The sequence below is a fragment of the Aotus nancymaae genome, unplaced genomic scaffold, assembly GCF_030222135.1.
Source record: "Aotus nancymaae isolate 86718 unplaced genomic scaffold, 86718_ANA_hifiasm-v0.15.2.pri h1tg000064l_1, whole genome shotgun sequence".
In the NCBI taxonomy this organism is placed as follows: domain Eukaryota; kingdom Metazoa; phylum Chordata; class Mammalia; order Primates; family Aotidae; genus Aotus; species Aotus nancymaae.
In genome coordinates, this window is record NW_026988479.1 from 4221897 (window position 1) to 4366075 (window position 144179).

Here is a 144179-nt window from a genome sequence, read left to right on the forward strand (position 1 = left end):
GTTTATGAGATGGATTACATTTATTGATTTGTGTATGCTGAATCAGCCTTGCATCCCAGGGATGAAACCAACTCTATCATGATGGATAAGGTTTTTTATGTGCTATTGGGTTCAGTTTGCCAGTTTTTTATTGAGGATTTTCACATCAATGTTCATCATGGATATTGGCCTGAAATTTTCTTTTTTAGTTTTGTCTTTGCCATGTTTTGATATGAGGATGATGTTGGCCTCATAAAATGAGTTAGGGAGTATTCCCTCTTTTGCTATTGTTTGGAATAGTTTCAGAAGGAATGGTACCAGCTCCTCTTTGTACTCTGGTATAAGTCGACTGTGAACCCATCTGGTCCTGGAATTTTTTTGGTTGGTAGGCTATTAATTGCTCCCTCGATTTCAGATCTTGTTATTGGTCTATTCAGGGATTCAACTTCTTCCTGGCTTAGTTTTGGGAGGGTGTAAGTGTCCAGGAATTTATCCATTTCTTCTAGACTTACTGGTTTGATTGCATAGTGGTGTTTATACTATTTTCTGATGGTAGTTTGTATTTTTGTGGGATCCGTGGTAATATCGCCTTTATTATTTTTTATTGCATTTATTTGATACTTCTCTCTTTTCTTCTTTATTAGTCTGGCTAGCATCCATCTATTTTGTTGATCTTTTCAAAAAAAACAGCTCCTGGATTCATTGATTTTTTGAAGGGATTTTTGTGTCTCTATCTTCACTTCTGCTCTGATCTTAGTTACTTCTTGTCTTTGGCTAGCTTTTAAATTTATTTGTTCTTGCTCTTCTACTTCTTTTAATTTTGATGTTAGGGTGTTGATTTTAGATCTTTCCTGCTTTCTCTTGTGGGCATTTAGTGGTATAAATTTCCCTCTACACACTGCTTTAAGTATGTCCCCGAGATTCTGGTACATTGTATCTTCATTGTTATTGGTTTCAAAGAACATCTTTATTTCTGACTTCATTTCATTATTTATCCAGTAGTCCTTCAGGAGCAGGTTGTTCAGTTTCCATGTAGTTGTGTGGTTTTTAGTGAATTTCTTAATCCTGAGTTCTAATTTGATTGCACTGTGGTCTGTTTGTTATAATTTCTGTTCTTTTGCATTTGCTGAGGAGTGTTTTACTTTCAATTATGTGGTCTGTTTTAAAATAAGTGTGATGTGATACTAAGAAAAATATATATTCTGTTGATTCAGGGTAAAGAGTTTGGTAGATGTCTGTTAAGTCAGTTTGGTCCAGATCTGTGTTCAAGTGTGGGATATCCTTGTTAATTTTCTGTCTTGTTAGTCTGTCTAATATTGACAGTGGAGTGTTAAAGTCTCCTGCTATTATTGTGTGGGAGTCTAAGTCTCTTTGTAGGTCTCTAAGTACTTGCTTTATGAATCTGGCTGCTCTTGTATTGGGTGCATATATATTTAGAATAGTTAGCTCTTCTTGTTGCATTGATCCTTTTACCATTATGTAATGCCCTTCTTTGTCTCCTTTGATCTTTGTTGGTTTAAAGTCTGTTTTATCAGCAACTAGGATTGCAGTTGCTGCTTCTTTTTTGCTTTCCATTTGCTTGGTAAATATTCCTCGATCACTTTGTTTTGAGCCTATGTGTGTCTTTGCATATGAGATGGGTCTCCCGCATACAGCACACTGATGGGTCTTGACTCTTTATCCAATTTGCCAGTCTGTGTCTTTTAATTGGGGCATTTAGCCCATTTACATTTAAGGTTAATATTGTTATGTGTGAATTTGATCCTGCCATTATGATGCAGGCTGGTTATTTTGCCCATTAGTTGGTGCAGTTTCTTCATAGAGTTGACGGCCTTTACAATTTGGTCTGTTTTTGCAGTGGCTGGTACTGGTTGTTCCTTTCCATGTTTAGTGCTTCCTTCAGGAGCTCTTGTAAGGCAGGCCTGGCAGTGACAAAATCTCTCAGCATTTGCTTGTTCATAAAGGATTTTATTTATCCTTTGCTTATGAGGCTTAGTTTGGCTGGATATGAAATTTGGGGTTGAAAATTATTTTCCTTAAGAATGTTGAATATTGGCCCCCACTCTCTTCTGGCTTGTAGGGTTTCTTCTGAGAGATCTGCTGTTAGTCTGATGGGCTTCCCTTTGTGGGTAACCTGACCTTTCTCTCTGGCTGCCCTTAGTATAGTCTCTTTCATTTCAACCCTGGTGAATCTGGACAATTATGTATCTTGGGGTTGCTCTTCTCAAGGAACATCTTTGTGGTGTTCTCTGTATTTCCTGAATTTGAATGTTGGCCTGCCTTGCTATGTTGGGGAAGTTCTTCTTGATAATATCCTGAAGAGTGTTTTCCAACTTGGTTTCCTTCTCCACATCACTTTCAGGTACACTGATCAAATGTAGATTTGGACTTTTCACGTAATCCCATATTTCTTGGAGGCTTTGCTTATTTCTTTTCACTTTTTTTTGTCTAATTTTGTCTTTTTGCTTTATTTCATTGAGTTGATCTTCAATCTCTGATAGCCTTTCTTCTGCTTGATTGATTTGGCTATTGAAACTTGTGTATGCTTCACAAAGTTCTTATGCTGTGTTTTTCAGTTCCATCAGATCATTTATTTCTTCTCTAAACTGGTTATTCTAGTTAGCAATTTGTCTAACCTATTTTGAGATTCTTAGCTTCCTTGCATTGGGTTAGAACATGCTCCTTTAGCTTGGAGAAGTTTGTTATTATCCACCTTCCGAAACATGCTTCTGTCAATTCATCAAATTCATTCTCTGTCCAGTTTTGTTCCATTGCTGATGAAGTGTTGTGATCCCTTGGAGGAGAAGAGATGTTCTGGATTTTGGAATTTTCAGCCTTTTTGCTGAAAGGCTGAAAATTCAGCCTTCAGCTGAATTTTATCTACCTTTGGTCTTTGCAGTTGGTGACCTTTGGATGGGTTCATTGGGTGGACATCCTTTCTGTTGATATTGAGCCTATTTCTTTCTGTTTGTTCGTGTTCCTTCTAATAGGCCCCTCTGTTGCAGGTCTCTGGAGTTTGCTGGAGGTCCACTCTAGACCCTGCTTGTCTAGGAATCACCAGCGGGGGCTGCAGATCAGCACAGATTGCTGCCTGTTCTTTCCTCTGGTAGCTTCGTCCCACTAGTGCACCCACCAGATGCCAGCCAGAGCTCTCCTGTATGAGGTGTCTGTTGGCCCCTACTGGGAGGTGTCTCTCAGGATGCACGTGGGTCAGGGAGCCACTTGAGCAGGCAGTCTGTCCCTTATCAGAGCTCAAACACTGTGCTGAGTGATCCACTGCTCTTCTCACAACTACCAGGCAAGGACATTTAAGTCTGCTGAAGTTGTACCCACAATAGCCCATTTTCCTAGGTACTCTGCCCCAAGGAGGTGGGATTTGATTTAGAAGTCCCTGATGGGCTGCTGCCTTTTTTCAGAGATGCCCTGCCCAGTGAGGAGGGAGTCTAGTGACATAGTCTGCCTGCAGAGGCCTTGCTGAGCTGCTGTGGACTCTGCCAAGTTAGAACTTCCCAGCAACTTTGTTTACACTGTGATATTATAACCACCTACTAAAGCCTCAGCAATGGCTGATGACCCTCCCTATGCTGAGCTCAAATATCCCAGATTGAGCTCAGACTGCTGTGCTGGCTGCGAAAATTTCAAGCCGGTGGATCTTAGCTTGCTCACCGCCCCCGCCCCCGACCAAGCCAGATTACTTGGATCCCTGGTTTCAGCCCCTTTTCCAGGGGAGTGAATGCTTCTGTCTTGCTGGTGCCACTGGGGTATGAAAAAAAAAACTGCTGCAGCTGGCTCGGTGTCTTCCCAAACAGCCACCCAGTTTTGTGCTCGAAACCCAGGGCTCTGGTGGTTGTGTAGGTACCAAAGGGAATCTCCTGGTCTGCAGGTTGTGAAGACTGTGTGAAAAGTGCAGTATCTGGGCTGGAGTGCAGGAGACAGTCCCTAATGGCTTCCCTTGGCTAGGAGAGGGAGTTCTCCAGCCCCTTGCACTTCCCAGGTAAGCTAACACCCCACTCTGCTTTGGCTTAGCTTCCTTGAGCTGCACCCACTGTCCAACCAGTCCCAATGATATGAACCGGCTACCTCAGCTGGAAAGGTGGAGATCACTCACCTTCTGCGTTGATTTTACTGGGAGCTACGCACTGGAGCTCTTCCTATTCAGCCATCTTGCAAGCCACCCTAGGAATTGTGTTCTTATGAAAACATGAAATGAAGCTTCTACCTCCAGACTTATTTTACACAATAATAAAATAAATTTCTAACTTACATAAGCCGCTATTATTCAGAGATATTCTGTTCCATCCCACTAAAACAGATTCTAATCTACAGCCCTGGAGGGTTTCACTAAAGGGAGGCAGAGCCAATTAAATGGCACACTGTTAGGAAATTTTATAGTTTTACCTTTATTCTCATTTTGGCCTTTCCTATAAAGCCTCTGGCAATATTAAGATTCCAGCTTGGCCTCTCAGGAGCTGCGTGACTTTGAGCAATGATGTAATCTTTCTCATTTCCTCAATTGCAAAATTGATACAGAAGTAAGATCTAACTCAGAGGGGTTTTGTGAGGATTAAGTTAGTAAAGCATGTACAATAAGGCCATAGAACAGTAACAGGCTCACAGTAAGTGCTCAGTAAATGTTAGAGAGAAATGTGGCTATCAATTCAAAAATGGCTTGTTGAAGGTCAGTTATGTGTCGAGCTTTATATTCAGCTTGGGCACAAGGAAGTAAATAAATCATATTCCTGACTGTCAAGAAGTTCACAGTGTAGTTCTCTGTGAGAAAAATGTGTATCTATATTTTGGGGGATGATTTTCTTCTAGCTCCATGTCCTGTTAACCACACAAAGCCAGTCTGAATTCTAAAACAATGTTTTCATTTTGTTTTGTTTTTGAGACAGAGTTTTGCTCTGTTACCTAGGCTGGAGTGCAGTGGTGCAATCTTGGCTCACTGCAGCCTCAGCCTTCTGGGTTCAAACAACTCTCATGCCTTAGCCACCTAAGAAGCTAGGATTATAGGCACCCTCCACCACACTCGGCTAATGTTTGTATTTTTAGGAAAGATGGGGTTTTACTAAGTTGCCCAGGCTGGTCTTGAACTCCTGAGCTCAAGCAGTCCACCTGCCTTGGCCTCCCAAAGTGCTGAGATTACAAGCATGAGCCATCGCACTTGGCCAACAATGTTTAATCATTGGATAAATTATACAATTCAGTGCACCCTTCCCTGGAAAGAAGAAATGCCCTGGCATGGTACACAGGAAGATCAACATGATATTTGCATTAGATCTGCCCCCCACAAAAAATATTTGAGAGACTTCCTCTCAATAACTTCAAATTATTTATAACTCAGTTTAGGGAGACCTGAAAATGAATAATAACAAAGTACGGCAACATCAAAAATATCTAATATTACTATAATTTGCGCAAATGCCAAATTAAATGTTATAAGCTCTCTAAAAAGTATTTTGCCCAATGAGACAGATGACAAAGCAGTTTCCACATGGTTTCTACTGCTTGCTTATACGTTTAAACTTAAAGATATGTCCTCTATTGTCCACATGGCTTTCACCAACCTCTACTTTCACTTAGGACTAGTAGAGGAAGTTGCAGAATTATTATGAGTCAGTTATTTAGAAATTGGACATTATTATACAGGTAGCCTACCTAACTCACAGTGTGCCTAAATATAGCAGTGAGAACACGGACTCCAGCAATGTACTCTAAGCTCTCTCAGGGGAAAATTCATAGCAGATTCTTATTTGAGATGACAAATTATATCTCATGATTGTAATCTCTTCCAACATACTCTCTTTTGTCACTGGGAATAATTATTGGGATATGAACAGAGTTCCATTCATCTGGGGTTTGGGTAAAGGATAACAGGAAGGAAAAAAGGAGTCCCCAGGGGCTCCTGGTTCTGTATCAGCTTCTAACTGCCTTTCTTATAGGGCCAGGAGAGTGGTCCACATATTTCCAGTTCTACTATCCTGGCCTGTTCTTCTTGCTATGGCCACTGCTCTTCTGTTCTTCTCCCAGGCCATCACCCTATGAAACTAAAGTGATTCTCTAGTCCCCAGTTCCTGAACCAAGTATACAGTTTTTCAGAGCAGTGGTTATCAACTCTTTTTTTCTTTTTACGTGATCTGCAACAATAAAAGCATTTGAGACCATAATTAAATAAGTATGTACCTTTACATAGACATAAGCTAAAGAAAAGTTTTATGGAACAAAACTCATCCTACTATGTGATATGCATATTCTATTCTATTAAAAGATGTCAGTCATCATGGTTCACTAAGCCAATTTTATGACTGTTTTATAGATTATTCCTCACAGTTTGAAGAACTTTGCTTTGAACGTTAAAAAACATTTTAGATTTGAAAAGTCTAAAAACTAAAACATTTCAAATCATCTCAAAAATGTCACATTATACTGGATATTCAGTTTATTTTGAGTGTTTAGGGCTTTGAAAGTCCTCACTATGGAAGCTTCTTTACCTCATGAAACTTGGAGAGATAGGGCCTGTTTCCTACTTTAAAGTTGCCACCGTCCAGACACACTATTTCTCTGACCCCTGGAAGTAAGGGATGAGCACGTGACCCTTCCAGTTCCTTGGTCTGGAACAAGAATTCATTCTGGCAGCATAAATTAACATTGGCTGCACTGGTAGTGGTACAACAGAGTACACTGTTCATTGTGGAAAGGGCCTGGGTGCCACGTGTTGCACCCAGTAACCAGCAAGAAGAATAACAGTATCTGCATCCACGTGGTGTTTGGTGGTATGATTTTAGCTGTAGTCATTATGTCCAGCCTCCTTTCATCCTTACGTTGCCCATGTCTGATTCCCCTGCCTTTCTAGTAGTTCCCTTTCTTTTTAAATCTGCCACTGTGTAAGTTGGTTTCTCTGGTTTGCAATCACTTGCAATCTATTTCCCTAAAGTTTAACTCAACATTAGGGATTTTTCCTCTGCTTTATGCAAAAGAAGACTATCTAGGAGATTCTTTGAAAAATCTACATTAGAGGCCTGTGAAGGAAAGGATGGGGACATTGAAAGGTGAAGGTTTGATGAGAGAATTGATAATACAGCTTTCTGGTGAGACACAAGTAGAGGAAGAATCCATCTTGGGATATTTTTTACTTTCCTTTCTTCAACAGAATCCTTATTATATCCCTCTGTCAAAAACCCTGTTTGGAGTTGGGGTCGGGCAAAAAAAGACTCAGAGTCAATGGTGGAGAAAAGGGAAGGCAGTAGTAAGCGATTAAAGAGAAGGGAGCCCTAGTTGTATCACTGGGGAACTAAAGCAAGTCCTTATGGCCACTCCGTTTCACATGCTAGAGGCCCTTCTTGGGTATGTATGAGTAAAGAAATGTATGTGAAGCAAAAATGTGTCTAATGTCATCAGCAGTCATCTAAAGACCATGTAAAGGAGCACGTATTTTCCTCATAAGTATCATTATTATTATCAGTATTTTTTAATATTTGTTAATAGACTGTGAGATCTAGTTTCATTCTTTCCAGTAATGAGCTAGATGGCCGGTGTAAATTCTCCTACTTGACTCATGCAGATGGTGCCTAAATTTCTGCACAGTTTCTCATCAATAGGCCATAGCAAAAGGTTCTCAAATGCAAAGAGGTAGGTTTGTTGGGGCAAGTACTCATTAAGTTCTGTTTTTTTTTTCCTCTTTAGAATATTATATTTTGACATTTCAACTGTCCTCATTGCACAAGAGATTTCAGACAAAATGTTTTGTATATAAATCCAAAGCAGATCTGTTGAAAACTTTCATTTATACTTAAAATGTCACCAGTTTCCCAAATCTGCACTGGATTAACACTCACATGTAAATGTGATGACTCCTTAGAACTGCATCAAAGTTAAGTGAGCACAACTATGTTCTTGTAGCAAATAAGCACTTGTGAAATATCAAATGAAACAAGCCTGAAATACTAGTCAGTTAACAAAAATGCAAAAAAAAGTTTTTACTATTTACTAGTAAAAATCAGTCTAAACAATTTCATTTAGACTGATTACCTTACCCAGTGGGCATATAGATACAATTAGTAAAAATATAATATGATTATCAATAGCAGTTTTGATATTTAGAAAAATTTGAAAATTTGGTATTTGCCAGCATTAAGCTCATGAATTTTCATTTAAAAATGCAATTTTAGAAATTTTTCTTCTCTTTGCCTGTGCTGTGATATTGAGAAATAGATGTAAGGCTCAGATATTATTTATATAAATTCTTGAGCAGTAGAGATTTTAAACAATATAAATACATGATTAACAGGTATTGTCTGTGATTTTAGATTTGAACATACTTAAAGCTGGGCTGCCTACATCTGCTGAATTCTGAGATGTGAAGGGACATGATTTTTTGGGCATCATTTAGTTTATCCAATGAAGTATTAATGTGTTGGAAAAAAATATTTCTTGTTCATGGGCCAAATACAGTCGTGTGTCATTTAGCAATGGGGGTTCATTCTGAGAAATGTGTTTTTGGGTGATTTCATCCTTGTGTGAACATCGTAAAAATATGGCTACTAAAGTTAGTTTCCAGAAAGGACAGATAAAATTATACTCACAAATATTTACATTATCAAGAAGAAAGGGGAAAATACTTACACTTTTTAAAGTAAGAAGAGAAAAGTTTTAATCTTTTATCTAATCCATTTTAAAACTATTGAATTAGCTGGGCATGGTGGCACACGCCCCTAGGTCCTAGCTACTTGGGAGGCTAAACTGGGAGGATCACTTGAGCCCAGGAGTCTGACGTTACAGTAAGCTGTGATCACACCACTGCACTCCAGCCTGGGTAACGGTGAGACACCCTGTCCCTAATAATAATAATAATAACAATAATAATTTGAAGGATTATCATAGTTAAAACAATGTGAAGATTTTTAATATCTTAGTCATTTTATTATACATTTGTAAGTTCTACCTTATTTAGGCATGGTAACCTTGAAATATTAGCATGTTTAGAGTAAAAAAAAAAGTTAAGTGAATTATATTTTTAGAAGAGTCAGAAGTTAACCTTGGGAATAATTTCAGATGATTAATTACCTGCGTGGCTATGGCTGATCAGCCTCACTGGCTCTGCTTTTCTTCATCTGTGAGTCCTGAGCCAGATGATGTCACCCTAATACCTAGAATGAGTGAATATCTTGTACTAAATAGCACAGAAAGCAAGAATATATCATACATACTAGAAGCTTATGATGTGCATGCAGTGTTCTTTATCAATATTATTTCACTTAATGTCTGCCATAATCTTTGGTGGTAGATGGTTGAAGTAAAATGCGAACAGACGAAGTTACTTTGCCGTACCACACCAAGCCTGGGTAGAACTCAGGAGAAACTCCTAAGCCTGTGCCTGGCTCACCTTTACTCTTTGATTTAAAAAGTTCATATCAAATGTCACTTCCTTTAGAAAAATTTCTCTGACTTTTCCAAGAAACTCAAGAATTCTTTTCTTTAGCTGCTCAATATACTTTGTTCATTCCTTCATTATATAAACTATCATACTGGTTGCCCCATGTCCACCACCCTTTCTTATAGAGGTAACTGTGACATTCATGCTGTATCCTTAGAAGTCGTTAGTATCTGGTATACAATAAGTACTGAATATATTCATTAAATAAATGAATGAAATATTTAACACATTTCTATAAAAGCCAGTAAGCATACGGTCAGTATCTATTAAATAAGCCTTACCATCATCCAATACCAACATGTTGGCACTGCTTTAGTGAGGACAGTGTAAGCAGAAATTGGATTGGGCATGGGTTTTAGGAATCTAACATGGTTAAACTTGGCCACTGAAAACCATACATGTAGGAAATCTGGTATGTTGCTTAATGGCAGGTAAGTTGTGTTCCTCTCCTTAAGAGCTGCATAATACAGCAAGACATGGTCAATCTGATTGTACCTGTGTCCACATCCGGATAGATGTGGACTTCTTCTTCATAGAGGATAAAGACAGGAGCTGGGCACAATGGCTCATGCCTGTAATCCCAACACTTTGGGAGGCCAAGGTGGGAGGATTGCTTGAGCTTAGAAGTTTGACCAGCTTTGACAACATAGTGAGACCCCATCTTGAAAAAAAATAAAAGAAAAAAAGACTTCTTTGGAAATATCTCCACTTGCTCAGCAAAATGGTCTACCAATATCAAATTTCTTTTACTAATTCTCTTAGAAGTTATCCTTTTCCTTTCTGTCCTCTCTTTCCTCTTCAAGAACAGTCACTGGGCGAGGTGGCTCATGCCTGTTATCCCAGCACCTTGGGAGGCTGAGGTGTATGGATCACCTGAGGTCAAGAGTTTGAGACTAGCCTGGGAAACATGGTGAAACCCCATCTCTACTAAAAATACAAAAATTAGCTGGGTGCGGTAGGTGGGTGCCTAGTAGTCCCAGTTACTTGGGAGGCTGAGGCAAGAGAATCACTTGCACCTGAGAGGTGGAGATTGCAGTGAGCTAGAATCAGCTTGCAGAACAGAGTGAGATTCTATCTAAAAAAAAAAGAGAGAGAGAGAGAAGCGTAGATATTTTCCCAATATAGGATGAAATGCATCTGAGTGAAACATACAATATTGCTACTCCAGCCAAGATTGCTCTTAGTCACAGAATTACCATTAGAGTTGATAAAATATGTTTAATAAATTACTTTATCATGATAACACATTTGGCAATAAGAACATTCATATTTAGATGGGAAGTTAAACAATATATAGAAAACAAAAAAATTATTTAATGACATAGTATTTCATGTTACTTAATATAACTGTCCAGGAAGGAGAAAGAAAAAAAGGGTAACATATTGACAAACCTAAGGTTTTCATATATAATAAACAGACTCATATATAATAAATAACTTTAAACTCTATGAAAAAGCTAATGGACTTTTATCTTCATTAACAACATTTCTGATTCTCTACAAACACTTTACATTTTACAAAGTCTACTCTTATACATTAACTCCTTAAATCTTCACAACTTCCTCCTGTGGGAGTTTTATATTTTATTTACCAGAAAAGAGCATAGAGGTTCAGTGATATTAGGTTTCTACTTCATATATATATAACTGTCTTTCCATTAAATAATGGAGGCAGCATAGATGATACAGCATCATTAAGATATAAATAAATGCATACATACATAGAATAATTTTCATGAAATGATATTTCAAAAAAGTGACACTAAGAAAAATAAATTTTACTATATATGCTAAGTAATTATATTGCAAAAAGGAGAAGAAATATAGGTAGTTATGAAAATAATCTTGCTATATTACACTCAATAATAAGCTTTTCACTGCATAATTTCCTGGTGTAGCTTTTTGTTAGATTTTCCTATTCAATCAAATCTGAATTTCTGATTGCAATATTTTCTTTATTCTGGAAGAAAAGAGTACTGAAAATCTTTTGTAATTTTACTATAATGTATAATGCAAGGGCTAAATCTCCCTGTAGAATCAATTAGCTAATCATTTTTGCATTTCAGGACTTTGCTGGAGAACACAGAATGTTGGCTACTTCCTGAAAGCAATAAAAACAATTTTGACAGAAAGCTAAGAATATGTCTAATTTATAGTGATAAGGAAGTCCTGGGCATGAAGTCTACTGCTTCTGGTAAAGTTAGACTAATAGAGTTCAATTAAATCTCATCCCTGAAGCAACTTAAAAACTGCAAAAAATTATAAGAAAGAAATGGTTTTTAGGGCATTGGAGATCTAGCAAAAAAGAACAGTGATCCCAGAAAGATAGGGAAAAAAATGAGGTGAACCCTACAGCAGCCCCAGTTTACTGACTGCAGAGAGTATCAGGACACAGTACAGGGAGAGAGAACTGGGTAGGATCTGGCAGTTTGTGTGAGATGAGGAGATAGAATCCAGAGAGATCAACAAAGCTAGAGGTTGGAATGCATAGTATCATAGGAGAGAGCCACCCAGAGAAATCTCTGAATCTGTAGAGAGTACTGTTTGAATCTTCAGCTGAGTTCAGATCAGTGCATGCATGTGAGTACAAGTAGCCAAGGCTGGGGGAAGAGCCAACCAAAAGGATAAGATGGAATATGCAGGGTGCGAAATGTTTCCTATTCTAACCGTACAGAGTGGAAGACCCTATCATTCACGTGATATTGGGTAGAAGAGTCAGCAAAATTTTATCTCGGTATTAGAGCTAAATTAGTCCTACACTAATCATCACTCTTTTTCTTCCCAATGAAGCTTAAACATAAATCTCAGAAGGATCAACCTGTATTCATGTTTCTTAATTGCATCACAAAAAAAGTCAATATTTATTGAAAGGAATACAAATATAGCTAACACAAAGTTAAATTGCCAATATCTAACATACAATCAAAAATTACCAGATATGTAAAGAAAAAGGAAAATAGGACCCATTTTGAGGAGCTAAATCAATCCATTTAAATGGACATGGGACAGGGCATGGTGGCTAACACCTGTAATCCCAACACTTTGGGACACCAAGGTTGGAGAATTGCTTGAGTTCAGGAATTCAAGACCAGCCTGGGAAACATAGTGAGATCTTGTCTCTACTAAAAATAAAAATAAAAAAATTATTGTGGTGTGGTGACATGTGCCTGTAGTCCCAGCCACTTTGGGGCTGAGGCAGGAGGATTGCTTGAGCCTGAGAGATAGAGGCTGCAATGCTCTATGATGATGCCACTGCACTCCAGTGTGGGTGACAGGGTGAGATTCTGCCTCAAAAAAAAAAAAAAAGAAAGAAAGAAATTGACACAAATTATATTTGTGATAGAATTAATAAAGAATGGCTAAACAGTGAATATAATTGATTCCATAGGTTCAAGAAACTGCAAGACAGATTGAGCATGTTAAGTAAAAACATGGAAGATGAATATTATTAATATGTCTGTTAATATCAGACATAATGGATTTAAGAAGAAAGAATATTATCAGGTCATTTAATAATGATAAAAGTTAAAGTATTCAAGAAAACATATTTCTCAATGTTTATGTATCTAACAACGGAGATTTAGAATACATAAAGCAAAAAAATTGATAGAATTTTTAGGAGAAATAAATAAGTACACGAATGTAGTAAAATATAAATTTTAATAACCCTCTTTCAATAAATTATATAGAACATATCATATAATAATACATTTTGTAGAGCAATTAGTCAGAAAATCAGTAATGCTATAGAAAATTTGTTTGACACTGTCAACCAAATTGACCTAATTGACATTTACAGAACATTCTACCTATCAACAGAAGAAAACACATTATTTTTAAGCACCTTTGCTTTGGAACATTTACAGACCATATTCTGGGTATTAAAACAACTCTCAATACATTTCAAATGATTCAAATCAAAAGCAGTATGTTCTCTGACTACAACAGATTTAAATTGTAAATAAGCAAAATATATCTGGAAAATCTGCAAATATTTGGAAACTAAATAACACCTTTATAAGTAACTCATGAATCAAAGAAGACACAAAAAGGAAGTATTTTGAACAGAATAAAATTAAAAACAATATATTTCAAAATTTGTGAGATGTACCTAAACCAGTACTTAGCAGAAAATCAAAGCATTGAAGTTCTACTTTGGGAAAATAGAAAAAAGACAAAAGACTCAATTAAGTTCAAAGTAAGTAAAATAAAGGAAATAAACATCAGAGGGAAATTTAGTAAAACAGAAAAATAGAGTTGATGAAACTAAAAGGTTTTTTTTTTTTTCTTTTTTTGAGACAGGAGTTTACTCTGTTGCCCAGACTGTTGTAATGGCACTATCATGGCTCTCTGTAACTTCCAGCTCTTGGGCTCAAACAATTTTCCTGCCTCAGCCTCCTGAATGGTTGGGACTACAGGTGCACATCACCATGGTCGGCTAGTTTTTTAAAAATTTTTTGCAGAGACAAGGTCTTGCTATGTTGCCCAGGCTCCAGGCCTCAAAATTATTCTCCCACCGTGACTTCTCAAAGTGCTGAGATTATAGGTATGAGCCACCACAGCCGGCCTAAGTTTTTTTTTTTTTTTTTTAAGGAGATCAATATGATGGATAATTTTCTAGACCAACTCATCAGGAAAAAGAGATAGAAGAAATAAATTACTAATATCAAGGAGAAATGTTATGAATACAGATTCTGCAGATACTAAAAAGGCTAATAGATATATTGTTTTCCTATTGCCATTGTAACAAATTACTTCATTATCATACATTTGGTGGTTAAACACAACACAAATGTATTATCTTATAGTTCTGGGGGCCAGAGGTCAGAAATAGGTTTCCCTTGGCTAAACTAAAGGTGTTGGCAGGCCTGCATTCTTCCTAGAGGCTCTAGGGGAAAATTTGTTCCCTTGCTTTATCCAGGTTCTGGAGGTTGTTGAATCTTGGTCATGGACTCTCTCTCTATTGTCAAAATGAACAGTGTAGCATCTTTAAATCTCTCACTGACTCTGGCTTTCTTGTGTCCCTCTTTCATGTATAAGGAATAATGAGATAGATTACATTAGGTCCACCTGGATAATCCAGAATAATCTCCCTATCCCCAGATCCTTAACCACATCCACAAAGTGCTTTTCTTTTTTCCATTTGAAGTAACACAGTCATAGGTTCTGAGTTTCTGAATGCCCAAAAAGTGGGTGTCTTTGTTGGGCCATTATTCTGCCTGTCACAGTAGATAATACTATCAACAACTTTATGCCAAAAATTTAGACAATTTAAATAATATGGATAAATTCATTTAAAAAACAAAGCACACTGAAGAAGAAATAGGTCATCTAAATAACCTTATATCTATTAAAGACATTGGACATGTAGTTATAAAACTTCTGACAAATAAAACTCCAGGCCAAGATCATTTCCCTGATTAATTCTACCATTTAAGGAAGAAAAGAATACCTAGTCGACAAAACTCTTCCAGAAAATTATAGAGGAAATTACGCTTTCTAACTCATTCTATGAGGGAAGTTATTAGCCTGATACCAAAACCAGATGAAAACACTTCAAGGAAAGAAAGAAAAGTAGAGGCCAATATTGTTCATGGACAAAGGTAAAATAAAATAAAAAAAAATCCCTAATAGAACGTTACCAAATAAAATCCAACAATATATAAAAAGGATAATATATTCTAACAAAGTGATGTTTATCCTATAAGTGTAAGGTTGGTTCTTACACTTGAAAATTAATAAATATAATTCACTTTTTTTTTTTTGAGACAGGATCTTACTGTGTCACCCAGGCTGGAGTGCACTGGCACAATCTCGGCTCACTGCAACCTCTGCCTCCCTAGCTCAAGTGATTTTCTCACCTCAGCTTTTACTGCAATCACAGGTGTGCGCCACCACCTGACTGTTTTTTTGTTTGTTTTTTGGTAATTTTTGTGGCGATGATATTCTCACTATGTTGTGAGGGCTGATCTTGAACTTCTGGGCTCAAGCGATCTGCCTGCCTCAGCCTCGCAAAGTGCTGGTATTACAAGCGTGATCCACCACAGCCAATTCACAATATTTTTAGACTGAAAAAGAAATATCATATGATCATCTTAATAGATGCAGAAGAAAATCTCTTGATAAAATCCAACATCCATTCCCAATAAAAACTCTCATCAAACTAGATATTGATGAGAACTTCCTCAACTTGACTCAAAGTATCTATTAAAAAATCTACATTTAACATTACACTTAATGGTGAAAGAGTGAATGCTATCTCCCCAATATCAGGAATAAGGCCAGGATGTCCACTCTCACCACTTCTATTCAACATTGTACTGGAAGTTTTGCTAACACATTAAGAAAAAAATAGAAATAATAAAGACATTCAAATTTGAAATGAAGAAGTAAATCTTACTCATTAGTGGCATGATCATGTACATAAAACATCCTGTGGAGTGTGCAAAAAAGTTAATGTAGTTAATGAGTCAGGTTAGCAACAGTTCCAGGGTACAAGAACAACTTAGATAAATCAATTATTTTTTTATACTAGCAAAGAAAAATCAGAATTTTTAAAAATGCTACTTATATTAGTATCAAGAATATGAAATATTTATATATCACTTCGGCAAAACCTGGACAAAATACAAGTATACCAAAAACTACAAAAATTAGTGATAGAAATTAAAGAGAACTGAATAAAGGAAAGATATATCGTGTTCCTGGATTGACAGATTAACATTGGTAAGGTGTAAATTCTTCCCTGGTTGATTTATAGATAGAATGCATTCTGAGTAAGAATTTTCCTAGGTTTTTTTTTTTTTTTTTTTTTTGGTAGGAATTGACAAAATGATACTAAAATGAAAATGAAAATGCAAAGGACACAAAAAAGCCAAAAAAACTTTAAAAAACAAAATTAACATTGGAGGACTAATGATACCTAATTTCAAGACTTATTAGATTGCTTGAGAAATGAGGACACTGAAAAATTCATGTACAGGCAGACAGATCAATGGAACAAAATAGCACAAAGATAGAACCAAACATGTATGAACAACTGATTTTTTACAAAGTTGCAAAAGAAATTCTTTGTAGAGTGTATAGCTTTGCAACAAATGGTGCTGAAAAAAGATATCCATATGCAAAAAAAGTTACATCCATACCTGTACCATATAAAAATTAACTCAAAATGGAGCCTAGATAAAAATGTAACACGTAAAACTGTTAGTCTTCTAGACAAAAGCTTAAGAGAAAATCTGTGACTTTAGGTTAAAGTCCTCTTAAATAGGATATAAAAAGCATGAGCCATAAAAGAAAAAAAATAACAAAAATTAAAATGGAGAATTTCTGCTCTTTGACAGACAATCTTAAGAGAATATATATTTTTTGAAAGCCACAGACTTGGAGAAAATATTAGCAAATCATATGTTGGTAAAAGATTTTCTAGGGGCCAAGAAGGGGCCTCTGAAGATTCACTGAAAAATCTACTTGCGAAATGCAGATTAACTATTTCTTGAGAAAAAGATGCATACAAGCCAGGTGTGGTCATTCACATCTGCAATCTCAGCTACTGGGGAAGATGAGGTGAGAGGATGGCTTGAGCCCAGGAAATTGAGGCTGCAGTGAGTTATAATAGTGCCACTCTACTTCAACCTGGGCAACAGAGTGAGACTCCATCTCTTAAGGAAAACAAACAAAAGGCATACATATTTATTTAGTGTGTATACACAGGAGCCTTCAGAATGAAGGCCCAAAGATACAGGGGAAATGTTCGTTTTTATGCTTAGGTTCAACAAAGTATGAACAACCATGTAGAAATATGATTAGACAAAACAGGTATGATGTAATGCTAATGGACCGAGTGGGGAAACCCAGCCAATCCCTAGATTTTTTTGTTGGCCCCTCTAGGGGTCTAGATTTTTTTCTTGGCCCCTCTGTGCAGCATTCCTTCCTTCTGGGTATGGGGCAGGACCTTCTCTGGAATGGGATCTTAGGCTCTACAGTCAAACAAGATCATTTCTTTATGGCCACTTCTTACACAGAAATGAAAAGGAAAAGTTAGAGTAATAATTTTAGCTGTTATGGCTGGCTATAAGGAAAGGAGTTCTGGTTTCTGCAAACTGCTTTAGGGAAAAGGGATTCTCGTTTCTATGTCTAACCTCAGGAGAAAATGGAGCTGAGAGACGGGAGGGAAGAGCAAGGTGAAAGAAAAACTTTTCCTTCTGAGGCTGCTTCTGAGGGCTTCATTTTGGGGTATTGTTTTCTGAGCCTCAATTTTATCCAATACATTTTCAAAAACTCTCAAAACTCAATAAGAAAACAATAAAAACCCAATACAAAAATAAATCAATGATTTAAGCAGACATTCACCATGGAAGCTATATGATGGTATGTACTTGCAAACTAGCTCAAGATTATTACTCATTAAGAAAAAAAATTGAAAGCTCAATTAGGTATTACAACACAGACATTAGAATGTCTCAAGTGAAAAAGAATTAACATTCCAAGTGTTGGTGAAGTGAAGCAATTAGAACTGCTGGTGGGACTGAAAAATTGAACACTTTGGAAAACATTTTGGCAGTTTCTTCAAAAGTTAAATATATCCTTACCCTATGACCCACCCATTCTACTCTTAGGTATTTATCCAAGAGAATCAAAGGCACATGCCTAGGCAAAAACGTGTACTATAATATTCGTAGCAACTTTATCTGTTTTTTATCATTGTTGTTGATTTTTGAGATGGAGTCTCACTCTGTCGCCCAGGCTGGAGTGCAGTGGTTCAATCTCAGCTCACTGCAACCTCCGCCTCTCGGGTTCAAGCGATCCTTGTGCCTCAGCCTCCCGAGTTGCTGAGATTACAGATATCTGCCACCATCCCTGGCTAATTTTTGTATTTTTAGTTGAGACAGGGTTTCACCATGGTGGTAAGGCTGGTCTCAAACTCCTGACCTCAAGCGATCCTCCCACCTCAGCCTCCCAAAGTGCTGGAATTTCAAGTGTGAGCCACGGTGCCTGGCCATAGCAAATTTATTTGTAATATGCAAACTGGGAAACGACTCAAATGTCCATTGAATGTGAGTGGATGGACAAATTATGGTGTAACCATTCAATGGAATATGACTTATCAACATAAAGAAATAAACCCTTTCTACAGTTACAACATAGATGAATCTAAAAATAAATACGCTGAGCCAAAGAAGCCAGACCACATAAAAAGAGGAGTGCATATTATATGACTCATTTCTGTGGAAATCTAGAACATGCAGACTAATCTATAGCGACGGAAAGCACTGTCAGGATTTGCTTAAGAACGGGTTGGAACAGAAATGGTGGAGAGGAAAAGTTCAGGAGGTGATAGATACATCCATTATCTTGATTGTGGTGATTGGTTCATATGCATGTACATATATCAAAACTAAACTCTACACCTTCAATATGTGTAGCTTTTATATTATAAAACATCTCAATAAAGTTGTTTAAAAACAGAACATTTATAAGAAATTTAGTAATCTAAAGAACACAAATTTCATTAGTAATAATATTTCTTATTAGATACTAAAATATACATACTAATTCTAAAATATACATTCTATGTATGCTAATTCTGATTTATTTACCTTGTCGTAAGTTTAAAACAAACACACCAAAATAATCTATATACTGCTGTGAATGCCTCTGTGGTAGATATGTTGTATGTGTATGTTGATGAATCTCTATTTTCAATCTGGTAAGAAAGTGTACATTTTTCTCCAAAATCTTCTGCAATCTGTGTCTGTACAGAAGCCAAACAATCTGTATCTGTAAAGAGCTGGGCACAGTGGCTTATGCCTGAAATCCTGGCACTTTGGGAGGCCGAGGTGGGTGAATCTCTTGAGCCCAGAATTTTGAGACCAGCCTGGGAAACATGGTATAATTCTGTCTCTTCACATGTACCCCCAAACCTAAAATGCAGTAAAAATAAATAAATAAAAAATTTAAAAAAAATACAAAAACTAGCTAGGTGTGGTGGCCCATGCCTGTAGTTCCAGCTATGCCGGAGGCTAAAGTAGGAGGATCACCTGAGTCCAGGGAAGTAGAGGCTGTAGTGAGCTGAGATTGTGCTACTGCACTCCAGCCTGGGGTTAGAACACATCAGAAAACCATCTGCCAGCTTTGCTAAAAGCAGAAAATAAACTGCTGAAGCAAGTGGAATAGGAAGTGGGTGGATTACCCTCAAGCTTGTTGCTTTAAATAAATCAGAAATCATAGTAAAGAAGTAATTTGTCTGTTTCAACCCCCTTATTCTATCTTCTAAAATCTATTGAGCTCATTTCATAGTCCTCAAAGGCATTATTAAATAATTAAGAAGTTTTGAGGGAAAAAATCCTTGCGAAGATTTGTCAATCCCTTTCTTATCCTACTTCCACAATGAGTCTACATAATCTGTAAGCTTATCCCACCCTTCTCCTAATTTAGCGTGAGAAAATACATGAAGCATCATTCCTAGGATGAAAAATGGGCTATTAGGAAAGTTTCCATTTTGCTGAATGAGTTCCCTCCCTTCTACATCTTCTGCTCCACCATCTACCCTTGTCTCTGTGCTGTCCCTCCTGCTTTATATTCAAATGGTAGACTGGCCCTTAAACTTTCTGTCCCGCATTTGAGTCTACCCCTTCCCTGCCTCTGGTGGCAGCACTGCCCAGTTAATTGTCTTACACCTGTTTTAGCGTTTGACTACCTCTGGGAGATACAAGTGCAGCCCTGAGTTATGAGTAGCAACAGAGAGAGATGCTGAAGTAAAACTAAAGCATTAACAATGTTCTCAATAGTTCAGCAAATTATCTTTTCATGAATTAAATTCTGATGCATTTGTCATTTATCAAATAGATCTTGGGCACCATGGTAATTTAAAGATCAATCCGGCCTGAGAGTCAGTGAGGGATGACCAGCTGCAAAAGTTAAAAGACAGGGATATTCCAATTTACAGATGTTGGCACCTGCAGCACTTCTAGTAGAATGGGTCCCAGCAGTGATAATTTTCCCACACAAGGGCTAAGAGTACTTAAAGTATCAGGTAACATTGCTTATCAATCTTTCAATAGATGCTTTTTTGCTAAAGAAAGGCTCTGTTGACTCAGTAAAGTTAAAGAACTATAGTATGCCTGAGGCATACCCGCATCCCTTCCACCCCCCACCCCCCATAATGCAACTTGATAATACAACTGGCCATTGTGGTTATGTTACAACTTACCTCGCCATATCTCCTAGTTCTTTACTCTTCATGCTGAGGCTGATGAAGTGGGAGATCTAAGTAGGGGAGATTCTGTGGGCCAGAAATAGGAGGGGATGAAAATGCCAGGGTTCAAATTTGGGAAGAACGGTAAAGAAGTTTCAGGTAGATGTTTTCTTGCTATATTAGCTTGGACCCTGAGCATCAGCCACAGAACCTCTTTTTTGTTTAGTGGAAGGTTCAAGTAGAATAATATTGGAGAGATAAGAGCTGTAGCTTAGGCTTGCCAGGGCTGTCTGATATATAGGGACCTGAAGAAGTTGTGCCTACAGCCCTAGTTTTATATATTTGATTTACCTACTTTGGGCCTTTTTATTTGTCATACAGCTTCTCTAAATCCTAGCCTGCTGTTGAATAGCTACAATGATAGTGAGAGGAATAAAGGCTGTTGTAATGAAGAAAGTATTCTGACTAAATGCCTGGGGATAATTGCAATGTGGGAAATGTGTTCCAAAGAAGTGAATGATAGACCAGGTAATACAGTACTGGAGGCACCCCTCAGCTTCCAGTGTTCTCTGCATTTGCTGTTGGCTTGGAAGTGGTTACTGCATAGAACTATATAAGTATCTGGAATTTTCGAAAGCGGTTCACTAAGAGAAGAATATGAATTAGGATTCTTTAGTCTTGTGTAATCTTGGAAGGCAGAGGATGGGAAAATGTGAGTGTACATAGCTGGCGATGATTCACAGCCAGAGGATGAATTGGGCAATCCTGTTTAATCTGAGTATGAAGATCAATATGCAGGTCCACTGACATCAGATCCTAGAGTTGTGTGCCAAGAACAGATACAGAAAATTCTTTGGTTCACCTGATCTAGACAGGTATGTTCTGTACAGTGTGGGTCATTATGTCAGGTGGACATCATCAGGTGACCCCGAAGCTCAGGTTTTTGTATGCTTAATATCACCAGTAGTTCACTAGTATCATGCCAAGGCACAGGTACAGTGCCAGAAATAAGCATTCCTGGCAAGATGTGCCTGAATTAATTAGAATTTCCTCTAGAACCTTTTCAGAAATGGTCCTGAGTTTTATGAGGCACTCAGGTACCTGACCTTTGACCAATGATGCGGCCAGAAGACAGCAGCCAGTTCTAACTGTGCTTCTCCCTCGCCAGGTAAGTCCTCTCGCCTGAGGTTCTTCTGGCGTGTTATTGATAAAACTGATTTTTAGAGACAGTTGCAAGTCACTAGATCTATTTCAGTTTTCAGGTTGTTAGAACCAGGCCGCGAGATCTGGCATTGACGGTTTCTCAGAGACCTATAGCTGTAATGGAGTAGTGGTTTCTCCATTTGTTTCTGTTTTTTATTAGCAAAAAAACAAAAACAAAACAAAGCCCAAAATAATAAAAAAAAAATTATCAAACTTGTACTTCTATTCAGGACTTTTTCAGATTGAAAATAGTCCATATTAGGCCTTTTGGAATCTTTCTGTGAGTTCAGAAGTTAATTGTAAAGGGTTGACAAGTTTATCTTGTTGAAAAACATCAGACATTCCTTGTGTGTAACCATTAGGTTTTCATTCGCTATTAAAGCAAGTCGGGACATACATTCTCATAATAGCTCGGAGAGCAACATGTCTTTGAAGTGTGCGGCCTGGATTTTGAGGCCACATTGCTACCATATCTCTCATCTGTGAGAAGATCTATTTGTTTAGTTTAGCTTTTGTTTTAAATGTGTTTTCCTAATTTGCTATATAATAGAAATAGAAAGTTTACTATGGTGGAAAGCATAAAACTGATGAGGATTTTCAATTATATAATTTCATGTCAAATAAAGCAAAATTTACATGTTATAGGCATGAAACACTTAAACAATGGCATTGGGATATAGAACAAAAACCTTTACAATAGATAACTTCAGTTAACTTACACATATTCATTAGAACATCATATATATTTCCTGGTATTTCCTGCTTTTCCTTATTGAAAAGTAGTCTTATTAGAAACTTCCACTTTCCCAAGATTATCATACACTAATGCCGTGCATGCCAATAGTACAACCAATACAAAGGGAAAGTCATCAAGATTCAGAAAATTCGCAGATATGTTTACCCTTTGACTCAGCAATCCCATTTCTAAGAAGTTACCCTAAAGCTGCAGCTAGAGAGTATGTAACATGTGCAGAATCATTAATTGTAACACTATTTGTAATGGCAAAGAATGGAAGCAAGCCTAAATGTCCATCAGTAGGGAGGGAGTTGAATGAGTTATTGTATTATACCACAATGAAGTATATGCAACCATATATAAAATGAAGAGGTTGTCTGCATAATGATAGGTTGTGATCACCAGGATACATTAAGTGAAGAAGGCAAAGTATAGATCACTATATACAGCAAGCTATGTTTTGTAAAATAAGAAAGAGAAAAATATAAATATGTATGTATTTCTTGTATTTGCAGAAAGAAATAATGGAAAAGTGAATAGAAAGCAAAAATTACTACTTATAAATGCGCTGGCAATAGGGGTGAAAGGGTTAAGATGAAAGTCAAATTTTCTAAGTATATGTATTTTTTAAGCTTAATGTTTTACATATTTAGAATATAATATATTGTTTATAACAACATTAAAAAGCACTTGTCAATTATAGAGAAATGTTGCATGAAGTCCTCACTTTCAAAGAAGTTGATTGCTGGGAAAAGAATTGACCTTTCATCTCACTTTATTGTATAAACTCTATTTCAGGATAATCATACAGCTTTTGTTAATAAAATAAAGCTCTTCTTGTAGAAAAAATGTCAACTAGTAGGATCATTTTTCAACTCAATGAAATAATTGATTTAGGTAATCAATGGGCAATCACTAATGGGTGCTAAAATAATCGAAAGAAAGATTGATAGAAAACTGAACATTCCAACAGGGTCTAAGTACCCCTTCCTGGTACTTGTGCAGTTGCACATCAAAAGAGGAAAAACATAACCAAATGTGACCACCTCAAACCTGTAGTCAGGTATCATCATCAATAGCAATGTGTTGTCTAATTCACACCAAGCAGATATTAGGTTTATCCTCATGTAATATGACATAAAGTACATAGCATCACCTATGAAATATTCTTGCCAAAATGTTTAACCTGAATTTCATGAAGGCTTTAAGTCTAATTAGTAGTCTACATGAAATTAAACATGATAATTAGACTTGATATGTTTTAGGGGCAATTAGGGGACAGAGGAACACATTAAATGAGAGCAGGGAGAAGCAGTCAGACGATTGCAGTAAGTGGGACACTCCACAAGATCTGTGGCCTGTTCTCTCTAACAAGTAAATCTCTGGCAAAGATGAAGAAGTTGTGATAGGAAATTGATTCCAGTTTAGACAAATAAACTCTATAATACATTTTGAAAAAACTTAAATGTGGACTAAATATTAGATGGTATTAAAGAATTGTTAATTTCATCAGGATTGATCATGGTATTGTGATTAGGTAGGAAAATGTCTATTTGTAGGAGATGCAGCCTGAGATATTTGGAAGAGAAATGCCATGTCTGCAATTTATTTAAAATATCTAAAAACAAATAGATAAGACAATTTGAATATAATACTAACAATAATTAAACCTGTGTGATGAGCATATTGAGGGGGTGGGTCAATATTTTATTGTTTCTCCCATTATTTATGAGGATAAAAAATGTTTCAAATTTTTTATTTAATGAAAAGCTAAAACTTAAAATTGAAACAAAAAAACAGCAATTGGCTATGACTTTCCTGGGCTCATTTTCCTATCCTGATGGCCAGGAGAGAGCAGGAGCTGAAGCAGCTGCCTTGAACTGGTAAGCAGAGACCTCCAGTTGGCAGAATCTTGCCATCCCTGGACCACCAGTGCTAAACCACCTGCCTACCCAAAGAAAGATAGTTATTATGATCAAGTCATTGAAAAAAACATTTAAGAAAAAATTAAGTGTTGTAAATTTTTAGAATATATTGAGATGGTATCTCTACTGTAAATCTCCAAAGTCCCACTCTCCCCTCATACACCTTCGAGACTAAATCTTAGACCTTCTGGGACATGCAAGAGTGGGAGCACTTGGAATGACTCAATGCAACACTGGAGCGTTGTTAATTCCTAACAAAAGTTACTGGACAGTGTCTTTGATTTACCTCACTAATGATTAGATGAACTGCCTCCATGTAGGTGGTTTATAAAATAGAAGCGAAGCTGGCTTGAGGACTCAGTGTCAGTGATAAATTTTACATAAATATCGTTTCCAAACCGTAAATTCTGTCAACACTGAAAAAGGGGAATTGTCGTAACTAGACGTATCTGGATATAAGACAGCTGTTTTTTTTTTTTTTTAAACATGAATAAAATACATGTGTAAAATACCTTCTTGGCAGGGTCCTGACTAGCATAAATTTTTAGGCATAGTTTGTAATGAGTGGTGGAAATGATAGTTAAATATTTCATTTGTTTGGAAATTTTTCTCAAGTCTATCATTATAGGATCACTTATTTGGTGCTATAAAATTTTTATATTTTAAGAAGTGTTTGATGTGTCTGACATGTAGTAATGTTAACAGCCGCCAATTCTCAAACAGCATGCCTCATTTTTAATGTTCAGTTTGCTTCATGAGTCCTTGTGTCAAATAATTTTCTGGGCAATGATTATTCATTAATACAAATAAACATTAGATTATAGGAAGAGTAAGCTTCCCATGAAAACCCAAGTTATTATCAGATCCTAAAAGCAGTAATTAAAAACTGAGCAGGACCCTATTCCTAGGTAGAATTGTAAAGTGGATGACTCCTGCATTAAGCGTTCTCCCATTCATTTTTAGAGCCATTCAACTTTCTCACTCACTTCATTGCCATCCCCTTTTTCCAAGCCCCAGCTGCAGTCTAGATATTCAGAGCTTCTTGGCCCATTGCAACCACTCATCATGACATTTTGCCACCAACTCAGCATTATTTGGAATCTTTCTGAATCTCTCTCTTGTTTTTTACTCAAACTTTCCGTAATCCAAATGATGATTGCTATAGAATTGCATCAGAAGACTTCTGAAGACAAGTGATTTGACAGCACGGAGTCAGAATTCTTAGGTTACAGTGGCAAAATCCCGTGGGCATAAAATGAGTTCATGTCTGTCATATGCTGCTATTTGTTCAGTCTTACTTTGATCTACTCACTAAATAATTCATCCTCTATAGAACTGAGGGGGCAAAGATGATTGGTAGTGGGTTAAAGAGGAAAGTGAAATCAGAAAGGAAGAAGGGGTTGAGGAGAGCATATGTAGATTGAAAATAAACTTGTTCTTAGTGTTGATTTTCATTTAGTCACAATATTTTTATTTTCAAATAACATTAAACAAAAACAAAATATTTATATTTTCTAAAGGAGAACCAGAGAAATATTGCACTGTTCCTAGTCAAAAGTAATATTAACAGGAATGTCTAGATGATTTCAATGTGTTTATTTTAGTTAAATGATAGAGTTACTCACTTGAACTAACTCTTGCATATTTCTCCCATTTCAAAATAATTAACTATTGTAGCTAAAAATTGTATCTATTTTACTTGGCTGCCTTTGGTAGCATTTGAAAGTGAATGCAAAATTTCTGGATAAAATAGAAACAGACACATGGGCTAATATAGGAATATACACAATATTGTTAACTGTCCCAAGTTTTTTCATTGATTACCTCTTCCATGGTGAAATTTCAGGCATAAAATTGGTTTTGGTTAGCACAAATTCTGTCCCAACATATACTTACCCGTAGTTTTTCCTAATAAATCAAACAAACTCATATTTATGGTGACAAATATATTCTAGATTCATTATATCCATAGTTGCTAAAAATTTAGTTCCATGCCTTGGTATGATATTAGAATGTCCATGATAAGAAAAATAAGTGTAGCAAAATGAGGTTTTTTTTCTGTGAATCTAATTTTATTCATTTTAAAATGTGGTCCTCTACTATAATGGTATTCCCTTCCTTCTTTTAAATGTTGAAATAAACTCTCCCTTTATGAAACAGTGGTAACAGCAGATGGTCAGTGTTGTAATGTGTGCTTAATGTTTTAAATGTAGCAAAATAAAAGAAATCCCATGCCTATGTTAGTGTACTATTTTTTTTCCATTGAAGAAGGACAGATTTTACTTATTTAAAAATATAAAAGTCTGAGACCAACTGTTCCATATTCTTTAAATGTTGTTATTTCTAGGTGACTTAATTAGACTAGGAGAGAAAACAATCGCATGTCAAAGATGCTTTTTAAGTTCTAAACTTTTCAAATTATAAGCTACTTGATACTGTTTTCCTAATTAAAGAGATATTTCTGAATTGAAAAGATCAGAGCTCCTGAGTAAATTTAGAACGCGTTTTTTTGTCATTTACAGAAAGGGGCTTTAAGAGCCTATGTTCCTTTGGCTTTAAGAGCTCTTTACTGTGACTTCAGAGTAATCATTTTCAGATTAATAATCTGGAGTTCGTCTTTAGAATTATCAGTTTTTCTTTTATTATGGAATCTGAGGTTAGCCAGAATCTGTCTGCAGAACATGAGGCAGAAGGGAGAAATGCCTGACAATGTGAGGCAATCCTTAATTATTTTAATACATGCAATTAACCATTTATACACACTTAAAAGCAGACAGCTGGGATGATGGTGTCTGCTACAAAAAAAAAAGTGTAATGAAATGTGCTTTAGTTTTTCTACCTTTAGTAAAATTCCATCTTTGTATGAAATTTTACTGTCCTTTTCATTTACTTGTTAACTCTCCACCTTCCCACTCCCTTTAGAATACTTAGTTTGAAGACATGACAATTCTTTATTTGGTCTGTCTCAGGAAGGGGGGAATCTTGTTATTTTTAAGGACCAAAAATAGCATTATAAGATTCGTTTTTATTTTTAAATGTGGATATTGACTGAAGCTCTCAAATTAATCAATATTGTTGCCAAATTTTGTAAAATGCACTATCTTGGCCCTCTAACGATATCGTGCTAATATAAATGTGAAAACCAACCTATCAACATGTTTTCAAAAATACATTTTGTAAAAGACAGTACAATTTTGTGGTGTGTTCAAATATTCCTTTCTTTCTTATAGAATATTATTGAATCTGTCCAGTTCATAAATATTCCCTCACTCCCCTCCTCTCTCTCTCTGCAATTTTTTGATGTTTGTTCTTTTCTTTCCGTTCTCTAGTTTAGTTCTTATTAATTGATTCAATGGATGACCTTTTGTGCAACACTGTTCTACCTTAACAGCCTAGCCAGGGCCTCCGCACCACCCAGTTCCAGCAACCTGGTTCTCCTGCAACCCCAAGCCTTTGAGATCCCTGGGACTGTCACATCGCTCCCCGCCGGAGACGCCAGTCGCGTGCCTCCTCCCTGGTGTATGAGCAGGTCGGCTCTCCACCCCGATCTAGGTGGTCGGACGCGCGCCCAGGGAGGAGCAGGCGGAGGGGCCCAGGTTGTCCCAGCTGCCGCGCGCCAGGGGATGTGGTTGGCCCAGAGCCTGGAGGCCAAAGGTAGGCGGGCAACACTCCTAGTGCGGTTCGGAGGAGAGGTACATCGGGCCAGCGTAACGACACTTAGAGTGCCAGCTGCGGCTGGGGTAGAGGCAGCCTTTTCCAGCGGGCGCGTGGGTCACCTGGGAGCAGTTCTCCGGACCTGGTGCGTGAGGGGAGCTCCTGGGCGCTGGGCGGGGCTGGGCGGGGCTGGGCGGGGGCGGCGCTCAGGAGCCTGGAACCGGCTCGCAGCAGAGGCGTGGTCTTGAGCCCCTGCGCGGTCCTGAGCCCCTGCTTCTGGTGCGTAGAGACTGTAAATCACTGCACTTCTCAATCATCATCACCCCTGCTTTTCCTGGCTCGAATTCAGCCTCCAAGTCACGATTGCAGGAAAGTACGCCAAGGGGAAAAAGCATCTGCCCCTGGACCACCTTCTGAGCGTGGTGGGGTTTGCTTGGGGTTTGCTTAGGGTCGAAGAAGCAGAGAGGACTGACCCAGCCCTCACAGAGAAGAGGGCTTGGAAGTCCTGGAGAACCTGGCCGGGGAGGGGCTGCTGTCGCGGTTGGGAGGCAAGGGTGCAGCGCTGGGGTAGCAGATTCCAAGACCCCTGAGGGTGCCTGTCTTGGTTTCTCGCAGTGGTCAGAGGCTCCCTGCTCTCCAGCCTCCCAGTGACTCAAACCTAATCTTCAGCACCCCTTGGGGCGACCTTTTCGGTGCAAACCTCTGATTCTGTTTCGCAGGATCCTCCCCCACCCGCACCGGAAAATCTGACAAGAACTTGAGGTGTCAGCCCTGAGTAGGGAGACCTGCGGTCTGCGCGGACAGCTGTGCCTGGAAGAGAAGGACGCTGGTGGGGCTGAGAGCAGAGCTGCCTTCTGGCCCCATGGCCCCCATGCTTCTGTCATGGCTAACAGTTCTAGGGGCTGGAATGGTCGTCCTGCACTTCCTGCAGAAACTCCTGTTCCCTTACTTTTGGGATGACTTCTGGTTCCTGTTGAAGGTGGTGCTCGTTGGAATTCGGCTGGAGAAGTATAAAAAGAGAGGGGAGCTGGTGACTGTGCTGGATAAATTCTTGATTCATGCCAAAAGGCAACCTCGGAAACCTTTCATCATCTATGAGGGAGACATCTACACCTATCAGGATGTAGACAAAAGGAGTAGCAGAGTGGCCCATGTCTTCCTGAACCATTCCTCGCTGAAAAAGGGGGACACGGTGGCTCTGCTGATGAGCAATGAGCCGGACTTCATTCACGTGTGGTTCGGGCTGGCGAAGCTGGGCTGCGTGGTAGCCTTCCTCAACTCCAACATTCGCGCCAATTCCCTCCTGAATTGCATCCGCACCTGTGGGCCCACGGCCCTAGTGGTGGGCGAAGGTAGAGTATGGGGTGTGGTCTGCTAATACAGAATAGTAACCCATCTGCTTTCCTACCCTTTTTTTTTTTCTTTAGGATAATTCATAACTAATACTTTGGGTGAGTAAAGTGTGCATGTTAAGAGTACAAAATAGTTTTATGATTCTGTGACTGGTGGCTTAACACCTATCTCCTCCTTTCAAGCACATACAGTTTCAGAAAACTTTTATGAAATCTCTGCTTCCTACCATTTTGAGACAGGGACAGTTTTACTGCCATTGGTACCTTTAGTGAGTGCAAGAACACATAGAGAACTTGGTCAGTTCTAAATTTTATCAGCTTTGGCAAAACGATGAATAGGAAAGTTATCTTCATTGTGGCACACCTACCTACCTCTAATTATACTTTATCAAGGATGACTACATTTGCAGAACAGATTATGTTTAATGGAAAGTGCATGAATTCCTTTCTTCGTGTCTGCTCTTATTTTATAAAGTCTGCAAGCTAGGACTTACCTGGCAAGATTGCCCTCCCACCTGTGAGCCAGAAGGTGGGCTCTTGGCTGAATCTAGGTCCCTTTCTATTTCTTCTCCTGATCTATGCATGCATCCTTTTCTTTTTTTCACTAAGTTCTACTCTTCCTCCTCCCCCTATGTTGGAGTTAAGACATCTTAGGCTACACATATTTACACTGAACTGTAAATAAAGTCTGTGGTTTAGTGGCTAATTAGTAAAGAACCTAGGAAGATGGGTTGTTTAAAAAAATAGAATTGAAATATGAAAATTGATTCTTATTTGGTATAATCTAAATGGTTTATGAAGATTCTTCTTGCATGGGGAAGAATGGTGCAGAAAGAGGAAGTGCAAGGATCCTAATAAAAATATTTAAGTATATTAGATTAATAGGTACATAGCGATACCTCATATAAAGTTTTTAGACTCACAGAACAGTATAGAAAAATATATTTATACACTGATGAACTCCAAGGCACAGAACTTTCCACATAACCTTTATCATACAATATTTGTATATCAAACAAAAATGAATTAGGCTGTATACAGAAAACAGGCTATCATTTAAAGCTATCACTCTTCCTAGTTCTTTTCAGTTCAACTTATGATCTGATAAAGTGGCAAATGTTTATTCTTGAGCACAGATTTTAAGCTTCTTTACACTACAGGAGGAAAGGGTCTAGGAGCAAATGTAAACTCCAAGTTGTGCTAATAATTGATAAAGCTATAAGTTATGTTTAGAAGGGCCAACAAAGAGGGCCCCAGTATCCCTGAAAGATTTCTATGGCCATGGTGTTGAGGCCAAGGAAGCATTCCAAAGCTGCTTTCCTGAGAGATTCATCTTAAAGTACATAGGACTGGTTACCTCTCAGAATAGAGCATTCAAACTTTTCTGTTGATCGAATTGTTGTTTGACTAAGACCAATTAATTCTGCAGTTTTGCTGTGGCAGCTTTTACTTTGCTTACTAATAACTAATTGCATTGTTTTCTTATTTTGTTTTTAACACCAACAGTCAGTTTTTGCATTTAAAAAAGCCACTTTGAGATGCTGAAGTTTTAAACCAAGACTATTTAGTTGATTGGCTCAGTAAGTAGGTTGCTGGAGAAGTCAACCATTCTTTCTGGCATACTTTCAAACATAAATAAGATATATGTTTTCCAAAGACTGAAAAATTCTATTTTAATTAACAGATTTTATAATAAGATGTACCTTAGATCAGAATCACTTTTATACTTAAAACACTGTGTTGTTGGCATCTGGAGTCTCCTTGGTTGTTTTGTTTTTAGCACATTAAAAAAAGATGAATCATGTGGCTCAGAGATAAGCCAGACAGACCCGACTTTCATGTATGGTCTGCCACTTCCTAGCTGCGTGGTTAAAGATAATGTTGTCAGTTACCCTGGCTCTCACTTTACTTAGTTTTAAAATGGTGATGATACCAGCTTTTTCACAGTATAATTCTGAGGATTAAATGATACACCTCTCATAAAGTGGCTAGCTGAGTGCCTGGAATGTACTAACTAGATCTTTAGTGAATTTAAATGATTTCTATTATGATTATAGAGTAATCCTGGGGCTTTAATAAGGGATTTCATTTGGATTTTGCTGTTACAACCTTATTTGATGTTAGCTGTTAGAAAGAGTAGTATGTACAGTCATGAATCACTTAACGACAGGATACTTTCTTAGAAATGTGTTAGGTGGGCCAGGCAAGATGGCTCACACCTGTAATTCCAGCACTTTGGGTGGCTGAGATGGAACAATCACCTGAGGTCAGGAGTTTGAGACCAGCCTAGCCAACATGGTGAAACCCCATCTCTACTAAAAATATAAAAATTAGCCAGGCGTGGCAGCAGGCACTTGTAATCCCAGCTACTTGGGAGGCTGAGGCAGGAAAATCACTTGAATCTGGGAGGCCGAGGTTGCAGTGAGCCAAGATTGTGCAACTGCACTCCAGCCTGGTGGGTAGAGCGAGACCCACCCCCTAAAAAAAAAAGAAATGTGTTAGGCAATTTTGTTGTTGTGGGAACATCATAGAGTGTACCTACACAAACCTAAATGGCATAGTTTACTATATATCTAGACTCTGTGATGTGGCCTATTGCTCCTAGGCTACAAACTTGTACAGGCTATTACTGTACTGAATATTGTAGGCAATTGGAACACAATGGTGGTAAGTATTTTTAAGTGAAAACAGAAAAGGAACAGTAAAAATATGGTGCTAGAATCTTATGGGACTACTATTGTATACGTGGTCTGTCACTGACCAAAATGTTATTATCACACTATGTGTTAGTAGTAAGTTAATGGCAGAGTTAGGGTTCAAGCCCATGTTTCTCTGATACCATAACGTGTATTTCTCACATTCAGCCTTGCCACCTCTCTAAGGAGTCATAACCTTTCTTTACATTATTTTTGCTCCTGACAGTATTCAAGCATCATTCTCTTTCAGTAAATACATGTTCAACAGATACTATAAATAAAAACCCTAGAGTCAGTGTCTCCACGGACAGTAAAGAGGAAACCATGTATGTATCAGTGCTTAGAACACTGTCTTTTCTAGCTACTGAACCATGAAGCCATTTAAACTTCCTATTAAAATCAACTGTTTTCTTTTGTAACAGAAGTAACTGTTGACCTAGCTGAGTCTAGGAATGAAAAAGAAAAAAAATAAATGCCAAACAGCCTATTCTACTACATGCAAGTAGAAATTTAGAAATGTCCTGAAACGTAAAATAGATATCATGTATGGACATCATAGTGTGTAGGTAAGATAATAAAAGTTCACATGAGCTATGTATTTTATCTATCAGCATACATAACACTTTCTATAAAACATAAAAGAGGCCGGGCATGGTGGCTCATGCCTGTAAACCCAGCACTTTTGGAGGCCAAGGCAGGCAAATCACCTAGGGTCAAAAGTTGAGACCAGCCTAACCAACAGGGTAAAAACCTGTCTCTACTCAAATACAAAATTAGCCGGGCATGGTGGTGCATGCCTCTAATTTCAGCTACTCAGGAGGCTGTGGCAGGGGACTCTCTTGAACCTGGGAGGCGGAGGTGGCAGTGAGCCGAGATTGCACTGCTGCACTCCAGCCTGGGCAACAAGAACAAAACTCAGTCTCAAAAACAAAAATAAAAACCTGTTTAAAAGGATCTTTATTTTTCCTCTGACTCTTCTTAGTCTTTAAAAAGCAATTGCCTTTATGGTTGAAAGTCATTTGGAGGATTACAATGGCTTGGTTGTTAACAAGAACGTTTGTCCTGTACGGTTTCAATGTAACAGTTCATGAAAACTAACAGTGCAAGGCTGCATGCATTATTGTGTGTTTATAGAGAAGACACAGGATTTTTACCTCTTATGAAGAGAAATCTGAAATTCTTCAAAATATGTTGAACCATAAAATACTATCAAATCTAAATTGAAAGAGTTCAGGGTAATTGAATAGTTTTTTAAAGTTATCTATTTATAATTATAATGATTTAATATGTGGTATATTAAGAAAGAATGAAGAAAAAAATATATACTATACACAAGTAAATCTGAAACCTTGTGGGTGCTTAGTATGTCTAAAGCGCTTTGTACCTTTTGGGAGTGATGATTAATGACACTGACATCAACACGATAAATCCCAACCATATTGCCACCCTCAAAACCAGTTACAAAATGAGCAGTAGAGAGTGGACAACTTTTTGCAAAAATATACAAGTAAATTAAAAGTTACCAAGTGTTCACATGGATCTCATAGTTTTTATTATGTCATTCATTCACTCATTCATCCAGGTAATAAATATTTGTTGAATATCTCCTTTGTGTTAAGTCCTGAAAATTTAGCAGTGAACAAAACAAACTTCCTCAGTTCAAGAGTTTACAATCCAGTTCTTGAACTATTCCTCAAGGGTGCATCAATATCTGTCTGTGAATTGGCTGAGAGAACTTTATGATTGCAGGGAGTCACTGTAACTACACATAGAGCACCTGAGGCAGGTGAGCTCAGTGGAAAAGGTACTGAAAGCAGATGGATAGAGAGAAGGTAAGAGAGAAAAGGAAAGGGGTGGGGGAAAAAGGGAGAAAAGGAGAGGGGAAGGGAGAAGATGGAGATGAGGGAATGAACAGGAACAGAAAGGAAGAAAAAGACAAAGGTAAACCCAGCAGCCTTTTATGATTTTGCATGATTTTGAAAATCTGGACTCCAGTTCCCATGCCACCTTGCCTAGATGTATGAGCTTGAGTAGATTATGTACCCACTATAACCAGGCTTCCCTCATCCTTGAAATAAGGTTAATATTTACCTCTCATGGCTGTAAGTGTGTATCACCAAAAATAACACGTAAAAACATGTTGTAATCTATAAGGTACTTTAAAATGGCAAGGCTTGTTATTTATCATCATCAGCATTGTTATAATGACTAAACATGCCAAAGGATATAATCACATACAAATTTTAAATGATATAAAAGCACCCCAACATAGTTCTGTTTGTTCTAAGTAAAGATAAAAGCATAGATTAGTAGATGATAATCCTGGCAGCAGATGATATTAGCAGTATCAGAGATGAAAAATTGGGGTAAAGCTCTAGGTTTAATCTCAAACACTTTAATTTTCAATAAGTTTCCCAGGAAAATTTGGGATGTGATTTGATATTTGTTTTAATCCAAAATACACAGATATAAGACATCTGTAAGTATTTTTGAGTCTTCAGACTATGTTGGAAGGAAATAATAGTAATGTAAAAATTTTGACTTTTAAAAATTATCTGTGTATAAAAAAACTTGGTGTCTTAATATTAGCAGATTTTATTTTTGTATTTTGTGTAGCCTGAATGTGTATTTTTTCAGTTATATCAAAGTGTAATTGACAGTCTCAGAAACAATTGGACTATATAGTCTAGCAGTCTTAAATCAGAGACCACGTTTTGAGGCTTTACTCTGCAACCTACTAAGCTGTGTTACCTTAAACAACTTACTTAATTTTTTACCATTTCAGTTTCTAAAATATAGCACTTTGCCTGTCTCCCCTTGAGTGCATGGCAACTATTATTTTTGTTAGTAACAATAACAATATTTGCCTCATGGTTTAGCTGAAACCTTTTCCTTTGACTTATTCCTAAAGACAGTTATCAGATACCAGCGCTGATGAAAACTTCACCTATCACAGTGCACATTATCTGGCATGACCTATGAAACCTGTTTGGAATTGGTTCTATATGACTTATGAAAAATAGAATTTTTCTAAAATGCACCAAAACAATATGTTTAAGGTCCTATTTCAAACAAACTACATTATGATTTGAAGCTAGATGGAAATGCCTGAATACATAGTTCCAGGATGTATAACTTAAAAATAGAAGGCAAAATCGTTATAAAGATATTTCAGCCAACGATGGAATGCATATGTGGTGATTGTCCCATAGGACTGTAATACTCTATGTTTATTGTACCTTTTCTATGTTTAGCTATAGTTAAATACACAAACACGTATTACTATGTTAGAATTGCCTGCAATTTTCAGTACAGTAACATGGTGTACTGGTTTGTAGCCTAGGAGTAATAGGCTATATCATACAGCCTAAGAGTGTACTAGGCTATGTCACTTAGATTTGATCACTTAGATTTGACCCAATGATTATCATTGGGTCTTGTGTGAATTAAATGTAAAGGAGCCAACAGAATACCAGGACCATAAAATATATTCAATAAATGGATACAATCATCATTTTTAATTGCATAATGGCAGAGACAGACACCCATATAAAAAGTCACTTTTGTCCAGGCCTCTTCATTTGAGATTTGTTGAATGGAGGGAAACCCACGTAAGTGTGTTACACAACCCTAGTGAGTTGGGCTTGAACAGCTTTCTTGTCCTCTCCAGTAGCAGTACATCCATAAGTACTTCCCAACCCTCAGCAGCCAAGGTTGCAATGCTCTCAGACACAAGTTTGGAGTAAGGTGGTTAGCTCTTCTGTGGCCAAAAAAAGGAGGGTTCTTCTACTGTTAATAACTAAGAGGGCATGAGGAAAGTAGCCCTCATGGGATCTGAGTCTTGCAGAAATACTACCTTAGTATTCACTGCCTTAAATATGTAAATATAATTTACTTACTAATGAGTCTGTCTGTAGGTTGCTTTGATCTGCATTAACTCTTCTAATTTCACCACTTTCTTACTTAATAATAGCAAGCCAGATGCAACATGACTTTTTGTGCCATTTCAGTAATAACTATTCATTGGCAACAGAAAATGTATTAGAAATAACATCAAATGAGGTGTTTGACTTTTTCTTTTTTGGGTAACTTTGCTTATAATAATAATATACCCAGCACTTTGGGAGATTGAGGCGGGTGGATCACGAGGTCAAGAGATCGAGACCATCCTGGTCAACATGGTGAAACCCCGTCTCTACTAAAAAAAAATAAAATACAAAAAATTAGCTGAGCATGGTGGCACATGCCTGTAATCCCAGCTACTCAGGAGGCTGAGGCAGGAGAATTGCCTGAACGCAGGAGACGGAGGTTGCGGTGAGCCGAGATCGCGCCATTGCACTCCAGCCTGGGTAAAAAGAGCGAAACTCCGTCTCAAAAAAAAAAATAAATAAATAAAAATAAAATAAAAAAATATATATATATATATATATAACGTATTATTATAATATTCTATCTGCTCCCTTCAAAAATGTGGGAACAACTGAGAGTGAAAACACATAAACCCACTTAGAAACTTGTGTACATATAATCAGGGCAGTTAAATCATGCAGGGAAAAATGTGTTATTGAAATAGAAAGACTTGTGATTCTGTTATTCATCAATTTTGTATTTCACTCCTCGAGAACTTTGCTATGCTAAGCGAGGAATGAAGCTCCAACTCACCCTGCCTGGTTATATACTTTTGGGCAGGAAGAGGAAGAGCGTGGTTTGATGGAAACAAAACAGGACAGAATCAGTAGAAGCACTTCTCCCATGTAAGGACCTGGATTCCCAATCTGTTCATCTCCCTTCCAGCATCTATGATCTCCTCTTTTCATCCTTCAGCTCTCTATTTAATGAAGTTGAGCTCATTATATGTCATCATCATCATCTTCATCATCATCACAACCGACAGTAGTAGTAATAACCACCACCACTGCAGTCACCATTTAAGAAGGACTGATTCTGGGTCAGACACCATAAGGAATGCTTTACATAGACCATTTAATTATCCCAATAACTGTATAAGTTGTATGGAGTCACTTTTCAAAAGGGAGGCTCAGAGAAATAAAGCGACTTGTCCAAGGTCACACAACTAGCAAGTGTCAGAAGTGGTGTTTGAATCCAGATTTTCTAGCTGAAAATCCTATACTCTAGGGAATCAACCCAGAATTTCTATTGCCTTCTACTTTCATACAGTTTTTATTTATAAACTTCTTAGTCCCACTTGACATATTTCTCTTTCTGCTGTTTTGTGATCAATCTGGGTTATAGATTTCATGAAAGTAAGAGTTTTTCCCCTAATGTATTGCATTATATAACTAATCCAATGACTGACAGTTGGCTTTTTGAGGGAACCAGATACTGATTTATGTTTCCAGGAAAATGTTTAATGCAGAACTCTGAATTCAGATTCAAAGCAGAATATATCGTGATTATTTTTAAAGTTTTCTTTAAAAAATTAGAAAGAAATATAATTGCTTTAGGTGTAAAGGTCCATATTTATTTTTATGGACAGTACCTAAGCATTCTGATCTGAAATTTTTTTTTTTTTTTGAGACAGAGTTTTGCTCTTGTTGCCCAGGCTGGAGTGCAATGGTGCGATCTCGGCTCACTGCAACCTCTGCCTCCCTGGTTCAAGTGATTCTCCCACCTCATCCTTCTGAGTAAATGGGATTAAAGGCACCCACCACCAAGACTGGCTAATTTTTTTGTATTCTTAGTAGAGATGAGGTTTCACTATGTTGGTCAGGCTGGTCTCGAACTCCTGAACACAGGTGATGCACCTGCTGTGGCCTCCTAAAGTGCTGGGATTACAGGCGTGAGCCACCAGGCCTGGCCAATCTGGATTTATTTTACATTTGATGCCATTATTTCTTCCTTTTTGCCATTCATTTCTTGTATGAGGTAATTTTATAGTTTTAGAGTTAATTAGTATATAGTTTAGATGACTAATTCTACCATCCACCAACTTGTGAGCTTGATGTATGAGTTTTCTAAGGCTGCTATACTGAAGTACCACAAACTTGATGGCTTAAAACAAAAGAAATTTATTCTCTCACAGTTCTCAGGGCTAGACATCCAAAATAAAGGTGTCAGCAGGGCTCTGCTCCCTCAGAAGGATCCAAGAATCTTTTCTTGTCTCTTAGCTTCTGGTAGTTTCCAGTAATATTTGGTTTTCCTTTTACTAACTCCAAAAGGCTAGTGGGGTACTATTGTTTAATATCCCCAAGGATTTTAATATAGATTTTAAGATAAGCTATATAGCATTTAGAAATCCCTTGGACCTTCTAAATGTATAGCATATTATATACATAAGGAAATGAAATCAGAATTGCCACGTAGAATATAAAAGTTGAACTTTATGACAGAGATCCATGCTAAAGTAAGGGAATGGTGAATTCAAGAAGAATCTAAATAATATAAATAATTGTATGCCTCTCTACTCTGGAGAAAAAAATGATACTTCACTTTCTTACACAAAAGACTGTATATGAATTACAACGTCTTGTTTCTTTTGTAACACGTAGAGTGTTAGGTACCTCAATGCTTAATTATTTTCTCATCAAGGACCCTTTCCCACCTTCTGTCTCTTTTGGTTTCCACCACTTCTCCCCTCTGGAACAGATGACATTTTTTTTCCTGGGTTAATGGGCAAATCAAGAAGGTCTGGTTCAGTTTCACAGATTAATTCAACGTAGTCTTAACTCGACAATTGTTCCTTTGTTATCCTTGTATCAGATCCTTCCTAAAAAACGTGTCCCTTTTTCTTTCTGAACCTTGAATTGTGACCTAGGCCCTTGATCTTGCCAGCATTCGTAAGTCCTTCAGTCCTGAAGACACCGATTCTTCAGGCTTTTCTACTCTTCCTTATCTGCTGGACTTTGCTTTTGCCCAGGCCTTGCATCCTACTGCTGCTGATGGAGGGTCCACTCTTACCTGCCAGTCACACCCTCCCTTGCACCATGGGTGTCACTGAATTTTCTGGAAGGCATTATTTTGCCCCTTTTGCTTTCAAAGGCTTTTGTCTTTAATTAATGTGATCCAGAGAAATTCTCTGAGTCCCCTCACTTAAAATTTACTTGGCCTATACCTAGTACGTATTAATTGCTTTTAATTTTAGTTTCATTTTTTATTTTTATGGATTCAGGGAGTACATGTGCAGGATTGTTACATGGATATATTTCTTAATGGTGAGGTTTGAGCTTCTAATGTGCCCATCACCTGAACTGTGAATTGTAAACATTGTACCCAATAGGTAATTTCTCAGTCTTCACCTCTCTCTCCCACCCTCCTCCATTTTTGGAATCCACACTCACTTAAATTTTGGCTTTAGAATGATTTCTAAACCACAATGATCTTGTGATTTTAGAGCAGTCAGGGGATACTCCCAAATGTTTTACAATACAGTGGAACTAAAGAGTAGCCTACAGGCGGTGTTTTAGAATAACTAGCTACTGAATTGTACTTCAAGGAAATTGTTTAGTGAAGTATCCTAAATTTAGATTCAGACAGAGTTTTAAATAGTTGTATTTAAAAATTGATGGGTTGAAACCCATAAGTTGCATAATAGAGTCTCTCAAATTCAGTCTGAATTGGACTGCTTGCATTGGTCTGTCAGGTGATGACTGAATTTTCCTTTCAGTTGGTCCTGTGGAAACAGAACCATAAAATGACTGTGATATTACTTATCCAACATGAGAAGTAAATCAGCTTTTTATTTACATTTGATCCCTGTTCCAATACACAAAAACAAATCCAAAGTGAATGGTTTGAGATTTAAAGTTTGCTTACCTCTTCCCAACCCTTTGGCTTTTAGATTTGCTTGGAAGTGTAGAAGAAATCCTTCCAAGCCTCCCAGAAGATATCAGTGTTTGGGGGATGAAAGATTCTGTTCCACAAGGTGTAATTTCACTCAAAGAAAAACTGGGCACCTCATCTGATGAGCCCGTGCCACGCAGCCGCCATGTTGTCTCATGCCTCAAGTCTACTTGTCTTTACATTTTTACCTCTGGAACAACAGGTATGATCCAATTCTTTTTAAGGATAAAATGGATGCAACAAATTTGCAAAGCAACAGTGTTGGGCAAATTTCTACCATGTGTAGTGACCAACCATCTGAGAAAGCATGCTTGCAAGAAGATGTAAGGATCTCAGAATGCTAGAAATTTCATGGAAAGTTAATTATTTTAACTTTTACTTGACAAGTCATCGTGCTCATTTGGCCTTTGTCCCATTTGACAATATTTTCTTAAAGTTTGGTAGTACAAAGGGCATGGGAGTATCGGAACACCTTGATCCAGCCTCGTTGCTCAGTGTATAATACTTGGCTTTTTGGGCAAGATCTTTGTTAGCTTCTCTGATCCTCAAATTTCTGATATCTAAAATGAAGAAATTAGTTAGTTTAAATAGTTTCTACTTACTTTTTGGATTTAAAAAATGTGTTGATCTGCTTGAAAACAGTTCTTTATATTCCTGTGAAAGTTATTAAATCCTAAGCATAATCCAGCTATACTGCATTTTAGGCACCTGTAACTGGCTCTCCTGATTTTGGTTAGGGTTATTGAATCATGTGACAAACACGAAATCTTGAAGGCATTGCAGGTTTGGACTAAGTTGCAAAATAGAATCAAGTAGCTAAACTTTGTTTTTTAAGTAAACAACATCAATAACAAAGAAAAATAAAACTGCCTGATAATTCAAAAGAAGGGCCTGGCACAGTGGCTCACACCTATAATCACAGCACTTCGGAGGCCAAGGTGGGAGAATTGCTTGGGGTCAAGTGTTTGAGATCAGTCTGGACAACATAGTGAGACCCCATATCTACAAAAAAATTTTAAAAAATAGCCAGATATGGTGGCATGCACCTGTAGTAACAGCTACTCAGGAGGCTGAGGCAGGAGAATCATTCTATCCCAAAAGTTTGGTGTTATGGAGAACTGACTGCACCACTGTACTCCAGCCTTGGCAACAGAGTGAGACTAAGTCTTTAAAAAAAAAAGAAAGATAATAAAAAAAAATTAAACTTGATTGATTTCTAGGAAAAACTGAATGATATTAATGGTAGCCTACATAGGCTTTTATTATTAATTTGACATAGACAAATCAAAAGTGTTCTGTTACTAATTTCTTGTGCATAGGTAGTATTGTAAGCAGCTACTATTGCATAGTCAAATTTTTCTTACATTTTGAAAAACGATTCAATGCCTAATTGTGATCCCTTTTAGACTGGAGAATAGATTTTTTTTTTTTTTTTACTATAATTAGAACCGTTTTGATAAATGAAATGCTAATATGTGTGTGGCTACTCTGTCCAGACTCAGAGAGCTTTTCTCTGAGATTCTTGGGGCTACCTAATCAGGTCTACTGAATAATAACAGGTCTGTCTAGAAATTGGCAGATTGAATAGATACATAGTCCCTTAGGACTAAAAGAATGGAACTGGAGATGACAGCTACAAAATTTTAGAAAAGGAGATGATGAATGAGTGTGGTGGCAGACACTGCAGACCCAAGAAGCTGAAGCTGAAGCTTATGGTGAAGCCTTGAAGAAAATTCATTTGCCCCCACCAAACCCCTTGTGTACCAGGTACCTCAAAGAATAGGCAATAAATGTGAAACTACAAACAGGAAACTTTTGGGAAGTGTGTTTAAGAAGGAACTGTAGCACTGGATTGCTTCTTCTACCCTAATAGAAATCCTGAGGCTTATTCTCTGGAAAAGATTAACTTCTGGAAATACCTGGAAGAACAGAGGTTGAAAAAGTAGGGGATATAAGAGAAAATCTCTCTCTCTCTCTCTCTAAATATGTATATACTTATATAGATAGATAGATATACATACATACATACATACATATATATATATAAAACTTCTCTTTAATATATATAACTTCTCTTTAATACTTGACTGTTTTAGTCTTCAAGATTCTTGTGTGAGGAATCTGAATAGCCGACATGTAAAAATTGCAAGACACTGATAGTGATGAATCCCCCAACAGAATGTCCTGGACATTGAAAGCAACTAGTAAATAAGTGTTCTTCATGCGCAGAGATCCTAGTTAATATTTTGTTTGTTTATTTTGTGTTTTTGCATTTGCATCTTAAAATATAAACTGATAGTCAAATGTCTCCAGATATTTGAAAAAAATCCTCCTGAATATATCCTAGATTGGATTGAGACCAATACAAACCAAAGATTAAAAGGATGTCGGAAAAAACTGACAGAGAGGAGAAATTTTCAAAAGATTATTATTGCTAATATTCTGGAAGATAGGGACAAAAAAGTATCAATAACATAAAAATAACATAATACAAAAAGAGGAATATTCAGAGAACACAAGTGTTGGAAAATAAATCTCTCAAAAAGTAAAGCAAAAGGTAAGAAAAGGAAAATAAAATAGAAAAGATTAGGAAATTAGCAATTCAGACCAGGAGGGCTGATCTTCAAAAAATCAAGAGTTCCAAAGATGAAAGGATGAACACACAAATAAATGTAACAGAAAAAAGCAATGGGCAAAAAGCACAGAAATAAAGAATGGAAGAGAAGAAGGGGGTGTGAAAATTATATTTTTTTCAAATTCAAAAAGTATCTAGAACTGTAAGACCTGAGTTTTTAGACTGAGAAGATCTAAAATTTCCCAGTGTAATGGATAGATGAGATTGGTCCCAGTACATGTCATCATGAGATTATAGACTACTGAAAACTAATAGAAGATTCCAAAAATAGAAAAAATAGAAATACTGTGTTGCATCCAAAGGAAAAGAAATTAGAAAGACTGACAAGTTCTCAATATATATACTGGAAGTCAGAAGATTATAGGGCAATGCCTTAAAAGTCCTGCATAAAAATAATTTCTTACCTAGAATTCTGTACAAGCAGCCATTCAAGTGTATCGGTGGAAAAAAAGACATTTTCAGACACATGAAGACTCACAAAAACTTACCTCCTAAATACTCTTTATCAGACAGCTACTGAAACCAAATGTGTGCTACTGCTGTATTAATTTCTAGAACCTTAGACCTATCCAGAAAGGCCAACTATGAAATTACATAGTGTTTGAGATCCAGTCTTACTTAGTAACATATAAAAGGAGTGTTGCTAAAGTCAACATGGCCTCTTTTACAAAGCAGATAGATTACTTTGATATATTTTGTGTCAATTGCTAGTGTAGTTGTTATCAGCATAGTCTTCCTTTCTATTACTTCTTTTCTAGTTATATGAATATGTATGTATATGTATATACAGGGGTGTGTGTGTGTGTATATATATGTATGTATGTTTATAAATATATATATTTCCTTTTCTTTTCTTCTCTTCCAGGTTTACCAAAAGCAGCTGTGATTAGTCAGCTGCAGGTTTTAAGGGGTTCTGCTGCCCTGTGGGCTTTTGGTTGCACTGCTGATGACATTGTTTATATAACCCTTCCTCTGTATCATAGTTCAGGAGCTATCCTGGGAATTTCTGGATGTGTTGAGTTAGGTAAGCCTTTATTTTCTTTTTGTTAAGTTTTCAAAACACCTAATAATTAGAACAAGTGTTTATTGACATTTGAAAATTTATCATTAGAATTTAGAGTGATTACATGCATATTATTTTATTAAAATAGAATTTTTTTAAAAAAAAAAAAGGCACACAATTTTATGGCATATTCAGTGTTTTCCTAAAGTGAAAAGACCAGTTTTCTGAGGATTTGTCCATGTAGTTGGAATTGGCTGTGGGCTTCTCTCTCCTTGTGGTCGCTCACCCTCAAACAACCTCAGTGGTGTATGAGGTTCTACCACCATATTCCTCAAACGGTGGTAGAAATGTTCCAAGAGAGTGAGTATGGAAGCTGCATAAGTCTTAAAGCCTAGTCTTAAAAGTCACGTAGATTATTTTACCTTCATTTCATTGATTAAAGCAAGTTATAGGCCAGCCTAAATTAAAGATTCCAGGGCTGGAGAAATAGAAGCCACCTCTTGAAGGGAGATGGAGCAAATTTACACCGCAAAAGTAAGAGCCTTGAAGAAATTGCTGAGGCCATCTTTGGAAATGATCTGCCATAGACACTCAATAAATTAGTTGGTAGAGCTTGTGACTCAGTAGATTCCATTCATAAAATCATGCAAGATAATGTGTCAGTTTCTAGGGCTAAAATAATATACAAACAGTAGAGATCATGTGCTACTTGTATATGTCTAAAATGCTGTAATTTTTAGAATAGAATATTTAGAATGTGATCAGTATCCATCATAAGTAAAGATCAGAGTCGAGACATTAAAACCTTCTGTGGATGTACATTGTGGTCAAAATCAGGTTCTGCAGTCATTGATGAACTTTTTTGTTAGTGCTATCTTGCTAAGTCAACCTAACTAACAATTGACCTCAAGATATGTTGAGGCTGCTTTAAGGTTTGAAAAATGAATCATATGTATATATTCAAGTTGAAAAGTAAGTGAATATTCTTGGCTTCTATGGAGAAGGATGACTCTTATCTACTGTCATGCCCTAATACTCTAACTCTCAATGAACAGCATGAAATGATGCTTAAGAGCATTGAGTCAGAGAGCTCTGAACCCAGTCCCCACTCAGTACTTTTTAAACTGGGTGACCTGAAGCAAGCCACATAGTCTCTCTGAGCCTGTTTCTTCATCAGTAAAATAGGGATAGGGTTGCTAACCCCACAATCGTTGTGAGTATTAAATAAAATAAAGTACTTAGCACAGTTCCAGAGAAATGGAAAGCACTCAATATGTGGTAAATTTTGACTGTTGCTTTTGTCCTGTTTATTGCAATATTTTGAACAGAGTATTTGGACAATAAAATCCATGTTTCCAAATGAGTTTGATATAAATTATTGATGATGAGTTATTAAAGTTATAAAAGTAAGCAAACATGTTCTAGACAGAGAAACATCATTTATGTTTTATGTTCATTCTGCCCTTGAATTTTTTTCCCTAGTGCCTGTTTTTGTCTTTCCTTATAGGTGCCACTTGTGTGTTAAAGAAGAAATTCTCAGCAAGTCAGTTTTGGAGTGACTGCAAGAAGTATGACGTGACTGTGTTTCAGTACATTGGAGAACTTTGTCGCTACCTTTGCAAACAACCTAAGGTAGGCGTAATCATTATCAGAAAAAAAAGTCAGAAAGAATAAGTATTGAGATAGAAAAAGTTATTTTTATTTATTTGTTTATACTCTGCCTTTCAGAATATAATTTAGCTGACTTACAAAGATGCATGTAATACCGCAAGACAAAATGAGACAAATGAGAGAGAATAAAAAGAGAGCGATCCAAGAATGTACTAATATGCTTTGTACTGTAGCAGGATAGGACAGACCCAAAGACTTTGTGTTTAGACTAATTATAATTTCTATAAACATAACATGCATCAGATTATGAAATTAGATGACATGCTGTATTTATATAAAGCAGTTATTCTAAGGTTAAAATAATCTTTTAAAATGTTGTTCTTTAAAAAAATCTACTAACCACTGACAATGATTATAACTTATTTTTCTATTTTTTTCTTTTGAATAAGTGATTATAGTCAGGATATCTTTTTGTTTTGTTTTACTTTAAATTTAAAAAAAAAACCCACATTCCTTTGATTTGCACTTGTCTCCTTACCTGAAGAAGTCATAATCACTTTCTTTTGACCAACTGCCACCATCTGAAAACAGATAAGCAGAGAGAGTTGAAATAACCTGAAGTTTACCTTTATTGGTTCATTTTTTTTTTTACCCTCAGAAGTTATTTCCTTTTTCCTAGTTTCATTTATCTCTACAAATGCCTCCTCTTAAACTTTATGATTTTCTAAGCATTCTTGAGACTATAAAGAAGTGACTTTCTTTAATCAAATTTATTTCTTTAATTATATTATTATTACAAATTATTTCTCTTTAGTTATCTGATTATTTTAAAAATCAAATCCACATCAGCCTCTTCAAGAATGACAATAGAGTAGGATATTGCCCTATGTGGGGTGGGGCAACAGAACCTTGGCCTTTGAGACCCACCTTTCCTAGACTAGAGGATCTCTCACTTATCACCTCTGCCATCATCACACCTGCTTAAGGCATGAATGGTGTGCTGCCATGTCTTCTCTTCTCTTTGGCTAAAATATGGACATGTAATTCTTCAATTAATTACCCAGAACATAGTTGACAGTAGGCTGGAGGGATTTAAATAAGACTTTTTAAAGATATGGAATTACACAGGGAAGATGGACACAGACAAAATTGTGAAATTGGAAAATCTGATGTACAAAATGCTTTGATTCATTTAGAGCTTGGAGTTTACCAAGGAGAAACCTAATGTAGAGCTTCTGACCCACCTCCCTGTGGCAGAAGCCATCCTTCCTCATTTTTTGTCTGGAGCGCTTCAAGTAACTATAGATTCCACAGATTCATAACTAAGACAGAGGGTTCCAGAGAAATATTTTACTTTAATTTTTTTCTCTTCAAGGAGACCTTGCTTCATATAAGGGATGTAGTCTTAACCTGAAGAATCCCAATAAAACAGTTATAATGCCACAAACTTACATATTTTCTCTTCTAGTTTTCACTGCACTTTTTGGTAATACGATATTTGGATTAGGTTAACTTAGGGAATTAATGCTCTCCAGTAAGATTAAGGTCACTTTCAGATGAGATTTTATGGCTTTAGTACAGAACACAAGATGCTACCTAGTGAAGTTCATCTGTTTTCTAAACCATGTGCCCCACACTCCTGTGTCCTCTCATCCTTTAATAGTGACATCAGTTTGTATAATGTCATTGCTTGGTAAATATTTATTGAATGGTTGAATACATGCATTTACTTATTTTTTAAATGTACCAACTTAAATGATGCTGCATTTAGTATCTTCATGCAATAGAGCTAATATAGGTTTTCAGAAGTGAATGTAAATAGGCAAACTATATGGATGCTTTTGTGATTTTTATAAAATATTTTTAAATTGCTGTTCAAAGTGCTTGAAGTGATTTAGAATCTCATGCACATTGTAGGAATATGTCTGTTGCACAGTGTCTGTCAGTACTGAGTGTTATTAAAAATAGTGGTTTTCCAGCTGTGCTTCTTAGAAAACTAGAAACTCTTTTAAGTCCCCTCATAAGTCCCTGGAACATGGTGAGTAAGAGTAAAAGCAGGCCACTCCAAGGCCCACCCTTTCAAATATCATGAGTTAAACCCAATTTCCTGAGCTCCTCAATAGGACTTCTTTTGAACAAAGGATGCCTCAGTGGTTTTCAATTAGAAAAAGTAAATTCGATTATTTGCTTTTGTTTATAATTTTATAGACTAGAAACAAAACCTATATTAATGTGCTCTGCTAAGATTACTGGCAACGCAGGACAGTTTCCAGTTGTATTTCCCTTTTTAAAATGTCTCCTTTATGTCTCGTACTCATTTATGTCTTTGGTACATAATGTTTTACCTTATCCATTGGAACTCCCACTTCATATAATAAAGGTATTAATAGTTTTTCATATTGGTTACACATCTTTTCTCAGTGTTTTCCTTTGAATATTTTAATGAAATAAAATATCCTTTTTACCTCTCTGAATCTGTATTGCACTAATTTGGAGAAAATATTATAGTCTCAGAGAATTTAAGAGAACTCAGAATTGAAAACAGAATACCTGATTGCTTTTTAATTAATTTAATTTTTAGGGCTGGGCATGGTGGCTCATGCCTGTAATCTCAGCACTTTGGGAGGCTAACGTGGGTGAATCACTTGAGGCCAGGAGTTTGAGACCAGCCTGGCCACTATAGGGAAACCATCTCTACTAAAAATGCAAATTTTTTTTTGTAAAATACAAAAATACAACATGGGGAAACAATCTCAACTAAAAATACAAAAATTAGCCACCTGGTGTCGAGCACCTGTAATCCCACCTACTCAGCAGGCTGAGGAAGGAAAATTGCTTAAGCCCATTAGGCAGAGGTTGTGTGAGCTGAGATTGTGCCACTGTACTTCAGCCTGGGTGACAGAGTGAGACTCTGTCTCAAAAAAAATTAATTTAATTTTTAATTTTAATTTTTAACTAAATCTCTTTGAAGACAAAATGATGTTTATGAAATAATCTGCAAATGCTTACCTGAATTCAAACTGAGGAGGAAATAGAGAAATAAATATTGCTTTACCCAAAGGAAAACTTAATAATTTTTTTTAAGCAGAGACGCACAGTATTACCTAATCTCCTTTGTTGACCTCACACAAAATGAGTACAAGCTGTTCTTGGCATTAAAAATTAGGAAAAGGAGAAAGTCATTCTGTTATGACATCTTTTCCCTTCAAGGAGATCTTGCATCTTTATTGTTCAATATTCCTTTCAATGACCTTCCCTTGAAAGGAAGGGGCAGTTTCTGCTGCACAGCCAGCATCAGTGGATTCAGGTGGAGCCAGAGAATAAACACATGACATGGTCCTTGTTCTCACCTTCAAGGAATTACAATTGAATGTCTCATAAGCCATAGTTTGAAGCCCCACAGACAGTTGTTTAAAAGAAAGCAAAACCATGTGTTTTCTAAATAGATTCAGATTTGTTGACAATCTCAGGGTAAGTAGCATATTCCAAAGGAAATTTACCTGCAGGCAGAAGTCATAGTGAGAGTTGAATGTTTATGTGTAGTCGCACAAAGACTCCCTACGGTTGGCTTTCTCTGGTCAGAAGCATTTATCCATTTCTGTCTCTCAAACTTGCACCCCATCCCCCACTGCTTCTCTTTTTCAAAACTCCAGTTACAAAAGATCCTTTGGCATAAACATTGGATGTACTGCTTTAAAACTGCTGGCAGCAGCATTATCTTCAGAAAGAGACTGACTCCTCTTAGTCATGGTGAGATGGGGCTGTTCTTATCTTCCCCTGAGCCTAGGAAAGCAGCTGTCCCCTACTTTTAATCTTTCGAGTTTTCTATTTTACTGAAGCACCGTCATACATTCTGATTGGGTCTAGTTCTGTATTTTCTTAATATTAATGGTGCCTTTAATATTTATTGGTGAAGAATGTGTTGGAGCTCTAGACATCAGTGATCCTCTGGGGGAGTCCTGCTACAGAGTTTGTGTTATATAAATAATTCTTTTTAACATAGTCAACAGTTAGCCCTATCTAGGAATATATCTAGGGATAGGACCATATATGTAACTTATTCATTTACTCATTAATTCATCCATTCATAGGCCGGGCGCTGTGGTTCACGCCTGTAATCCCAGCACTTTGGGAGGCTGAGGCGGGTGGATCACGAGGTCAAGAGATCGAGACCATCCTGGTCAACATGGTGAAACCCCCGTCTCTACTAAAAATACAAAAAATTAGCTGGGCATGGTGGTGCATGCCTGTAATCCCAGCTACTCAGGAGGCCGAGGCAGGAGAATTGCCTGAACCCAGGAGGCAGAGGTTGCGGTGAGCCGAGATCGCGCCATTGAACTCCAGCCTGGGCAACAAGAGCGAAACTCCGTCTCAAAAAAAAAAAAAAAAAAAAAAAAAAAAGAAATCTGACATCTTACCTCAAAAATAGCCAAAGTCCAAATTTTAAACACCCCCCGGCTCGTCAAAATTTAATCTTTGTCTCCATCTTGACTGCCTTAGTTAATGGCAACTCCATTCTTCCAGGTAATCAATCAAAACCCAAAAAACTAAACCAAAACAAAACATCTGGAGTCTCCCTTGAAGCTTTCTCTTTCTCTTTCTGTCACACTTCCTGTCTAATCCACGAGCAAAGCTTTCAGATTCTACCTTTAGCTGTATCCACAATCAAACCTCATCTTATAAATTACATTGTTGCTTAGATGTAAGTGCTTCTTTCCTCTAGAAACTTTTGCAATAGCCTCTTCTTAACTCCACTCTTGACCCCTGAATTCTATTCTTGCCATAGCAGTTAGAATGATTTTGTTAAAATGTAAAATGGTAAATGTAAAATCACTGCCCAAATCCCTCTGATGGTTTTACTTGGAAGAAAATCCAGCTCCCTTGAAATCTGGCACTAGACAAGGATGCCCTCTCTCACCACTCCTATTCAATATAGTACTGGAAGTTCTAGCCAGAGCAATCAGGCAAGAAAAAGAAATAAAGGGTATTCAATTAGGAAAGGAGGAAGTCAAATTGTCTCTATTTGCAGACGACATGATTGTATATCTAGAAGACCCTATCACCTCAGCCCAAAAGCTCCTGAAACTGATAAGCAACTTCAGCAAAGTCTCAGGATACAAAATCAATGTGCAAAAATCACAAGCGTTCCTATACACCAATAACAGACTTAAAGAGAGCCAAATCAAGAACGAACTGCCATTCACAATTGCTACAAAGAGAATAAAATACCTAGGAATACAACTAACAAGGAATGTAAAGGACCTCTTCAAGGAGAACTACAAATCACTGCTCAACGAAATAAGAGAGGACACAAACAGATGGAGAAACATTCCATGTTCATGGTTAGGAAGAATTAATATCGTGAAAATGGCCATACTGCCCAAAGTAATATACAGATTCAATGCTATCCCCATCAAGCTACCAATGACCTTCTTCACAGAACTGGAAAAAACCACCTTAAACTTCATATGGAACCAAAAGAGAGCCCGCATAGCCAAGTCAATTCTAAGCAAAAAGAACAAAGCAGGAGGCATCACACTACCAGACATCAAACTCTACTACAAGGCTACAGTAATCAAAACAGCATGGTACTGGTACCAAAACAGAGATATAGACCAATGGAACAGAACAGAGGCATCGGAGGCAACACAACATATCTACAACCACCTGATCTTTGACAAACCTGATAAAAACAAGCAATGGGGAAAGGATTCCCTGTTCAATAAGTGGTGTTGGGAAAACTGGCTAGCCATATGCAGAAAGCAGAAAATGGACCCCTTCCTGACACCTTACACTAAAATTGACTCCAGATGGATTAAAGACTTAAACATAAGACCTAACACCATAAAAACACTAGAAGGAAACCTAGGCAAAACCATTCAGGACATAGGCGTAGGCAAGGACTTCATGACCAAAACACCAAAAGCATTGGCAACAAAAGCCAAAATAGACAAATGGGACCTAATCAAACTCCACAGCTTCTGCACAGCAAAAGAAACAGTCAATAGAGTGAATCGGCAACCAACAGAATGGGAAAAAATTTTTGCAGCCTACCCATCTGACAAAGGGCTGATATCCAGAATTTACAACGAGCTAAAAAAGATTTACAAGAAAAAAACAAACAAGCCCATTCAAAAGTGGGCGAAGGACATGAACAGATACTTTACAAAAGAAGACATACATGAGGCCAACAAGCATATGAAAAAATGCTCATCATCACTGGCCATTAGAGAAATGCAAATCAAAACTACATTGAGATACCATCTCACACCAGTTAGAATGGCAATCATTAAAAAATCTGGAGACAACAGATGCTGGAGAGGATGTGGAGAAATAGGAACACTTTTACACTGTTGGTGGGAGTGTAAATTAGTTCAACCATTGTGGAAAACAGTGTGGCGATTCCTCAAGGACCTAGAAATAGAAATTCCATTTGACCCAGCAATCCCATTACTGGGCATATATCCAAAGGATTATAAATCGTTCTACTATAAGGACACATGCACACGAATGTTCATTGCAGCACAGTTTACAATAGCAAAGACCTGGAACCAACCCAAATGCCCATCGATGATAGACTGGACAGGAAAAATGTGGCACATATACACCATGGAATATTATGCAGCCATTAAAAACGAGGAGTTCGCGTCCTTTGTAGGGACATGGATGAACCTGGAAAACATCATTCTCAGCAAACTGACACAAGAACACAAAATCAAACACCACATGTTCTCACTCATAGGCGGGTGTTGAACAAGGAGAACACATGGACACAGGGAGGGGAGCACTATACATGGGGGTCTGTTGTGGGGGAGTGGGGGGGGACAGCGGGGGGGTGGGGAATTGGGGAGGGATAGCATGGGGAGAAATGCCAGATATGGGTGAAGGGGAGGAAGGCAGCAAATCACACTGCCACGTATGCACCTAAGCAACAACCTTGCATGTTTTTCACATGTACCCCAAAACCTAAAATGCAATAAAAAAAAAAAAAAAAAAAAAAAAAAAAGAAAATCCAGCTCCCTTTAGCATGGCCTACGTGGCTCTATGGGACCTGTTTCTTTCTCCTGTGATCTCCCTGATCCCCACCCCATACTTTATTCATTGTTTACTCCAGCCTATCCATCTCCTCGCCTTTGCTTCAGTACACCAGAACTTTCCTCCCTTGGACTGTTTCTTCCCCAGATATATATAGCTCATCCTCAACCCATCAAATACCTCCTCAGAGTGGTCACTCTATCAACTTGATGTGCTCCCTACTCAAAGTCTGGGTAGACTGATGTTATCATGCATTAAGAGAATTTAAAAAGGTTTATTACTGACATAGCAGAGCCTTCTGAGGAGAGCAGAGTCCCAAGCATGTCCAAAAATGGCTGGAGAGCAGGGGGAAAGACTGGTTCAGCTTTTATGTGATAAAGGGGTATCATAGGGGAAAGTTCCTGGGTATTCAGTTCTGCATTTGTTGATCTGAACATACCGCTGGTGCCAAAGAAGGAGCACTGGACATTCTCATCAGCTTGCTGAAGAGGAAAGGATAGCAATGTGATTTGAAAGCTGTGAGCAGTCAAGCATGAAGAATGGAGATGGACACTGGATTATGAGGTCTGTCTTCTTCTTGAAGTGTCTCCTTTCATGCTTTATTTTTCTTCCTAGAGATTATAACTCTATTACATGTATACATATGTAGAATATATGTGTGTGTATGTGTGTGTGTGTATATATATATGCATATATATATTATACTTTAAGTTCTGGGGTACATGTGCAGAATGTACAGGTTTACAGTTTTGTTACATAGGTATACATGTGCCATGGTGGTTTGCTGCATCCATCACCCTGTGATTATTTCTCCTAATGCTATTCCTCACCCATACCCCCATACCCCAACAGGACCAGGTGTGTGATATTCCCCTCCCTGTGTCCATGTGTTCTCATTGTTCGACTCCCACATATGAGTGAGAACATGTGGTGGTTGGTTTTCTGTTCTTGTGTTAGTTTGCTGAGAATGATGGCTTCCAGCTTCATCCATGTCCCTGCAAAGGACATGAACTCATCCTTTTTTATGGCTGCATAGTATTCCATAGTATATATGTGCCACATTTTATTTATTCAGTCTCTCATTTATGGGCATTTGAGTTGGTTCCAAGTCTTTGCTATTGTGAACAGTGCTGCAATAAACATATGTGCGCATGTGTCTTTGTAATAGAATGATTTATACTTCTTTGGGCATATATCCAGTAATGGGATTGCTGGTTCAAATGATATTTCTAGTTCTAGATCATTGAGGGATCACTGTCTTCCACAATGGTTAAACTAATTTACACTCCCACCAACAGTGTAAAAACATTCCTGTTTCTTCAATTTCTTCACATCCTCTCCAGCATCGGTTGTCTCCTGACTTTTTAATGATAACCATTCTAACCGGTATGAGATGGTATCTCATTGTGGTTTTAATTTCATTTCTCTAATGGCCAGTGATGACGAGATTTTTTTCATATGTTTGTAGCCTGCATGAATGTCTCCTTTTATTCTTTTTGAGACAGAGTCTCTCTTTATCTCCAGGCTGGAGTGTAGTGGCATGATCTTGGCTCACTTCAACCTCTGACTACTGGGTTCAATCGATTATCCTGCCTCAGCATCCCAAGTATCTGGGATTACAGGCATGTGCCACCACACCCAGCTAATTTTTTGTATTTTTAGTAGAGACAGGGTTTCACCTTGTTGGCCAGGATGGTCTTGATCTCATGACCTCATGATCCACCCACTAGGGATTACAGGTGTGAGCCACCGCGCCTGGCCAAATGTCTCCTTTTGAGAAGTGTCTGTTCAGATCCTTCACCCACATGTTGATAGGGTTGTTTGTTTTTTTCTTGTATATTTGTTTCAGTTCTTTGTAGATTCTGGATATTAGCCCTTTGTCAGATGGAGAGATTGCAAAAATTTTCTCCCATTCTGTAGGTTGCCTCACTCTGATGATAGTTTCTTTTGCTGTATAGAAGCTCTTTAGTTTAATTAGATCCCATTTGTCTATTTTGGCTTTTGTTGCCATTGCTTTTAGTGTTTTAGTCATGAAGTCTTTGCCCATGCCTATGTCCTGAATGGTATTGCCTAGGTTTTCTTCTAGGGTTTTTATGGTTTTAGGTTTTATGTTTAAGTCTTTAATCTATCTGGGTTAATTTTTGTATAAGATGTAAGGAAGGGATCCAATTTCAGCTTTCTGCATATGACTAAGCAGTTTTCCCAAACACCATTTATTGAATAGGGAATCCTTTCCCCATTGCTTGTTTTTGTCAGGTTCGTCAAAGATCAGATGGTTGTAGATGTGTGGCATTATTTCTGAGGCCTCTGTTCTGTTCCATTGGTCTATATTTCTGTTTTGGTACCAGTACCATGCTGTTTAGATTACTGTAGACTTGTAGTATAGTTTGAAGTCAGGTAGTGTGATGCCTCCAGCTTTGTCTTTTTGCTGAGGATTGTCTTGGCTATAGGGGCTTTTTTTGGGTTCCATATGAAATTTAAAGTAGTTTTTTTCAATTCTGTGAAGAAAGACTATGGTAGTTTGATGTGGATAGCACTGGATCTATAAATTATTTTGGGCAGTAGGCCATTTTCATGATATTGATTCTTTCTAACCATGAGCATGGAATGTTTCTCTCATTTGTTTGTGTTCTCTCTTATTTCCTAGAGCAGTGATTTGTAGTATACCTTGAAGAGGTCTTTCACATCCCTTGTAAGTTGTATTCCTAGGTATTTCATTCTCTTTGTAGCAATTGTGAATGGGAGTTCACTCATGATTTGGCTCTGTTCGTCTGTTATTGGTGTATAGGAATGCTTGTGATTTTTGCATATTGATTTTGTATGCTGAGGCTTTGCTGAAGTTGTCTATCAGCTTAAGGAGATTTTAGGCTGACATTATGGGGTCTTCTGAATATACAATCATATCATCTGCATATAGAGACAATTTGACTTTCTTTTTTCCTAATTGAATACCTTTATTTCATTCTCTTGCCTGATTTCCCTGGCCAGAACTTCCAATACTATTTGGAATAGGAGTGGTGAGAAAGGGCATCCTTGTCTTCTGCTGGTTTTCAAAGGGAATGCCTCCAGTCTTTGCCCATTAGGTGTGATATTTGCTGTGGGTTTGTCATAAATGGCTCTTATTATTTTGAGATATGTTCCATCAATATCGAGTTTGTTGAGAGTTTTTAGCATAAAGGGCTGTTGAATTTTGTCGAAGGCCTTCTCTACATCTATTGAGATAATCATGTGGTTTTTGTCTTTGGTTTACTTTATGTGATGGATTACATTGATTGATTTGAGTATGTTGAACCAGCCTTGCATCCCAGGGATAAAGCCAACTTGATCGTGATGGATAAACTTTTTGATGTACTGCTGGATTTGGTTTGCCATTATTGTTTTTTTTTTTTTTTTTTTTTTTTTGAGGATTTTTGCATCAATGTTCATTAAGGATATTGACCTGAAATTTTCTTTTTTAGTTGTGTCTGTGCTAGGTTTTGGTATCAGGATGATGTTTGCCTCATAAAATGAGTTAGGGAGCATTCCCTCTTTTTGTATTGTTTGGAATCGTTTCGGAAGGAATGGTATCAGCTCCTCCATGTACCTCTAGAGTAGAATTTGGCTGTGAAGCCATCTGGTCCTGGACTTTTTTTGGTTGGTAGGCCATTAAATGCTGCCTCAATTTCAGAACTTGTTATTGGTCTATTCAGGGATTCAACTTCTTTCTGGTTTAGTCTTGGGAGGGTGTAAATGTCTAGGAATTTATCCATTTCTTCTGAATTTTCTAGTTTATTTCAGTAGAGGTGTTTATAGTATTCTCTGATGGTAGTTTGTATTTCTGTGGCATCAATGGTGATATCTCCTTTATCATTTTTTATTGCATCTATTTGATTCTTCTCTCTTTTCTTCTTCATTAGGCTGGCTAGCAGTGTATTTATTTTGTTGATATTTTTAATAAACTAGCTCCTGGATTCATTGATTTTTTGAAAGTTTTTTTTTTTTTTTTTTTTACATCTCTAACTCTTTCAGTTCTGCTCTGATCTTAGTTATTTCTTGTCTTCTGCTAGCTTTTGAATTTGTTTGCTCTTGCATCTCTAGTTCCTTTAATTGTGACATTAGGATGTCAATTTTATCCTGCTTTCTCTTGCGGGCATTTAGTGCTATAAATTTCCATCTACATACGGCTTTAAATGTATCCCAGAGATTGTGGTACATTGTGTCTTTGTTCTCATTGGTTTCAAAGAACATCTTTATTTCTGCCTTCATTTCATTATCTATCCAGTAGTCATTCAGGAGCAGGTTGTTCAGTTTCCTTGTAGCTGTGCAGTTTTGAGTGAGTTCCTTCATCCTGAGTTCTAATTCATTGCACTGTAGCCTGAGAGACTGTTTGTTATGATTTCCATTCTTTTGCATTTGCTGAGCAGTGTTTTACTTTTAATTATGTGGTCAATTTTAGAATAAGTGTGATATGGTGCTGAAAAGAATATATATTCTGTTGATTTGGGGTGGAGAATTCTGTAGATATCTATTAGGTCTGCTTGGTCCAGTGCTGAATTCAAGTCCTGGATATCCTTGTTAATTTTCTGTCTTATTCTGTCTAATATTGGCAGAGGGGTGTTAATATCTCCCAGTATAATGTGTGGGAGTCTAAGTATCTTTGTAGGTTCCTAAGAACTTGTTTTATGAATCTGCATGCTCCTGTATTGGGTGCATATACATTTAGAATAGTTAGCTCTTCTTGTTGCATTGATCCCTTTACCATAATGTAATGCCTTTCTTTTTCTCTTTTGATCTTTTTTGGTGTAAAGTGGTTTTATCAGAAACTGGGATTGCAATTGCTACTTCTTTTTTGCTTTCCATTTGCTCGGTAAATCTTCTTCCATCCCTTTATCTTGAGCCTATGTGTGTCTTTGCATATGAGATGGGTCTCCTGAATACAGCACACTGATAGGTCTTGACTCTTTATCCAATTTGCCAGTCTGTGTCTTTTAATTGGGGCATTTAGTCCATTTATATTTAAGGTTAATATTGTTATGTGTGAATTTGATCCTGCCATTTTTATGGTAGCTGTTTATTTTGCCCATTAGTTGATGCAGTTTTTTCATAGTGTCGATGGTTTTTACAATTTGGTATGTTTTTGCAGTGGCTGGTACTGGTTGTTCTTTTCCATGTTTAGTGCTTCCTTTAGGAGCTCTTGTGAGGCAGACCTGGTGGTGACAAAATCTCTCAGCATTTGCTTGTTCATAAATGATTTTACTTCTCCTTTGCTTATTAAGCTTAGTTTGGCTGGATATGAAATTCTGGGTTGAAAATTCTTTCCTTTAAGAATGTTGAATATCGGCCCCTACTCTCTTCTGGCTTGTAGGGTTTCTGCCAAGAGATCTGCTGTGAATCTGATGGGCTTCCCTTTGTGGGTAACTTGATTTTTTTTCTGGTTGCTCTTCTTGAGGAGTATCTTTGTAATGTTCTCTGTATTTTCTGAATTTGAATGTTGGCCTGCCTTGCTAAGTTGGGGTAGTTCCCTGGGTAATATCCTGAAGAGTGTTTTTCAACTTGGTTTCATTCTCCCCGTCACTTTCAGGTACACTGATCAAATGTAGATTTGGTCTTTTCACATAGTCCCATATTTTTCAGAGGCTTTGTTTGTTTCTTTTCACTCTTTTTTCTCTAATTTTGTCTTCTTGCTTTATATCATTGAGTTGATCTTCAATCTCTGATATTCATTCTTCTGCTTGATCGATTCAGCTATTGAAACTTGTGTATGCTTCATGAAGTTCTCATGCTGTGTTTTCTTAGCTCCATCAGGTCGTTTATATTCTCTAAATTGTTTATTTTAGTTGGCAATTCATCTAACCTTTTTTCAAGGTTCTTAGTTTCCTTGCATTGGATTAGAACATGCTCCTTTAGCTTGGAGATGTTTGTTATTACCCACCTTCGGAAGCCTGCTTCTGTCAATTTGTCAAACTCATTCTCCATCCAGTTTTGTTTCCTTGCTGGTGAGGAGTTGTGATTGCTTCGAGAAGAGGAGTTCTGGTTTTTGGAATTTTCAGCCTTTTTGCACTGGTTTCTCCCCATCTTTGTGTATTTATCTACCTTTGGTCTCTGAAGTTGGTGATCTTTGGATGGGGTCTCTGAGTGGATGCCTTTTTTGTTGATGTTGAAACTATTCCTTTCTGTTTCTTAGTTTTCCTTCCAACAGTCAGGCTTCTCTGCTGCAGGTCTGCTGAAGTTTGCTGGAGGTCCTCTTCAGACCCTGCTTGCCTGGGTAACACCAGTGGAGGCTGCAGAATAGCAAATATTGCTGCCTACTCCTTCCTCTGGTAGCTTTGTCCCAGAAGGTTGCCTGCCAGATGCCAGCCAGTGCTCTCATGATGAGGTGCCTGTCAGTCCCTACTGGGAGGCATCTCCCAGTCAGGATACACAGGGGTCAGGGATCCACTTGAAGAGGCAGTTTGTCCCTTATCAGTGGTTGAATGCTGTGTGGAGAGATCTACTGCTCTCTTCAGAGCTTCCAGGCAGGGATGTTTAAGTCTGCTGAAGCTGTGTCCACAACCATCTTTTTCCCAGGTGCTCTGTCCCAGGAGGGTGGGGACTTTATTTAGAAGTTCTTGATGGGCTGCTGCCTTTTTTCAGAGATTCCTTGCCCAGCGAGGAGGAAATCTAATGTGACAGTCTGCCTGTAGCCACCTTGCTGAGCTGTGATGGGCTCCACCCAATTCAAACTTCCCAGTGGCTTTGTTTACACTGTAAGGTTAAAACTGCCTACTCAAGCCTCAGCAAAGGCCAATAGCCTTCACCCACCAAGCTCTCGTGTCCCAGGTCGAGCTCAGACTTCTCTGCTGGATGTGAGAATTTCAAGCCAGTGGATCTTAGCTTGCTGGTCTCAGTGGGGGTGGAACCTGCTGAGCCAGATTACTTGATTCCCTGACTTCAGCCCCTTTTCCAGGAGATTGAATGTTTCTGTCTTGCTGGTGTTCCAGGTGCCACTGGGGTATGAAAAAAAACTGCAGTGAACTTAGTGTCTGCCGAAACAGCCACCCAGTATTGTGCTGGAAACCCAGGGCCCTTGTGGTGGTATAGGTACCAGAGGGAATCTCCTGGTCTGCAGGTTGCGAAGACCATGGCAAGAGTGCAGTATCTAGGCTGGAGTACAGGGTACAGACCCTAATGGGTTTCCTTGGCTAGGAGAGGGAGTTCCCCAACCTCCTGCTCTTTTCAGGTGGGGCAACACCCCACCCTGCTTCAGTTCACCCTCCTTGGGCTGCAGCCATTGTCCTACCAGTCCCAATGAGATTAACGAGGTACCTCAGTTGGAAATGCAGAAATTACCCACCTTCTGCCTCGATCTCGCTCAGAGCTGCACAGCGGAGCTGTTTCTATTCAGCCATCTTGCCAGCTGGACCGCTTTCCATTACATATTTTATATATAATTTCTTTATTAATTCTCTCTTAATCTTCTTCCCTCCATTATTATGTATTATTATGTCCTTGGTGCTTAGAATGGTGCCTGACACAAAGCAGATCCTCAACAAAAATTTGTTAACATTTAAACAAAAGAGAATATCAAATAGAACGAGTCCAGTTGCTGGGATACTTGTGTGCTCATGACCAACATAATCTTTCCCTAGTCTCATTCCTGTAAGGAAAGATAATTCTATAGAAAGTTAGTGTTTCTGGAGGGGACAAAATCCAATGAGGGAATTTGGATAAATCAAAGGTTAACAAATCAGATAAAAACAGATAAATAAATCTGCTGGGGTTGCTCTATGTTTGGGCACTAGTTTTGGGGTTATTACTTGCAGGAGTTTGTTTTTCAGACTTTGACTTAGCAACAGATGAATAAAGTACAATGACACACAGATACAGTGCTTTGCTGGTTTGACCGAGGGTCTGTGGCTGCTTACAGGCACTTTGGAGAGTGCTGTAAAGTGATAGCAGCTGCTGGCCTTTACTAGCTAGAGAGACTTACATTCATTTAGTAAAGTTTAATTGACAAAGGCTTTAGTTAACACTGCTAGAGGTTGAAGACCAAAGCACAGGTTTTTTTTTTTTTTTTTTTTTTTTTTTTTTTTTTTTTTGAGACGGAGTTTCGCTCTTGTTACCCAGGCTGGAGTGCAATGGCGCGATCTCGGCTCACTGCAACCTCCGCCTCCCGGGTTCAGGCAATTCTCCTGCCTCAGCCTCCTGAGTAGCTGGGATTACAGGCACGCAGCGCCGTGCCCAGCTAATTTTTTGTATTTTTAGTAGAGACGGGGTTTCACTATGTTGACCAGGATGGTCTCTGTCTCTTGACCTCGTGATCCGCCCGCCTCGGCCTCCCAAAGTGCTGGGATTACAGGCGTGAGCCACCGCGCCCGGCCCAAAACACAGGTTTTGATGCTTGAAGCAGACTCGGTTAGAGGGTTACCTTTTTGGTTGACTTTTCCTTGAAAGGGCTATTTGGCTTAAAGGTTAATTTTAAGACTACATGAGTAAACAAGTTAGGTAAACTTCTCGACATACTTTAGCTATTTGCTTTACTTATTAACTAAATGTAAAGGGGATTTAGGCCCCTTTTAGCTGAAACTTTTACTGAAAATGTGAAAAAACTTTTAGGCCTTTTAAAAGTTTGAGACTATATTTTGTAACTTTTTTTCTTTAATATTTTTCCTTTAATATTTTTGCCACCAACTTGAGTGAATTCCCACATGTATCACTGCAGGCAGGGAGTTGGGATTCTGATGCGTTCAGGACACAGCAGAAATCATCTTGCTAATGGGTCCCTGCACTTTTCAGAACATTTATTAATGAGCGCTGGTAATTATAGCTCAGGGGACAGTTTTTCTGAGTTTCCAGAAAAAAATCAATCTCCCTTCACATCTACACATCCTTTTCTTAGGTGAGTTAACACAGTTATGCAGGTTAGAGCCGAGTCTTGCAGACTGTTGGAGCTGGGCTTTCTCTACAAGACGCCTTTGAATGTTCTGGGTCTGAGGCATTTGCTTTCCCTCCACTGTTCTCCCACGTGCTGCAGGATAGAAAGCGGCTATTCAGAGTAAGCAGTCTGAAGTGACAGTTCCTATCCCTGTATTATTATGTCTGGAAAATAAGGAGTTTGAAATAAGCCCTCTTTGTATCGTAACACTTGGGATCACAGAAATCTTTTCAAACTATTTTTTGTGCCTTAAAATCTTTGTTAAACTGAGGGCTGTCACCTCTGAAACCATGGCCTGCCCAAACTCAGACTTGAGTTAAAGGCAACGTTGAAAAGATTTTCAGCTGGAACCTGTGCTGTCTTGACTTTGTAGGCCATTCATTTTAAATATTACCAAATCCTTTCTTAAAAGAGGTCCCTGCTCTCTCCCCCCGCGACACTCCTTTCCTGCTTCAGTAAAAGAAAGTCTGATCTCTTTATGCCTGTTTTTCTGCCCCAGATTCTCTGACATCCTGTTCGCATTTAGTGTTACTTCTTACTGGCTCTGCAATAACCATTTGACTTGGTGTCTGTATTGTTTCAGTGTATAATATTGGAGTGTCTGTGAAGAAAGCAAACTGTTGGAATGTATTGTCTTATTACATAGGGTGTGTTGGTGTGACACATGTACATGTATAATTGTGAGTAGATTATAACCTTTAGGTCTAACTCCTAATGTTCATCTAAAATATAAACAACATATGTTAAGGATTAAAAGACGTCTTATAATCCCTAACATATGTTGTTTATATTTTAGATGATCTTTAGGAGTTAGACCATACTTTTATTCATTGAATGGTTAGTTATCTAAGGCTAAAGGCAGAAAAGATTTGCTTCTTTGTTTTCATTATGAATTTGTTTCTTCTCTGTCTTTCCACCTATCAACAAACATTCTTTTGTTTCCTGAAAAATTAAAGTTGATATAAAATTACCTGTATTTAAACAGAGCCTGAGAGGTCTACTTTTCTTAGGCATATAAAGAGGTTATTCAGCCTGGGTATATCAGAGATTCTCTGAATAGGAATAAGCACATGTTTTAGAAGAAAGAGTCTTTGTTTTAGGAGGGCATTGTTAGAGGCCTGAGTATTTCGGCCAATGAATAAATAAATTCATGACCTTGTAGGAGGTACCTACAGTTCAAACGCTGCCTCACTGTGCGGCAACTCAGCAGACACTGCTGGGAATGTCTCTCAAAGAAACTTTTGAAGAAACCAGAGTTTTGGTTCAAGTTGATGTAACTCCTTTATTGGTATCATCAGTTTGATGAATGGTCCTGAAAGCCAGAGGGAAATATCTATTGAAATCCAGGACCTTGGGATGTCTGTGTTAAAAGCTCTGGGCCACTCAGCAAGTTCTCTTTTAAATTTTAAAAGGGATTTTAAGTAGTTGAAGATGAAATGAGCATTTTCTACATGCTGGGATGTGGCTTACTCAATGTGTGTGTGCAAGCGTGTAAGCATCTGACAAATAAATCTGAAGTATTCCAATATTTTTTCAGCTTCACTGAATAAGGAGCAAAACCACTGAATTAGAAACTTATGTTTTGATGATTTCCTGTTACTGAAACCATGGGAACAGGATGGGTAAAATAAAGCATGGACAATTGAGGCTTTTTAAAGCTGGTTCCCCCCACCATCCTTCCCTTTCTTCCTTTCCTTCCCTTCTGTTCATCCATCCATCCATAAATGTGTTGTGAACACCTCTTATGCACCAGGTCACGCTCTGTGTAATAGGGTACAGCAGAGGACAGAGCAGACAGCAATACCTGCCCTTATAGAGTTTACATTTTAATGAATTCAAATTATGTCTGTATTTCCTTTTTTTTTTTTTTTTTTAATGAGATGGAGTCTCACTCTGTCACTCAGGCTGGAGTGCAGTGGCAGGATCTTGGTTCAGTGCAACCTCCACCTCCCGGGTTTAAATGGTTCTCGTGCCTCAGCCTCCCAAGTGGCTGGGATTACAGGAATGTGCCACCACACTAAGCTAATTTTGTATTTTTAGCAGAGATGGGGTTTCACCATGTTGGTCAGGATGATCTTGATCTCTTGACCTCATGATCCACCCACGTCGGTCTCCGGAATTGTTGGGATTACAGGCATGAGCCACAGTGCCTGGCCTTAATTTAAGACCTTTTATTTGTAAGTCTTATTTAAAGTGCAGTTGAATAGTTTTAAAATTAAACTTTCATGAAATCTGAATTGGCCATCATTACGTAGAGTAAAAACTGTTACATCCTTGTCATAAAGTCAATTCTAGATGAATGTAATAGGTAAACGTAAAGAAAATAAGAATAAAATAATACATAGATTTTTTTGCTTATAGGATAAGAAAATTTTAAATCACATATTAAGTAGAACTATAACCAAGAGCAGAGAATGATCTATTTTATTAAAAACATTGAATTTAATGTTAAAAATAGAAATCAAATTAAAAGAAACATATGCTTATAACTATTTTAAAAAGTGCTAATCTTCTTAATATATTATTAAATGACAAACATTCAACTTGGTTAAAAACACAGAAAAATAAATTAAATCTAAAAATACAATATATTTGCTTATCGAGTTGTCAGTTTAAATTAAGTGAAATATCATAGTTCTAGGAATTCTGCATTGAAGAGGTAGCCATCTTCCTCTCCTCAATAAGATATAAATAAGAACATCCTTTTTAGCCAACCATTTGGTAACAAAGCCATAAAAATATTTACAACTATTGACTTTTTCCAGGGATCTGTCCTGAGAGGCAAAAATTTATAGATAAGATATCCACTCTACTATCTCTAATGATGAATATTTAAGAACAATGCAGCAGTTCAAAAACAGGTGATGAAGAGATAAATTGTGGTATAATTATATGATCATTATATAAGCATGGAAAATCATATATTTGAATGATAACAATTTAGAATAATGTCCAGAACTTATTAATGAATTAGAAAAAATGGCCATATCATAGTGATTATAACTTTTAATGTATATATAGATATGTAACATGATATTCATATAGTAAGATTATAGATTATTTCACTTTTTATTTTTCTGTATTCTCTAAATGTTATATAATGTATATATATTTCAACATGAAAAGAAATAAACATTTTCTTTTCCCACATAACACTAAATAATAGATCAATTGATCTTTCCTCATACCTTTCAAAGCATAATCTTCTGAGTTTTCTTTAAAGGAAAGAAAAATTTTATAAATGATATCTTGGACATTAGAGAAATGAATTTGATATTTTGGGACAAAAGTCTTGATCCTAGTTTTGATAATTTGATTCTCTGTATCAACTGAATTGCTTAAGGTGATTGTTTTTATTTAGTAAGCTTGTATAGCTATAGACCACACAAGTTAAAGCCTATGGAATTTGGTTTCTAAACCACCTTCATATTGGATTCCAGAGAATGCCAAGGAATTTCATAAATCATGATACTTGCTAATACTCATCTCATACCCGAAAAGCTTCCAAACATTATATCATATGAAAGATTGTTCTCTGTTCAAGCAAAATAAATCCTAAGATTTGCAATGCTGCTGTTTGACTCAGGAAAATGGCAGTGGAGAATCCAAGAGCTAGTTCCATGCCAGGCAGCCAAAATCTTCCATGCCCATAGGAGGTGGGAACCAGAACAGAAATGCTGTGGGTTGTATTTAACGGCAGAAAACAACCCTCTGTTTTGGAAGGAGCTGCAGATGGAGTCTTTTCTCCATTTGCAGAATAATTGCCTTAAATTCTATGTTGGTCTAAGGAAATCAACAGGTGAGAGTGTTGTTTCACATAATTCTACAGTCTTGGCTATCTTTTTTTCAATTGAATTTTTTTTTTTTTTTTTTGAGATGGAGTAGCTCTGTCACCCAGGCTGGAGTGCAGTGGTGCAATCTTGGCTTATTGCAATCTCTGCCTCCCGGGTTCAAGCAATTCTCCTGACTCAGCCTCCCAAGTAGTTGGGACTACAGGAGCACGCCACCATGCCCAAATAAGTTTTTTATTTTTAGTAGAGACAGAGTTTCTCCATGTTGGCCAGGCTGGTCTCCAACTCCTGACCTCAGGTAATCCACCAGCCTCAGACTCCCAAAATGCTGGGCTTGCAGGCATGAGCTACCATGCCTGGCCTCAACTGAATTTTTAAAAATCCAAATAGTACTTTTATGCAGTTATAAAAATGAAATAGTACTCTTAGGACAAGAAATATCTCTGCACTATCAGTATTTAATCTCTAGAAGTAAGCATCTTTAATACTTCTAGGACATTTTTAGTTATTATTTATCTCCATATTCCTCAGTAACATATGTATTCTATTATTTCTTGATTTTTCAGTTTTAACTATTATCCACCTGGCTTCCTACTCACATGATATCCACGCACATACATTTATTCTGTCTCCATGACACCAATGGAATTATGAGAGTTTAAAATATGTTTATAACCAGTTTGTAAATTATTGTAAGTAAATGACAATATGTAAATGTTATTCATAGCTGAGACATAATGTATTTATTTCATTATAACTTTTTTCTTTTTATTCCTTATAAGTAATAATTGCCTCATTTTTATTTTTTAAATTTAGCTTTCTAATGTCTATACAAATTCATCTCAAACTCCCCATCATAGCTAACATTTCCTAAGATTTAATAACACATCAAGTATTTTTAATAAATTGTATTTCTTTTTTAAAAAGAATGTGCTGTATCAGTCAGTCACTGTCCTCCCAAATGTGAACAACAATCTGATTTCTCCCAGTATAAATTAGCTTTGCCTGTTTCTCAAAAATAGGATCTAAATGAAATTATACATATGCATTCTTTTGACCTTTCTTCTTTGACTCAGCACTATGTCAATGAGATTCATCTTTGTTTTGGCGTATAGCACTAGTTCATTCTCTCTTGTTGCTTTAGAGTTCTGGTAGGCAAAAAAAAAAAAAAAAAAAAAAAAAATCGCTCCTTCAAATATGTCCATGCCCTACCCTAATTCCTGGAACACATGAATATGTGTGCAGTAGAGACATTGGCAAAAGGGATTTTGCAGATGTGATTATAGTTACAGAACTCAAAATAGGAAGATTATCCTGATGGATACACTGTAATTGTAAGAGACTTTAAAGCAGATGATTTTCTCTGGCTGTGGGCAAGGAAGATTCAGCCTGGGGGAAGTTAGAGATTTGGAAGATGACAGGTACTCAATGAGTCATTTGTTGTTCTCATATATAGAGGCCTATGTGCAAGAACTGGAGAGAGGCTTCTATGATCTAAGGGCAGCCCCTAGCTGATCACCAGCAAAGGAAAGAAAGTCTTAGTCCTACACCCTCCAGAAACTTGATTCTGTCAAGCATCTGAATGAGCTTGGAAGAAGATACTTCCAAGAGTCTCCCAAAAAGATCCCAGCCAGTTAATACTTTCATTTCACTTTTGTTAAGTCCTGAATCCCTCAAACCAATGAAGTTGATGTGGACTTCTGACCTACAGACATTGTGAGATAGTAACTTGGAATTGTTTGAAGAACCTAGATTTGTGGAAATTTGTATGGCAGCAATAGAAAACTAATAGAAGACTGTTCCATTATGTTACTATGACACAACATTTTAAAAATATCTATTTTACTATTGATGGATTTGGATTGCTTCCAATTGAGACTTAATATGATTAATGACGCTAAGAACGTTCTTATATGTGTCTTTTGGCAGATGTATGTACCTATTTCCCTTGGTAGATAATTAGAAGTAGAATTGGTAGGTTGTATTATATGCATATTTCAGCATTAGTAGATATTGCTAATCAAAGTGGCAGCAGTAATAGGTACTTCTACTCATGGTCTATGAGAGTCCCAATTGTTCCATTGTCCTTGCCAACACTTGGTGGAAGATTTATGGTGCTAAAGAAGAAATAATAATGTTTGTAAATGTTTGTTGCTACTTCATGGTGTTTTGATTTGCAGTTCTCTGATGATGAATGATGTTGAGCATATTCTCATATACTTACTGGATGCTTGGAGGTATTCTTTGAGAAGTACCTGCTCAACACTGTGTCAACCATTCAAGCAGTCAATAAGCAACACCATAGCTGCTTGATTGGCTCACCATATTTCTATAAAACTGGTTAGTAAGGAAAGAGTGAGCTCAAATGGATTTATACAGCACAGGAAGCATCATAACCTTCTGTTTACATCTCACGTCCACAAAGTTCCCTCTCCCCACACATCCTATAGGGAATGCAGAGGTGGCCTGGGTAGATGCTACATCTGCGGCATAGGTCTATGCCTCAGCTAAGAGCACGGCCCTGAGGAGCTTCCCAGTCATTTAAGGGGCTGCTGATAAACCTGCCCTTTCTTTATATCTGAGAAAGAGTTAATAAACATATGCAAGTAAATGTTCTGGTATGTAAACAAGTTTTCTTCGAGAAGAGGAGGGAGACTTCAGTATCATGGAAGGTAAATAAATTTTCTCTGTGACCCAAAAACCATCTCTAGCTTCCAAGCCTGTTTGCCACAGAAATACTCTTGAAAAGATATATATTATATGATTACATAAATATATATGTACATACATATATTATAGTTCTATGTACATACATGCACATACATACATGTATTATGTAAATATCAAACTATACATATATAGTTTTATAATATGAAATATTATTACTGTATTGCTTTTGCTATATAGCATAATTTTTATTTTGTCTTCTTTTTCTTATACAGTTCAAAATATTGTCTAATTTCCATTGTAATTTTTTTCTTTTACCCATGGGCTGTTTAAAATTGTATTATTATTATGCAAAAATTTGGAGATTTTCTCATTTTGTTTTGTAATTTATCTATTATTTAATTTTACTGTGGTCAGAGAACATAGTTTGAATGAAGCTTAATGCTTTGAATTTGGCTAAGACTTGCTGTAAAACATTTTGGGAAATGTCTCATGGGCATTTAAACAAATGTGTATTCTTCAGTGATTTGTTATACTGTTCTGTATACACAAATTAGGTTAAGTTGTTTACTTTTCTTTAAACTTCCATATTCTTATGTTTTTTTTCTGCTTATTCTATCAGTACCTAAAGAGGTAAGTTAAAAATATCTCAGTCTATTTCTCCTTTCAGCTCTGTCAAATTTTGCTTTATGTATTTGACTATATTATTAGGTAAATAGAAATTTAAAGTTGCTATCCTTACAGTGAATTGACCCTTTTATTAAATATCCCTCTTTATCTCCAGAAGTGTTTCTTTACTTAATGTCTACTTTGTCTGATATTAGTATAGTTATACCAGCTTCCTCTTAGGTAATGATTGTATAGCTTACCTTTTTCCAACTACTTTCAATTTTGGGGTCATGTAATATTTAAGGTGTATTTTTCATAAGCAGTATATAGTTGAAGCTTATATTTTTATGCATTCTAAAAGTTTTTTCCCATGATTACGTATTTAGTCCACTCACATTTTGTGTGCTTACTGATATATTTGCTTCTATAGCTTCTCTCTTGCTATTTTTCTTCTTGTTGTCTCATCTGTTATTTGTTCCCTTTCTTTGTTTATCTTCCTTTGAAATAATATTTTTATGATTAGTTTTCATCAATTAGTTCTTTAGTTATACATCCTTTTATATTTATTTATTTAAGTATTTTGTTTTTTAGTAATTATCTTGAAGGATACAATATTCATTCTTAACTTACTACATTCTATCTTCAAATAGCATATTTTCCACTTCTTTGCAATGCAAGAACTTTGTAACACTTCTCTTTTCTGGTCTTCTTCATTCCTTCCTGCTTTTTGTTTCTTTGCTCCTATATAATATTGTTTTCTTTGGCGTTAAGAACTGCCTTTAGTATTCCATTTGTACCATTCTACTAGAAACAAATTTTTCCATTTTTATTTGTCTGAAATCATGTTTTTCCTTCAGTTTTGAATAATTCTACACTGAGTATAGAATGCTGGGTTGATAATTATTTTCTTGTACTAGCTTTAAAATATTATCCTATTGTCTTCCAGCTTTATGATCATTGTTGAAATGTCAGTCATAAATATTCATGTTGCCTCTTTGGAAATGATGTTTCTATTTCTTTCTGGCTGCTTTTAAAATTCACCCTCTATCTTTCTCTAATTTTTACATATTTTTTTCTTCATTGCAATTTTGCCAGAAAATGTCCAACTGTATTTCCCTGGTATTTAACCTGTCTGAGGTTTTTAGGTCTTTTTATTCATGGCTTCATGTTTTTCTATCACTTTTGGAACATTCTCAGTTAAAACCTCTTCAGAATTGCATCTTCTCTTTCATTTTATTATTCTATAGGGCTCTACTTATAGGTATTTTTGGTATGTTCTTTGTGTCTTGTATGTCTTTTAATTCCTTTTACCTGTTTTTATTTTTTAAAAAAATAATGCTTTAATCATCATATTTCAGAATGAGGTACTATATACCTGTTGGCACAGAGCTGGGATTTGTCAACAAAATGCTCAGATTCTAGGGTGATTAAGTGGGGATCCAGCCATTTTACTGAGATACTTCCAGAAGTCAGTATCTTTTCTCTTAGACTGACCAATTTCCTTAATAGTAACTGAACAGTTTCTTGCTCTGGTGTATGATTTGGGGTTTCAGAATTCTGATATTAGAGAGGAAGAAGAGTTTACTCATCTCATCTTTTAGTATGTAGACTTTCATTTAACCCTCCTGTTTTCAGTAGTGTTAACTTGAAATAAAGATTACATAGAGATTCATCTCTAAGCAAAGGTCTTATTTGTAAACAAAAAATTGCAATTCAGGATACATAGACCAGCGTAGCCACAAGTTGTGTCTGAAGAACAAAAGGAAAGTCTGGGGTTTTATCGGGAAAAAGAACAAAGTTATGTAAGCTGTTTTGAAGGAAGTTTTATTGGTTCTGGCAGTGCCTTAAGGGAGCTGGTGAGTTCTGATTGATGAGTGTCAGCAGTTACCAAGTAAGACTTAAAGTTACAGATAGGTCTTTGTGCTTTTGCTGTTGAATTACATAAACAGTTTCTGGAGCAGACATGCATGATCTGGGTGCCTTTCTCCATGGCCTCTGAATTCATTTTAGTTGGGTATAACGTAAAGGACTGTATTTTGTAAAATTAATTTTCACAGTAAGTTCCTCAACCCAAACTGGTGTCTGTCTGGTTAGACATCTCCAGAGAGAACTTTCCAGTCTTTGATCAATGCATAGCAAGGGTAGACTCCCAGACCTAGATAGTTAGTTATACTTCTTAAACAAATTTCCTACCAAGCTTTGTGTCTTCCTCGTTCTTTTGATGTTTGCTTGACACTTTCAGGAGCATTTGTTGGGTGCTAACCTGCAGGCTTACATTTCAGCCTTATCCATTCTGCTTAATCACATGTCCTTTTGTCTACTGACTTTTCAGTTTTCAAAATTACCTCTCAACTCACTTCTCCTTGTTCTTGAGAGTTCATAGATTAAAATCTTCTCTTTAAAACCATTTAAGTGGTGTTTAGAGAAGAAACTGGAATAAATAATGTGATCCATTGATCATTTTAAATTATAGGTACCAAAGAGGCCAACTTCTCTATTTTATTGTTGTTGCTGATTTATTATTGTATCTTGTTATTTTGCATTTTTTGGTGATGATGGAGGTAATCAGAGCAAATCAGGATTTACTGTGACTATACCAATAATATATTCTTACTCTAATTTTAGGTGAGTGTACAAGTTCATGGTAGTTAAAACATTACTTATTGAATATAGAGCAAAATAGAATCCTATATTGTCCTTTAATTCTAAAATGTGAAGGAAAAGTAAAAATGTGAGAATATTGCCATTCTAAAACCATACTTACATATACTTGCCATAATATTTGCAGGTCAAATATTACTTTGATTCTATGGCCTCAAATTATTGTTTACTGTATGTTAGGCACTTTGTATTAACTATACACTACAGTATATAAGGAAGACAGGTATTATGATCCTTTTTAAATAGATGAATAAACTGAGAATCAGAGTTGAGTCAACATCTTGTTCAGAATTGTATAGCTAATTACTGCTAAGCCTGAGAGTCCAAACTTAAGCATATTTCATAGTATTATCAAAGCAATGATTTTTTTCTTCCTGAAAAATGTTTTCTTCCTTATCTGACATTTACCCAAAAAAGTCTTTAGTGATCTGCAATTTAGAATGAGCTGCTCCAAGATATGGAAAAACACAAACTGTATTATTCTTGGCCAGTGTTACTTTCATTAGAATTAGGACACAGTTTTGCAATAGACTTACACACATATTTTAACTGCCTTTCCATTATTGCACGTATGCAGTTTACGTCTAGGAAACTTTACATTTAAATAATAAGAAGAAAAGAAATAATTGGAAGCTGGAATTAATTACAAGTAAAACATTTTCTTCTAACAGAGAGAAGGAGAAAAGGATCATAAGGTGCGTTTGGCAATTGGAAATGGTATACGGAGTGATGTATGGAGAGAATTTTTAGACAGATTTGGAAATATAAAGATGTGTGAACTTTATGGAGCTACTGAAGCAAGCATATCTTTCATGAATCACACTGGGAAAATTGGAGCAGTTGGGAGAACAAATTTCTTTTACAAAGTAAGTACAGCATTTTCCTTATGAAAGAAATACATTGAGGTCTGCTAGCTCTCTTCTAGATACTGTGCCTATAAATTGTGGTAAATATTATCACCTATTTTTAAGTTGAGAATTTCTAGAAATAGAGTAGTGGGCTGTAGGTGAGAGATGGTGCTCTAGGTTATGCTAACCTCAGTTATCTTCTATGTTTTCTCTCTCATGTCACCATAATGATGCCTTTTTTTGTTCAGTTTCCAAATTTAATGATATAATGTAAAAATAGGAAGCATAGGCCCTGATATATATTAATTTGACTCTTTCCATTTTCCTGAAGTATTTTTATTTCACTATTTCTACTTATCTTCCATCATTGATACCACTCAACAATTCTATACAGGATTTTAATATTTTTTAAACTATATTAAGGTACCACTAAAATCTTAAAAGTAGCCAAATAAACTAATGTTTTAGGAGGAGAAGACTGGCAGCTGACTTCTCAGTAGCAACCACAAAAGACAAAAGACAGTGGACATTTACCTTAAACTAGTTCGGAAACAATAACTGTCAAACTGGAACTTAAGAATATTTTTTTAAGAATAAATGCAAAAGTAAACATAGCAGTCTTAACTTTTATAAAGCAAAACTGATATAGCTGCAAGAGAAAATAAATCTTCAATCATCTTCTATAATAATAAACAAACTACTAATCAACATTATAAAAGACCCTGCATCTCACAACTGCAGTATATCTACTTTATTCAAGCAATTTTGCAACATTTACAAAAGTTACTGGGCCAGTTAGCTAATTCCAACAAATTCCAAAGGATTGAATATATTAAATTATGTTCTCTGAAAACAGTTTAATTGTTGGTAGAAATAATTTTTTAAAAAGGGAACTAGATAATCTCTTATATATTTAAAAATAAGACATTTCTAAATTTCCATTCATCAAAGAAATAAATATTATTAGATATTAGAAGATACTATGAGCTAAATCATAATGAAAATGTTATATTAAAAAACATATATATTTAGCCAAGAACAGCTGAAAATTGGATGGAGCTAAGTCACCATGTCTGTAAGTTAATTTTTAAAAAGACAACTAAGATAAAGTCAAAGGAAATAAAGGAAACAATAAAGAGCAGAAATGACAAAGAAAAAATATTTGGTGAGGAATATAAAAATAAATAGAAATATAATTTTTTAAAAAGTAAAGAAATTGATTCTGATTGATAGAAGGCACAAATAATGTCAGGAATGGAAAGGGAACATTGCTGCTGATATTTTAGACTTAAGACAGTAAAAAAGGATATGTTGAGTAAGCTCTTATCAATAAATTTGAAATTATTAGATGAATTGGATGAATTTCTAGAAATGTACAACTTACTGGTATTGACTCAAGAATTATTTTATCACACTAAATGAAATAAATTAATACTCCAACATCTTCCCTTAGTTTCAGATAGCTTTCCTGCTCACGATAATAAATATTCAAAGAGCAAATAATTTCTCTCTTACAAACTCTTCCAGACAATGCAGAAGGAGAAAAAACTTCCCAACTCACTTTTGACTCCTAAACCTGACATAAACACGGCAAGAACAAAAGTACTCCATACAGTCATACATGTATGAGGAAAGTCTTTGGTCGATAATCTCTCTCCTCAGGTGTGTTTCCTCAGTGGCCTCACCTGTTCCCTGAAAGTAGCAATAGCCTATAGCATTGCTGTTGAAGTTTCCAAAGCACCCTACTCAAGCTATATTTAGAACTGCCTTTGAGGAGATCTTTAAGAATCCCACAGTGAGAACTTTGGTGCGTTTGTATCACTTTCGTCCCTAACTGCTTTAGTTTTATAGGTAGTTTTCTGTATAATAAACTGCTATACCTCAAAGAACACCTGGAAGCAACAAAGTATTTACTTTTCTAATCCGTGGTGATTTTTTTCAGTATCTGGGAGTAATTGACAGATATGTGTTTTTCATGCCACAGCAGCTCACTTTTTCAGTCTAGTGGCCCATTCAAAGCTGGTATAAATCACAGTAAAGCTCTAAACCTAAAGAAGGTGCAAACTATTTTCATAATGCATTCTTTTGGGATTTTGAGAGTATAGTTGACATCTCAGATATGCACTTTCTTCTGAACAAAAGCATTTTGGGGAAAGTAAGTACTGATTTTACTGAGTTTTACCTTCCTTGCAGTTAATGTTCTCAATTCATTGCACTGGCTCCATTACAAATTTGGTATTGATATTGAGCCCCTATTGTGAAGCTGAATCATTCTAACATAACTAACCAATGAGAGTATGATAATTTGTATTTTATATTCCTGACTTTATTATAATTTTCTAATGCTTTAAATTTTGTCAACTGTAATAATATGAATCATGTAAAAAGTCATGATTGTCTTCAATTTATTTGGAAAACTGATTTTCAACTCGTTTTAGTTTTCTTTTTCAGTTTGAAAATGAAAAAAACAAAGTTGTGCCTGATACTGTATGACTTCTAGTTTGTTTTTTTATCATTTTATTCACATGTAGTTTTGTTAGATAGCAGGTAATTAGAAAAATTTGGTTCAATGATTGTCTCGTAATTAAGTGAGGAGATTTGATAAGTGTCTCTCAAAAATGCTAACCTAATGGAGGCTCATGGTTATTATCTCAGAGCGAGGCAGCCTCCAGAGATAGAATGTTACAAGTGAAGGAGAAAGATAAGGCAGCAACACAAAGTTCCTGCAACTCATTGTCTTTATGTGCTACGCTTAGTATTTTAATGCATAAAGATATTGTCCCACATATTCCCTCAAGGCAAACAATATAAAAACTGTAGTGACAACATATTTGAGAGACAAACTCAAGTAGAATGATGGACTGCCTTCTCTTTTTCTATAGTATTCTCACCTGGGGAAAATAACAAGGAAGAGACAAACATAAAATACATAGATAAAGTAAAGCTTGAAAAAAGGGAGAAAATAAATATAACTAAAAGGCAGCTGAAGAAATATGAATGCACATCAAAATAGTAAGTTCTCCAAAACAGCCAGGAAATGTTTAGGAAAACAATTTCTCATGGCTTGAAAAATTCCAATAATCTCTTTGAAGATAAGAGCTCAAAAGAGAGGAAGGATCAAGGAAAAACATAAATCAACAAAAGAACTAAAAGTAGGCACGCTCAGCTCAAAGGAAAAAATAGAAGAAAAATGTAACTATTACACAGATGATCATTACATAAAAGAACTTAAAATCAACAGGAATATAAACATTGTTAGGGAGAAAGATCAGTGGAATTAAGGAGTCCCCTAAACACAATAAAAAGAGCAAGCAAATGATAATTTAAAAATTAAGAAAAAGGATTTTGAAAACATAGACAAGGATCTGACGTGTCCTAATTGGTGTTCCTGCAGAAAAAAACAAATCAAAGGAAAAAAAAATAACTATTTCTACCCTAATAGAAGAAACTTTCCTTAAAGTAAAAACTTGAATCTTTAGCAAAAGAGTACACTATGTTTCTAGGGAAAATCTGGGACAGAATGATTATTAGAAAAATACATCCAGGTGAAAATATGAAACAAAAATTAAAGAACTATAAGAAGATGTTGAGGTAGGAAAAGCAAAGAATGCACAAAATGTAACCCAGGTGAAGATGGAAAACATGTCAGGCATCTCTCAAAACAAAACACTCAAGGCTAGAAAAAAAGGAAAGAATTGTCTTCACCTAAGAATTTTTGTTTTGGCTAAGTTGCTTCTCAAGTATCCAGTCAACAAAGAGGTTTTCTCAATGTTTTTAAGAAGTCAGAAACTATAATACCCTCATATTTATAGGAATGCAATATTTCTTTCTAAAATCCACTGAATGAAAAATTATGGCCAACTTGAGATAAACCATAACTTAGAAATGAAAGAATTATCTTCAGTTAAAATGTCTGATGATGAACATTTAATCAATTCACATATAGAAGATTGAACAACCCTGAATTGTTTATACATGGAATAAAACCTGACAATGAAAAATAATTACAGCACTACCAAAAATGGGAGTTGGGAGGGAGGAAAGGAAGAAGTGGTTATTCTCCTGTCGTATTGGCAAATCCATAGATACAATGGAATTTAAGATTTAAATACCCTCTAAACTTAAATTTAAAAATAATACATGAGATTAATAAAATGACTCTTTTCTTAATCATTTTCATAAGCTATTTTATTATCTTAAAAGTAGGCATCTTTTAGGGATGAGGAAAGTTAGAGAACTTTGAAATAAGAGTTCTAAGATCATGCTCCTTTCTGATATCAACTGCAATTTCAGGAGTCTCTAAGACCACTCTCAGGTTTGATAATTTGCCAAGAGGACTCACAAAACTCCACCTATTACATCTAAAGGATCTAGATTATAATCAGCCCAGAGATGACATACATAGAGCAGAATCCAGGAGAGTACCAAGAGTGAAGCTTCCAGTTATGATGTGTTGTGGAATCAGAACAGCATTGCTTTCCTGGAATTGTGTAATAATACGCATGACCTGATGTCAACTAGGGAGCTCACAGGAGTCTTTCTGTGGGTTTGGTTGTGTAATTCAGGTTGACTGCTTATATGGCTGGCCTCCATCTCCTCCCCTTTAGGAGATCAAGCTGGGTGATCCAAAGCCCCCGCCCTCCATCACATTTTTTTTTATGCCTCAGAGACCCCATTCTAAATCATATTGTTATCATCTAGTTGCCCAAGGGTCTTAGACAAAAAAAAAAATGCAATCCTATTAAGAACGACATTCCAAGGACTTTGAGATCACCTCCAAGAAGCCAGGGATGAAAGCTGGACCTCTTTTGGGGGCAAGGTTAAGTTCTTTACTACACAGGGACTGATACCTCACCTCTATTCCCTACTCTACAACTATTTGACTTCGTGACTTTGACAAGTTAATTTTCTCTTGGTTCAGACTTTCCTCATGTATTAATCAAGGAAATTAACTTTGTGTTCCTTTTCCAACTCATAAATTTACAAATCTGAATCTGCAAGAGCACGTAGGTATGGATAAAAATTCCCAGGGCCAATGCGTACAGTCACATAGGTGTGTGTGCTTTGCACAGTTCTGCTATGAATGGGACACCCTGCAGCTGTGCTCCAGACGTGTACACATATACACATACATAAATATATACATTTGGGGGATTTTAAGGTGTGGCATCTATTTTTTAAATTTATGTTATTATAATGCAGCCATTTTTGTAATATGAGGACCTCTTGATGGCAGGAAGGAGAACAGAAATACTTCTAACTGAGCATTGATCCTCTGCTCAGTGTACTTCTAGAGAATGTTGTGATATATTTAATTTTATTGAAATTATAAAATTATTCCATTTCTGACCATCAAGTCCCTTTTTCTGATGACAGACACACTGAACAGTAATTTGCTGTGGAATGAATCTCACCCACACACATGGTTGCTCAATTAATCTAAAATAACACTAAAGGTAACATCACAAGTCACTGGGCAAATTTTCCAAAAAAACAAAGCATGTTGAAACAGGAGAGAAAAGAGTGAGTAATGAACAGGGCTCTGTTCTTATTTGGCCAAGATGATAAAGGCAGTTCCGGAACTTCTGGACTCTTGCTTTCTACTAGCAATTAGGCAAGTGGCCAATATCCTGTTATCCCAATTACAGACAAAGACCAACAAGATGCAAGCTCGCATTTTAATAAACAGTCTTATATCTAGAATAACAATGTATTTGCTTTGTTGCCTCTTTCAGCAGCTCTAATCCTAAAATAGGATATTAATTTCTACCTCATAAGTTGTGTTGATGATTAAATTAAATAGAGCTCTTCAACACTTAGTACAGTGCCTAGTATATAGTTAGCACCCAATCAATATTAATTGCTCTCATTTATATTTTAATTCAAATAAGTCAACTCAAGTTACATACTTATTTTACTAATGCTAAGAACCAGAGATATTTGCATTTAATCTTTGATAATAAATAATACTGTTGCATCTATTTCCATCATCTTATCTTTTCCCACTTATTTGTTCTATATTTGTTCATTTCTCTTCTTCTGCTTTCCCCCAATTCATCCTTCCTGTTATAATTTTATTGTCACTTAATTTTATTATCTTCATGTTAGTTTACTATTTTTGAACTGAACTTATTTAATTGTTGAGTAGAACCTCAGTTTTCTTATAGAATGAAAATGAGGAGGGCTGGGTGAAGTGGCTTATTCCTGTAAGCCCAGATGAATGGGGGTGCTAAGGTCGTAGGATTGCTTGAGCCGGGGAGACAGAGGTTGCAGTGAGCTGAGATTTCATCACTGCACTGCACCTGGGTGACAGAGTGAGATTTTGTCTCAAAAAAAAAAAGAAGAAAGAAAAAAATAAGAGGAGGTTGGACTAAACCAGTCCACAGTTCTCCCCCAGGGTGAAAATTTAGTGGACAAATAAGCCTGCACGACATGGTCATATGGACATGATAGGAGCAGAGTAGATGAAAATATTTGGGGATGAGAGAAAATATCCAATTTTTGGTTCCTGATGCGATGGGAATTTTCTAACAAATCTGCCATCTCACACTATAGAGTGTAGATAAGTATCGAATGTTAGTTTAGGAGCATTAAGTGGATTATAAAACATTCTATTATAAAGACACATGCACACGTATGTTTATCATGGCATTGTTTACGATAGTAAAAACTTGAAACCAACCCAAATGCCCATCAAGGATAGACTGGTTAAAGAAAATGTGGCACATATACACCATGGAATACTATGCAGCCATAAAAAAGGATGAGTTCATGTCCTTTGCAGGGACATGGATGAAGCTAGAAACCATCATTCTCAGCAAACTGACACAAGAACAGAAAACCAAACACTGCATGTTCTCTCTCATAAGTGGGTATTGAACGATGAAAACACGGACACAGGGAGGGGAACATCACATATCAGGGCCTTTTGGGTGATGGGGAAGGCTAGGGGAAGGATAGCATTAGGAGAAATACCTAATGTCGGTGATGAGGGGATGGATGCAGCAAACCACCATGGCACATGTATACCTATGTAACAAACCTGCATGTTCTGCACATGTACCCCAGATTTTAAAGTATTAAAAAAAAAAGAAAGAGAAAGAAAAAAAAGAAAAGCTGAAAAAAAAAGTGAAAAGCTCAGGAGAAAAGGACAAAGTGACAGTCAAGTAACCATACTTTTTAGTCATTTGATGTGTTTTGGCTTTTTTTTTTTTAAGATACTGTGAGAAAAAGGCAAACACAATTTTTACATTAATATAGCTTACATTTTAGTTTTATTAAGACTTTTCATTTCAAGGGGTATTTTAGATAAATGACTGCAGAGAATGGTCCTTTTACCTGTAGCTATCAGAGCATATAATTGAATGCCTGGATTGTTTCAGTATCTTGATACCACTCATTCATGATTAAAATTAGTAGTGTTTTGCAAAGTAAAGTGTACCACAGAAGAAATGAAAGTGAACACCAGTAAATGACTGCCGTTTACTAATACTTTAGTTTTGATTTTAAATACTATTTAATTTGTCTTCAGTAAAAGTTGGTTGTTTTAATAAATCCATATTCCAATTATTTATTTCAATGAACATAAAGTCTACGAGAGTAGATGTCAATGCACAAGTAACTAAATGCTTTTTTTTGTTTGTTTGATTTTTTTCAGCTTCTTTTCACTTTTGACTTAATAAAGTTTGATTTTCAGAAAGATGAACCTATGAGAAATGAACAAGGGTGGTGTATTCATGTGAAAAAAGGTAAGACTAGTACTTGAAGACATCTCCTCAAGCAAAGTTTCCGATCTCCTACATACAAACATCCCTCAGTATCCTTGGGGGATTGGTTCCAGAACCCCGGGTAGACACCAAAATTCATGGATACTTGTTCCTTATATAAAATGATACAGTATTTGCATATGAGATGTGCACATCCTCCTGTATACTTTAAACAGATTGCTTATAACACCTAATACAATGTAAATGCTACATAAATAGTGTCATACTGTATTTTTTATTTAAATTATTTTTTACTGTTATATTATTATTTTATCTTTTTTCCCCAAATATTTTCTATCTAAGGTTGATTGAATCCACAGATGTGGAACCACTAATATGGAGAGCCCACTGTAGTTATTAGTGAATTTCAAAAGGAGATAATGACTGGGCCCACTGTGTAATTTAACATTGGAATTTTAATGTAGGTGGAAAAATTTTACTATTAGATGTTAAGAGCCCCAGATGGATCACTCAGATGGTAAATTATTAAAATTAAAAAGTGGTAACTGTTAACTATTTGGCTTATACTATTCTTAATCCACCACATCTAGTATGTAACAGTGACAAATATCTAATGTCCTATGTTGCCAAACTATAATATAGAAATTAGTGAATTAATTTATCATTCTAGATATAATGGAAAGTCAGGCCAACCTGGATTTAAACAAGGTCTCTGACACTTAGAAATGGTGTAACTTTGGACAGATTAGTCAACCTGTGTAAATCTTATTATCTTCATATGTAAAGTAGAAGCGATAATATTTATTAAGTGAGGTTATTGTGGACAATTAAATAAGATGATGTATATTCCTGGGGGACCTGGTATGTGGCTTGTTACTTTCCTCTCCTTAGCTTCTTCCTCTCACTCCCCTACTCTGCCAACGTAGAGTTTCTTACAATTTTAGGTTAGAAATTGTCATGAAAGCAAGTACCTCAATTAACTTGCTGCTGCATATAATAATAAATTAGAAAATGGAGTGGAGAGATGTGCACTTAGAATTGTTTAGATATCTGGTATGAATAAATCAGGCCAAAATTAATTTTTGTTGCCTTAAAATATGTTTAAACTACATTTCAGAGATGACTTCCTAAATCTTTACTTCAAATGTAAAGATGAATGTGGCAAACCTGTTTTAATTTTCTGGTAGCCGAGAGACTGAAAAAAAATAGAAGCTTTGTCTATTAAAACAACAAATCTCCCAAATCTCTGAATTTCAAGCCTACTGGAATTTATCAAATATGTTTTTCCACTTCTATTGTATAGACACTGTCCACGGGAAAGCAATTTCTGAGGAGAGTGCAAAGAATGTAAACACACTTTTCTACTCTTCCATTTCTTAAAATTACAATAATATCTGGTATTAAAACTTGAATCCCAGAACCGTGCTTATGCAGCTTCAGGGTTTCTTAAAAAGCTGGTTGACCCCAAATGTCTGTTTTTCTCTCTTGGAATTCCCATTATGAACTACTCAATATTTTTTTTCATTAAGTTCTGTGTCTTCACAATATAAATTATGCCTAGATAGAAAGATATGAATACACTGTGACTTATTAAAACATTTGCAACAATTAGTGTGTCAGAGAAGAACTGTCACCTGTGTCCTGAAAAGAAAAAAAGAATGTAAAGTTTAAAGGAGATACAAGAGTCTTGAAAAATTCTGAAATATAGGGAATGTAGAATGACATATCACAGAGGTAAGGCTTTGGAGTCAGAAGGACCTAGTTATAAAAAAATTAAAAAAAGAAAAACTCCAACTCCTGCATTTGACAGCCGTATAACATTGGCAAATTCCTTTTTTTAATACCTCAATTTTTTAACCTTAAAATGAAAATATTATCAGGGACTTTCTTACGGTTTTTTGATGAAGATTAAATGGGTTACACATGTAAAACACTCAGAATTGGGACTGTTACCCAGAAAGTGCTCAGTAGGTATAATAGTGGTGATGATGATAATGATGGTGATGATGATGATGGTGTTGGCAACGACAATGATGATAATGATAATGCTATGACACTCTGCTGGAGCAGAGAAGATTTGCTTTGGCCCATGACCTGTGTGTCCTTGAAAGCCAGGATGCCCAGGAGTAAGAGAAATCGGAGTTGAGTAAAGCCTGTTGGCAGGGTGCGGTGTCTCATGCCAGTAATCCCAACACTTTTGTAAGCTGAGATGGGAGGATGGCTTAAGCCCAAGAGTTCTAGTTCAGCCCAGGCAAATAGTGAGACTTTTCTCTACAAAAAGTTAAAAAATTAGCTGGGCCTGGTGGTGTGCACCTGTAGCCCAGCTACTTGGGAAGTTGGGGTGGGAGGATTGCTGGAGTCGGGGAAGTCAAGGCTGTGGTGGGGCATGATCATGCCACTGCACTCCAGCCTAGGTGACAGAGTGAGACCTATTTTTTTTTTTACAGAGCATTAAAAGGACAAAAATCACTCTGTATTATGAATTGCTGGACTCCAACTTCATCTGTCCACATAAACACTGCATCTGCTTACAGCAGGCTTAGCAAGTGGACACTAGCCTTGAAGACTTCTGGAGCAGTGATTGTTGCTGTGTTTGTCCTCTTGCCTCCTTTTAGAAATAGTTTTTACCTTGCAGATTGCTGAGAAAAATCTTAATTAATTTGAATAAATTTGATTGGAAAATTATTTCAGATAATGTATCTAAACATAACTGAAACTAATAAGTACCATGGACTAGGAGACCTTTTCAATGTCTCATCTCTTTCCCATCAAAGATTTCCAGAATCGCATCCCAGAGAAATAAACCATTTTATTATAATAATGACTTTACTGGATCAGAAATAGTATTATACAGAAACTTTGCCACACGGTCATAAAAACTTGAATTTGAGTTCTAGGTGCATTTATCTCTCTGAGCATGGCAACTTACTTTACCTCTCTGGGTCCTAGTTCCTTGCTAGTGAAATAGGGATTATATCAATTTCAAAGGATTTCTATGCAGAATAAGCAAGATGACATTTGCAAAGGGCTCATGGTAAGTGTGCAATAAATAAAATGCTATCATTATTTGATTAACACCATCATTACAGTTATTTATATAACAAATGTCAGAGTATCTGTGGTAACATCTACATAATCTAAAACAAAAACAGCCATTGGTCTGACCACCTGGGAAGTACAAGAAATGTAATGAGCCTTTTCTTTCCATTCAATTCCATTTTATTAGTTTTTCCAAAGTAATTTGTATTTGTGGTAATCTATGAAAGCATGTGCTAGATATAGGCGCCAAGGGTAAATGATGTCAAATATAGAAATAGGTTCAGAGGAAACTGAGATAAGCAGCATTGGTTGTGCTGGCCAGATACAATATAGATACATGCATGGTGTGTGTAACAATAGTTTTAATCAGAGGGCTGCAAAAATGTCGTTATTTCTTGCAGGGGAACCAGGACTTCTCATTTCTCGAGTGCATGCAAAAAATCCCTTCTTTGGCTATGCTGGGTCTTACAAGCACACAAAAGACAAATTGCTTTGTGATGTTTTCAAGAAGGGAGATGTTTACCTTAACACTGGAGACTTGATAGTCCAGGATCAGGACAATTTCCTTTATTTTTGGGACCGTACTGGAGACACTTTCAGGTATGAAATGTCATGGGATGCACAGCTTGTTCTGTAATTGTGAACTGTGCTTCTACAGAAACGTCAGAGACCACATATGCTTTAGCTTTCAGGGCAGACAGAGCCCTTTTATCTCCATGTCTCCTTATTAAAAAATTTATTGGCCATCTGTTTCTAGACTGAACCACCAGTTAAATTTTGATGTCAAATTTTATAATTATTTTAATGAATCAGTTTAGCCCAAATCAGTGAGCTTCTTTTTAAGGAAAGTAAAACTGGCAGACAGATGTAAAAGATAAATGGTAGGGTTAAAACAGAAAATCAGTTTGGTCAAATGTAGCCTAATTCTTGACCTAATGATGAAAATTTTGAAACAGCAAAAATCCCCTTTCTCACATTTCCTTTTTTAATTCCCTAAGATTATTTTAGGCCTATGAAATTATTTTGCTTTACTAGTCCAATGACTTGAATGAATGCTTGAATAAATAACTTCCTGCATCCTTGCCTTCTGGTACCATGTTATAAGCTCACTTTATATAAAACTATTTCAATTAAAGCAAAATATTCATCAAAAGCAGTAGAGAAGTCAAAGGGGTTGATACCTAGAAATTAAAGTGGGTCAGTATACTAAAAGACAACTAGAGCTTTACTTTCAATTCTTATTACCAGAGAAAAGGAATGTTTTGTACTTCATTGTTATTTCACAAAATTAGATTTTTATAATGATAATCCTTAAAAGTATTTTATGTTTATGTATATTACAAAACATATTATAGAAAGTAACTTATACAAATGAGATATAAAGTAATTTGAACGAAAAGACCAAAACTGATTTTGTTGAATTACTAACAAAGTCCTTCCTTAGAAACGCCTTTTATCTTGAAAACTACAATTATGTTGGTCAGTAGGTGCTTGCACACAGCCAAATGCAAGGCATTAAGACTGAAGTTGGTACCTAGTTTTTCAAATACCGGTGCACTAACTGGAATTTGAATTTTTCATTTAGATGGAAAGGAGAAAATGTTGCAACCACAGAGGTTGCTGATGTTATTGGAATGCTGGATTTCATACAGGAAGCAAACGTCTATGGTGTGGCTGTATCAGGTATAAATATATTTCATATTTTGGAAAGATTCTTAGAATAGAATTGCCACTATTCTTTAGTTTTGCAACAGTCTTACTAATTCAACATTTTAATTTTTGTGTATTAAGAAAAAGATTTTATTACTGTCTTGGCAGGTAATGCCTTTGACCGAGATAACAAAGTTCATGGGCACATCAGGGGGAAGGTACTAACTGAATTTTAATGCCTGTATTTTTAAGCAATGCTTGAAAACTCTGATCAATGGCTCACTGCTTGAAATTAGTTACAGCTTTTTATTAGTCTATTATTTTTCTTTTTATGACTAGTGTTTGTACATACCAGTAAACAAGAACATGTTCTACTTCAAGTGTTTAAAAATACTGACTTGTAGTTAAGATGGATCTTTTTAAAAATTATTTTTAAATTTGGACTTGTTATCTTTATAAATATGCATATGAGGATTGTCTCATGATGTTGAAAATATCACAGAAAAGTGACCAATTAGAAGTCATAAGACAGCCATTCTCCATTTTTCAGCGAATGCTTTTAGGTGCCGACGAGATCAGGGATGTGAGTGTTTGGATAGGAGAGCAGAAGAAGGGAATGTTAACTTCATAAATAGCCACTGAGTGTTGGAGAAAGGTTCCAGGACGTTCTGACCCCTGTAAAGAGCCACAGGTGGCATGATAAGCAGTAAATGATCTGTGGAATTAATTATGAAAATATGAATTTTTAGTTTCTTAAAAATATATACTTAATATTTTACATTAATGCTTAGGATGTATATTCCTGCTGGAATATAGTTGTCTTTAAATAAATGTTCTTTCTTAATATTTGTTTTAGTGATGGTAGTATGCAAATCCTTATAGTGTTTCCCGTTCCATGTATTTTATTTCTGTAGCATAGGCAATTAGAGATAGACTCTGGTCTTCCCTGTCCTTAAATGATTTCTGGGGAGTAAATCATATGTTCAGGGAAGGACACAGACTCCTTTATGCTACTGTTGTTTTATTATTACTGAAATAGATTTAATGTCTCCATGTGTGTCAATTAGCATATACAGAATTATCTGTAAAAGTTTATTTGGTACTTAAAAATGGACTCTATTTCAAACTTTTTTTCAGGTTATGAAGGAAGAGCAGGAATGGCTTCTATTATTTTAAAACCAAATGGATCTTTAGATTTGGAAAAACTTTATGAACAAGTTGTAACATCTCTACCAGCTTATGCATGTCCACGATTTTTAAGAATTCAGGTAATTTTAATGGTGGAGTTTACTATCAAATTTAAGGCCAGAAAACAAGGATGTAGTTTAATTGCAAAATAATATTGTGTCCTTTAGATAACATGCAGGTTATAATGAGAAGCAGTGTGTAGAGTTGATGCAGATTGCTGCCATGTTTGAAGCCTAATTATAAAGGGAGCATGATGAAATGCTAGGGCATGCCTGTCTTTGTCCTAATTATAGAATTGCTCTCTTCCTCTTCAGTCAGGGCTCAGAGCAAAATGATGGCCCCAGTGATGGTGGCAATCCAAAACCACATCTTACTCATATCTTGTGAAGACATTTGGTGCTATGTACCTAGAATTAGGTTCCATCAAGTAGACATCAAAGAGACTGCAAGATGTGTGCAGAACCTAAAGGCATCTGGCTTTAAGCAATCCTGCTTTTAATTTTTATTGCCGTTCTGTCCAAATTCCCCCTCACCTGCAACTTCCCCATGTGAGAAATTCTGAGTTTATTTATTTTGGGATGAGGACTTTCTCTTGTTAGGTTACTGGCATAAGGTACAGTAAAAAGAAAATGAATTTACTCAACTACTGGGTAACTTCACTTACTCATTTATTCAACCATTTATTTAATATTGTGCTTAAAATATAATTTTCCAAAATTAGTACTCATTATCTCTTAACATCCAACCACCCGTTTTTTTTCTGAATACATTTGTTGTTTCACTACTAGACCCCTAATGGAGCAACAGTCTGTGTCATATTCAGGTTTACAGTATTTACCAAGTAATCATTGTTGCCACGTCACTGCTTGTTCAATGGGACACATCCTCTGAATGATCATAATACGTGTTTCATTTGCCTTTTTAATTTTAAGTTTTTACATTGTCTCAGATTGTTTTAACAACAACCCTCTGAAACACTAAAGGTAAGTAAATATGAAACAGAAGTAATATATTTTTACTGAAATTTTATCGAGATAGTTGTAGATTGACATGCCGTTATATGAAATAATAAGAGACAGCTTGGATGTCCTTCACCTTGTTTCCCCCAAGGATGACATTTTGCAAATCTGTCAGAATCATGATGCTAATATAATCTACCCATCTTATTAAAACGTCTCCTGCTTTACTTGCAATCATTTGTGCGTATATTTTCTACACAGTTTTATCACCTGTGGAACGTCATGCATTCATGACCACAGTAAAGATAATGAACAGTTTCAACATCACAAGTTTCCCTCATGTTGTCTTTTTACAACCATTCCCAGCTCCCTCTTGTCCCTCTTCATCCTCACCCCACCCTACAAGTAATATATTTTGATGAGTGGAAAGTTGATAAGACAAATAATATTTTAAGAATTTTTTCCCAGGTCAACATAAAATTCACTTTCATTAAGTAGAAGAAATATATTAGCACAAGACTACTTTAGAAGATTAGATAAACCTTGCACAAATTTAGAAAGTATTTTAGGCTCTTCGAGATCGCACCACTGCACTCCAGCCTGGCGCCTGGCGAAAGAGCAAAGAGCAAGACAGTCTCAAAAAAAAAAACAAGAAAGTATTTTAGGCTCTTTAAACACCTGAAAAGAACATAAACCACACTGTTACATTTATTATAATATTTGCTATAGTTAGAAATAAAGCCTGACAGAAGTCAAATATTTGTTTAACAAATGACTTACAATAATAAATGATCTGATAAAAGGAATGCAAAAGTAAATGTTACTTCTAACAAAATGAGTCAAACAAGTATTGTATTACAAATCTATTTAGCACAAATTAAAAATAGAAGAACGCTTTTTGCCAATAATTCACAAAAATTTGAAATGTTATAATATTCAGTGTGGCTGGGATAAAACAAACTTGGTTCTTTCATTCTGCACATGGAAACACAAATTGTTATAACCTCTCTAGAAAACAATTTGGTAATATATGATCAGACTCTTAACAGTTTGCATATATTTTGACTTAGTCAAAATACATCTTAGGAAGTAATCGAAGATATGTAAAAGTTATATGTGCATATATTTCTCAAAGGAATATTTATAGGAGTAAAACTTTTGATATTCTCTAAAAGTTCAAGAATAAGGGCAAGGTTAATTAAAATATGATAATTAAATGAGATCTTATAAAACTATTTTCTAAGTTCTATTTTGAAGAAAATTACAGGACCAAGGAAAATATACTTGTATAATATTAAGCTTAAAAAATGTTAGAATACCAAATTGTAAAAATACAGTGAGCTTCTAATTTTTTAAAAAAGAATAAAAGGATATGTGTGCTTGCACAGCCATATCTAGCTGTGACGACAGTGTTGGATCAGGGGAGATGGAGGAGGGAAGGGATATCAGGAAAGGGAGCTCGAAGTTGACTTAAATAGCCCAGAAGCATGAATAAAAATGGCTAAGCTACTCATAGAATGTTGTATGGGTCTCTACATGTCATCTCATTTAAACAGACTGTTTATCCATGCCTGAGATTCTCACAATGAGATGCACTCTCGTCTCCATTAAGCACCTTGAAACAGAGATTCTTAAACCTTCTAGACTCATGGCATCTTTAATGTCTCATAGCACTCTTGACTCAAAACAAATACCTAAACATTTGTTTATTCATTAGTTAAGGAAAAAACAAATGAATAAGTATTTAGGTCTAACAAATTAGTAGCCACCTGAAAAATAATGCATATAAATTTAAAAAAGCTTTCATTTCATTTTTAAACAATCACAATCACTACTAAGGAGATGTAAGTTGGGCACTACACAGTTCTTCAGACCTTGGAATTAGATTGGACTGGATAGGAACAGCCTGATTTTATGTTCCATGATGATTTTTGGCTGCACTTGATTTTTATCCCAGCAACTACTGAAAACCCAAGTTTGCATAGATACGACATCATTGAAAGGAATGTATTACAAATTACTATTGAAACTGTGAACCTTGAGCTGGTAGTTTGTGAGTGGTGACTAATAGATGTCACTGAGTTTCTCTTGAAAACAAGATACCCTGTGAAGACCCTGGAAATTCACTGAGGTACCCCAAGTTTTAGAGCATTCAAGTAACCCCTCTGGGTACAATTAAGCCATGTTTTAGAGCATTCCATACCCCATCTGTTCTTATAGGACTCTGCTTTTTTGTGATAAATTTGTGTGTACTTGTAGTAGAAATTGCCGTCTTCTGTGGATAAACTCCTTAGCATCTTATAGCATTCTCTATACATAACATTATATTGGCATTGAATTGAAGAGATAACCTATGTGTTTTTGGCATAATTGCAATCAGTTTATTGATTATGTTCATAACTCATATATTGAATAAGTTAATATTTGAGTAACGTTTACAGGTAAATCAAACTAAATATTTTAATATTCTAAAACACATTTTTTATTTCTAATGTTAAATTATTAGTAGCAAATATAGAGATCACTAGATATAAAATTTTATAATTTAATATTACAGTCTATAGTTGAACTATATATTTATGTTTTGTAGTTATTAAATGATTCTACTCATCCTGGTAATTACTTTATAGGAAAAAATGGAAACAACAGGAACATTCAAACTATTGAAGTATCAGCTGGTGAAAGAAGGATTTAATCCACTGAAAGTTTCTGATCCCCTTTACTTCATGGATAACTTGAAAAAGTCCTATGTTTCATTGACCAGGGAAATTTATGATCAAATAATGTTAGGAGAGATAAAACTTTAAGATTTTGTATATATAGAACTTTCATATGCTTTCCTAGGAAGAGTGAGAGGAGAGTATATGATTCTTTACTAGGAAATAGGGACAGAGAGCTAACATTAATTATGCATGTTCTATATTTCCTTAATATGGGAGATAATTTTTTAATTGCATAAGAATTTTAATTTCTTTTAATCGATATAGACTTTAGTTTATTATTCTTTTTACCTATTTGGCGATTCAGTCTATAACTAAATATTAATATTAAAGATTTTAAATAATAGTGGCTAACGGTTTGGACAATCACTAAAAATGTATTTTCTAATAAGTAAATCTTCTAATTTTGATAAATGATTAAATTTTACTGAAATATTTTTATGTATCCTGTCCTATAACTCAATAACATAATTTTCATTAAAAATGTGTTTTCAGTTTTTCTTCTGGTTTTTTATTTTATTTTATTTTTTATTTTTTTATTGCATTTTAGGTTTGGGGGTACATGTGAATAACATGCAAGGTTGTTGCACAGGTGCATACGTGGCAGTGTGATTTGCTGCCTTCTTCCCCTTCACCTGTATGTGGCATTTCTCCCCATGCTATCTCTCCCGAACTCCCCACCCCCCGCTGTCCCCTGCACTCCCCCGCAACAGACCCCAGTGTGTAGTGCTCCCCTCCCTGTGTCCATGTGTTCCCATTGTTCAACACCTGTCTATGAGTGAGAACATGCGATGTTTGATTTTGTGTTCTTGTGTCAGTTTGCTGAGAATGATGGTTTCCAGGTTCATCCATGTCCCTACAAAGGACACGAACTCCTCCTTTTTAATGGCTGCATAATATTCCATGGTGTATATGTGCCACATTTTTCCTGTCCAGTCTATCATCGATGGGCATTTGGGTTGGTTCCAGGTCTTTGCTATTGTAAACTGTGCTGCAATGAACATTTGTGTGCATGTGTCCTTATAGTAGAACGATTTATAATCCTTTGGATATATACCCAGTAATGGGATTGCTGGGTCAAATGGAATTTCTATTTCTAGGTCCTTGAGGAATCGCCACACTGTCTTCCACAATGGTTGAACTAATTTACACTCCCACCAACAGTATAAAAGTGTTCCTATTTCTCCACATCCTCTCCAGCATCTGTTGTCTCCAGATTTTTTAATGATTGCAGTTCTAACTGGCGTGAGATGGTATCTCAATGTAGTTTTGATTTGCATTTCTCTAATGAGCAGTGATGATGAGCATTTTTTCATATGCTTGTTGGCCTCATGTATGTCTTCTTTTGTAAAGTATCTGTTCATATCCTTCACCCATTTTTGAATTGGCTTGTTTGTTTTTTTCTTGTAAATCTGTTTTAGTTCATTGTAAATTCTGGATATCAGCCCTTTGTCAGACGGGTAGGCTGCAGAAATTTTTTCCCATTCTGTTGGTTGCCGATTCACTCTAATGATTGTTTCCTTCACCGTGCAGAAGCTGTGGAGTTTGATTAGGTCCCATTTGTCTATTTTGGCTTTTGTTGCCAATGCTTTTGGTGTTTTGGTCATGAAGTCCTTGCCTACGCCTATGTCCTGAATGGTTTTGCCTAGGTTTCCTTCTAGGATTTTTATGGTGTTAGGTCTTATGTTTAAGTCTTTAATCCATCTGGAGTTAATTTTAGTGAAAGGTGTCAGGAAGGGGTTCAGTTTCTGCTTTCTGCATATGGCTAGCCAGTTTATCCAACACCACTTATTAAACAGGAAATCCTTTCCCTATTGCTTGTTTTTATCAGGTTTGTCAAAGATCGGATGGTTGTAAATATGCTGTGTTGCCTCCGAGGTCTCTGTTCTGTTCCATTGGTCTATATCTCTGTTTTGGTACCAGTACCATGCTGTTTTGATTACTGTAGCCTTGTAGTAGAGTTTGATGTCCAGTAGTGTGATGCCTCCTGTTTTGTTCTTTTTGCTTAGAATTGACTTGGCTATGTGGGCTCTCTTTTGGTTCCATATAAAGTTTAAGGTGGTTTTTTCCAGTTCTGTGAAGAAGGTCATTGGTAGCTTGAATTCAACAGCCCTTTATGCTAAAAACCCTCAATAAACTAGGTATCAACGAACGTATCTCAAAATAATAAAAGCTATTTACGACAAACCAACAGCCAATATCATACTGAATGGGCAAAAAGTGGAAGCATTCCCTTTGAATTCTGGCACTCGACAAGGATGCCCTCTCTCACCACTCCTATTCAATATAGTACTGGAAGTTCTAGCCAGAGCAATCAGGCAAGAAAAAGAAATAAAGGGTATTCAATTAGGAAAGGAGGAAGTCAAATTGTCTCTATTTGCAGACGACATGATTGTATATCTAGAAGACCCCATCTTCTCAGCCCAAAATCTCCTGAAACTGATAAGCAACTTTGGCAAAGTCTCAGGATACAAAATCAATGTGCAAAAATCACAAGCATTCCTATACACCAATAACAGACTTAAAGAGAGCCAAATCAAGAACGAACTGCCATTCACAATTGCTACAAAGAGAATAAAATACCTAGGAATACAACTAACAAGGAACGTAAAGGACCTCTTCAAGGAGAACTACAAACCACTGCTCAACAAAATAAGAGAGGACACAAACAGATGGAGAAACATTCCATGTTCATGGTTAGGAAGAATCAATATCGTGAAAATGGCCATACTGCCCAAAGTAATCTATAGATTCAACGCTATCCCCATCAAGCTACTAATGTTCTGGTGTTTTTAATTGTAAACTTCCAGTCAAAGAAAGCTAGCTGGCTAAATGGAAGCATTGATATCTCCTTTATCTTAAACTCACATTAAAATGATAGAAGAAATACAAAAATGTGAAAAAGCAGGTCAGGAAAACTGATAAGCTCAGAGCACTTAGGAATTTTTGGAAGATATATAAAAGGAATAACTTGATAATAAAATCTGTCTAAGCCACTCATCATACAGAGAAAGCATAGACTAGGATAGAACCCTGGAATTATCATCAAGATTAAAAACAACAAGGGCTGCAAGTTTGGACAGTTTTGCAAGTAGTTAATGGGGAAATTTATTATAAGGATAATCTAGTGAGCACAACTGTATTTATCTCAAGCTGGAAGCACCAGGCTCCAGTATTTCCTTCAAGCTAAAACCAAAAAAAATGACTTTATTTTTTATTATTTTTATTATTTTTTAAAATTATACTGTAAGTTCTGGGGTACATGTGAAGAATGTGCAGGTTTGTTACATAGGTATACACGTGACATGGTGGTTTGCTTTCCATCACTCCATCATCTACATCAGGTATTTCTCCTAATGCTTTCTCTCCCTTATTCCCCCACCTCCCCCTATCCCTCCCCTAGCTCTGCACCCCATGACAGGCCCCTCATGTGTGATGTTCCACTCCCTGTGTCCATGTGTTCTTATTGGTCAACACCTACTTATGAGTGAGAACATGTAGTGTTTAGCTTTCTGTTCTTGTGTCAGTTTGCTGAGAATGATGGTTTCCAGTGTGGAGATTCCTCAAGGATCTAGAAATAGAAATACCATTTGACCCAGTAATCCCATTACTAGGTATTTTATTTTTAGTTTTTTTAAATTGACATGCTTTATTTGGTTTTCTCTTTCATTTTTTTAATTGACATTTTTTTTTTTTAAATTGTTATACTTTAAGTTCTGGGGTACATGTGCAGATTCTGCAGGTTTGTTACATAGCTATACACACGCCATGGTGGTTTGCTGCATCCATCACCCTGTCATCTACATTAGGTATTTATTCTAATGCTATCTCTCCCCTAGCACCCCACCCCCATACAGGTCCTGGTGTGTGATGTTCCCCTCCCTGTGTCCATGTGTTCTCATTTTTCAACACCTACTTATGAGTGAGAACATGAGGTGCTTGGTTTTCTGTTCTTGTGTCAGTTTGCTGAGAATGATGGTTTCCAGCTTTATCCATGTCCCTGCAAAGGACATGAACTCATCCTTTTTTATGGCTGCATAGTATTCCACTGTGTATATGTGCCACATTTTCTTTATCCAGTCTATCATTGATGGGCATTTGGGTTGGTTCCAAGTCTTTGCTATTGTGAACAGTGATGCAATAAACATACGTGTGCATGTGTCTTTATAATAGAACAATTTATAATCCTTTGGGTATATACCCAGTAATGGGATTGTTGGGTCAAATGGAATTTCTATTTCTAGGTCCTTGAGGAATTGCCACACAGTCTACCGCAATGGCTGAACTAATTTACACTCCCACCAACAGTGTAAAAGCTTTCCTATTTCTCCACATCCTCTCCGACATCTGTTGTCGCCTGACTTTTTAATGATCGCCATTATAACTGGTGTGAGATGGTATCTCAATGTGGTTTTGATTTGCATTTCTCTAATGACCAGTGTTGATGAGCCTTTTATTATGTTTGTTGGCTGCATAAATGTCTTCTTTTTTAAAAGTGTCTGTTCATAACCTTTGCCCACTTTTTGATGGGGTTGTTTTTTTTTCTTGTAAATCTGCTTTAGTTCTTTGTAAATTCTGGATATTAGCCCTTTGTCAGGTGGGTAGATTGCAAAAATGTTTTCCATTCTATTGGTTGCTGGTTCACTCTAATGATAGTTTCTTTTGCTGTATAGAAGCTCTTTAGTTTAATTAGATCCCATTTGTCTATTTTGGCTTTTGTTGTCATTGCTTTTGATGTTTTAGTCATGAAGTCCTTGCCCATGCCTATGTCCTGAATGGTATTGCCTAGGTTGTCTTCTAGGGTTTTTATGGCGTTAGGTCTTACATTTAAATGTTTAATCCATCTAGAGCTAATTCTTTTTATAAGGGGTAAGGAAGGGATCCAGTTTCAGCTTTCTGCATATGGCTAGCCAGTTCTCCCAACAACATTTATTAAATAGGGAATCCTTTCCCCATTGATTGTTATTATCAGGTTTGTCAAAGATCAGATGGTTGTAGATGTGTGGCATTATTATTATCTCTGAGACCTCTGTTCTGTTACATTGGTCTATATCTCTGTTTTGGTACTAGTACCCTGCTGTTTTGATTCCCATGGCCCTGTAGTATAGTTTGAAGTGAGGTAACTTGATGCCTCCAGCTTTTTTTTTTTTTTTCTTAAGATTGCCTTGGCTATGCAGGCTGTTTTTTGGTTCCATATGAAATTTAAGGTTTTTTGGTTTTCTTTTTTCAAATTCTGTGAAGAAAGTCAATGGCGGTTTGATGAGGATAGCACTGAATCTATAAATTACTTTTGGCAGTATGGCCATTTTCACAATATTGATTCTTCCTAACCATGAGCCTGGAATGTTTTTTCAACTGTATTCTTTTGGTACATTCCATCAATTCCTAGTTTATTGAGAGTTTTTAGCATAAAGAGCTGTTGAATTTTGTTGAAGGCCTTCTCTGCATCTATTGAGATTATCATGTGGTTTTGTCTTTGGTTCTGTTTAAGTAATGGATTACATTTATTGATTTGCTTATGTTGAACCAGCCTTGCACACAGGGATGAAGCTGACTTGATCATGATGGATAAACTTTTTGATGTGCTGTTGGATTCAGTTTGCCAGTGTTTTATTGAAGATTTTTGCATGGATGTTCATCATGAATATGGCCTCAAATTTTCTTTTTTAGTCGTATCTCAAAATAAAAAAAGCTATTTATGACAAACCCACAGCCAATATCATCCTCAATGGGCAAAAACTGGAAGTATTCCCTTTGAAAACTGGCACTAGACAAGGATGCCCTCTCTCACCACTCCTATTCAACATAGTATTGGAAGTTCTGGCCAGGGCAATCAGGCAAGAAAAAGAAATAAAGCATATTCAATTAGGAAAAGAGGAAGTCAAATTGTCTCTATTTGCAGACGACATGATTGTATATTTAGAAGACCCCATTGTCTCAGCCCAAAATCTCCTTAAGCTTATAAGCAACTTCAGCAATCTCAGGATACAAAATAAATGTGCAAAAATCACAAGCATTCTTATACACCAGTAACAGGCAAACTGAGAGCCAAAATCATCCAAAATCATGAGTGAACTCCCATTCACAATTGCTACAAAGGCAGTAAAATACCTAGGATTACAACTAACAAGGGATGTGAAGGACCTCTTCGAGGAGAACTACAAACCACTCAAGGAAAAATGTCTTTCTTAATAAAGTGAGAATAAGGTGAGATATCTTCCATAGGAGGACATTTCAGAGCTGGGCTGAGAGGTGGAAGATTGTCCAGCAAGAAGCCTCTGTGCCTATAAACCCATTTCCCTGTACAACCAAAAAGAAAATTTACCTTGTTTCCTGTGGTCTCTCACATGCTAAAGAGATTGCTTTGGTTGGAACAGAAGTTGTAGAGGATTTAATTTTGTAAATGATCAGAAATCGTGTTATGAAGTTAAAACATTTTTCAAAATGTAAAGGTTTACCACAAATAGCATAGAAATAACATAATAAGAGCTACTGATGAGAAACCTACAGCCAATATCATACTGATATTGTTTGTTATTTCCTGCTCTTTAAAATCTTCGGAGATTTGATCATGATGGTGAAGTAGGCATTCATATATCACCCCCTTACCACTCCTCCTCCTGCCACATCCATTGCATTGAAAGACAAAATGTTGTAGAGAGAACAATCCAATTAAAAATGGAGTGTTGGGGCTAGGTGCAGTGGCTTGTCCATAATCCCAGGCTTTAGAGAGGTCAAATGGAATTGCATGAGCCCAGGAGTTTCAGACCAGCGGTGAGATCCCTGTTTTAAATGAATAAATAAGCAGGGCATGGTGGCAAGTGCCTGTAGAACCAGCTACACAGGAAGCTGAGCCCAGGAGGTCAACGCTGTATTGATCTATGTTTGTATCACTCACTCCACCTGGGCAACAGAACGAGACTCTCTTTTAAAAAATTACTAAAAGATATAAAACAGATGAGATTAGATTACCAAAGAAACCATGAGGGAAAGTTGGGGAAATAAAACATCCAACTTACACGCAATGAAAAATTACTTCAAAGGAAGAAGAACTCTAACCACAGAGTAAACACATATAAAGCCCAAAATGGGGCCTCTCTGTAATCACAGAGTATCCTGATTATTAATTATCAGGATACTCAATTATAGAAAACTGAGACCAGGAGTTTTCTTGCCTTTTTCTTACTCATAGAAAACTTCCAGCATCAGACAAAATAATTCATGACATAAAAGAAAAAACTGGAAAATAATATGTCATTAATTTAAAAATTTCTTTAAGACAAGACATTGAAGATTAAAGTTTTTAAAGAGCTAGAAACTAGGAGACAATAACTAGAAACTAGGGAAAATAGTTTCCCTAGTTTTCACTATATATTTCAGTATAAATAGTCACATTCATAGTGTGTAAAGAAATTTTATAAATACAAAGGCAAAATAATTTTAATGAGAAAAATGTGAGACCAGGCAATGTGGGGAAATGTTAGCTTACTAGTACTTCTATTGAGGGTATAAATCAGCACAGCTAGTCCGGAAAGCAATATGGCAGTACTTATTAAAATATTAAATGTATATACCATTCAACATAGCATTCTACTTTTAGACAATACTTAATACTGCTAATACATTATAGACATACACAAAAAGTCTTAATTAATCTTTGTCTTTTTTAACAAAAAAATGTTCACTTATACATCAAAAGGAAGAAAAATAAATGTCAGTAAAGTCATATGGTAGAATATTATGTGATCATAAAGTAATAAATTGGGCTAAAATATACTAATTCATAAAGTCATACTATAAATTTAAAAATTCATATTGCTGACCAATTTATACAATATGATAAATTTATGTAAACATTTTATAAAACTATATTATTTATATGCATGTATAAATACATAGACATATCTGAAAAATATTATGCTAATAACAGTAGTTACCTCTAGTGAAGAAAGTCATATTTAGGCATTGATAAATGTGGAGAGTTGCAAAGAAATGGAAGCAAGATGAAGGGAGAATATTCTAAATTTTAAATTATTCAGGTGATAGAAATACTTTTATTATACCAATACTTCAAAGTATATGATGTAAAAGTTTAAATTATCTTTCATTTAAACCTTTACTTCTAAAAGTTAAAAAAAAAACTTCTAAAGTATATTATAAAAATACTTCTAAAGTATATGCTGTAAATGATAAATGATGTAAAAATATTTCTAAAGTATATGATGTAAAAGTTTAAATTCTCTTTCATTTAAACTTTTACATCATATACTTTAGAAGTATTTTTATAACAAAAAACTTATATCACCTGAACAATTTAAAATTGAGAAATGTATGAGAGGAAACATTTATTTAATCTCTTTCATTATTATATAAAATTTTTTTCCATCACAAATTTACATAACATTTATAATGGAAAAATTTCTTGAATTGAAAAATAATTAGAATGTGAGTATAAAAAGAGAACAAGATTTGCTCTATAAATACAGCTGCATTACCATTACAATAAACTAGCCTAAAGTTATAGAAAAGAGCTAAATTATAAATATTTATCAAATAGTGACAACCACAATGACAAAATGTAGGAGTCATGGTAGTTACTTCTTACAAAGTAGAATTCAAGTGAGAAATATTTAAAAAAATAATAGCTTTAAAATTTAAAGTAATTTCAGGCATGAAGTATTTCATTTAAAAATAAATAGAATTGTACAATATAAACAAAAGCTTTTAGAAAAATATTTCAACAAAACTGCCATCACAAATAACATGAACTATAACATGTATATATGTATCTATGTTTCTGTGTATGGGGGTTTGTATGGGAGGGAGGAAAGCAGTATGACCTATTACCCTGTGATTCCTTTTTAAATTCCCATGGAATATTTACCAACATTTATTAGATACTAGACAACAAAAAATATTGCAATAAATTAAATACATGTATATAGGTTATCTCTTTATAATACTATAAAATGAAATATCACTAATAAAAGAATACTTTGATATGTATCTAACACTTGGACAGTAAAAACATTTGATCTATACTAGCATGGAAATTAAAATTAAAGTTATACATTATTTATGAGTTAATTATTTTAATTATTTATTCAAATATTATTGAACACCAGTTACCAGGTGACTAGAATGGTCCTGATTATACAATAAAATTTCTACAGTTGTATAGCTTATTTTCCAGAGGCAGGCAATAGGCAATTGTAAAATTTAACCAGTAAATGATAAGATAACTTCAGATAGTTAGACATGTAATAAAATCAAAACAAGTTATTTAAAAGTATAAACAATAGGTGGATCAATAATAAATAACTCTGTCAGGAAAGATCCCTCTGAGGAAGTGAATTGACCTTTAAATAATTCAGGGGCTAGATATACTAAGAAAAAAATGATCCAGGCAAAGGGGACATCAAAGTCCTGAAGACAAAAAGAAACTTGACCTTTTCTAAGCCAGTGTTTTTGGACAAATTGTTTGTTGAATAACATGGGTGGTAAGTGATAAGAGGAGTTAGAAACTATATGATGGGGAGTTAGAAACTATATGACTATATATGCGTGAGGCAAAGAAGATTGGATATTATTTTCAGTGTAAGAAAAAGCCATTGCAAAAACTTTGAGTAAAAAATGGCATGATACAAATTTTATTAAAGAAAATACTTTGAAGAATTCTGCTTCTGATAATTGCTAAGTTTCGATCATACTAACTCTCCTATACACTAAACTCTGACAAAATATGAAAAATAACTACTTTCTAGTAAATATTTTTGAAAGCAACAAAATCTTCAACTCTGAAGCAAAGCTGACTTTGAAGAAGGAAATGACATTGTGTAAATTTATTTTATCAAAAGTCTTTATACCTATTGGAGACCCTGGTCTACACCATGAAAAGTTAAACTGTAATACAAAATATGAACTTACTGCTATGAAGAACCAGAGAACAGAGACTGGAACAACCATAGCCACGGAGAAGTGAATGATAGACTTGCAGAAAGGAGACAAAGAGAAAGTCTTCAGTTTGTAGAATAAATTATTTGTGTATGTTTGACTGATGTTTAAATGACTCATGCCTGGGGCAGACTCTAAGCAGCCCAGTCAAGTCTAAAGATCTGATCTGAGATTTGAACTTCTGCCTAAGAACAAATTTGCATTCTGAGTTTGATCACTTTAATTGCCTGTTAAAACAAAACCAAACAAAAAATAAACACTCTTCAGAAGGCTATAACAGAATCCACTACCAACACAATATAGCATTCATAATGCTCAGGATACAATTCAGAATTACCAGACATGACAAATAGGGAAATATGACTAATTTTAAAGAGAATACAACCAGTGGAGACTGAGATAACCCACATGCTGGAATTAGCAGAGAATGATTTTTAAAGTGGTTATTAAAACAAATGCTTGTTGTGAAGCTTGTTGTGAAAAAATAGGAAATCTCCTCCTATAAATCCTAGCTAGAAAAATAACCAAATGGAAATTCTGGAAATGGAAAATATAGTAACCAAATTTTAAAATGTACCTGTTGAACTAGCCAGCAAAATGGAGATGACAGAGAACCAAGTCAGTAAACTGGAAGATAGAAAATTTATTTGAAGAAATAATGTCCAGAGTTTCTCAAATTTGGCAAATATGCAGGAAGCTCAGTGTTATAGGCTGAATGTCTGTGTCAACCAAAATGTTTTATGTTGAAACTCTAACCCTCTATGTGGTGGTATTAAGATATAGGGCCCTTGGTAAGTAATTAAGTTTAGATGAAGCCATGAGGAGATGATTGACTCTCCATGATTGGATTAGTATCTTCCTATAAAGAGGAAGAGAGTGGAAAGCGCTCTCTCTCTTTCTCTCTCTCTCTCTTTCTATGTGCCATGTGAGGATACAGTAAGAAAGTAGCCATTTGTAAACCAGAAAAAGGATCCTATTCTAACAAATAGGATACATCAATTTTATTAGTTCTGCCTCTCTAGAGACACAAATAGGCCAGCACCTTAATTTTGGACGTCCCAGCCTACAAAATGGTGAAAAGTAAATATTTGTTGTTGAAGCCATCCAGTCTATGGTATTTTGTTACAGAAGCCCAAACCTACGAAGATACTCTACAGACCTAAAATTGAAAAAGTGCAAAGAAAACCATACATAGGCCATTAAAATCGAACTACTCACAAATAAAGATTAAAACAAATTCTTGAAAGGAGTCAGAAAAAAGTTACATAATGGAATAGCAGTTTGAAATATGTCTCACTTCTCATCAAAGCTCTAAAGGACAGAAGAAAATGAAACGCTATCTTTAAGATGCTAGATAAACAAAAAACTGTCAAAGCAGAATTCTATAGGGAATGAAAATATCCTTCAAGAGTAAAGGTAAAATAAAGGCAGCTTCAGATAAAAGATATCTAGAAAATTTATAGCTAGGAATCCTGTCTAAAGAAATGCTAAAGGAGGTTGTTTAGACTAAAATAATACCAGATTTGTTTCCTGCTGCTGAATAAGTGTCTGTTATTTTCCATTGGATTTACCATTATTTATGCTTATAGTTGCCATTTGTATTTCAACTATGGTAAGTTTAAACCAAGAAGACAATGTTACAAATTTTGCTTTAAATCATTATATATGTTTTTTTTAAATTGAGAGAAATAAAATAATCTTTTATATTTACCCACATATTTATCATTCTAATAACCTTCATTTCTTCCTGTTAATTCTCCCCAAATTACAGTAAATTTGTAGGTAAATTTTAACATGTATAAGAAAAGCCAAGTTTGAACCACATCCAAGATGATCTTTCTTTGAAGTTCCTGTTATATCTGCTGCTGTTTTACTGGTGAAGGGATTTATTACTGGAAATGTGACTTTCATGCAAAGAAACTTGGAGCAATGTCTTCAGTAAATTAAAATCAAAGTTAAAATGCAGCACTAAAAATGCCAGTGAAGTTTATTTTATGAACTTCTTGCCGTGCTTTTCCTTATTCAGAATATTCGTTTCTTGATTTAATGTAGCTTGACATTTAATCTATGTAAACTATTTGACTGTAATCCTTTTAGAGATAGAATCATAGCTATGCGATTACTATCTGTGTACTATGTCACATTTCAACAATGAAGTGAAAGTGTTGAAAATGTGAATGAATGTTTCTCATTTCAACACACCTAACCTTGTAAACAGCGATAGCTCTTTCTCCCCCATAAAATCACTACATGAAGTCTTTATTACCTCACTCCCCAGCATCCAACAAAACATAAATATTTCTCAAGGCTAGAGTGTAAAACCAAACTTTTGTAATATTTTTTAAAATGCATATTCCTGGTTGTCACCCAGTTGTACTAAATCAGAAACTCTAAGTCTAAGTGTTGGGAATTTGTATTTTTTTTACAAAGATTTTGAATTCTGGTCATGTATAATATTGTTTCTTTATTCTCGTTCTCTGTCTCTGCCTCCCAGATTTTCCTCCAGCCCTCTTGCAACCCCAGACCTAACTAACTACATCAAATTCCTTATAAATCTTCAGCGTATTCCCAAAGCCATCCTTCAAAATATTTGCCTTATTAGAAACCTTGTGTTCCTGGAGGATACCATTTTACTTTTGATCCACTGAAGTGGAGGCTCTAACTCTCATAAACCATACGTTGCTTTCAAGAGGTGGTGTGTTTCTTGTACCTCGTGGTCCCTTCTAGGCTATTATGCTTTCTGTGCCTATGAATGCCCTTCCATTTTGCTGTAACATACTCACCTCTTGGTCCTCATGCCTCATTCTCTGACAAGCTCATCAAAGGGTCCACAGCTTTCTTCTCACCCTAATTCATGTTATCAATCAATACAAGTCTCCATCTTATCATCTCAGTTTTTTTCCACTTTGATTATAACATACTTACCCATGCTTTTCCAGTCTTTCATTTTCCACCCTCCCGGACACATTCAGCTGGTGGCTCTCTTTGAACTGAATTGAGAATATACAAATCATCAGATGGGGACACCATCATTTTCATAATATCCTAAACAACTTACATATATATGCCAATTATCTTTATTCTTCTTGCCATGGAATGAATGTCTTTTTTGTTATCAAAGGCATTCTCATAATTTATGTTCCAGAACCCATCTTCTCTCCCCCTTTTAAAAATCATTTCTGAATATCAGCAAGATGGCAAAATATGAGGCTCAGGACTCTCCCTTTACCCACAGACATACCAAATAAACAGTTAAACTTGGATCAATACCCTCTGAGAAAGATCCAGAAACTACTTGAGCTTCTTCTGCACACTAGACAACTTAGAAAATACATCAAAATTGGTAGAGAAAAACTGAGATAGTCTCACTATTAACCCTACCCGTAACACAGTACCATGCAATCTGAAAGGAACCCCCATTTCCCAGCTTTGCCCCAAGGAGTGAAGGGTCCTGAGGTACTAGCCCCTGACTTCACTATCCCTGGAAGCTGAAGGGAATGAGTGAATAACACTCAAGTATTCACTACCTCCCCAGGACCACAGAAAACAAAATGAAAGTTTCAAGTAGGTGTACAGGCGCTTCTCACATCTCTTCCTCCAGCTCATTGCAGACTTCTCAGGGAATAAAGCCCAGCTTTCAGTTCCTTGGTGGAAAGGTAGACTGTACATCTAAAGTTCCAACTTTTCCAGTGCTGTCTGAGCACGTGGCTTCTAACTAGCTTTCTTCTGGGAGCTGAGAGGGCAGACAATCACTAGTTCTCTGGACACTTGAATGGGCATGTGGTTACTTCCTTGGCTTCTCTTTTCTAACTTGCTTCAACAATAAAACCAAGCCTCCAGCTTTTCCCTGGAATAGTTGAACCATACATCTATACTACCCACTCAACTTTTCTGGCTGCTGTCTGAGCATCTGGCCTCTAATCTGCCTGTGTTTGTGAGCTGATGGTGCCCAGCATTTGCTATGCTTGTATGGGGACAGAGAGCAAAGCAATGTTCTGAAAGTGCATGCAGTCTGAATGAGCATGCAGGCATTTGTCACAGTTCCCTTTCTCAGCTCAGTGCAGAGTCAGCCAGCAATAAACTCCCACTTTCAGTTTCTCCACGAGGAGAGAAGGAATTGGGCTACACACCTACCACAACTTTTCCAGGTGATACAAAGAAATAGAAAATATTAAAAAGTACCAAACAGAAATCATAGAGCTAAAAAATACAATAACTGCACTGAAATAGAATACTTCACAAGAATATATACAGGTCATTGAAGTCATCCTGCTATAGGAGCAAAAAAAAAAAAAAAAAAAGAAAGAATGAAAAAATGAGGGTAGCTTCAGGAACTTATGGGACACCATCAAGTCACAGAATATATTTATTATGGGACTCATAGAAGAAGATGAAGAAAAGGAGAGAAAGTTTATTCAAGTGAATAATGGCTGAAAACCTCCCAAAACTGAGTACAGAAATTTAATAAATGGTGTTGGCAAAACTGGCTAACCATATGCAGAGAGCTGAAACTAGATCCTTTCCTTATACAAAAATTAATTCTGGATGGATTAAAGATTTAAACATGAGGCCTAACACCATAAAAACTCTAGAAGAAAACCTCAACAATACCATTCAGGACATAGCCATGGGCAAAGACTTCATGACTAAAACACCGAAAGCAATGGCAACAAAAGCCAAAAGAGACAAATGGGACCTAATTAAACTTAAGAGCTTCTGCACAGCAAAAGAAACTATCAATAGATTGACCTGGCAACCAATAGAATTGGAAATATTTTTTGCGATCTACCCATCTGACAAAAGGCTGCTATCCAGAATCTATGGAGAACTTAAACAAATTTACAAGAAAAAAATAACCCCATCAAAAATTGGGCAAAGGATAGGAACAGAAACTTTTTAAATGAAGACATTTATGCAGCCAACAAACATATGAAAAAAAAGCTCATCATCACTGGTTATTAGAGAAATGCAAATCAAAACCGCATTGAGACACCACCTCACACCAGTTAGAATAGCAATCATTAAAAAATCAGGAAACAACAGATGTTGGAGAGAATGTGGAGAAATAGGAATGCTTTTACACTGTTAGTGGGAGTGTAAACTAATTCAACCATTGTGGAAAACAGTGTAGTGATTCCTCAAGGATCTAGAAATAGAAATACCATTTGACCCAGCAATCCCATTACTGGGTATATACCCAAAGGATTATAAATCATTCTACTGTAAAGACACATGCACATGCATGTTTATTGTGGCACTGTTCACAATATCAAAGACTTGGAACCAACCCAAATGCTCATCAATGATAGACTGAATAAAGAAATTGTGGCACATATACACCATGGAATACTATGCAGTTCGTGTCCTTTGCAGGGACATGGATGAAACTGGAAACCATCATTTTCAGCAAACTGACACAAGAACAGAAAACCAAACAGCACATGATCTCTCTCATAAGTAGATGTTGACCAATGAGAACACATGGACACAGGGAGGGGAACATCACATATCGGGGCCTGGGTGTTGGGGGGATAGGGGAGGAATAGCAGGTGATGGGGGATTTGGAGAGGGATAGCATTAGAAATACCTAATGAAGATGATGGGGCGATGGATGCAGCAAACTACCACCATGGCTCGTGTATACCTATGTAACAAACATGCAGGATCTGCACATGTACCCCAAAACTTAAGTATAATAAATAAATGTAAATAGTGATATCAATAGCATTTTGGGCAGTCAGAAGAGGTAAAAGTGTACACTTCCTGCCTGCAAGTGAAGTTGAGCTGTTATCTGCTTGGACAGTTATAACTAAAAGATATCACACATAAGCTCCATGTTAACCATTTAAAAAAATCTATAGACATTACACAAAGGAAAAGAGAAGAATTAAAACTTATCAATACAAAAAAAAAAAAAACAATGAAACACAAAGACAATAAGAAAAAAAAATGGAAGAATTACAAGACAAACAGAAAAGAGTTCACAAAATGACACTAGTAAATCCTTCCCTGCCATTTATTACTTTAAATGTAATTGGATGAAACTTCCCAATCAAAAGATATAGAGTGGCGGAATAGATGAAATTTGAACTATATGTTCTCTACAAGAAATTCACTCTAAATTGAAAGACAGATTGAAAGTAAAGAAAAAAGATATTCCATGCAAATAGTAATCAAAAAATGCAGGAGTGGCTATATGTATATCAGACAAGTAGATTTAAAGGTGAAACTGTCCCTAGAGACCAACAATGTCATTATATAATTATACAAGGGTAAATTCAACAGGAAAATATAGCAATTGTAAATATCTATGCACCCAATATCAGAACATCCAACTATATAAATAAATAGTAACAGATTTAAAAGGATAAATTGACAGCAATACAATAATAGAATACTTCAATTACCACATTTTCAATAAAGGACAGAACATCCAGGAAAAAAAATTGATAAAGAAGCAGCAGAAAATCACTACAGACCCAATGGACCTGAAAGACATACATAGAACTTTCACTCAATAGGAAAATACAAGTTCTTCTCAAGTGTATATAAAACATTCTCCAGGATATATCACATATTATGCTACAAAACAAGTGTTGCCAATTTAAGAAGATTAAAATTATACTATTTTGATCAGGGTTCTCCAGAGAAACGGAACCAATAGAAGATAGACAGATATAGATAGATGATAGATAGATAGATAGATATAGATGATAGATGATAGACAGATAGACAAGAAACTTATTATGAAAATGGGTTCATGTGATTATGGAGGCCGAACAGTCCCGCAGTATGCCATCTGCTAGGTGGAGAACCAGGAAAGCCAATGTTGCATTTCAGCCTGATTCAGAAAGCCTGAGAACCAGAGGAGACAATGTTGTAACTCCCAGTCCAAGGCTGAAGGCCTTAGTATTCCAGGAGTGGGAGTTTGGGGGTGCTGTTCTAAGTCCAGGAATCCCAATGTCTGAGAACTAGAAGCTGTGATATCCAAAAGCAGGAGAAAACAGATGTCCTGCCTCAAGAAGAAAGAGAGAAATTTGCCCTTTCTTCATGTCTGTGTTCTGCTTGGACTAGCAATGGATTGATGGATGCCCACCTTCATTTGTGAGGGCTGATTCTCTTTAATCTGTCTACTAATTCAAATGCCAATTTCTTCTGGAAACATCATAGCACACCCAGTTATAATGTTTTACCAGTTATCTAGATATTCCTTAGCCCAGTCAAGTTGATACATAAAATTAACCAACACAAATTTACCTTTTACTAACTTGGCACCTAAATCCACTCCTTAACCCATACTTAATCTTCAAATAAATACAATGACAAGGTCATAATACCACCTGACATGATAAAGCTATCCTGAATAAAACAGAAAAAGCACAGACCCCTTTCCCAGAAGAGAAGATAAAGTATTTGAGTGATGTTTACTCTTTTCATTATATCCCATAACTTAAATACTATAATGTATAATTAACAATACTTAAATACTAATATAAAGTCAATATATCTTATACATCATATGAGAAGAAAAGAAAACAAAAGATATCACACACACACATACACACTGACACAGACACACACACACACATGCACACACACAAATGAAAACCATATACTCAGCCAACACCATAACTCTCTTCTTGGTCTGTTGACTCAAAGGCATGAGGACCCCCAGGTAGCAGTCTTAATTTCCAGTTTAAATCAATCATTGTGATATCTCCTGATGGAAACACTCCTTCTTCTGGAGCTAAGACCTCTTAGCCAGGAGAACATAAAACTGTGGGAACAGGAAACAAAAAATTTGCTAGTGTGTCACTGTGGTAATGATGAGTAATGCCACTCTCATTTCCATTCCTTGGTTCCTGATTCATGAATCCCAGCTATGAGAAAAAGAATACTATCTATTGTACACTGACTTAGATAATATACACCCTTCTGGAGAACTCTACCCCAGTCCTGCAAAGTATTGTCACCTAGCTGGCACTGTCACTGTTTCTTCAAATGGACATTCCACTGTCCTATCAATCCAGCTGCTTCAGGGTAGTGAGGAACATGATAAGAACAGTGAATTCCACAAGCCTAGGCTTTTTGTCATGCTTCTTTGTCTGTCAAGTGAGTTTCTTGGTCAGAGCAATACTTTGTGGAATACCATGATGATAGATGAGGCAATCTATCAGTAAGCAGATGGTAATTTTGGCAGAAGCATTGCATGTAGGGAAGACAAATCTGTACTTAGAGTATCTGTTCCAGTAAGGACAAAATGCTGCCCCTTCCCTGAAAGAAGTGAACCAGTGTAATCAAACTGTGACCAGGTAGCTGGTTAATCAGCCTAGGGAATGGTGCCATATTGGGCCTTAGTGTTGGCCTCTGCTTCTGGCAGACTGGGCACTCAGTGGTGGCTGTAGCCAGGTTGGCCTTGGTGAGTAGAAGTCCATATTGCTGATCCCATATATAACTTCTATTCCTGCCACCATGGCCACTTTGTTTATGAGAATGAGTGTCTGGGAAAGAGGATGACTGGTAGCCAGAGATCAGGTCATTATATCCACTTGAATATCAATGTGGTGATGTCATGAAAAAAAAAAGGAAAAAAAAAAGAAATACGCCTCTGCTGAAGTTACCCTTGATAAGCATCTACAAAGGACACAAACATCTTGACCATTCAGAATGGCTTGTTGACCATTCAGAATGATCCATCTATATATCTCTTTCCAAATTTCTTTGTCATCAATTTTCCAATAATGTTCCTTTGTCCTTGACCATCCAGCAAAACCATTGAGTACAGTCCATGAATTGGTATATAATAACACATCTGTTCATTTCTCCTTCCAAGAAAAGTTCACCACCAGGTGTACTGTCTGAAGTTCTGCCCACTAGGAGTATTTTCCTTTACCAATGTCCTTCAGGGATGTTCCAGAAAGGGGCTTAGTACTGAAGCTATCCACTTTTGGGTGGTACTTGCAGAACCATCTGTAAACCAGGCGGAAATCTCTTCCTCTGTCAACTAATCATAGGTAACTATCCATGAGACTGAGAGTGCACAGTGGGAGAAGGAAGGCAGTGTAGCAGGAGTTGGAACCATGAGTATTCAGGCTATTTCTTTACACAAATTACTTGTGTTTTCAGAGTTTTCTCAGGGCCTGATCACCTATATATCACTTCTATTTGATGATGGAGTGTTTGCCCATATGGCTTGATGGGTCAGATAACGCCTCATTCATGATAGGCAGCTCAGGTCATATGGTAATTTGGTGGCCAATGATCAAGTTCACAATTTCTGTTAACACTCAGCAGCAGGCCTGTGATTCAACCACAGGGACTTGCCGAAGGCTCCAAATAGCATCCCTACATACCCCTGACACTTCAAGTCCCATTGGCTATGCTGGATCATAAGACACAATGATCTGCTGGCAGAGCAGCTTGCACAGAAGCCTAGACTTGTTGCAGAGCCTTCTCTTGGCTCTGACCCCCACTTAAGACTAGCGGCTTTTTGAGTAGCTCATTAACCTCGCTAGAGCAACACAACAAAATGAGAACTATGACAGAAATGAGGTCAAATGACAAAGGAAAAACTGGGGCAAATATCTGAAGTTAACATCACAGATAAGGGGTCATTTCTTAAATGAAAATCTCTTAGGTCTTGTTTAGTAAAGATAAGTAACACTGTAGAAAAATGGGCAAAAGGCATGAACATAGACAAAAGAATTCCTAAGTGTGTAAAAAAAGTTCTACTTTATTATAAGAGAAATACTGAAATTACACTTATCAGATTGGCAAAAATTCATGTTTCACAACAGTTGGTAAGAAAATGAGGAATCTGATGGCCTCATATATTGCTGGTGGGAACATAAAATTATATAACTCTATGGAAGTCAGTTTAGCAATATCTATCAACATTATAATACCATGTGTCTTTGACCCAACATTCTCATTTCTGGGAATGTATTCAACAGATGCATCTGTATTTATAAAGGAAGAAATATTTACAAGGTCATTAATTTGAGCTTGTAATAGCAAGCTGAAGTTTGTGATGTGTAATAGCACAGTGCTGGAAACAATCCAAGAGTGCATTAATAGTGGCTATTTAACCTATGACACATGTACCAAAACCACAATGAAAATTAAGCAACTTCTGTATATTAATTTGGAAAGATCTCCCAAATATATTGTTAAATTGAAAACTTCAGTCATTAAAGATATATCTTGAATCATGAGGTATTGTGGATATGATACCAGCTTCATGGCTGCTCAGACTTCATTCTACATCTGCTGCAAAACCTTTTTTTTCTCTAGGACCCATAAAAGACCCAAAAGTCTTTTGTTCCACCTGATAAATGTGTCATGGCAAGTATGAAATTGTGAAATTGCTCCCAAAACCCTGGGAGACTTCCCACATGCTTTACTATTTTCTTAGTGATAAGAGGTACAAGAAACAATAACTTGTCCTTTACTTTGGAGAGAATATCCCAATACGACATTCCTTACAACTGGGCTTCTGTACCTCTAAAAACTTCACTGATATGTCAAGCCCTTGAACCTTTGTAGAATTTGTCTTCTTCCTTTTAAAGTTAATGTAACATATGGAAGCAGGGTTCCAACATATTTGACATTTTTTGGATCATTCTGTAGGATGAAACTAAGTTTCCAGGGAGCTACTGTCATCCACTATGATCCCTCTACCCTTTATGCAGGCACCAAACTGATAAATTGTTTGGGGATATGATGGAGACTTCTACCCCTGCAATCTTTAACTCTGAGGGTGGTACAAACCTCTGTCATTCCTCCAGGGATATAAAATCATTTTTTAATTTTGATGTCTATCTTAGGCTGAGGACACAGAATTCAAGGGCAGCTATTTGTATTTTCCTGCTACTATTGATTTTACTCTGTAGGTGAAGAAAGCAGGAAATGACCATAGAGTATGTCTGTGAACCCATCTGAGCCACTGGGAGGCCAATAATCACTGTAACTGCTGATTCTTATTTACTCCTATTCCAACACATGGGCCACGATTTATTGTGGTTCTCAGTACATTAAAATCAGCCTTTGATTCAACAGTCCTAAAAAGCTTTGAGTATTTGTTTCCCCTAAGTAAATGGCCATAGGTCTCTCTGAGAGAACAGGAAATTTCTACTCTATAATTGCCCAAGTAGTACAGAATCCTTCTTTTTGGGGACCCGGGCTCTTCAGTCAAAAAGGGGTTACTGTGCAATTCTTCAGGAGAGGGGACAGCAAGAGTAAGAAATACTGATTGGTTTTCCCAAATGCTCCTTTAAGCAGTGTGAAGATGAGGGAGAGGAGGAGAATATGAGAAATGGAATTCCTACCAAAATCCAAGTTGCCAAGACCAAAAAAAAAGGGGGAAAGGTGACTTTCCAATTTTCATTTTTAAAGTAAGTAATGTCCATAGGAGAATGTAGACAAGAGGAGCTCAAGAACAATGGAACTTCCATCTGGAGAAGAATTTCTCTGACCTTAGCAAAGGAGAGATACGTGAGAAGTGATAAGAATATTTCAGAAACAAAATGAATACTACAACTCCAATTTCAGCAGGAAATTAGTGAGAAAGCCATTGGGCTTCAAGAGGCCAGGAGGCTGGGAATGAGCAGCATTTCAGTGGCTAACTGAATGCATCTTTGAGAACCAGATAAAACAATGACTGAGACAGTTGCATGGCTGGTAACCCAACGCTATCTTTCCTCAAATAACTTTAGCACACTCTGAAGAACTTAGACCTAATATCCAGGGAAATGCCAGGAGAAAGGAGGCCAAAATTGCCTGAAATTAATTGTTGTTATCTTGCTTTTTAAAAGGGAAATTAGATTAATTGTGGTTAGAAGTAAAATTTAAATTCCCTAGAGGGTAACTTAATTCTTAAAATACAGGAAAAGTCACCAGAATGAATCTTTACAGATAGATACCCAGAGGGTCATCTATCAATCAGTTGTACTTCTTGGGACTTCTAGTATGATACACAAGGTGGATCTCTTAGAATTGACAGATATTTTGCCTCTTTCTCTCTGTTTGTAAATTAGGCTGGAATGGGAGGAGCAGCCAAGAGATTTCATCAGCCACAGTGTGCATGATGGATGAGAACACGGGACACATACCAGTGAAGGGCAGGTTGTATAATAATGTTATGCTAACAGAGATCGGGAATGCAAATAATCAGGGCACTCATGTGCTATCTTTTTCACTATGACTCTACTTTGTGCTATTCATTGCAAGTACTATTAAGTGGATATCTGAGACAAAAATATGTCATTTTCTACAGACATAGGTTTTAAAAATTGTGAAAGATTGAATTCTCAATATATTAAGAGTTGCAGTATTCAAACCATATATCGTATTCTTGTTCAGAAAGCTAAAAATATTAAAGATGATACATGAAAGCTTATGCCAAAAATGCAAAAGTATAATAAACAAATTCATGTGAGACTGAGTTTAGTAAACAAAAAGGCAATTCTTTTTTGATGTTACCACAGAAACCCAATAAGGGAGAAACGTCATATAATTGGCTTAAATCAAAGATAATAATGAAACCAATTTTCATAAATTTGCATTAGGCAAATATTTTGGGATTAATAAGAAGCCAAATTATTATGCTTACAGTGGAAGTCTATAAATGGTCAAATATTTTTTATCAACATCTAAGTATCTGATTTTTCTATTTTCTTACCTTTGTAGCCTATTCAAATAAAAAAAATGAGAACATTATTTGAAGCTATGATGATCTAATTGTGTGTTATATGAAAGCATAAAAAGATGTTGGATCAAATAGAGTTTGCATTAAAAGACATCAACTGTTTTCCAGAAAACGGGAAAGTTCTCTATATATATTATATAAAAAAACAAAGTAATAAATCAGATTTCTCACATACTTTATAGAAAATATTACTTATTGACACTGGGCTAAAAAAAGACTGTGTGTATAACCCATAGATAACCCTAGTCTTATTGTAAGAAAACACTAGACAAATACTAATTGAGAACATTCTACAAAATACCTGACCAGCATTCCTGAAAACTACCAAGGTCAGTAAAAATGAAAAATAATAACTAAATCTAATATGATATCCTGAATAGCATCCTACAACAGAAAAGGACATTAGATAAAAAACAAGGAAAATTGAATAAAAATAAGAACCTTGGTTAATAATAATGTATCAATATTTCTCATTCATTGTAACAAATATATCACACTAATTTAAGGTGTTAGTAGGGGAAACTGGGTGTTGGACATATATATTGGTGCTCTCTATATGGCCCAATTTTTCTGTAAATATAAAAGTTTCCTAAAATAAAAAAGTTTATTTTTAAAAATATCCGCCCCCTAAAAAAATTCCTATGAATCTATTTAATGTACTGCGGTACGAACATGATTTCAGAGGGTGAGCAGTTAATAAATGTTTATAAGACAGTTCAATAAATCAGTGCCCTTCTGAGGTTTTCAGATTTACTTTCTGGCACTACGAGATACTCTAGGCTCACCTTGCTTCCTACTTGCCCCAGTCCGACCATCAGCCATTCCTGTGTCTTTTTATTGGAGAATAGAAGAATCCAAGGACTGGGTTGTTACTGATATTTTGTTGCTTCTAGGCCCTGCCAACTCGCTGACAGAACAAGGAAGTATGCCTGCTTATATTAACCTATGTATATACATGTATCTATGAATATTTATTTGTGCAATCATATATATTTATATTAAGCTAAACATTAGTTCAAATTTAGGACTCCAACTCTAACAACAAACAAAAAAAGTTTGTTGCATTTATCTGCAGAACATAAAAATTGTTTCCAACCTTCATTTTGCAAAAACAGAGATGCCTATTTTTCTAATTTCAGGGTTATATTGTGCAATGTCGTTTCACTTAAATTAATCAATTGACACACTAATTTAGAAAAATGATATTTAAATTTATAGCCATTGACTTATTTAGATAATAATTGACTTTATAGCAGTAGAAGTGATGAAAGATAAATTTATTTTCCCATAAAAAGTGTGATTTTGGTGGAGAATAACATTCCTGAAGGGATGAGTTCCCAAATTTTATTAATCAATATATTATAGCAATTATCATAATTAACAAAACAAATTATATTCCTCAATATTATTCATCATAAACCTATCTAAATTCTATATCAAACAATCAGCAAGTTAATACAGTAATGAATAGTATATATAATATTTATTTACTTTTACTTAGCAGACTCCAGGAAGAGGGAATGTGCTTGGTTGGGAAAGGTTTGAAGGGGGAACATAAGAAATGAGTTGGACATAAGAAATTTAGAAAGATACTCCTTGAAGCTTCATGCTGAGGGAGTAGTTCACTGGAGTGGAAGTGGCAAGATACAGGGGTTCTAATTCCAAAAAAACAAAACAAAACAAAACAAATGTAATGAAGACCCAATTTGTTTGACTTCATAAGCCTATCTTGAGTGGTGGCAGTTATAATGATAATGCTGATTTTACCCTCTTCCATTCATAAGGAACAGTAAAGTTTGTGTAATTGACCTTCGCTTGAAGGCTAAAACTTGTTGGTCTTGGTATTCTCTTCACCAGTGACTTACTAAGAATGAAAATGAGAAGAGGAGGTAGAGCAACATGGTCAAATAGAAGCATTCACTGATCATCATCCCTGCAGGAACAACAAATTGAACAACTATCTACATAATAAAGCACCTTCATAAGAAGCAAAAATCAGGTGAGTGGTCACAGTACCTGATTTTAACTTATATCACTGAAAGAGGCACTGAAACGGGTGGGAAAGAAAGTCTCAAATTGTTGATGCCACCTGTCGGCCATCCCCTGGCAGTGACCACATGGGGTAGAGAGAGAATCTGCATTTGGGGAAGGGAGAGCACAGTGATTGTGAGACTTTGCACTGGAACTCAGTACTGCTATTACAGCAGAAAGTGACACCAGGCAGAATTCAGCCAGCACCCATAGGGGAGTATTCACACTAGCCCTATACAGCGTAGAATCACACATTCCAGCAGTTGGAATCTGAGTTCCGGAAAGCTTCACTACCATGGGCTAAAGTGCTCTGGGACTCTGAATAAACTTGAAAGGCAATCTAGGCCACAAGGACTGAAATTCCTGGCTAGGTCCAGGCGTGGTGCTGGGCTTGGAGCCTGTAAACATGGGAAGCATGTGACCTAACAAGACATCAGCTGGGGCAGGCAAAGGAATACTTGCACCACCCCTCCGTCAACCCGAGGCAGCCCAGCGTAAATTACAACTCCAGGGGAGACTCCTTCCCTCTGCTTGAAGAGAAGAGAGGGAGAGTAAAGAGGACTTTGTCTTGCAACTTGGATACCAGCTCAGCCACAGTAGGATAGGGTGATGGGCAGATCCTGAGACCCCCATTCAAAGCCCTACCTCTCAGATAACATTTCTAGACACACCCTGGGCCAGAAGGGAACCTGCTGCCTTGAAGGGAAGGGTCTTGTCCTGGCAGGATTCATCACCTGCTCAGTAAAGACCTCCTGAGCCCTGAACAGTGAGCAGTGATAACCAGGCAGTACTTGCTGTGGGCCTTAGTGAGACTCAGAGATGGACTGGTTTCAAGTGTGACCTAGCAAATTCCCAGCTGTGGTGGCTGTGAGAACTCCTCTTGCTTGAGAAAAGGAGAGGGAAAAGTAAAGTCTACTTTGGTTTGTAGCTTACATACCAGCTTGACCACAAAGTAGACACTTGGGGCCTCCAATTCCAGGCCTTGGCTCCTGGATGACATTTCTGGACATGTCCTGGCCCAGAGGGGAGTCCACTGCCCTGAGTGGAGAGTCCCAAGCCTGGCAGCATTCACCACGAACTGACTGAAGAGCCCTTGAGCCTTGAGTGAACATCAGTGGTCGCCAGGCAGTATTAATTGTGAGCCTGAGGTTGTGGTGGCCATGGGGAGAGACTTCCTTGCTTGCAGAGAGGTGCGGAAGAGTGGAAAATACTTTGTCTTGTGGCTTTCGTGTCAAACATGAAGGAGAAAATAAATTCTCTCAGTTTTTGTTTCTGAGACAAAGAAAAACTGAGGGAATCCATTAACACCAGATCTGTGCTACCAGAAATGCTGAAGGGAGTTCAATCTGAAAGAAAAATACATTAATGAGCAGTAAGAAATCATCTGAAGGTACAAAACTCACTGGTAATAGCAAGTACACAGAAAAGCATACAATATTATAGCACTATGATTATGGTGTATAAACTACTTATTTCTTGAGTAGGAAGAATAAACGATGAACAAATCAAAAATAGCAACTACGAATTTTCAAGCCATAGACAGTAAAACGAGATATAAACTGAAAGAATAAAACATTGAAAGTGGGGAGACAAAGTTCAAGTGTGGAGTTTTTTTAGTTTTATTTGTGTTTGTTTGCTTATGAAATCATTGTTGTCTTTAGTTTAACATAACGGATTATAAGATATTATTTGCAAGCCTCCTGGTAACCTCAAATAAGAAACATACAACAGATACACAAAAACAAAAAGCAAGAAATTAAAACACAAGACAACCACCTTCACTAAAAGAAAGAAAGGAAGCAAATAGAAGAATGAAGACCACATGGTGACTCATGCTTATAATCTTAGCACTTTGGGAGGCCGAGAAGTGGGGATTACCTGAGGTCAGAAGTTAGAAAGCAGCCTGGCCAATGTGATGAAACCCTGTCTCTACTAAAAATACAAAAATTAGCTGAGTGTCGTGGTACACACCTGCAATCTCAGCTACTTGGGAAGCTGAGGCAGGAGAATCACTTGAACCCAGGAGGCGGAGGTTGCAGTGAGTGGAGATTGCACCTTTGCACTTTAGCCTGAGCAACAACAGTGGAACTCCATCGACCATAGCAGAAAACAAATAACAGAATGCAGAATGGCAGGAGTAAGTTCTTACTCATCAATAATAACATTGAATGTAAATGGACTGAATTCTCCAATCAAAAGACACACAATGGCTAAATGGGTTTAAAAAAAAAAAAAACCCAATGATTTGTTGCCTACAAGAAACATATTTCACCTGTAAAGACACGCACAGACTGAAAATGAAGAGATGCAACTTTGATGAGTGTTTTTGCATCAGCAATAGTGAATGATTTCCAGCCTTAAATTATGTCCAGATTAGGGTCTGCATCAATTGCTGATCTATTAAGATCAAATACCAGGTAGGTGAATGTGACCTTGACAAACTAAATGATGCCTTGATTAAGGGGCTGAAGTAATTAGGTTGTATTTAGAATTATAAAGGCAATCTTAACATTTTCATTTTCAAGGCAAAGAGATTCAGGATGTCCAGGTGAATTGTCTATTGTCAGTAAGACTTTAAATGCCAACCTTTCCTCTTCCTGGTATTTGTTCATTTCTGGGATGAGGCAGTGGTAGAACCATCTCATAAACCAGATGGCTGTCACCCCTGTTTTCTGATTATTTTGCCATAGCAGGGGCCAAAAAGTTTTGTTTTTGAGAGCACTTTATACACTGCACCTGATTTTATCATATGCCCTACAGTGTTTCCACAAAGTACCGGAGTTGATCTGTCTTTCTTTGTGATTCCCTGGTGCCTCCTTTGCAGTTGAATGTAGGTTCTATTGGGCATCTTCATCACTGCAGTTGGAAACTTGCTTTGGATGGCTTCCTTTCCCCTTAATCAGCTTCTTCAACTCTGCTGGAAATGTGATACCAGTTTCTTCACTGGCAGACATCACCTTTCCAGGAATTTTATATTTTCAGTCCAATCCTATTCCTAAATCTAAGTATCCTTTACTTGCAGTAAATGACTTGCTTCACTCATTTCAAGGGAATCCGTTGCTTAAGTCTTATAGGCACAATGCTTTTTAGTGCAACACATGCAGTCAAAAGCATCACATTTTTGTTCATGCGTTTCACCTGCAAATTTAATGACTTATTCATCTTATCCAAACACTTATCATGCACTGTAGCCTTAACGTTTGCAGCTTGAGGTGCGACAGCAAAACTAGCATGAATTTCTTCCCTTTCTTTACAATGTTAGGAATGAAAAATTCCCTCTTACCATAGATTTTAGCAACCTCAGCATATGACATTTTTCTTTCCTTATTAAGTTGAGAACTTTCAGCTTTTGAAAGATATTTTATGACTTCTTTTTGACATGTCTGAATTGCCAGTATCACTACTCTTGTGCTTTGAACCTTTTTAAGTAAATTAAGGATCACCTGAAGCCAGTCACTGAGATACCACTACAGTTGATCTGATAACCCACAGGGCAACTAAATGACTAACAGGTGGGTGGTTTCTACAGCATGAAGATGCTGAACAAAGGGACGATTCACGTCCAGAGCAGGACAGAGTGGGACAGCATGAGATTTCATCATGCTACTTAGAATCACACACAAGTTAAAAGCTTGTGAATTGTTTATATCTGGAATTTTTCATTTAAGATTTTCAGACTACGGTTGACCGCAGGTTACTGAAACCTCAGAAAGCAAAACTGGGCCTCAAGGGGGACTGCTGTATGCCTCCTGCTGTGTTAATATACAGCTCCCCTCACAGAGTTTAATTCTCCACAGAATTAATCAATTACCTACACCAGGAGAATACAACACCTTCATGGGCTGATGCCTGAATTCTTTTCCTGTTACCATATAGAATTATATTTACATTGTGCTTTGAAAACTACAATTGTCTAGCAAAAACAATGTTATTACTTCAACAACAATTCAAAAGTATAAATGTAATGAAAAGAGAGAGAATGAGAAGTTTCTCTCATAATATTTGGCAGCATCTGAGGTTTAGGATTGAAGGTCTTCAACAAAGAGAGGGTGATGAGGATGAGTTAGTCATTTTTAATTATTTTTGTGCATATTTTATTGAGGTATAAACTTTCAACCACCATGTGACTAGAAAGGAACAAGCTGTAAAAGTGCGAATTATTTTCTGCCTCAGCACATTTCATTCCTCATATTTTAAAAATCTAAAATTTAACTTACATCAAAAAAATTTAATAAAATTACACATATACAAAATATCTGGCTAATTTTCATATTTCTGTCTCACAGCTGTGCAGGTTAGTTTTTACTCTAACTGAATGTTTTTGCTCTCTAGTACTATCTGTCTTAAGTAGAGACATTTTCACTTCCCAATTCACCTAACTGCAAGAATTCCACATCATTTAAAGAGCTTCTCCTACAAATATTCACTCTTATATTTGCCCTTTCCTTGTCTATATGAATTTAAGAATAAGACTTCACACTTGTATTTCTCTCCCAGTTATCCCAGGAATGACCCCCTCACCCCCTTTTCTTCCCTCCTCACCACCCCCTTAACCAGCTAGGGCAAGAAGTATCCATTACCTCCAGGTAGGCTTATTACTTATGGCAGAACACAGAAAAAAAAGTCAGTACTTAGTTTCTGAGCTTCGAAAGCTTAAGCTGGGAAGTCAGTCAGAGCCAGTGTTTTCTGTCTCTGCAGATAATATTCAAGTTTGCCAGACTGTAAGGGGATAGATACAATAGAGTTAGATGTTGGCATGATTTCCACAGAGGGGTGTTCTGTGCCCTGACTGAAATCTCAGGCCAAATGCCAGGGGAAAGAAGAACAATAGAAACCCTAATTAGAGGATGGAGGTTTTGAAGAGAAGTTCAAGTAAATCCTTGGGCAACAGCAAGATCCCAAGTGCCCCTGCATCCAACATGATGTATACAGTGTGGGCAGGAGTTGCCTGTGGCAGATCTGAGCAAAAAGGGTCTCTGAGAAATCCTGGGATAATTATTTTTGTGCCAGTATGACTTGGGAGTACAGGCTTGGAGTATTTTTCCAAGCTCCCTAGAGAGGTATTGCAGTAATGAAAGAATTGGAACAAAATGCTTTTAAGGTTGGGAGGAGAAAGACTCAACTGCAAGTGATGTGGGCTAATTACCTGCTAACGAGATAGGATAATATGATGATGTACATTTCAGCAGATGCCAGCGTGAAGTGATCATAGTGAACAAGGACTGATTTCATCTCCTATGCACTTTTGTGACCTGATACACTCACCGGTCACTAAGCTTTTCTCATCTTCTCCCATGTTTACTTTGCTGAAGGATAGGAATTAATTATTTATTTGTTATAAAACTTTTAACTCAGAATCTGTCTACTTATTTATCAATCCAGAATATTAAGAATATTTGAACTTGATTTGTGGAAAGGTTGAGTCAACTTAGAGTATCATGTGCATATGGATTGGTTTACAAATTAATTTTTAAAACATCTCAAATAATATAACACTTATTACAGTTTAAAATTACAGTATACTAAAAGTTTATTTAAAAATAACAGAATATGAATTCTAGAAATGATGATAGTTCAGAGTGAGAGATGTTTGGGAAGAATGTAAAAAAAATAAAAGAAAAATAAACTATTTTTAAATGTTGCTGATGGTGATGTTTGAACATTTGAAAAGCAGATGGCTCATAGCCTTAACGTGCCAGGGCTCAGTAATCTGTGTTTTAACAAGCAGATTATTAAACCTAATTCCAAAATTTGAGAACCATTGACCTCTCCATCTGCCAGTAGAGCATATTGCATTGATTTCTATGTTCAGAAAACAGACTACTCTAAATGGATTTTTTTGCTAATATATTTGTGTGAGCAGATATAATAACTCAGAGAAATTATTGTACAGTGATTTTGTTTGGCTTTAAAAGTTAGTTCTTTTCCTATAATCATAATGTGATTATTCCCTCTAGGCTATATAAAGCTATATATTTTTTAAATGACATAGCAATAGTACAAAGTGGAGTATATCTCCATTGTCTAGAATGGTACCTGGCACATAGATACTTTAAAAACAACGGTTTTTGTAAGAATCAATGTTATTTCCCTTTCTAAATATTATGCTACTGTTAATGCAATTTAAAATTGCATTATCTTAAAAACTCATAGGGAGAATATGGTCAACAAAAAAATCCACAACACTTTACTTTTGACAATATTTCTGTGAAATCATGTCTTTCTTATTGCATTTTCATATTTTTTTCACTCAAGTACAAAAATTTTTGATTAATTATATCTTATACTTTCTTCTCTTCTTTTTTTTTTAATGAAAGAGGCTCCCTGTGTTGCCCAGGCTGGACTCAAGTGCCTGGGCTCATGTGATTCTCTAGCCTCAGCCTCTCAACTGGGTGGGACTACAGGTAGCATCATCATGCCTGGCTACATGTACTTTTAAATCAGTCAAGCTGCCTGCTAATTTTTCTTTTTTTAAAAAAATCTTTTATTGATTAGTCTCAAAATATAAGATAATTTGACCAGGTTGTCATAGTGCATAGATTTTACGTTAAAGGACTAAAAGCAACAATAAAGAACAGTAATATCCTATGGGTATAAGTATCTAATTTAAAAAGCTTTTCATATTCTATGGAATGGCTATTGATATCACTAAGTCCTGCCAAGTACTCAAGGTAAGTTAAAAATGCTTAACTGACATTTACAGTTAGTACTATTTTTATTTGACTACCATAGAAAGTAATGATAATCAACCAAAAATCAGTATGTGTTAGGGACATTATAATATGGATATTGTGGCTGATAGAATAACATGTCCTCAGCATCCAAAAGATGTCTGTGTCTTAATTCCTACAACTTGCAATATGTTACCTTAAATGCAAAAGAAATTTTGCAGGTATGATTAAATTAAAGATGTTGAGATGGGAAGATTAGCCTGGAATTATGCAGGTGGGCCGAGTGTAATCATTGGGGACCTAGTAAGGGAAAGGAGGCAGGCTGGTTAGAGATATGAAGATAAAAGCAGAGAGATTGGAAGGTGCTAGGCTGTTGGCCATGAAGATGGAGGCAGGTGCCTTGTGTCAAACAATGCAAGTGGGTCCTAGAAGCTGGAAAATGCAAGGAACGGCTTCTCCCCCTGGAGTCTGCAGAAGGAATGCATACACCCTGATCTTAGGACTTTGACATTCAGAACTGTAAGATAATACGTTTGTGTTGCTTTTAAACCACTTAGTTTGTGGGAATTCTCCACAGCAATTGAAACTAATATAGAGGCCAAGTTCTATGTGAGGTCAGTAGGGGCCTACCCCATGTTTCTTAACTCTTCTTGGAAGTAGCGCTTCGTATCATAGGATTGTGAGACGGCTCACTCATTAGGAAGCAAGCAATATGAAGAACCTAGAGCATGAGGTTTTTAATTTGGAAAATAGATCCCTCAGGAGATCTCTGCTTCCCCAACAAATTATGTGCATTTACCTGGGCAAAGTATCTTTCCACAGTTTCCCAAAATAAGTCCAGGGCTTAACAAAAGGTTAAGAATTATACAATTAGAACAATGGTTCTAATTCTGATTTATTTAATTTCTGATTCATGTTTATTTAATTTTAGTAAGTAATTTGTAACATTGGCATTTATCATTAAAATTACAATAATAGGAGGAACTATTTCAACAACAAAATAAATAATATTTATATGGAAATATAAGTAATGTGTAAAATTGCAGATTATTAGGAAAATTGCAACCATATGGAGAAATGATATTACAGTGACATATGTAAGCAAATAGAGGGGAGATAACACATCCAGATGTAAAAAACTGAAGACCCTCAAATTTCAGACTACAGATGAGGTGTTTCAGAGCTTGCTCAGGTGTTCAAGTGATGCACACTTAACTCCCATAGCAATGGGAAATGCTCTTGTTTAGGCTGTTTGTCTGATTCCTATTGGCATTGTGTTAGTAACCAGTGGACTTCTGGATTTGCAATGAGGCACCTTGGTAGCCATTTAACTTAACAGTTTCTTATTTAATTTCCACAAGAGGTGAGAGAGTTTCCTGAGGCACATGACTAATTGGGAGGGCTCTGGGATTTCAATACAGGCCTGGATTCTCATTGACTCTAGGAAGCAATGAGGTGGGAGGGAAAGGAATCAGTTTCTTAAGTACCATGCAAAGGAGAGAGTATTTTGAGCACCTACCTAGAGCTAGGAAGCACTTCACAGGTACGGTTCAGCACCAGCAGCATCAGCATCCCCTGGGAGCTTGTTAAAAATGCAGTTCTCAGGCTCCCTCCAGACCTACCTATGGAACTAGAAACTCTGGGGGCAGGGCTCGGTAATCTGTGTTTTAACAAGCAGATTGTTAAATCTAATTCCAAAATTTGAGTACCACTGGCCTCTCTATCTGCCAGTAGAGCATATTGCATTGATTTCTGTGTTCAGAAAACAATAGTCAAATTAGCGGTTAACTTTCCAAAAGTGGGAGGGAAATGGAAAGGGAAAAGAAGGAAGGCAAAGGAAGTTAACAAAAAAAGAAGAAATTAACTTGATTATTTTTTCTACTTTAAAAAATATAAATATAATTCTTTTTTGATCACTTGTGACTGAAAAAAATGTATTTCCTCTAGGTTAGGAGCCTAGAGACTATCATGAGGCTGTAAGAAAGCTTCTAGGGGTTTATGAGCTTCCTAGGCACCTTTCCTGGGATTACATTTTTATCATGAGGTCAGTAGTTCAGCCTTAGCTAATGTACTGTAGTCTGAACAGCTAAGTTTATAATACCAAGCATGTTCATCAAAGTCAAATTAGATTAAGGCGAAATGCATTGGCTGGGAGTGATTTAAAGCAAACACCAATAGACAGAGTTACTTTAATTCAAAAATTATGTTTACTCAACTCTAGCACTGTCTTTCTTATTTTTAAAGTTTATTCAGGTATGCCAAAATATAGGGTCACCATATGACAAGTGCCAAGTGGGACACGATGCTGTGTTAATCTGTAAACCAAGCAAACAATGATGTGTGATTTTTATCTAAATTCCAAAGGCCAGTGTAAATACCACAGATTACTAGATGCAATGAATTGTAGTGAATACCTCAAAACCCCTTTTCTCAGCTGTTATTTTGTATCACACTTTTGGGTATGCTCTCCTTTTTGACTTCTGCCATCTCACATATTCACGCTACAATTACCACTAACATTTGCTTTACTTGATAGACTAGATGTCCTTGAAGTCTAAAGACAGTCTTACTGATGAGAATCTAGCCTTTGTGGAACTTCAGAACTCCCTTCCATCCCATAACACAACTCAAGCTCAATCATGCATAGATTCTTTCCTTAAAATCTTGTTGAATTTGTTCACAAATTAATTTATCTTGAGTCTTCATTGTGTGGATGACTATTAAATTATTTTCTCTTATTTATAACATTTATGTTAAAAATACCAAGTGTGGCTTAATCAATGTATCTTGCATAGTTTAAGGTGTGATAGTGCCTCATGTACACAGCTAACCTTCTGTATGTATTCATATGTGTACTTGCATTAAATAACTTTTGCCTATCTTCTGTTGTTAAAATGGCCTACAGTTTTATGACCAACCTCTTCCCACTGCTTTCTATCAAGAGTCCTCTTTCTCACTTTGTATCTTTTCTATCAATTTATAAACTTTTTCTACTATGTTCCTACCAGTCTCCTAGGTCTATCTTCATCTCCAAGTTTAGCTCCTTCTGGGAAAAAAAGAAGTAGCCCTCCCTTGACTTTGCATCCTTTTATAGCTACCATCCCATCTGACTGTAGCCAAGATTCTTGAAAATCTTCTATGCCCTTGGCGGATCATGAGGTCAAGAAATCGAAACCATTCTGGCCCACATGGTGAAACCCCATCTCTACTAAAAATACAAAAATTAGCTGGGTGTGGTGGCATGCACCAACTACTTGGAAGCCTGAGGAAGGAGAATCACTTGAACCCGGGAGGTGGAGATTGCAGTAAGCTAAGAAAGAAAGTCTTCTATGCCCTGTTACTTCCATTTCCAAACTTTCTTTGCATCTTGACTCATTGAAATCTTATATTTTGAGGCCATAATGATGTTAAAATTGCTCTTTAGAAGTTCTTAATGATAAACATATTGGTAAATCCGATGGCTTTTCAGTATTTTCTATTTAGATTTACAGGCTTTACTTGACATTTTGAGCACCTATTTTTCTTGAAACTCTAATGTCTTGACTTCTCAACGATATCTCCCATTTCTCCTCTGTTGCATCTCAAAGTCCTTAACCCCTCATTTTCAATTCGCCTATTAAACATTGAAAGATCTCAGGATTTCAGCCTACTGTATTTCTGATAATAGCAAATGTCATCATTATCCCTCCACCTAATCACTCAAGTCAGAAACTGTTCCTTTGCTTTTTATGTAAGACCTTAAAATATATATCTTAATTATCTTCCTTCATTGATTATTGTTTCTCAGCATCATTCACTACCTTGAAAATTCATAGTCATTATTCAATAGTCATCAGGAACTTTGAATTTTACCCGAAAATCTTCCCTACTCCCTAATTAGTTTCCAAACAGAACTGCCTTAAGCAAAGCTTGTGTTATTAAAGTTACTGAGTTTCTGACTGCACATTTTTTATTCACACTAAGAAAAGCAACCAAAATGCTTTGAATTATGTAAGACTAACTCTCTTAAGAACATTTAAGTTCTGGTAGATGTCTCGCAGAGCCTATAACCATCTGGCTCTGTTTTCATTCTCAAGTATAACCAAGCATAACAACTTATGAAACTGAGATGGGGAGGAATAGTCAAATTAGCCTACAAGTCAACATTATTTGCATGCTATGTAAACTGCCAGCTATTTGAGAACAGATCCAAAGAGCAACAATAGATCCTAGGAAAACTGAGAAAAAGTGGAATTTGTCTTCTGTACATACCCATCTTCATTTCTGCAGTTCCTTTCAGCTTCTTGGTGCTCCTTTCATATTATAAGTATTTGGAATCCACTTGCACAAATTGCTATTATTTTATCTATTATTACTCTATTTTTGCTTAGGCTTAGCTAAGTTAAAAGAAGCTGATATTAATCATCCTTGTATAAGACGTGACCATTTTAACATTGATCAAATTGGGTCCTGAGGAAATGTACAGAAGAAATCCACTAAATTCTTGACTTATAAATATTAAAATTAAGTGCTAAAGATGTCAATAAAATAATGCTCAAAAATGTTAAAGCCTGTAAATATTAATTATAATACCAATGATTGAATTCAGAGATTCTCTGACTTTTAATGAGATTTCTATACTATTTTCTTAAAAAGGTTAAGAATTGGAGAAACCATTTTAATTTGGTTTGAAAGAGGTAAAATGATAGCCTTTATGCCAGGTTAAAAAAAGAGAGAGAGAGGAATTCCTTTAACTGATAGCAGCAAACTAGATAATTAAGACAATCTTCCCACTGAAAGAAAACCTAGAAAACCTTCATAAAATGCTTTAAAAAATTTACTCTACATGATCAGGACCTTAACAAGGTACTAATGAATTACTGGTTGAGAAAGCAGAAATTCAGGAATGGCTTCAGGGGCTGCTTTGGCCCAGGACGCTTTGATCACCCTAGAAGTGGTGCCGGAGAAGCTCAGCAGCACTGTTGAAAGAATTTTTGAGGTATGATGACAAAAGTTGAACTCCAGAGCCCATCAGTAGTGGGGACTTGTAAATACACAATGCTTTAGATTAGGGCTCAAAAGATTACATTCTAGGGAGAAAGGTAAACTGGAAATGAATCAGCTCTTGCAGAGACTGTAGAATAGCTTTAAGTCAGCTGAGAACTTCTAAAAGAAATCCCAGTTCTAGCACTTAGTACATTTATATTTAATGTAACTAGTATTTGAGTTTATAACTATATCAATAGTGTTTGTGTTAAAGCCTATAATCTTGCCATTTGCTTTCTATATATCCTGCCTCTTTGTTGTTCCTTTTTCTAATTTTTGACTTCTTTTACCCATTTATTTTCCTCTAACATGAATTTTACCTTCATATAAGTTTCAGTTGCTTAAATCTACGGACTGAATGAAGTCTTTCGTTAGTTTCAGTAAAGTTTTAGGTATTATCTTTTCAAATATTTTTCTGTCTCATTTTCTTTTCTTCCTTCTAGAACTTCCGTTAAATGTATGTTAGAATTTCTAGAAAAATACAACTTACGTAAATGGAAACAAAAAGAAATTGTAAACATGAGTATTCTTATATTGAGTAAATTCAATCTGTAATTAAAGACAATATACAGCAAAAATAATTAGGATATTGTCATAGTGATGTAAAGAGAGTGAAATACAACAATGATGAGGGTTAGAAACGCAGAAATACACCTGGGCACATAAGGAAGTTTGAGTTGAGAAAAAAGCAGCACTGAAGAATGGTGAGAAAATGATATTGATTGCAAAATGTTATGCTGGGAAAATCGAATCTTCATATGGAAAAATAATAAAATGTGTTTTAATACCATAAGCCATAAGCAAAAGTTAATTACAAATTGCAAATTTAAATGTGAAGGCAATAAAGTTCTTAAATGATATAATATCTTTATGAACTAAGGATATGAAAAATTTTGAACAGAACCCAAACACTGGTTATTAATATGAAGGAAAGGATTAATATCTCTAATTCAGTTAAAATTGAGATCTTAACCAGTACCAGCCACTGCAAAAACCTACCAAATGGAAAAAAAAAAATTGAGATCTTATATTCTTTCAAAGTAATTAAGATAAAAATTCATGCCACAGAGTATTATTAGAAAGCACTTGTCCTATTTGTATAAATATAAACATACAGCTATATGTTTAAAAAGAGGCAGAGAGAACTCACTTTCTTGAAAAGCATAGATAATACTAAGTGAATATCTAGAATGACAAAAAGTGATAACCTTATATTAGTAAAATAGCCTATTTATTTTTGTATTTCATAAAATACAAAAATAATATTTTGTATTTTTTGTGCATGAATAATTTAATATTACAATGATGATATGCAATTTTAGATTTTTTAACAAATATATTTTTGTTTCCTACATTCTCTATTTTTAAAGCCTTCATGGATCTAAGTAATAAGATATTATTTACATATAGCAATATTCAAAGCTATTATATGTTAATCTTTTAAAGAAAAGAAAAAAATGATACCTAATGATAGCATCTCATTTATGAATACAAAAAAGTATGGCACAAGTGAATGACATATGAGAAATATTTATTTAATGAAGCAGTTTTAAACACTTTATATGTTTTATGGTTTCCATTATAAAAGCTGAATAGATTAAAAGCAATCCAGTAGGAGAAAAGCTTTCAAGTTTTAAACTTTGTGACAACCTTCAATGAAATAATAATTTTTCTGAGTTAAAGCCTTAATATTTAAATTAATTACCCTCCTATTTTGTTTGGATAGTGGAAGAGTAAGTCCATCATACTAAAGCAATATAAAATATTTAAAATATATTACTATAAATTATGAAAAATATTTAATTGGAAGAAGAAAATTTGTTATTTATTTAAAAATTCTAGAACATTAGAATTAAACTCATACCATTCAAGCTGTAACACAATTCTTACTTAAAATTTATCATGAAATATATTGCAATCAATCTTAATAAAAATATTTGTCTCAAATATAATGTAAGGTTATGGCTGGGGGAACTAAATTCTATTCTACATTCTGCCACTTAACAAGTCTTATAACCTTGGATAACTTCTCTGGGTCTAAATATCCTTTATTGTATAAAGATGTTTATGTGACAAAGGTTGCAAGTTTTATTCATATTGCGTTTTCTATATCTCTGTACATGTACAGATATATGTAAATATAAATGATAAGGCATTCCTCTGGTTAAATTGGTTTTTTCAAATTTTATATTAAATGCTTTGACATTCACATAAACATTTTCTTGGCAATAATATTCTACATTATTTTCAGTACAAAAGGGGCTATTTGATTTTAATAATTACTAATTACTGAAAATAATTACTTGTCAGGACTGTGATCTTTCAGAGTACAAGAATATCTGAATAAATTATATTCTTCTATTTTTTAACTTTCAATAATCACAACTAGATAAGTACAAACATTAACACAGACAAATCAGCAGATGATATTGTTAACACAGAGACTCTGGTTCTGTAAGTTTCAGGACCCAAGAGTCAGCTTATCTACCAAACTCTCAGATGATGCCCACACTGCTGGTGTATAGACTACACTTTGATAGCAAGGGGGAGCTTCCCTTACTCGCTTCCATTTAAAAGTTCCCCATGCTTTTTGATTTTCAAGGACTACTCCTTTTGGTGTGTGGCATTCTGTACTTCTCCCTAGATTGTCTTATCATTTCTTGATGTTATTCCTGTTGAAGAACAGTATAATCTACATATTAAAAAATATCCCGTGTTCTCTCATTTAGAATTGATTTATCAGTCATTGTGTCACAGTTATTGAAAACAGTTGTGATATTAGGTATTTTCCTTTAACCAACATTTTCCATCTTTTAAAAAAAAATCTCGTTCTTTTTATAGATCTAATTTCTGTAAAGGGAAGGCTCTGTTGGGACAAAACAAACTAGATGCCAGAAGCGCAGATATTAGACTTCAGTCCAAATGAGCTCAGGGGCTGCCAATTGCACAGGCAGGAAGAAAACGAGGAGAAAATAGATGAGAACTACATTTGCTGAAGGAGTCTTAGAGTTTAAATCAGTCAGCCCACAAGGGAATTTCATTTTGCAGATCTAGAAACTGAAAGACTAGCCTAGACTAAAAAGTAAACTGTGTCATGTTCTAGGGCCTATCTGTCTTTACATGCTACATAGAGTTTTAAATTTGTTACATTAATTTGACAAAGTACTGCGCAGTAGGTGCTCGTTGTGTCTGTCTTTTCCAGGTATCATCCTATGCCTAGTTCAGGAAGAAGGAAGTACGAGGTAGCCTCGTGATCCCGCTCATTGGGCAAGCTCACAGAAAAAAACTCTGAATTGGTAGTTTGCAGCAGTTGTTAACTTTCTGAACTGGTCTCCTGCTGTTTCCCACCTTATCATGGTTGCCTGTTTCTGCTATACTAACGTATGTGTGTGCATGTACACTGGAAGTTAACTTGTCTCCTTTTTGTTGTTGATAAGTTTTTTGTTGATAAATCTCCATATGACAGGCAGCCACATCCAAACTTGAGGCACAGACTGATAAATTTAACACAGTGGTCCGTAATACTGAACTATGACTGAGTGTGATTTTGGGGTTGTCTTTCTTGGGGTGGAAATATATATATTCTGTGTATGGAACAGAGTGTGAAACAATTAAACCAGTATCTGGTAATCAGGATAGTGGCCGCTGGTAGTCACTACGCTGTTTATCAAACATTTCCAGTTCACCTCTTTCCAGGCATATCATGGAAGGCACATCAGTTCTCCTTGAAGTTATCAGTGGCCATGAGATTTGCCTTAGACAACCAAATGTGATCAGAAATGATGTACACTTGACCCTCAATAGCACATTTTTGAACTGTGCGAATTGATACATGTATTTTCTTTGACCTCTAACACCCTGAGACAGCAAAATTCACCCTTCCTCTTCTTCCTTAGGCTACTCAATATGAAGACATCGAGGAGGAAGAGTTTTATAATAATCCACTTCTACTTAATAAATAGTAAATATATTTTCTCTTCTGTGATTTTCTTAACATTTTCTTTTGTCTATCTTTATTGTAAAAATATAGTAGATAGTATATATGTAACATACAAACTATGCATTAATTGACTATTTTACAGTACGGGCTATTGGTTTACTTTTGGGAGAGTCAAAAGTTATACATGATTTTTTTGGCTGCATATTGGTGCTCCCCAACCCCTACATTGTTCAAGAGTCAACTGTATATCAATCTGAGGAGGAAGTTCTGGTATTCATATAGTGGGTAGCTCCTGAGTAACTACATTGGGCAGAGGCTATATGACATAAGCAACAAAGCATTTTTGTTGGGTTAAGCCATTATTATTAGGGTTACTTGTCACTGCAATATGACCTAGTATCTCTGCACTTTAAGTTGCTTAATCTCTGTCCTCTTAGTCTTTTCTGGCTCTTTTCATCTTTTTTTTCTCTCACGTCTCACCTCTTTCCTTTAAGCTGTAGTGCTTGTTTCAATCTGTATCTTATAACTGGGTGATGGGTGAGTTGACCTTTGAAGAGCACCTTAATAGTCAATACATAAATAGCTATCAATAGCTATTCTTAAGGTCAACCCTGGTAGATGTCATATATTACTCAATAAAAATTCATACTGACAATATGAATTATCTCTATGTAGTCTGGAAATGACTCACATTAGCTAATGACTGTCTTTCCAAGTACTGGCCATATGTTTTTGTTGTAAATACTATTAACTGATGGACTGCAGCCATCATCTAAATTAGCAGATATTTAAGCCTGGATGAGCAGCATGAAAATCCTCGATAGTTGGCAGCATGTTTAGAGTCTGTTGTCTTTAGTTGCAAGAAAAGTGAACTGCAAGTGGTTCTGTGACTTGTCTTCCTTTGATTTGAGTGGAATATACATTTGCCCTGAGACATACCTTTAGTGAACCACATGTATTAATCACAATAAAAACAACTTGGAAAGAATTATAATTTCCCACCACAGTAAACAAATATTAGTTTAATTTTTAACTTTATTTGTTAAACAACTTACGGAGGCCACAATATAGACAATGACATTTGAGACACTTATATCTTACAATGAGTTTAGTTTTGAGAACATATATAGAACCCTGCAAATCAGAGTAAAAGTTAAATACAAATAAGAAAGAAATAGTTAATAGAATATGAAATCTAAATGTCCAGTAAACATATGAAAAATGTTTAACCTCATAATTTGTCAGTGAAAGGAAAATTAAAACCAGAGAAAGAGATCATTAAACATAGGACTGGCAAAAGGAAAAGGTGCGAAGCACTTGAAATAATTGGCAAAAGTATATGGAAAATTGAACCTTATGTATTCCTAGAGGAATATAAATTCAGTAAGAGAGTGATTTGCCTATATTTAATAAACCTCAGTATTACCACATTCTATGACCTAGAAATATTGCTTCTGGTAATATGTGCTAGGGAATCTATTACATATGTTCATAAGAGATATGTAAAAGAATGTTACTTGCCATGTTTCTTTGGGATAGCAAAAAGTTGGAAACCCCTTAACATCCATCCAACTATGGTGATGAATGAATGGACTGTATTATATTCATTCAATGAAATACTACAGAACTGTTAAAATAAATAAGCTAGATCTAGAGAATCAATGCAGATATGTATTAGATACATAATATTACATGGAAAAAACAAATTAAGAGTGGATACCATTCCAATTAAAAAATTCTAAATATTATATTTTATGTAAACATATTTGCATAAACAGTAAAATACATAGAAAGAATATACACAAACTCAAGAAATGGTTTTCTCTGAAATAAAGGCAGAGTATCAGGATTGTAAAAGGAATTTCAACAATATCTGTAATATTTTATTAAAGTTTTAGGTAAAAGAACAAAAAAGCCTAAGAGTAAAATAGTCACTAAGAATATTCAAAAATATAAAAAAGTCAACAGTAAAAAATTATATATTATAGTGACTAAAAGTTTTTAACCTAGTTAAGTGTATCAGTATTCCAAATGTCTCCTACTTTTAAAATTTTAAACATTTTATCAACATTTTCCTGTAGTATTATATGACCTTTGCAATAATAACTTTTAAATGTCTGTAGTCTATTCTACTGAGTGCAGATGCCATGATTAACTTACTTATGTATTTAGGTAACTCTGGTTCAACAGGAAGATCTGTAATAGATATAGTTGTATATAAAACTTTAAAATAGTAGCAATAATAGTAATTATTTATTAAATCATTACTGTGAATGAGTACTTTAATAAGCACTTTAAACACAATATTTTATTTAATCTCACCAAGTCCCTTTGAGAGTTAATTATCTGAACTGTAAGATGAGATAATTTGTAACTTGGCTAAGGGCCCCAATTTGTAAGGGCCAGAGACAACATTCAGATCTGAGTCTACCTGTGTGTCCCTGAAGCTTGTGTGCTGTCGATACTGGGTCTACATTATCCCTCTACCATGTTTGTGGTATAATATTCAGGCATATTTCTTTTGAAGGTTCTACATGGGAGAGATTGTTAGTTAATCAGAAAAAACTCAGTTTCTCTTGTTTTAGGACATATACCTAAACTACATTCCCAGTCTCTCTTACAGATAGGTAGGTGTATGATGAGTTTTTATCAATGAGCCAGGAGAAGTGATAGATATTCCTTCTGGGTTAAAGCTCAAAGTGAGTATATCTTACTTGAGCAAAACGGAAAAAACCAGTCAAAGATTTTAAGGGGCAGGGACTTTGTCTCCCTAGTCCAAAATTTATGGGGTTGCCTGCTAGGAATTTGACAAGTTTGAGTCCACAGATGTTTAGTTTACAAAACCCTTTCCTGGGATCTAGGGCTTGTAGAAGTAGCTATAAATAGCTAGGTTATTGAGAGTACAGGAATCTAGCAAGCTGTTTTGGAAGAGTCTGTATTTACAGGTGAAAAAAGATAAAGAATATCTAGAAAGGTTTGTGTACTGCTTATTTCCAACTCAAACGTGGTATTCTTTTGATAGATTAAGAATCCATTAGTTCAGAAAATATATCAACTGCATACAGTTTGTACAGCATACTTTTCTCATATTACTTTAAAAGCCCTGCACTTAAACTGATTGTGTGTGTATAAGATGATAAAGTACACAATGAAACAAGGAGTCCTGCCAAAGATGAGAAATTGGGGAAATTCCATAACCTAGGAGGACTGCCTTTAAAGGAGAAATGTCTTGTCATTTGACTTCTATCCTGGCACACTCTGTCTGGGGAATTCTCCAATATGAATTATTTTTTCACTTACTCCAGCAAATTTTTAAGGTCAAAATTTTACTGGGTTCAAATCTAGACAAGTCCCCTTAGTGATTAGCGGATCTTCAGTAAGTTGAATAATCTCTCTCTGCCCCAATTTTCTTATCAGTAAATCACAATAATCACAAAACTCAATGGCTGTGTGATTGAGTTATATCTATAAAATACCATAGTAGGCTGAATTACAGCTCCCAAATATATCTGGTCCTAATTCCTGAATCCTAAAACTATAAATGTTACTTTGTATGTTAAATAGTCTTTACTGGTAGGATTGAGTTATGGATCTTGAGATGGGCAGGTTATTTGGGTGGACCCTAAATGCAATCACATGTATCCATGTAAGAGGGAAGAGAGGGAGATGTGACCACAAACAGATATAGACAAAGTTAGTGTGAAGATAGAAAGTGCTGTAGTCATAAATGAAGTAATGCTGGTAGCCACCAGAAGTCAGAAGAGGCAAGGAATGAATTATCTTTGAGAACCTCCAGAGAGAGCAGGGCTCTGAAGCTTAATTTTGGTCCAGTGACATTTATTTTGGTCTGGCCTCCAAAGTTGTGAAAGAGTCACCCAGTTGGTGGTAATATTTTACAGCAGCCACAGGAAAAACCAATACAAATACTAGACCCATGCTATAATGTCCTAAGCCTTACAAAAGTGTTTGCTGTTAGTGTTCCAAGACAGTGGCCGGAAGGTCACACTATGAGGTACTACAAACAAAAACAGCTTAAGGACCATTAACTGTATATATCCAAGAAACCTGTGTCTGATTACATAACGGGGTTTCAGATAGGTTATTCTGATGGGGAAAGCGAAGATAATATTTCATTGGCAGTTCACCTTCTACCAGTAGACTTTAATCAGATGAAATAGGGTAGAGAAGTCTCATAGCTTTAGAGGAGGCAGCAGCCAACCGCCAAAGCCTTCTTCTGCTTAATTAAGAGGTGTTATTTATATTTCAGGCAACAGAATCACATGGACGTGTGCACGGTATTTGTCAAAGCCTTGAAAACAGGGGTCCTAAACGGTAGCTAGAGGTAAAATTTGCTTCCCAAACAATGATAAGAAGCGCATGCAAGAGAAGATAGTCTACTATAGGGATGTACGGGCTTCTGGAGTCAGATAAAGTGACTCCCTACTGAGTCCTTACACTGCAGTTACAAGTTACATGGCGCCAAGTAGGCCATTATACCTCTCTGAGCCTTAGTCTTCTTTATAAACTGCTGGAGGCAGAGTGGAAGAAGGGGAAGATAACTTTGCCACATTGGATTATTGTATGAATCAAATTAAATAATGGATGTAAATTGCTTATTTTGGGCCTGATTAGCACTAAATATGCAATAAAGCATATTCCAACAAGGTGAAGCCAAAGCACTAATTCATTCAGAAATCTAGAAAGTAGATAATTGACTTAGAAGACTAATAGAAAGTATACAATTTGTGCATAAAAGTTCCCATTAAGTTTTTCCTTTGTTTGTTTTAGCCCCAAAGATTATTTTCTTTACTCTCTCGAGTTTAAAAATCTAGTAGCACCAATGTTTGGGGGTAGCATATTAGCGGTAGAGTGGTTGTTCCTGAAAAACAGTATGTGATCAAGATATTCCAATGCATATTTTTAAAAAATGGGAAAAAAATCCAGCCTGTGATAGTAGATGTTGGCATCAAAGCAATATTAATTTTTCCAATCCTTTAGAAATCCTATTTTTGCCAAGTTTAGTCTTCAGAAAGGAGGTTACGTAAAATCACTTAAACTCTTCATGGCTAGATTTTAAAATTTAATATACGTGCAGAATTGACAATATAAACTGGCCACAGAAGCCATGTAGAAAAGCCAGACATATATTACCTAAATAGAGAAAGCACTAGGCCTCCCTGTCTGCTTCAATCACAATGTTCATGTTTTGAAAGACCTGCCAAGATTGTGGCTAGAGTAATGGAGTGGAAACTGGGGCAAGTGCAATGTGCTTCCTTTAGTAAGCAAAGCCAAAGAGGGAATGCCAAATAAGGCTAAACTTGTATAGTATATAGCCCTTATTCTTTGTTTTCCACACAGAAGCTATCGCCTCCGTCCTTAGTATCAAGATACTGGCTTTTATGTCTCCGGGTGGGCATGTGACCCACTTCTGGCCAATGACATGCTAGGAGAAGTTTATAGGGGGGCTTCTGGAAAATATATTTTCTGTTTAATAATGACAAATGAAGCAGAGAGTTTCTCTCCTTTGTCCTGCTCTTGCTTCCGGCCTCTGAATATAACTGTGTGATGATTAGAACTGCATGGCTGCCATAGGACCATGAGAGGAAGGATTTGTAGACTTAGAGAGATGACAACCATAGAGTATCATATTGCTCAGCTGCTGACACCACTATAGTCATCACCCTCCCATGGACTTCTAATTATATGCAAAATAGAAACTCTTATTATTTTAGGCATTCTGTTTCTTGCAAGTAAAAGAATTTGTAAATATGATTTGTAAATTTGTAAATAAATTCAATTGTCAAAACTGTATTTAGGTTTAAGATCCCTGGAGCACACGAAGATGTAACTATAGTTGACCTTTGAAAAACATGTTTGGGCTGGGTGCAGTGGTTCATGCCTGTAATCCCAGCACTTTGGGAGGCCAAGGCAGGTGGATCACCTGACGTCAGGAGTTTGAGGCTAGCCTGACTGACATGGTGAAACCTCCTCTCTACTAAAAAACATACAAAAAATAGCCAGGCATGGTGGCAGATGCCTGTAATCCCAGCTACTTGGGAGTCTGGGGCAGGAGAATCTCTTGAACCTGAGAAGTGGAGGTTGCAGTGAGCCAAGATCATGCCATTGCACTCCAGCTTGGGTGACAGAGTAAGACTTGGTTCCAAAAAGAAAAACACTAGTTTGAACTGTGTCACTTAAATGCTGATTTTTAAAGTAAATAAATTAGAAAATGTTTTGGGTATTTGAGATAATTTGAGAAAACTCACAAACTGTATAGATAGAAATACTGCAAAAACTAAAAAGTTGGGTCTGTCATCAATATATAAGATATATGGAGCTATTAGTCTATTTATCATTTACTACCACAAAATATGTACAAAGCTATTATAAAAAGTTAAAAGTTATCAAGACTTATGCACACACAGACTCAACGTTGTACCATTCAAAGAGAAATGTAAACAAATATAAAGATGAAATATTAAAACATAACTGCATAAAATTAGCTATAGTACACACTGTACTACTGTAATAATTTTTAGCCACCTCCTGTTGCTATTGCTGTGAGCTCAAGTATTATATCTGCTTAAAATGCCATGTGAGGCCGGGCACGGTGACTCATGCCTGTAATCCCAGAACTTTGGGATGCCAGGGCAGGTGGATCACTTGAGGTCAAGACTTTGTAACCAGCCTGGCCAACATAGTGAAACGCTGTCTCTACTAAAAAGACAAAAATTAGCCAGGTGTGGTGGTGTGAGCCTGTAATCCCAGCTACTTGGAAGGCTGAGGCAGGAGAATGCTTTAACCGAGTAGGTGGAAGTTGCAGTGAGCAGAGATCACGCCACTGCACTCTAGCCTGGGTAACAGATCAAGACTCTTGTCTCAAAAAAAAAAAAAAAAAAGTGCCATGTGAAGCCAGTCACTTCCATGTGAGACATTTGTGTCTTCAGTAAATTGCATATCATAGTAAAAAGTAATCTCTGCTAGATCTCTTATATTTTTCATGCTGTTAAGTGCAATATCATAAACTTTGAATGACACCATGGACCCACACAAAGTACCACTAGTGATACTGAAAGGGTTCCTAAGAAGCAGAGAAAGGCCATGACACTACAAGAGAAAGTCAAATTGCATGATATATGTTGTAGATGAGGTTGCAGCTGCAGTAACTCACCATTTCAGACAGATAATTCACCCTGGAAACAGACAATGTAAACTTAAGCGATCAATAAATATAGTACTGTGAAAAGATTTTCTCTTTCTCATGAGTTTCTTAGTAACATTTTCTTTTCTCTAACTTACTTTATTCCAAGAATACAGCATATAATACCTATAATTATATAGTACAGTATGCAATACATATAATTTCCTGTTTATGTTACCTATCAGTAAGGCTTCTGGTCACTAGTAATTAATAGTTAAAATTTGGCTAAGTCAAAAGTTAAACACAGGGTTTTGTCTGGGCCAGGGCTTGATTCCCCTAGCCCTTGCCTTGTTCAAGGGTCAACTGCATATTATAATATCTTTGGAGATAAGGTGGGAAATGACTTGAAATTACTCATCAGGGGATTTTAAAAATGTGAGGGAGAAAAACTCAATTCAGTTTAGATGTTCATTGATTTACTCAAGTATTATTGAGTTTCTATGATTCCCAGGAACTACACTGCTGGGAATACTCTGATGAAAGTTGGACAGAATCTCTGACTTCATTTAGTGTGTACACTTTATAAATAAGCTTTTTTAAAAAAGATGACTACTGAATGGTGAGTCTAACAGAAAAATAATCATAATAAGATGATAATAGTATGGGGTTCAATTGAGGGAATCTACTCTAGATAGACCTACAGGATGAGAAAGAGCCAGCATGGGAAAATTCTGGGAAACAGTCTTACAAGCAGAGTAAGTGCAAGGCTTTGAAGCAGTAAAATTCTTACACAGTCCATCATGGTCAGAGCAGTATGTGTTAAGAATACATAGATGAGAGAAGAGAATAAAGGCAGATATTGTAAGGCCTAGCAGGCCAAGATAAGGAAATGGATTTCATTTTATTTTAAATATAGTAAGAAGCCAGTAAACCACCAAGAAGTTTTAAGCAGAGAAGGGAGATGTTCTCACTTGTGTTTCCAACAGTCCACTCTGCTGTGTATAGCATGGACTAGGAAGAAAGAGTTAAAGCAGGAAAATCTTCAACTAGGGTGGCTGCAATGGATTACAGAAACATCAGTGATCTGAGAATGGTTTGGTAGAAGCAATGGACTTTGCTGATAATATGAATGTTGTGGTGTGTGAGGGAAGTAAGTTAAGAATAACTAACAGGTTTCTAGCTTGGTCATTGGGCCTAAGGTATTCTCGATTTCTGACATGGAAGATGACTTTGAAGAAAAAATGTTCATAGGATACAAATCAAGTGTTCTGTCATGGTATTTTTTAGAAGTTCTGGACTATACAAGTGGAGAGGTCAAGTGGGCATTTTGAGATATGAGCCTGAGTCTCAGGGAGAAGTCAGCACATATAAATTATGAGACTAGATCATATCATTTAGGTGAAGTGACAGAGGAAGAAGAAAACAGGAATCAGAACTTCAGCCTATGAAAGCAGACATTTAAAAGGGAGACAATAGAAGAACCGCAAGGAAAAACAAAAGGTGATGGGGTGCAGTGGCTTATGCATGTAATCCCAACTATTTGGAAGACCAAGGCAGGAAGAGCACTCCAGGCCAGGAGTTTGAGACCAGCCTCAGCAGCATAGCAAAACTTTCTCTCCACAAAATTTTTTAAAAATTATTAACTGGGCATATATGGTGGCATATGTTTGTAGTCCCAGCTATTCAGGAGGCTGAGATGGGAGGATTGCTTGAGCCTCAGAGTTTAAGCCTGTGGTAAGCAAAAAAAAAAAAAAAAAAAAAAAATGCTGGAGGAGGAAAGAAGTAAGGGGAATATGTGCAGTAAGTTGAGTGCACAGACACGGTCCTTAGGCAGACATGGGTCGTGTATTGGGTAATATGGAGATTATCAGCAAACTGCTCTTGTCAAGACCTTCAGGGAGGAAGGCAGAAGCCATACTGGGGTGAGTTAATAAGTAAATAGAAAGAAGTTGAGTAGACTTTTTCAAAAATTTTTTCTATGGAGAGAAGAAAAATGGGATGATATTTGTGGAAAAGATGTTATATTATTATCTCCTCACTTAAAATAATATCATGCCCAGTGAGAAAGATCCAATAGAGAGGGAGATGTTTTTTATGTAGGAGAAAGGTGGGGATAACTGCAGAACAGAAGCCTCTAAGGGATGAGGTATCCAGAATCTATGTGGGGCCTATGGTGGGAGCAACGAGACTTCCTTCAACTTATCAGTAAATATGCCATTGCTAACTGCTGTGCTGACCTGTAAGGCTCAAAGAATGACAAATCACAAAGCTGTGTTTGTCTAGGGTGACATGCCAACCTGCAGCACAACAGTGAGGCCGGCAACAATGTGACCAAGGACTCCAAAGCAGCCATTGATTAACATAGGGAAGTTAAAGCCAGGCAACACGTGATCAGTGAAGATATTGCTAAACTGCCTTAGATTGTATGATTTCAAGATCTAAAGACAAATTTTTGAGACAATAGGAGTTGTATGTTTTAGAAAGAGTTTATAATTTTGTTTTTTTCTTTCACTCCAGAAGTCCATTTATTTAAAAACGAACGAGACACACCTCTGAACAGAAACTTTCTGATGAGATACATGAAAATTCTGAAATACAAAATGTAATAAATTATAAACATATTTCTATCTATGAAAGACAGTCATGGTGAGGTGAATGTGATGGTCATGGTGAGGTGAAAGTACTAAAATAGAAATGTGTCTCTAAAAGTATATTCTTTAAAGAGAAGACTTAGCTAGGAATCCCAGACCAGGCCAAAACTATGGTTGCCTTGAATATAGTAAAATATACATACACTGGACCAAGAGATAAGGATAATAGACATTTAAAAATATTATGCAGAGTTATATATCAGAAAGAAAATATAATTAGACAACCACTTCATTTTTCTATTCCAAAATTACTAACTTACTTGTATCTTTACTCACATTTTCAGCCTTTAATTTTCTTTCTTTCTTTCTTCTTCTTCTTATTTTTTTGAAACAGTCTTGCTCTGTAGCTCAGGCTGATGTGCAGTGGTGCAATCTCGGCTCACTGCAGCCTCTGCCTCCTGGGTTCAAGTGATTCTCCTGCCTCAGCCCCCTGAGTAGCTGGTATTACAGGTACCCACCACCATGCCCAACTAATTTTTGTATTTTTAGTAAAGACAGGGTTTCACCATATTTGGTCAGGCTGGTCTTGAACTCCTGACCTCGTGATCCACCCACCTTGGCCTTCCAAAGTGCTGGGATTGCAGGCATGAGCCACCACTCCCAGCCTGCCTTTCATTTTCAATGGGACAAGTGCCCCGATCCTGCAAGAAGCTCAGACTCCCCTCCATGCTCTGGATTCATTCTTTTCATCATTCAGTTACCAGTCTTTCAGTTACCCTCTCTCCTAATGTACCAAAAATATGTTCCTTTTCTTCTGGCTAATTTTCACTAGCATTGAACAATAATGTTTCCAGCATTTTCTGTCTTTAAAGAAACCCTTCTAGCCAGGTGTGGTGGCGTGTGCCTGTAGTTCCAGCTACTTGGGTGGGAGAGATGGGATGATCCTTTGAGCCCAGGAATTTGAGACTGCAGTGAGCTATGATTACATCACTGCACTCTGGCCTGGGTGACAGAGCAAGACCTTGTCTCTAAAAAAAGATATTTTTCTAAACCTATATCTTCCTTAAAGAACTGATTGATTCCTTTCTCACTAGCAATTTTCTCTTTGACTTAAAAAACGAGGCTTTTCACCCCCTCTATTCCACTGGAACTGCTTTTGTCAAAGTCGCTAAGAGCCTTTATGTCACCATAATCTCTACACTCATTCAAATCATACTTGATCTTTCAATAGCAATTGATATAATTGGCCATTTTTTCTATTAAGTTGAAATATAGGAAATTTATGTTTTATAGGCCTAGAATTATCTGGGCGATTTTATTTAGCTCAATCTAATAGTAATTTTTTAATTAAATTTCATTATTCTAGTGTCCAGTTTTTTTTACTACCTCAGTATTGAATACATGAATTTCATTCCTACCCCATTTATTCCATTTTAATTCTCTTTCATAGGTTCCATTTTCTATTGTAGCTATGATTTCCCTCCAGGTGATGTCATCTGTTCCCATGGTTTAAGTATCTTCTTTGTGCAGATGTCTCTTATATTTCAAATCTACTCTCCTATGAGATTCATACTCATATATGCAGCCTACCTAACCATCATCCACTTTTGATGCCTAACAAGCATCTCAAGAATAATGTGGCCGAAAGAGATTTCTTGTTTTTCACCTCCATGTGCTTCTCTCCTAGTCTTGTTCATCTTAGTAATGGCACTATGGCATTGCTGGAGACTCAAGCACAAAAGCTGGGAGTCATTCTGGATTTCTGCCTTTTCCTGACTTCCCACATCTAATCTATAAAAGTCTTCTTCTTGATAGCACATTCATCCATTCATTTCCATTTATAGTACTAATATCCTAGAGCAGGATTCCTCAACCTTGGCACAATTGACATTTTGGGTCAAATCATTTTTGTTGTGTGGAGCTGTCCTGTGCATTATTGGGGGGTTAGCACCATCTCTGGCCTCTCCCTATTAGATGCCAGTAGCACCCCTTTTCCCAATTGTGACAACCAAAAATGTCTCCAGACAACGCCAAATATCCTCTAGGTCAAAATGCCCCAGGCTGAGAACCACCGCTCTACAGCAGTCTGCCATCCATCACCTCTTCCCTGGATTATGTAGTAGTTAATCATAGGTCTCCCTTTTACTTGTGGCCTCCTTACATGCAGTTGTCTAAATAGTAATAAGATGATTCTTTTAAAATCACAGATCAGTTTATGTCATTTCCCTGATTAAAACATTTCACTAGAATAAAGCAAAATTGTTTATGTGGACTTCAAGGCTCTACATAATGTAGCCGTTGCTCACACCTCTGATCTTATCTCATAGATTCAACATGTTCCAACCTCATAATTCCTCAAACATACTAGGCTTGTTATTTTCTAACAGCCTCTGTACTTGTTTTTCTATGTCTGGAATGCTCCTCCTTACCATTCAGATCTCAGCTTAAATGTTTCCTCTTAAACAAAGTAGATCACAGACAACCTATATCACTCCCAGCAGAGTGGCATATTTTCTTCCTAGCCTTATCACTAACTAGGAATATCTCATTTATTTGTTTACAAGTTTATTGTCTACCTACCTTCAGTAGACTGTAAACCCTATAACAGGAAGGGCATTTATCTTTCTTGTTCACCACGGAATTCTTAGTGTATACAGTTATTGATTTAATAGATGAAAAGGTCAAGCAATTCACTTTTATATTAATTGCCCCACAGGTGACCATTGCCCCACAGGTGACCATTATTCTGATTTTTATTACAAGAGATTGATTTTATCTGTTTTGAAATTCATATGCATGGAATCATACACTAGGTACTCTTTATGTCTAGCTTCAGAATGTTTATTTTCAGATTCAGCCATGCTGTGTATATTGAATAATCACTTTTTAATTTCTGTGAAGTATTTCATTGTGTGGATGTAGCACTATTTGTTTACTAAATGTCATGGATATTTGGGTTATTTCTAGTTTTTCGATATTTTGAGTGTTATTAACATGAATTTTAATACCACTATTGGTGATAGTCACAACTGGATGTGCCAACAATCAACTGTAAAATTTTTAATGATCTTACAGTTTATTTGCTTATAATAAAATGATATAAAAAACAATAAATTCCTGTTAATAATTTTCTGTTAGGTCATCTTTACTAGATGATATATAAGGTCTTTTCTGTTTCTAAAATATATATGATAGCTCTTCAAATCACTCTGTTATGTTATATCACATTCCATTTATGTATAAAACTCCATCTTAATTTTCTTTCTTTCCTTTGCAGAATATTTTCAGAGTTCCCCCATGGAGAAGACTGTAAAAGCTGTTTTGATACTTGACTTTTCTTGCCTGCTTTATCACAACATTTGAGAAACTACAAATGGAGTCAGATAATGTTGTTTGGAGCCAGCTAAGTAAATCCAGTAATCCTCTAATGGTAGCGATCTCAGGATTAATCTACAATATAGACAAATAACTCACCTAAAAATTCACCTCTGACTTAATATTGACTGGGATTATTTTACAATATAGACAAATAACTCACCTAAAAATATCACCAATGACTGAGTATATCTTTGGTTTTTCAATATAGTAATCTGAAATATATTCAATGTAAAAACTCTTCAACAAATATTTATAATGTCAGGCAGTGTTCTAGGAGTTGTGACACAGCTGAGAACAAAATAAGTCTCTACTTTCATAACGTATACAAACAGTAATAAGTATTATGAAGGAGAAGAAAAAGGCAGCAGGAAATAGGCATAGAATAAGATTGTAGTGGTATTTTATGTAAGTCAGTAAAAGTGAGCCTTTTTGATTTGAGATACATTTTTGTGCACAGACAAATGAGGGAGCAGAAGCTATGTGGCTATCTGGCAGAAGAGAGTTTTCAGGCAGAAAGAATGTGAAGTACAAAGGGTGAGGAACATTAAGGGGACAGAGAGGCTGGAGCAGAGAGAGTGGTGGCAGAATTTAGTATCAGAGAGATAGGACATTGGATTGTACTTTTTAAGGTAAAAATTTACATGTGGTCAAATGCACAGATCTTAAAGTACACAAGTAAATATAGAATATTTCCATCACCCTACAAAATTCTCCTTCCAGTTATTCTAATTGCCCCACAGGTGACCATTGTTCTGATTTTTATCACCAGAGATTGATTTTATCTGTTTTGAACTTCATATGAATGGAATCATACACCATGTACTCTTTTATGTCTAGCTTCAGAATGTTTATTTTTAAATTCATCCATGTTGTGTATATTGAATAATCACTTTTTAATTTCTGTGTGGTATTTCATTGTGTGGATGTAGCACTATTTGTTTACTAAATGTCATGGATATTTGGATTATTTCTAGTTTTTGGATATTTTGAATGGAATTGTTAGGAATATTTGTGTATATGCCTTTTTGTGGGCCCATGTTTTCATTTCTCTTGCATAAATAATCATGATTGAGATTTTATGATTAAAGAACAGGTGCCCGTTTTACTATGTAAAATGTTGCCCTATCAGTTTTTCCAAAATGATGTGCCATTTTATGCACCCCTGCAATGTAGAAAAGTTCTATTTTCAGTTGATGTTACTGTCTTTTAGTTTATCTGTTTTAGTGAGTGTGAAATACTATTTTTTTGCCCATTTAATTTCCATTTTCCTGGCAGCTAGTGATATTAAACACTTTCTCATGTGCCTGTTGGGCAATATTTATCTGCTTTTGTAAAGTGTCTGTTTGAGACTTTTCCTCCATTTTAATTGAGTTGTCTTTTTATTATTATTGATTAGTAGGAGTCCTTTATCTGTTCTGCTTGTTTTCATGGGGGTATAGTGTCACTCTTATGGTGGTTTCTCCCTGGTGAGCATGATCGTGCAATATGAGGTTTGCCATGCTTGGTGCTCATTCCCATTCATCCATTTCCATGCATCTATCTCAGACCTCCTTGTTCCTGATCTTCCAGTCTTTCTTTTTCCATGTCCCTAAGTAGCTGGCCAAGTCATTGGTCATTGTGCATGAATTTGTGTATTTTCTAAGCTCAGCTCAGGCAACTTCCCTTTCCATCCAAACTAGATTACCAGGTCATTGCCCTAAATTTCCTAACTTAGAAATTTCCCTTCATTTT

General features: G+C 36.2%; 1 protein-coding gene across 1 annotated transcript; it reads left to right on the top strand.

Annotated features, from left to right (window-relative positions):
- The first annotated feature begins 28358 nt into the window (after positions 1–28358).
- SLC27A6 (solute carrier family 27 member 6) lies at positions 28359–89499 on the top strand. The gene is made up of 10 exons (XM_012447965.2): positions 28359–29479; positions 39974–40177; positions 43476–43634; positions 45121–45245; positions 71552–71746; positions 79386–79476; positions 82896–83094; positions 84080–84177; positions 85282–85412; positions 88922–89499. Exons 1-10 carry the CDS (start codon positions 28990–28992, stop codon positions 89096–89098), a joined length of 1869 nt encoding a protein of 622 aa, XP_012303388.2. The 5' UTR covers positions 28359–28989; the 3' UTR covers positions 89099–89499.
- The last annotated feature ends 54680 nt before the right edge of the window (positions 89500–144179 follow it).

Bases quoted from the DNA above. Each gene is read 5' to 3' on its own strand.
- SLC27A6 (XM_012447965.2), top strand. From the start codon at position 28,990: ATGGCCCCCATGCTTCTGTCATGGCTAACAGTTCTAGGGGCTGGAATG. The intron at 83,095-84,079 runs GTATGAAATGTC...TTTTTCATTTAG, and splicing joins CGTACTGGAGACACTTTCAG to ATGGAAAGGAGAAAATGTTG. The intron at 85,413-88,921 runs GTAATTTTAATG...ATTACTTTATAG, and splicing joins CACGATTTTTAAGAATTCAG to GAAAAAATGGAAACAACAGG.